Consider the following 121,896-nt stretch of genomic DNA (forward strand, 5'->3'; position numbering starts at 1 on the left):
TTTTTCCACAACTTAACCTACAAGGTTAAAAATAATTGAGTAAAACTGCATCGAAATTACTACCAGACTGGGCAAGTATCTATGTAATGTGACTGCGAGCTATTAGGCTAGCTAATAAAAGAAGGGGAATCAATGTTGTTACGGATTAGTACGGGGCTACACTGGCATGGCGGTGCCAACCGCGACCGGAGTGACAACCGGCCATATCGCACCCGAATAATACGACCTGGTATATCCATCATTTGGACGGCCTTGAACTGATTCCGTACTATTTGAGTATTAGTACTGTTAGGAAAACTTTTAAGTAGAAAGTTTAAAGTTACTTCTAAATATGGTTGATAGACCAAATAGAACCTACTTATGGAAAGGGGGTTTGATTACTCAGAACAGCCCGCCCCGTATGAATAAAGAAACCAAATTATATTTAACGACAACCTATTCAAAATTCAAAAGGAAGGGTATAAAATCATTAATGTTTTGTGGGCGTGTTTCGAGCGTAAGTGTAGTAACTGCGGCTTTGATTGATCGCTGTTTCCCCGGCGACCGGCGACGGTGACCGGTGGCCGCCTGACTTATGGCACTGCACTCTCCATGGTGAAGGAATGTAAACATTGTCCCACCTGCCCCCCACGACACCACCTGCCCCTATTCATTAAGCTTCGCGAGTATTTTGGTCACGTTGAAGGTTGATTAGTGTTGTTACTATTATTTACTAGATCGCCGGCTGATATTGAAATGGCCTTTTTCGATTGTGAGAATTTCAGTGGTTTGTTTTGAAATACTAGAAATAAGAGCTTTTAATGGGGTAGATTTCTAAGCAGTTTGGAAAGTGCTGCAGAAATACTATGATATTGAAAACTTGTTCCCTTTATACTAATGGTATATAATGGTATGGTAGCAATACTAATAACTGGAATCACATCATACAAATATGAAAGCCATTAAAATCTAACACAGATCCTTAAATGTCTTAATTGAACGTACGTAACGTGACGTAAATTCGCTTTTAAGGATTCCATTCGAGTAAAAACTGACTCAAAAGTGAATTAAACAGTTGAGGACAATGATCTATGAAGCGCCGCGTGTCCGCGGGGTAAGTGACGTGGGGTAAGTACTACTTAAGAGTGACGTCAGCGGAAGCGGTGAGGGGCTTCCCTCTCGAGAACCCTCGGTGAGTGCGTCTGCTAAACGACACGGCTACATTATAATCACCACTTTACTACCGACGCCTTATTAACATACACCGAGCTAAGTTAACGAGGCAACAGCCTGTCATAATTGTTTGATGGAAATGCTAACCGAGATGAATGATGAGAATAATAATTTTTATTTGAAATATAGAGTCCTTTGCTGTTTCTTATTAAAGCTATTCCTGCTTTCTGTTAGGCTACCTAAATGTAAAATATCTGCTAGCTCCTAAACGCATTTTTTTTTCTATGAATGCATTTCTTGGACAATGTAGCCAATTGCGTCATGTGAAAAGTAATACGGGTTAAAAGCGTCTCAAATGTTAAACCTATAAGAAACATCTGTTGGTAAAACGACTTAAAAAAACTATTAAATTGATTTTGCAAATAGATAACCAATAAAAAACTTGCACGTTTTAATATACTTTCGATACAAAACTATTTTTGATGATTTTATCCATAATGGTCTATATCGATTCACTGTAGTTGTGTTGTAATTACCAAATTCACAATTACATGCCATTAGTTTAGAATTGCATCGAGTCACGTGTATCTTCTTCCATTAACAAATTAAAATTGGATGGAGTTGTAAAATGGAAAGGTAAGGTTCAACGGCCCGGAGCGCCACGCGACTGCAACCCTTCATTCCCAACCATTATTATTATCAAAAATACTCCTAAAGTGTGCTAAGGCCGTCCTCTATTGTTCAAAATAGAAGGGTTCTATAGAATTCTTTTTTAATAAATAGGTGGGATGTATTTTATTGGGTGGCAATTCGATATGGGGTCCTTTTGAAATAAACGTGAGGGTGTATCAAACTTTTTTGAGATGAAGTAATTATTATTTGAAATTAATAGGAGGACAGCTAAATTGAGGGTCAGTGAAAACTGAAATGAAGCTTGCACTTTCTTTTAAATATTTTTGTGTCAGATGTTTGATATAAAATCTTTTTTCATGGCAACATTTATTAAACCTAACGTCTACTTTGGTCATAATTAGCTTTTTCTATAAAAAAAACTACGTTTAAGAATGACTCTACTGTAGTACGTGTTATTTAAAAGGTTCAAAATGTGAACTCTACCCTGCTTTTTTGAAGCCAAAACTCTACGTTGTAATAATTAATTCAAAGGTTGATTTACTGATATAGACAATCCAGTTTGTGTACTGGTCGCTAGGAGACAGCGCCAGGCGTAAACACATGTGGGGTTTTTCTTTTGCAGCAAGCATTTCACTGCATTGGACTCTGATTATAATATATTTAATTTGTGGAGCCAAAATGCGAATAATATGTATTAAAAGGACAAAAGTGTATACTTTAAATAAATTCTTCTGAGTAAAACTTGCTGAAATTTTATGGACCAAATGACATCTATTTCATTAAGTAAATGGAAAAGAAAATCTGATTATCAAGTCCAAAGTTCCGAGGTAAGAAAAAAAATTACGAAATCAGAACGTCTTTTTTGGAGTCGTTGAAAAAAGGACAAAATGACCGATGATTTCCCGGGGATGTAAAATTCCCAATGTACGATTAATAAAATATTAAAATTAAAATATAATAACGATTCCCAAAAAGTTCTACTCCATGATATCTAACATTTATGATATTTGTATCTTATTTTGTTTTCTGTTCCGAAAATAAGTATACGACATTAGGTAAATCGTCGAACTTATAAATGAAAAAATATGTAGCTAAAGCTAATAAGCCACTTATTTGTAAACAGCCAGCATGCAACACGACATTTAATAAAGTTTATGTAATATACTTCGCATGTGACTCGTTCATTGCCATAAAATTCTTCGAAAAAGATTTCTTATAACTAAGTAGTTGTTAAGTTGAGTTGTTAAAAAAAAAGTTCATGATTTTAATGAGTAAGTGTGGGATGTTGTTCCATATATTATAATGTAATTTTTAAGTTATTTTTTTAAGTTCAAATATATTTTTTAAGTTAATTTGTGTCCCAGTTACAAGTATATCTTTTAAGGGATATTATCGTTAAACGTGTTTGAAATTATAACAAAATGATAGATGAATGAGAATGTTTTTTTGTGGCATTAATGAATTAATATGCCACACAAACAAAACGAGTTACAAAACTATTAGTAACTTTCTCAAACCGGTCCATGGGCTATTCTAATGCAAGTAAACTCGTGAATTGTGGACAAGCGAGCTTGCAAGGGAGCAGGGGACCGTGGGAGATTGGGCCCTGACATCATTTCACCCCGCGCAGCTGTCGCTAAACTTTTAGATTCGATGAATCGATTGTTTGATTCACGACTTTTATTGTTCCTATCCGATTGTTTGTCGATCGCGCTTTTTGTCACGGAGACTTTGTGAGCGCGACTTATTATTAGTTGGCGACAGAACTGGTAATGGCCGTCTTTTGTAACCCCCTTCGTAATTGTTAAGTGAGAATTGGAGCTTTCATTGAATTTGTAAAATTTATTGCGAAACTACCCACGGCAATACGAGTGCAGCTATTCCATAAATGATTTTTTTTGTAATCCGCCTTTAAACTGAAGCAACAGCATATTTGAAATTATTTAAATCATGTTCAATATTTTATGTTAATCGAAATAAAGTAAGTAATAAAGTATTTATTTCAATATTCCAACTAAAAAGAATTAGTTTTCGCAACAATGGTAAAACGTTGTACGATATTAATTTGTGCTATTTACATGTAAACCAGTTGTGGGATTACACGCATCATGGGCCGCATATGCTAAGAGCACACAATAGATATAATGCATCTATTTAATATGCAGATAGGTTGCGCGTGCGAATAAAGCATGAGAGTTTTAATCCTAGACAAAGCGAGTTGGATTAATCATCCAAAATATGGGGTGTTTTTTTGATGGTATTGTATGCTGGGGTCGTTGTACGCAGCTGCGCGGGCGCGGATCAAATTGATAGGTCCGCCATGCATATGTCGCGGGCAGCGTGCGCGTGCGCCGGCCGCGTCACGCAATGTGCGCGGGCGCCGGGCGCCGGCTGCATGGTATTGTTATGTTTTGGTTTACTAATCTCATGAATATTACGTTGTTAATATCATTTTATTAATATTATTACATTTTAAAGGATTTGGTTTACATTTTTGGCAAATTTAGCTAAAAGTCGCGATTTTGATTTTATTTTTTAGTTGTATTGTATGTTTTTTTTATTATAGATAGTTTTAAGTCTTGAAATATTAATAAATAATCATATCTAATGTTATTTATTCACGGGGAAAAATTTTTCAATTCTTTTTAATACTCATTATTTGCAGTCATTTTATTTCCCAATCGTTTATCACGTTCATTCGAACTCCTTATTCTGAGCAAAAAAAATCTTTCTTTACAAGATAATAAACGTCGGTAGTTACTCATTTTTAACCGACCTATTAGTTCAATAAGTATACTTGTAAATATTTTTTGTTATAAATTCCTTTTGTCTTCTATAACTTGCATTTAATAATTAAGTGCATTTAAAACTTCGTATAAAACGCGATACAAAGGCAAAATGCCTATGTTCCATGAAATCTCACATCCTTTTCACATATGTAGGTAATATAGTATTAATTGTAGTTAAGCTGCGAGTGTTATCTAATCTGGTGTGGCGCGTGATAACTGTGATAAGGACAGGTGGCGTCACCCTCGCACCTTAGGGATATCGATTGTGATACTAGGATCAGCTGTCAGCTCGTATACTATGTAGTATATACCAAGACTTGACTAGAGAATTAGCTCAAGTCGCTATTGTTCCGAAGTAAGAAATTTTTGTAGTATAAGATGGCTGTTTTCGTTTTGTTTTTTATGAGACTAGATGCGAATTGCGACTCAGATAGGTTCATGTTTAGATTTAAGAAAGCTATGATCGTATTTGTTTTTTCTTACAAGTTCAGTGTTTCTGTTGAGGGTAGGTCAAGAATATAAATAACAGTAAGATTTTTAAGATTTTAAGAGTAGATTTTTATGTTTCTCTGAATTCCTCTTATTATTATTTAAAAAAAGCGAGAGTTTGTCGCTAAGACATATAATTAGTACTTAGTACTAATTGTACTTAGTGTTATTTTGCCAAAGTTTAAATTAGTGAACAGCATATAAAAAGCTTTTGTTATGGAACTAACAAAACAATAGAAACGAGAGGAATTTGAACTTTGAACCGTTTAATATATTTAGCAAATATGCTAAAGTATACTTTCTGGTATGATTTGTTTTTTTTTCCTATTTTATTTCTAAAGGTTCAAAAAAAGAGAATAACTATGTTTTTTTTTCAGAAGCCAGTACTCATAAGACTGAAGACTGGATACGTGAACATATCGAAATGTATATTGTAATTAAATCGATCTAAACTGTTCTTAATTTTTTTAAATTGGAAACCCTATCTTCAAATGCAATAAAATTATAATGATATTATTCATTTATAGTTATCATTTGTAAACAAGTAGATATAAATATAAAAAAGTGAGACATATAGTCTAGTTAAAGTTCACTTAAATGATTAAAACATTGATATTTTTTTAGTAAAATAGAGATTTTGTTTAAATGCCTTTAGAAGTAGTAGTAATATTGTCGGTTTAGAAGAGAGAGCCTTTGTATTAAAAAAAACCTTTTAAATTATTATATTTCTTCTGCTCTATGTCCCAATACCATACGTACCTATGGTAAAATCCAAATAATCACCTCATGATGAAGATCTTTAATCACTGTGTTAACTATTTTATTTGTTTGCCGATTGTTACTTCTTTTCAAAATGATCAAAAATTTTCAAACTATGTCCTTATCACACGATAACTTATTACGTATTATTCCTCAAATTTAAATTTTATGCAAGGTTAAATGTTTAAATATTCATATTATTTATGTAAATTTTATTTTATTATGTTAATTATATGCGCGTTTCAGAAACAAAGTGTCGGCCGCGATCACGAGCGCTATCTAGGCGGGCGGGCGTCTACGCCGGCGTTACCGTAGCGACTGCTACGAGCTACGGACTACGAGCTACGCTCTACCATTATCGACTCTATTATCGCGTAATATGTATTGCCTTTTCGCTCGTAGACGCGCGTTATGAATGATAACCTGAATTGCTAGAAGTACTACCCTCTATTTTTTTTGTCTTTTAAAGTCATAAGAACTTTGTTAGATTTTCCTGCCGTCAATTTTCAAGTTTCCTTTTTTTTTTGAAGTTTATGAAATTTTGGTCTGAACAAACTGAATCAAGTACTTTCGATAGGTTTTTTTAACTTGAACGATTCTACCGTAAAACCAGCTTCGAGACTACAAGGAGTTTTCTTTTTTAACCCGACGCAACCGATTACCTCGAATCAATCTGATACGAACTCAAACAGTATTGAGTAATAACGGTGATATTAAAATGCAATTTAATGTAATTACGTAGGCTTTGTATGGGCCGTTAATGACACACATCATACATAATGTATATTGCGTCATACATAAAAGATACGGTAATAAAATACGGCGATATAGCGTATCGCATGGTACGCGTATCGTGGGTACGCGGCGCGGGGGTGAGTCGCCGCCGGTAAGGGGTACTTTGGGGAGAGGGATGAGGGGGCTGAGGATTCTGGCTCATCGCCAGGCGACAAGGTGAAGTGGTGGCGCCAGTGAAAGTCTTCGCAATTTCATCTCATGCCCACGCACAATGGATAGATAGATGGATACGCTTGACTAGGTCTTATAGACTTAGGTAGACCGTAAATGTGGAGGATTTGCTCAACGAATATTGATTGCTTACTCTTAATAGAGAATGAGGCATTTGTGACCGAAAATTGAAGTATTCTCAGTTACATAGGATTTGTAAAATGATGTCATGTCCTAAAAAGGATAGATGAATAAATTAAGTTTATTTAAGGGATGCTCAGATGTGGTAGATAAATCTCAGAAGTCAGTTTAAATTGTTTGCGTTATTGGACATGTCGTAAAATCAGAAGTAGAAACAGTAAATCCGTTCAAGGATAAAATGAATAAGGAATAAAAAGGAATATCGCAGAAGGGAACTTAAATACTAACATTTAGAGACAACATCGAACTCTGAATTTTAATTCTTCACCTTTTAAGTGGTTTTGCTTGTATCAAGTTACGATAGGAGCAATATTGTAATGATTAAAGTTTTTAATATTTTTTATAAAATTAAAATTCAGGTAGTAGCACAACATTTAAAGCGCGGAGTTTCTGCAAGACATGCGAGACAGGAAGCAGTTACGTGTCGGTGAAACATAGAGAGCGCAGATTTGGAAAAAATTGAAAATGTTACCTTACTTCTTGTATTAACAGCGAGTTTCTTTCAGATAGACGCCAAGTTATTTTATTTTCCAATTATATTTCAAAGAACTCTAAGTTGAAACTTGGAACTATTAAATTTTGAATATATTGCAAGAAGAACTGAAGTTATTTCTTTAAGTTGTTAAAACACGTCGGAACTATTTCACTTTTAAGTAATTCGCGTCACGGTGCTAAGTTAATAAAGTGCTTTTGCAAGAGAACATTAAATTTATGAAACACGTATTCAAATCGTGAAGGCACAGGCTCGAATGCGTGGCAGTGCAGCATGCGTACGTACCTCAGGCGGCGGAGACGGCGGCGGCGGCGGCTGCACGGGAGATGGCGCGGCGCGGCAGCGGCACGGTTCACTCACAGCACGACTGACACTCGCGGAGCGCGCGCGATAGGTGCGTTACGTGCAAACACCAAAAGCAAAATGGACATACCTGAGGGTGGCGGCTGGTACGGGGCGCGCTCGCTACTTGAATGAGCTCCCCGGGCAAGCGGCGCGCGCAGGGGGCGCGGCCAGCCCGCGTGGCTCCGGCCCGCGCCCCCGCCCCTCGCCCCGGCCCCGGCCCCGGCCCCGCATCCCCCGCGCCTCCCGCGCCCTCGCCTGCACCGCTCAGCTGAGCCCTGATTAGCCCCCGGCCGGGCTATTCAATTAAGGGTTGTTCGGTGCATCGCCGCCATGGCCCGGGCGGCCGGGCTCGCGCTCGACCGATGCCGCCTTTGAGTGCTCTTCATTACGGGCTCTCTATCACCGTTATTCTTATTGGGCCCCCGGGCTTCTCTGCCAAACAGATATAGCTCAAAATTAGAAATTCTAAAACAAAGAACTTTCCTTTTGATGGAAAGCGTATGTAAAATAGGTAGTACGAGCTTTACACTGAAAAACAATGAGTATGAAACTACTATACCAAAGAGTATCTGAGAATGAGGTCAAAAAAGCTTTTCCCTGCAAAATATATTGAAAGCATTACGAGTCGGTAGCTCGTTACGCTCATTGTTCTTACACAACCGCCGCTAGGGATGCTCTTATTAGAATTGAGAATGAAGCAACAATGTTAGCACACGCAGCGCCGAGGGGCAGCGCCGACTCGTTACTTGCTCTGCTGAGATTTCTTACCAGCTATATTACCGTTAAATTACTTAACAGTTACAATAAAGCTATAAAGTAATGCAAAAATATCTAACAAGGTGCTTACATTCAATAAGAATTGAGAATTTGGTACTCGAACAAAAATTTATTCAAAACACTCAAACAAAGAGATTTTTAAGATTATTTCCTTGTCATCCAATATTTTTCCCTCAATCTTTTTCACGCCGGCACAATCTACGATTTCTTTTCGAACAACCTGAAAGGAATTAATTCATCGCTTTGAAATTGTTCATGTTTCATAAGAAATAAATGGTAGTGTGCGCGAAAACCGGCCGAGCTTAGAATCCTTCACAATAATGGGATCATGAGTCAGCTGTAACCGAAGCACGTAAGCTTGAACGTCAAGTCAGCAGGTTTGGTGACTTTAATATTAGGAGATAAATCGATCGCCGGCTATAGAAGTGTAGTAACTCGTGATTATAATCCACCCGTTTTGTAATATGCATAATTATGTTGTTCAATTAGATCATAATGGCTTTCTGCTATTAGATCATTTTCCGAGTTAGCTATTTCTATAAAAGAAAGCAAGTTTTGTGCCGTAATAACTCATAATAGTTTTAATTAAGTAGTATGTAATATTTTTTTTTAATTAAACACGTGTCTTATTTAAAATTCGTTTACGTTCTTCTGAATAAAGATTTTGAGATATTAGTTGAAAATTATATTTAAATCTCATTTCTACTGTCCGCTGTAGCCGTAATGCTTCTATTTAAGCTACAAATATACCTACATCTCACTATAGTTTTTGATTTTGGTCCAGGTATCTGACATTTATTTAGGTTTGTACATAATCTTAAATGTAACAAAATCTAATCGTTATTGGTTCCTAAACATAGACCAGGACCACTTCTTGTAAAAGTGTAATGTGCGTTTTGGTATTTATGTAATCAAATTAAAATGTATTTACAGTCGTTGAATAGGTTCTTCCGAAAATTCAAAATGTGCTTCGACGACAAATTCTTTTGAGCTGTCTGTTTTGAATATAGTGTTCGGATTGTACCGAATTCTTAGTGCGAAATATGAAGTGTATAACACACTTGTTACATACACTTTCTTAATCATATCGCAAATTTAAACGATGATTTTAATGTAATTTGCTTGCCTACTAAAAATACCAAAAAAAATGCAAAACCCAAAGGTGAATTATGAATGTGACAGATTGTTTTCTAATGTTTTTGCAATGAGCGTAGTCGCTGACTTTTACTCCTTTACCGAACTTATAAAGATAGAAAAACAATTGAATAACCGGAGAGTCGATTTCCAAAGACGTCTCCGATTTCTTATCTGTAGCAATTTTGTCTATGATCTCTTTAAGCAGGACTTTATGTTTGCTCTCATAATTATTATAATAATCATTACCATAAATCAAGTAATAATCACTTCTTTTCGGCTAAGAATAAGGGTTGGCTCTATAGTTATTAATTATCTGTAAAGAAATCGGTGTATTTCTTTTTCTGTTCGGGCCCGGCACCAGATTCCAAACAGTCTTTTAAACCTCCGATCAAAAATGTCTTGGGTTGGTTTAACAATTTGTTTCATTCTGGGTCGCGGTTATTAATTCATGATAATTAAATGCGTAGAGCTAATACAAAGATTTTCATATTAATAAATGTTTAAGGTTTATAATCATATCACAGAAAATCTCTCGTAGTAGTAGGCCTACTAAGACCACTCGCGGATAGCGAGCAAACATTAACTTAAATTCTTTATAAAAGTGGCGTAGGCGTTTGAAATCACCGGCCTACGTACGCAGAGGTGAGCGTAGGCGGCTTGCGTTCTAAGACATGTTATAGCCCATTATATGTTATTAGTAGACAATACCGTTGATTTTACTTTACTTTCGATACGATTTCTTCGCTTTTTTCCAATCGAAATGGATGCGGCGCTATTCGCTGATTGTTAATGTTTTAAAGGAATTATAAAGATGAGCGCGCATATTATAAAAATAATTGTAGCGCTTTTAAACGAGATCATATCAACTAGCGGCCTCAAAACGTCTGTCTTTCAGATTCGCATTTGAATCGCATTTCAGCCTATTTAAATGCCAATAAATTTTCGGTTTGTTCAGGCAGGCCTCTTCTATGCAAATAATTTTCTCACGTAGTTTTTCGATTAGAAATTGGAAATTAAGATCGAATACAAAAATTTCCAAGATTTAGACACTAATAGTTAATCACCATAACTAATAGCTTTTAAGAAATCGCTTAAAATACAATAAAATGTATTTCATTTTCAAGTATTATATTTCTATCTTTCAATTTTAAATGTTTCAAACTCTCATATTAAAAAAACAAATTTATAATATGAGATTGGGGTCCGTTTAACCGGGTCGTAAAAGAAACCATCAAAATGAATATAATCATGATAAGTCCTGTAAAATTTAAAAACAGACCCGTGGTGAAATAAAAACAGTAAAATACTCTTGTTGGACTTCAATTTTTAAACATTTATGCATGTTATGCAACACAATGAAGAAAATCATTGTTCTTTTGAAATTGAAGGTACACGTAACACGAAATCGGTCAAGTGTGAGGGTGTAGTACGTGCAAAGATTTACAAAATGCTTGAGTGTGGGCGCCGCCGATGTTGAATAATTTAAACTGAAGATGTTTTGGGGTCAACGTAAATGATGGTTGTACTTTATCAGGAGAGCAAGGAGGGAAAAGAGTAAGGAGTCTGTTTTACTATTTAGTGATGGGGAGGAAGGTCAAAGTTGCGTTACTGATTGACGATAAGGTAATTGCTATCGACGATATAGTTGGTCTGGGGCGGGATCTTGATGATGCTGACATATGACCATAGAAATCGTCACGAGAAAGGAGGAGGCATATGCCTAGCAGTCGACGGTCAAATTCTGTGGATGATGATGATGATGATTTTGAATTGCTATTATTAATTAACAATATTTTATACAAATTTTAGCAATTTAATTAGACTGTAGATCTCTTAAGCAATATTATAGAGAATAAAAGAACCAATATATTTTTTTGTTTAAATTGGATAAAGGGAAGGATAGAAGTAGAAACGTACAACAAAGAGCTGGCGTTGGATGGTAGAAAATGGAAGTTCTATATCATCAAGTTGTTGGCCTCAGAAATAGAAGCGAGATTACACCAATATCATTGTTCACGAATTGTGTCTCATGACGAAGAGGAAATGGAATACAGGTATCTGGTAACGCTGAAGTCAATATTAAGTATTTATAATATTTCATTTTTTTGATGCTTTGATTTAATAAATTTAATTATTTTTTATTTTTTGTTTTTTAACTTGTAAATATTTAATGTATTTATACATGTTCTGCGATTTCGGCGGTCTCTCCAGTCCTGAAGCTATAAAGCTTGATGGTGTGCGCCTTCCAGTCTGCTCCGACTTCCGGTATCTTGGTTCATTCATTCAGAGCGATGGCGAAATAGATCGGGCGGTTAAGCACCGAATTAACGCAGGATGGATGAAATGGCGGCAGGTAACGGGAACGATTTGTGACCCCCACATTCCCCTTAAATTTAAGGGGAAGATCTATAAGACCATTGTCAGACCTGCTGTCTTGTATGGATCAGAGTGCTGGGCGACAAAAGGGATGAATGAAAGACAATTGCATGCAGCAGAGATGAGAATGTTAAGAGGAATGTGTGGTGTTACGAGAGCGGATAGAGTAAGAAATGAGTATATAAGGGGAAGTTTGAAAGTGGCACCGGTTACAGAGAAACTACGTGGTAACCGGCTGTCATGGTATGGGCATGTTATGCGGAGGAATGAAAATCATGTGGTAAGGAAAGCGTTAAGCATGGATGTGGATGGATATAGGGGAAGAGGACGACCAAAGAAACGATGGATGGATTGTGTGAAAGACGATATGGCTGTAAAGTGTGTTTCTTGTGAGATGACGGCCGATAGGAAGGTATGGAAGAAGATGACATGTTGCGCCGACCCCAAATAAAATAATTGGGATAAGGGCAGGGGAATGATGATGAACTTGTAAATATTTAACTCTGTAAAATTGTAAATAATTCAAAATAATAAACCAAATAAATTAATTCAATATTTCATTTACGTGTTTCAATTTTGTTGGTGTGCTATGTGTGCTACTTTTCTAACGCACAGAGGGTTGCATTTTTTTAACTTATGAGGCAGGCCTTTTTTATTCATACTATTTCCTTCGTCTCGTGCTAGTCTCACCTCTTCCATCTTTCTTCTCTGTTCTTTAAAAATATCAAACATGTATATACTTCTTTCGATAATTTGATGGTTAATTTACCATATTCTTTATATTATAATGATCTTTCGTATAGCTATTTTTCAAATGTAATCAAAATTATGATTTGAATTGAGATATTTGAAGCCAATTGTTCCAAAGATCATTGTCAATTTTATCGTATTTTGTAAATGAGACAAAAGAAGGAACAAAGGAGAGGAAGAACTTGTGTGGTTATCGTAGGAGGAGAGTGATGAAGCTTCGCAAGTGAGTTCCTTTTAATAGCATTCCTCGTTTGACTGTATACACCGTGATTTTTTAGTCGTCTTATAAAAGGCCTCCGGGTAAAGAGTTGAAATATGAGTAGGTATAGTGGTCATGCTAATCAACAGTATCATTGGCGATTTAGTGCTGGACATCAAGATGAACAATTTGCTTTAATGCAGATTTTTTATTTAATTGCTATTGGATTTAATCTTTTGGTGATTTAATCAAAATGGTGTAATTATGTTACCAGAGTTGTTTTTGTATAGATTTAAAATAAATCTTTATTACGAGATGTAGAGAAGATTGAAGTTATTAAAAGATTATTCAGATTTGCGTTTACATTATTTATTTTCTTAATGTTCTTTTTATTTAAATGTTTTTTTTTTATGTGACGCAGAATTAACAATTGAATTAAATGTTCCTGTAGGTACAGGGCCTTATTTTTTGTTGTTTTATGCCGTTGGAAAATATAAAGTATCCTTTGTTAATGTTAACCGAACTCTTCATACCATGTTATGTATTCTTTTCATTTAGTAGTAAACGCAAAAGTTAAAATTAATCATAAAAAAAACACTAATCACAACAAATTTATGCAATACGAACCGCTAACTAAGAAATGCCCAACGTTCTGTACTCGGACAATAAAGTTACATAACAAGGCAGATGCCGGGCAAGACTATTACAAGTTTAGGCGGCCGTACGGGAAACTTTCATGTAGTGGCCACAATGTAGGCTAGGAGCGAAGGCAGCGGAGTGCATCACCGACGACCGTAAACGAACCGTTTAGGGTGACTCCACTACTCTTAATTGTCACTGTTTAGCCGCGCAGTGAGAACTATGTCGTTAGCAGTTACATACTGTTCCCAAGTAGAGTCTCAGAATACAGTTTAGTAGTTTCGACGCTAGTTGATTGTGCTGTTGCAAATTTGATGATTTTATGCATTGTGTTCTTACGTGTTAGACCTAATTAAGTCTAAGTCTTATATAGAATACAGAGAAATAGAATAACTATTTGTTTGTAAGAATCGATGAGCGTTGCACAAAATGGATTTTGTAGTATTATGCTGTTTCCATCGTACAAATATTTTTTTGTTGAAACAATGAGAGTTTCAGATGCGTTGTATTTGTATATACATGTTAGGCCTAATTAATTCTAAATCGTTTATGTAGAATAGAGTGAAATTGAATGATTATGAATTTGTAAGAATATTGTTACGAGAGTGTTGCATAAAATGAAGATCGTAGTAGTCTGTTGTTTCCATCGTACAAATATTTTTGTCGTTGTTGAAATAATGTCTGTTTGAGATTGAGGGATTAGTAAAGAGGGACTGGATTGTATGGTGAAGAAATGCTATAATCAAGGGTAATTAATGGCTGGTGATGATGATGAGTTAATTCTGAAGCAAATATTGTAAAATAGCAACACGGCCCGAGTTTGCACAGATAGTTCCGTCAAGTAATTTTATTTTTATTAAGATGTAGGGATTAGTGTTTAGTTTTCATGGTTTGTACTCAAAAGGAGAAACTGAACCCCAAAATCTATGGCTCCGCTTCCTTTGCTTTCCTTTCCGTCTTTGCCTCATTAAATTTTCAGACTCTCTTTTCGGTTTCATAAATCATTACTAAAGATAAGAACAGCGCAATAACAGCAACTCGTTGGTTGGAATGATTAGTAGAGGTGGGGAAAATAGCTCCACGTATCTATTTGTGTAGAAGTTTAAACTTTAATAACGTGAAGGAAAGTCATTAATACAATAAAAAAATCTTTATTTATTATATTGTTAATAATCCGGCTTGTGTTATTGACAGAGCAGCTGTAAAATGTATTTTGCTTTGTTATACTGTCGCACGCGCAACGCAAAGGCAAGGTGAGCGCGGCGCGTGCGCACACTTATTTCAAATTCGCGATAACTTCTAAGGAATTGAATTAAATTGTTGATTTAGAAGATCCACAACAAAGGCTTCAAATGAACGGCCATGTTTAATTGAAAATGTGTATGTATTAATGTGACCTTAACCTTAGGTGCGCAAGCGCATCTGAGATACATTGCGCAATGACAGAATTTACCGCTAACGTAGACATTTTTAAAATATTAAAGAATCTTCTTTTTAATTATTTTAAGTTTTATATGAAAACCCACCATAAATAAACATTATGGAAGTAAAAACTTAGGATGACTCAAATCAACATGAATTATTATTGTAGATTACGCATAAAACAGTAGCAAATTAAAGTCTGTTACTGTTTTACATAAAAGGACTGTTTAAACATGTAATTCTTTTTCAATAAAAAAAAAGAATTACTATAATCAAATAATTTGCGGAATTAAATTTAAATTGATCGCCGGCTCCATTCAGGAAACATTTGCTGAAAATAAGTAACCAATTCCAAAAATCGTGAAATAATTTACCAGTCGGCCGTAGAATACTCATTACGGCCCTTGTCTGGTACGAGAGGAAAACGAGTATAATTATATAATTGTATGCGCTTAATTATGAGGTTTTAATCATACAATGACCGGACCCTCGCGGGGGGTAGACCGTAAGCAATAAAACCAACATTAAGACGAACTTGTAACGTTTGATGATTCCCACTGACCCTCACGACTTTATTACACGTACCGTATGTGTTCAGGAGACAAAGGGTCTCGCTACAACATAGAGGTGAAAGGAAGAGTTGAGGACTTTATCAAATTCTTTTTGTTTCGAATTCGTATTAAATTAATACGCACTTTATTTAAACTACTGATAATTTGCAGATTCACATCCCAAAATGAGTAACGCACTTTCTTTATGTAAAAACACTTAAAAGAAGTAGTTTATTTTCAGGACAAAACTATAGTACTGATAAACACAAAGAAACAACTATACTTTTTTTCGAACCGTTTAATGAATAACAAATTATCTAGTGAACACTTGAATCTTTATTTTAAATCCTATTTTCTGAGCCAGTGGGTCTACGCTATCGTAGTATGAATATCCCGCCGATGTATTCTTAGGTAACAGAGGATTGGAACACTGCCAATGTTTGCCAACAACCGTCTTAACATTTCCCGATAACTACATTCATAGTAAGTCGAGCGTATAAAGGAAGTTTCCACAAACCTGCACAAGAAATTTCAGCTGGTGCTCAGCGTGCGGGGCGCGACGACTCGTGAACTCATTCGAATCGAATTTCCACATTTGAAATGTTTTACCGAGACCGGAAACTAGCGGCGAACGAAATGCCTAAAAGCGGCAGAAATCCCGAGCACCGGCGGCCGATGCAATCCCTGAGGTGACTGCTTCGCTTCCGATGCAGTTACAGTTGGCTGCGGACGGGTTTAACGAGTGTTTCCCGAGCCCGTGCCCGAGCCGGTGCCCGGGCCGCCGCCGCGCCGCACCTCGCCGCTCCTCGCCGCACCTCGCATCCTCGCTGTCACTATATTGTATGCCAGAATGAAAAGCTACGCCAGTGACGTTGGCGCCCCGCTGCACATTGGACTTTCCGGCTGTCGCGATAAGGTCGCTTATGAGCGATGGCGCGCGATGCAAGCTTGTGCCGTGTGCATACGAGCGTGTAATGCTGTCGGTGTACGCCTCGCTCCAGCCAGGTGAGGCTGTGTCTGAGTGCGCTGTGTGTGTGTGGGTGAGACAGGTGAATTAGTGGCACGTCCTGGCTTCCCGGGGCGGCGGGTCCCGGGCGAGCTCGTCGCCATGGCGACAGCCGGAATCTAATATACAGATAGATGCGAACAAATAAAGCAAAATATAGGATGTTCGCTACACTCAACATAGACAACTTTTAATTATAATGTTCTAGAGACTTCTGTTGAACGAGTTGTTTTATTTTCTCCGTACCTTCGACGCTCGGGGAGGGGTGGGTGGAAAACTTTACTTCATTGTTGGGCTGTTAAATATTTGTTCCTAAATTCAATATATTTTATTTACAACACAATTTCAGTCTAACGTTTTATGTACTACGGACACGGGAGGACGGAAGACATTATATATTGTTCGATACAATATTAATGAAATGATCATATTTATCTAATTAAAGACTAGAAGGTCTCGAAGAAAGTCTAGACTATGTTAAATAATCATTTTCAAAGTCAATTTAAATCCTCTTCAACTCTCTGAAGCTTATAAAAAAACAGAAAAATCTTAAAGACTTTATTTTGACATACATAAAACATCACTTTCAAGTCTATTTGATTAAAATTTCCATAACAACTACTTATAGAGTATAGTGAAACTTGGAACAAAGTTAAAGCTATAAATCAAACATAATAAGCAACGTGCTGTATCTCGCGAGTCCGCCGGGGCCGCCGCCCCCGCCCCGCGCCCCTCACCCCCACATACATCCTCACTGCACAGTGCACTCTATGTAGGTACTGTTAGTAATTACATTTACTACGGAAAAGAAAAATTAATATTTTTGTTAAAAGGATTTTCTTACAAACGAAACTGAATGAAAAGAAAGAGTAGGGTATAGTTCTGTTCGATGACAGTTATAAGTCTCATTTTCTGGAGGGTGAGGCTATTGTAATTTTCTGAGCGCGACTCAACCCCAGGCTACTCTTGAGACTTAAGATGAACACAATAAAACTTTTTCTCAACGTGGAAACCTTAATGACCACCCGAGCGCCGCTTAAGACCGCTACCAAAGGTTTCTACAAAAACTTTCAGCGTAAGATAATAAATGATGTTAAAAGTAGGTGAAGCTTGTTTTGATATTCCATTATTTCCACTAAAGTATTGAATACGCATTATTACGTCCGAAACGTTCGCTAATACGTGCATCATTATAAAAATAATTTACTTTAAAAACACAGTAAGTACTTATGCTTACTTTTCCCTCTCAAAATACAAACTGTTTTAAGGAGCGCAAAGCTTTCCAAAGCACATACAAGCCCAAACATTGTGTTTCAAAACATCGCAGACAGTTCTAGTGTCAGATTATCTTCACTCGAGCCTCTCGAGTTTGTGTGAAGTATGCTTAATGTTTCGGGGGCCAGCATCCCCATGGCCTCCCTATTGCATCCGCACCCGCCGGGGAAGGATATAAGCCGATTAATAACAGACGGCGGTCGTGTCCTCACTAAAGAGATGAGATTTTATAAATGAAGAGCACGATTTCGATGGCGGATCGTAATACCATTTTCTATTTCATTTATTTATACATTCTTAGTAGTCGGGGACCGAGCTCCGGGCTCCGATCCGTTTGTGCTCAATATTTAATGATTACACAAAATTGGAACAATAGTACTGAGTACTCACAGTGGTTTTTTACGACCTCGTTAAAAAGTGGAGTTATAGGTAACTTTTAGCGAAGAAACAAAGAGTAGATTTATGTTAATAAGTAGCTGTTTTTTCCATCTGAACGTTCCACCGTACAAAAATTTAAGATTCTATTTTGTATTTATACCTAATGTTACATAGAATATTACAATACATCCGAATATGTAATAGGGTCTTTGTATCATATGTTATTTACCGTTTGATATGTGCACGTCTGCCAATCATAACTAATCCTATTAGGTTCAGACGTCTCGTCTCGGTACTTCGACGTCCTTCGACAAATTCTCGTCAAAGACGAAATAGTGAGCTCAAAAGGAGTATTTAGCTACTCTATAAGTTCTTAAGGGGAATATTTAATAGGTAATTGGAGTTCGATAACCAATACCGCGTCTGAGTTGATACAGAAAAGGAATTGGTTATGATACTGCCATCTCGATGTGCAAAGAGGATTTTAATATTGAAATAACTTCGAAATGAGTACGAATTACGATCTCTTTGGGACTTTTAAGTGCTGAATAATGATGTCACCACATATTAATTGATGGGAAATTATGATTTTCTTCTGTGAGCCTGTTAAATAGTGTCGAAATTTTCTACAGACATTCTTTAATATATATTTTTATGACTTTTTAACAAAGCGACCCCGGGAGCAGCCTTATCTTATTCGCGTTGTTAGGTCAGCTTTTGCGTGGTAGACCGTGAAATGCGTGCGTTCATCTGATAAACGGTAAAAGCTATCCGTCGCGCGGCGCAGCGATGACGCAGCGTCACCAGCAACTACCGCCCCCCACGCGCACCCCGCATCCCGCTAGCTCACCCTCACCGCACACAACCTACGCGTTAAAAATATTAATTAGGTATGTCAAAAACCACAGTCAAAGAGGACAAAGAATTCTGCGGTCCTCGACGACCTATCCGTAATTAGGGTCCGAGGAATACGGGGTAAGTCTGCTTTTAAATGTCGGGAAAGATATGGAACTGAACTTTATACAGTGGGAGGAAAAAAGTCGTACGCAATATAAAATCACGTTTTTTTTAATATACTAAAAAAGATCGACTGTTTTCGTACCTACTTATTATTAGCTGTAGCTTAGTTACTAGAGCCTTATCGACAATGTATAAAGAGGTCTTACCTATTAAATTCTGTTAAATCAGCTTTTAGTTGAAACAGCGCAGACGAGTCAAGACATTTCGCTAACTGATGCAATTTAATCGGATTTGAGCCATTAGCTGTGCAGGTTATCAGCGAACCGTCGGCGTCGTCAAACGAGAATAATATATTCTGACTGTACTGCGACTACGAATTATACGCTTTTGGGTATGTCTCGACAAGAATTATATGTTTAATTGTTTTATACGGATTGAACTGATCTTTTTGTGTTTGAGGACTTGCAAGAAATGAAACACTCATCGAAGCAGTCACCTCGTTCTTATAAAAATGACTCACGCTATAAGGAATTTTATAAACACAAAGACAAACAAATGATTGTCCTACGCGGGAATCGAACATCCAGCACTTCGTGCAAGTGGGTTTGGCGTGGTAAACTATTCCACTCGGTTATCCGTGCAGTTATAAAATTGTTGTGCATTTTCAAAAAGAAGATACACTTGGAATTAATACAGACTTTCGTCTTATAACTAATTCTGATTAAAATATCAAGCTTGGGATTTTTACTTAACATACATGCCTTAATCCGCGTCTTCATCCCTTTAGTCGTAATAAACCGGTTTCCGTTCATCATTTATCATTCACATCATTTAAGGTACCTTAATTTCAGCATTACAATGCTCGGCTTCGCTTCTCTGCGACAAATTATCTCTTTACACAATAATATACCTGCACATCAAACCTTACCCGGACTAGCCGTTGATTGACGAGGTCCCGACGCCTTACAAACAGGACTTACGTCGGATTATCCAAGCAGACTAAAGTCCGGCAGACCGGTGACAAGTAGGGACGCTAGTGTGAGGACCCGAGGACACAAACACTCCGCCGACACCGCATCTTGTTAAAGGGGGCTGTTCCTCGCCTTTAAAGGAAGATTACGTCCGGTAATTGATTACAATAAGTTTGAGTGACGCCAAACAAAATGATTTATGGGGTAATTTAGATGATAGAGTATTTGTAATTTGTTTTAGATGTATAATAAAACCGTTTTTTGCTGTTAGAGTATTTTTAATCTTGCCGCCAAGATATTATATATACTAACCGTTTTTATTAAGTAATTTGGTCAACTTTATTTTCTCTCGTACACGTATGGTACGCATTTGATACCCTGATAAATATAACATAATTTTATTATTTGGTAGCACGAACCTTCCACATTGTTTCACGCTTAAAAATTTAGAACAGGTAACCACCATCAGTGACATTGTAACATTTACTTCAGCGTACATAATATATGAAGGTATGTGGGTAAGTAAGATTCAGATTAATTGTTCCCATTTCGTACACAATACGGGTTAAGACTTTTTTCTGCTCAACATTGCGATCAATGGTCTTAGTTATTAGATGAGCAGTTTCAGTAGCCTAAACCTATTTTATATTTCGTGACGTTTGATGTATGTTCGAGTTCGGTTTAATTGCAGGGAGAGACTTTCTTCATTATTCTAAGACACAACTGACAAACGGTGAAGGAAAACATCGTTGGAAAACCTGAAAATCGCCAATCCGCAGTAAGCAATCTTGATAACCCTTCCTATACAGGAATATTAAGTGGTACTCAAACCACTTTTTAGACTGATAGCTTTGCATGTATAGTACTGAAGATTGCACGTCAGGACAAACTGGTCAGTTAGACTACCTACTCGGTAGTAGGCTTCCATTTACGCACTTATACCTATTGTGCAGTTGCTTTGGGTCCCGGTGGTAAGTCCAGAAACCACAACTCTTCAAAGTCTTCTAGAACATAAGCAGGCTAAATCAAGAGTTAGGAGAAGCTACCACATTTATATGCCTCAGGTGTGCTGTTATCCCATACACACCTAAATCCAACTAAGGTAATAAGTTTCAAGACCCATCATACGACTTTGATCTAAATGCGGCTAACACTGTAAAACTCATAAATAGATGGACTAAGGCTTGCATTCATTAAATAAGGGCTGAAATTGATAGGTATCGAAGACTTCCATCATATAGAAAAGTTTAGAACACTCCACTACTACAATAGGTATAAGTAGTACGGTATATGTATAAGTACATAATGTTCTACAGCACTCAGTACATAACAAAACTGCAGCTGAAAGGTAGCAAATGGAAATGCGTTACCCAGTTATATGTGTAATCGGCTTAAATTAATGGAAATGCATTAGTGCTGTTAGCAAATGTACAATGGTATTAATATCAGGTAGTGGGGAAGCCAAGTTCGGTGGACCGTGGACAATAAGAGGATTTTCATTAACTATGTATGCTGCAACACTAATTAAAGCATGTGCAATAACTGTTAAATGCAATTTGTTAATATAAGGGATTTTATTTACTAAACTTAAAACATAAGATTTAATGAACTCTATCTACAAAACCAAATGAAAGAAAAATTTTGCAAAATTGATTAGTTTTATTTTTAAAACTTTTACGGGAAATTCTGTACATAACGGTACAATAACTCTAATAAATTGTAATTTGTGTTAAATGTAATTTTCTATACCTTTATACTTGTCTTTCAGTTAAAACAATTGGTTCAAAATAATCCTTCGTTCAGAGAAGTATCGAACTTGGCTGTAGTGTTTAGAATACTGTCGAGTAGATATACCTTAATTAATTCTCCAATATCAAATTCCGCAATTAAGATGAGATTACGCTTGATTTGCATTAATCAAATCAATCAAGCGAACTGATATAATTATGTGAGTGTATAATTAGATATTTTGGTGTACAAATAATAATAATATCAAAAACACGGCGAAATTAATTTGATATAACTTTGATAGAAGGTAAAATATTTAACGATGTACTTAAAAAAATGTAAATGTAGGTATGTATTCATTATATTAATATCAATGAACGTAAGGCACGTATATTTCTGTAAAGAGCACTTAGAATTTAATCAAAAATTCTCTCTCAAAGCTTCCGTATGAGGGATTTAGTTCTGGTAATGACTTGTACGTGCAAATTCTGTGGAAAGCAATAAACAGTTTGTGTAATACTCGTGTTGCAGAAAATGTTCAAAGTTATTTGGTGTTTTGTAGCGTTTGTGGGAGGCTTCGCGCTGGCTACATTGATCGCGTCGCTCTCGTGCTCCGGGGTGACGGGGCACGGAGTGGCCAGCATTACAGCGAGATTAAGTATGATAAAACCTTCATGTTATGGATATTATGGTAGGTTATATTCTTTAGCATCTTCTTTATCTGAATTGCGGTAAACGGGAAGACTAAGAGTTCTTTTTATAGAAAATAAGAAATTATATACTCAAATGTAATAACTGTATACATGTACAAATGTACCTAGACATATTTGAGTTCAGTAACGCGATCACATTCAACCTATGCGAGCGATTTATTGAAAGCAAGTAGGTCTCGAAAAATACACACCAGAGAAAATTATTAAATTTAAATGGTACATACTAATGTAAATACGAGAATAATTATAGAGAGTACGCAAGGTGGGTGTACTCCACCGCTGTATTAGAGGCCGCGTACTAATAGAGACGTTTTGCTTAATAATATAGCTGGTAGCGCAGCCGTCACTCTGTAGCTGGCGCTGACACGCCTGAAAATCACTGAAACGCTGAAATTGCCCGCGCGGAAACCTCCGCATGAATACCACATACATTCTACAAACATCGGATATGAATTTTAAAAGTTACGCTAAACTAGCTCAGCTAGAACTAATTTTATTTAACTTCTATAATAAGGGGATTCTACACTGGAAATACTGTTTGCCTAATAGCAGTAGACTAACGTAATAACTTTATTGAGTACATATCTAAAGGCAAAAGCGCGATTCGATATGTGTATTTGTTCCGCTTCTACCGTTCCATCCGAGTGGAGTTACAGTCGTACATAGGTTGCTATGGTTACTTTAAGAAACCTATGTATCCCGCTCGCGTTGCCGGCTAGACGGAAGTTCTTTGTGTAAAGATCGGAGCGGTGTCAGGTGCCGCGTAACTCGCTACATAATATAAAACGTGCAGTAAAGTTGTCGTGGAGCGAGGCTTACGTACCTCTAACTGGAAACTCGGCTGGTTAAGCCCCGGACGAGGCACCGAACTTCCTTCAAGTCTCGCGTAATATACGCACGCGAGAACTTCCAGCTCAACATGAACACTTGTTTTTTATTCGCAACTTTGTAAACAGCGCCATTAAGGTGAGACGTGACCAGCGGCGGCGGTTTCAAAACAGATAAAGGCTTCGTCGTATTGTTTGTGCGTTACCATTACTCTGCTTTATGATACAATCGTTTTGCGTATAATAGCATTGTTTTGTTTTGAGTAATATCTGCAAAGGTAGATTTGAATAAATCAGTTCTTTAAAAGTGAAATTATTTTTCGTTTAACAAAGGCATCCCCTTTCAATTTCGCTATACAATTATAGCAATAAAAAGTAATCCCGGACGATATTTAATATCGCAAATTAGTCAAAGCCGGTATGCCGGAGGGTTACATCAGTAATATCGGAGGGCCGGGGGGACGCGCGGCGTCCGGCGGCATACAAAAGTTGACGGACGTCCGGCGTGATTGAGTGGATCCCTCTTCGATACAGGCTCTAATGGCTCTCTCGGTGACATGACGGGCGTGGGGGGGGGGGCGGCGAGGGGGCTCCACTGGGACAGCCTCCTGTAAAACTCGCCGGGGGAAAACTTGATTGCGACATTACCTATACATTGTAATTTAATAAACAACATTTCATTTCATAAATAATTGTATTCAAAGTAAGGATACAAAGAATTTTGATTTTCCAGCCAAGTATATTTCTTATTTCACAAACGAAATCAGCTTATTCCAATTAGGACCGTAGTTGAATAACGTATTGAAACAAATTCGAATTAATTTTGCAAGAAATCGTTTACTTTTTTTCCTGTGAATTGAAATGAATGGTTTTTGATGTATTTCCCCTTATTTCTTCGCCGACCGCTATTGGCTGAACAACTGTATTAATTGAATGAGACTTAGTTTCCTTCAAATTAATTAAGCTGAACAACGTACAATACGCCGATATTAGTTTGTACTGCCATTTCATAAAATTTAATATCAATAAACTCGTAAACACTCGCGCTCACGTCTTCAGAAAATAAAATAAAGTTCTTGCTCTAAGTAGACAAGATGAAAACGGTAAGATGATATTCTCCGTACACGGCAGACGAAATGAAACGACGCCGAGTGGCGGGACGGTGTTATGTAACCTATATGGTAATGGAGTTTATAAACGTGTGCTCGAAGGCGACGGAGCTAAGCAGCTCATATCGTGACGTCACACGCGATCTGACTAACTAATCTTGTCGATCGGAGAAAAGAAGCATTTTCTTCAATGAATGGGTAACATGATCCATTGCTTAAATTATTACTATCAAGTTAATTTTCCTTGAGTAGCTATATTTTAACGAGGCGTCCAAGAATTTTCGTAAGTGGTTTGATGTTTGCATGGTCTAATATAAAACTGTTTGAAAGCGCAATGTCGAGATCACTTTAAAATAAATAAAGAAATAGTTAACAAAGAGAACATTCGACGTTCTTTCTAACAAGCAGAAAAAAAATCATCTCCTTTGTTTAGCGTCCGTACGCTTTTCTAAAGAGAAATTGTTCGCTTTTCCTGAGCGAACCTTTATTTTACAACTCGCGATGCAAATTTATGCTGGCTTTGTAGAATCTCAAGTCAGAACCAATATTCATCTCATACAATGAAAGCCTAACAGAGTAATATTTCGCTGCAGCGTGCAAGCGATCCTGTTCCACGAAACGCTTTGAGCGCATCTACAATAAAGCTTGCTCGTTTTGTTTCACGATGAAATTAAAATCAAGAGGACGCCGGCCGAGAGCTCTCTCCCCAATTTTTAACAGTACATTGGCTTCTATGAAAAGCTTTCTGCTTACTTTTATTTTTTACACGTCTTATACTTTTTGTCAAAGGGGTGTCTTTTATATTGAAGTAAGATTAAAACTTGTTTCACGAGTAAATAGCTTGTTGAGAAAAATGTTTAATGAGAGGAATTAATTCTAAATTAATGTTATACTCATGTTGGTATCTACTGTCGTTTTGACAGAATAAATGGAAGGTTTAAAACTTAATTCAATGAGATACTCTAGGGAGTATAACATGGTCATACACGGATCATGAATTAGCGACAAAGTTCGGTGCGCCCTCAAACATATAAATGTATCCTAAAAATACGCGCCACGTACGGTCCGCGTGTTATATGTAGAGATGCATGATATATGAGGGACATGATTCAAGCAGAGCTGGGTGTCGCGGTCAGCGGCTCTTTGGCTCAAAGGAAATCTCATTTTGCGAGCCGTCCGTCCCCTCCCCGCGCGCGACCACCCGCCGCGCCACCCCCCGGACATCTATTAAAATTATTTGAGAAAACCCAACACTTGGCTGGGTAGATCCTCTCCCGTCCGCTTGCTCCAATTTATACCATATTTTATACTTCATAGCTCTTTTGTTGTTCGATATCGACAGCATAATTTGAAAAGGCCTTTGAAGTGGCCTGTTTTTTATGTAATTATTTTCCCTTTCACATTTTTTTTTACCTTGTTCGTACAAGCTTTTGATGTTAAATTTGATTAATTATCTGCTTTGCTCTGTAAAATTAACTTGATTATGGCATCGGGTTTCGCGTAACTTATTCCGTTGGGTGATTGATTACGTTTGATTGCTTGATAATCATAAGATAGATAATACATAGGTTAAATAAGGTTAGAGGTAAGGTTAGGTTAGATACAGTACAGTAAATAATGGTAATATTTTTCATCAATCATTGACAGTTAAAAGTTAAGTAACAAGTTATTAAACTTAATTCATTTCAAGTTGGCAAAAACACTTTGATGTTTGAAAATAGCTTTTCGAAAATGTATCCATTGTTGAATTTCATTTACTTACATAATAACTAACACAAAACCTTGTGACGTGCGGACGAAAATATAATCGCTTTCATTACGCTTGCTACAAGTTGCTACGACGTAGTCTCGTAGCACTTGTAGATTCATGCTCGGTTGAACATTCAATTAGTTTTCAGAAATTAATTTCCATGGCAGGATATTGGTGTTTAATATACTGATATTACGTTTATGAGTAAGAATACGCTACACAAAGGTTGTGTGTAATTATCTCACAAGAGTCGCGTTCATTTACAGAGGAGGAAGTAAAGTATATAAGGGCATAAAAGAGAATTATGATTATGAAACATTGGATGGTGTTGGTTTTTCCTTTCATTTATTATAATGATGGTTGGAATTTGGTATATACACATCTATCTATGTGTATGTGGCATTGTTCGATAAGCCCATGCGTATGTGTATTAGTACTGTATTGTCCCATACTGAAAGGTTTAACACATAACATGACAAATGACAATAGCATTAAATGTGCTTATATACAATAAGGTGATTCATCAAATTCGCACCGTTTCACGACCACCATTATTCGATGGCTGCGAAACAAATGATTACAAATGAATCGGGCTGCGGAGCGCGGGCGCGGGAGCGTTGCCATGGCGACGCGAGACGATCGATGCGCGACCGCTCCCCGCGTCCCATCCCCCACCCCTCAATTAAACAATGATTCACACGTTAAGCGATGAGATGACGAACATGTATAGCGGAGTCTGCGAATAAAACGCTGTTGCAGTTATTTGATTATGAATGTTACACAAAAACGAACTTTACTCGAAAGGAGTTTTAGAATCAGAAGTATTTTCGTGTTTTGCACATTTAATCGTCGCTTTTAAATCGCGTGTTGTTTTGTTAAACTAGGCAACACTATACATATCAAAAAGATAGGAAATAGTTTCAAAGCTCATTAATAATTTATACTACAGAATTATTTTGCAAATTTCGACAGACACTAAAGAACCTAATATTTGTTAGCCTTGATTTTAGATACATTTTACTTTACAAACCAAATATACGCATGGTCGTAATAAAACATTCAACATGGTGCTTCCACTTGAAGCGGGGATGTCACTCTAAAACAAAATTTGATATGCGTGAAGGGTGAACTTACGATCTTATGGAGCGTTGCCAATGAGTACGAGTATTTGCTCTCTACACAGCGTTGTTTATTTTGCAAGACCCTAAAAATAACAACAGTCCGAACCCCTTAACGACTGTACAGTAGTTGTTAGTCAATGCTACTTTGATCTCTTCATCTGTTTTCTATAGCTACAGTACTGGCAGGTAATATATTTTATAAAACTTAAATAGAGGTTTGAACTATATATTTAAAATAGAGGTTTTTATTGAATAGTTTGTATTCCGGTATGTTTTTTGTTTCATTAACGTCCTAACTAAAGTCAATTTCAGATTGCTGTATAGAAAAGTTATTCAAGTCTTATATTTTACTTTTTCAACCATACAACCTTTAAGTTAATATTTTTGACAAAGGAATATTGTCAATACAAACGCTAGAGATGAATTTACTAACGAATAGCAAAGTATAGATTTCAAAAGATTTCAGAACAGTACGTTTTCAATACCATCGTAGCTTTCAACTCAAAGAGAAACTCGATGTTCTATGGAAGTGTATGTTTTCATCAGCAGCACTAATTAGAAGCCGTGTCGGACGCGATAGTCTGTATAATTCCAAGTCGGGAGTTTGCGATGTAATGAGTTCGCGGAGTTGCCGGCAGATCCGCCTCTCAACTATCGACATACAAAGCAAACTGGGAACTCTACGCTAACAATTTCATGTGAATTATTTCCGCTAGGAAATGTCGTACAGCGAGATTCTCGTTTCTGATATTCCAATTATAAATTTTGCTTTGCTTTAACTTTGACTTCACATAATAATGTTTTGTCGGAGAGAACTGTTGGAGGTACTTTCATAATGTTATTTATTAATTTATGTGAGTCTTTTGAATAGTAATTTTACTTGAGAATTATTGTACTAAAACATGTAAGTATATTTAATTATCTAAGAAGTTATAATGATTCCGGAGGGTACGGCACGATACCTATCATTAGGCAAGCGAAAAGAAAAACAAAGGACTTGAGTAGAGTTTTACGACACCCATGGGACACGCGTGGGCAGTGAGACCGCAATCAATTACGAACGAGCGACACTAGAACACCTGTGAGCACACCGCTCAGTGTAACGTGAAAATCGTTTATTATTATTTCATGTTTAAATCATTTCGTTTTAATTTAGCCAGGGTTACACAATACGGCGTCGGTCAACCAAACGGGAATTCATTTTGAACGCTTTGATTTTGATCATCCATATAATTAAAATCTGTACGCTGATGTAAATACAAATGCATTCCAATTATACTTTATCAACAATATTAAATAGTAAACCGAAACCACATTTAAATTCGATTTTCAGACTGAATGAGCTTTTTAATTACAACAGATCAACCGCAACTCTTGTATCACAGTTAAAAAGCAATATTTATTCGAAATTGGATCGTGAAGCGGGTGTTTGAACTAGCGGTGGTGGCGGCGTGCACTGCGAATTAATTCGGTTCAGTTATATAACATTAAAATTGGAAGGCCGGAGCGGCCGCAACCACCCGAAAGGCTTTGCTTCCAATCCCAATAAGCGATTGGCTGTGAGCTCTGTGCACCGCCGCCGACCAACGTTACAGTTACAAGCCACCTAAAATAGCTCGTTTAAATACGGACCCGGAGACCGCCAGCTTTTATCGGATCAGACAGTCTAACTTCGGCACAACCTCCCCCCTTAATATTGGCGATGTGAAATTATTAAGCATAGGTAGGTACTTTGCTAATATTTGCATTAGGTCCGGCATTGCTTATCCTCGTGAAAACGTTTCAAAGGAGGCAAAGGAGAGCCGGCCAGACAGAGTATCATGTTTATCGTGTAATTAGGAGGGTCGGTGAGGGCAGTCCGCTAACAAAGTGGAGGCTGAGCGGGAGCTGAGAGCTCGATGTGTGCGAGTAGCCAGAGCGCCGCCGGCTGATGTAAATGCTGCGTTTTAATTAAATCCTTATTGCCGAGAGATAGAGCGCTGCGGGACATACTCTAGCGCTTTTTTCCAAGCTTTGCCTCGCATCCTAAAAAAAATAAAACTGCGAACGTTTTTTCAGATAACGATAATGCGCGGTTTGCCTCCATTTTAATTCCTCCACTCGTCGCCACTTGGCGACTTAGATAAGTATGTATACATATCAAAAAAAAAAAATTAAGTTATGGTTAGTCTGACAATATTTTAATATAAGTATAAAGCCACGGCGTGCAGAGGGATTGTGTTCCACATACTAGTGACAGCGGACGATAATAAGAAACTGCTGAAAGGGTTAAATCTCGGTCAGATTACCAAGGAACCATTATGAGTGGAGCACAAAAAGCGGGGCTTATGACAAGCACTGACATGACAAAGCCTGTGAATAATAATGAAATTTATTGGAACCTAAGTAAATTCATTCACAATTTGGTGTTTTTTTTTTCTAAACATCATGGGTGCCAACCAAGTATTATTAGCAAGCTACTGTTAATTCTGAAAGCAATTGAGAACAAAGACATTTCCTCCATTTCAAAAATGTATAGCGTAACATTTCGATTACAGCTCCACACTCGAATCAGTAACGAATGGGTGCTCTTCAATATATCGAGGTGGATAAAACAACAAAACAAGTCCGTAACATGAGTAGTATCCGCAGTCGGAATATACGGCTCTAAAAACATTTCAATATTCGTCTGGTTAGGTACTTGTTAGGGAACAACTCAATACAGCTCCCGCCGGGTCGGAGGTACTTGTGACTACACCATGTCTCTCGTCATAGCAACGTGGAAATTAGACAATGAACTGTGAGAGCGTTAACAGTCGCTACCTGTCTGCGGGGTGGCAGGGCGGCCCGGGCGCCCAACCCCGGGAAACAAATGGTAAGGTGATTACAAAAAATATACGTACTCATGTATGTACAAATAAAACGCGCCGAATACGGGTAAGAGACAAAAGTAAAAAACTGGAGAAACAAAGATAGAGGGATTCGGATTCGCTGAGGGTATTACAATATGAAAAATAGAAATAGGATTTTGCAAATATAGTAAACACACTTTTTACTTGGGGAATATATAAATGATAAATTGGTTCAGAAGAATAAGCTAATGCTTAGTGGTTTCGGGAAATTTTTAATCTCATTGTCAAAAAAACAAAGATTTATATTAGGAGCTTGACATTTTTATTTCACTGTGGACCGTGGTTACACGATACTGGGTTGCACACCTACAGTCGCCGTGGCACTCAAGAATTATCGTGCATGAATAACGGCCGGGGCGCGTAGTGCGTACCCTTGCTGCGAGCCGGCCTGCCTCGCTCGCTCTCCTCATAAATTATACTTCATCCACTCGCTCTATTATGCTCTCTGACACATGCAATTAGCCGCATTCCATGTGATCGCCATTGATCGCATTTTTAAATATCTTTTTTTGCGAAAAACGAATGTAGGGTATGATTTGATTATGGTGATGGGTAGTTAAAATGTTTATATAATTATGTGTACTGCTCTAAGTTACCTGGCAACTTATGATAATTTATTCTCTAAAATATAATGTTAGTAACATCATGAATAACATAATCGTCATGTAATTAGATACAGGTAGCAGATACAAACTACATAGTGGTAAATAATTAACCTGTAGATACATGCCGAAAATTAGTGTAGGTACTAGCAATATAATCACGTTTACATGAGTACATGATTTGCAAATCCTTAATTTGGGTAGAACATATCTCAATAGATTAGTCAGTTTACAAATATTGTGAAGTGCTTAGAGAGGATTATAAAGCATACGCGAAATTTCTGCATCGGATTACGTGTAGTATGTAGTGCGAAATGTAATAAGTATTTGTAGGGGGTGGCGTGGGGTGTGGGCCGTGGTGGCGGTGGTCGAGCGGTGGAATCAAGGGCTCGCGGGCGGCAGGGGCGCGCGGCGGGCTCGGGGGCGCGGGCAGGGGCGCGGGGGGCGTGGGAGCGGGAGGGATGCTGCGCGGCGGACGCGCAGATCGATATCTCGCGTCGCCCGGCAACGCCGCGCCAGACCGAGTGCCTCCCGTACTACAGCCCCCTCGGCCCTCCACCCCAGCCTCCACTCTGCCCACTACTCGCTTATTTAATACATGCCGTATCTGGGATGCGAGCTTTTTCGTGCTAAATGACAAGCCACTGTAATACGCCGAATCGCAGAATCACCGCTCTTGTAATACTCACGCCATTGTGGTCCCCTTGGCCGAACATAAAACCGCGCAACCATAACAATGACATTGACCCGGTTCTTTCAAGAAAACTGCCGTTTTCGTCGGCTCCAATTTACAAGATGAATGCTCTCTTTACAGATTTTTTTGGGAACCAACATAACATTTGGCGAACAGTATTGCTAAAAGAGTAATAATCCGACTCAAATCCAATCCATGGTCGCTCATTAGATCTACAATCAATCACAAAGCAACATCTAATCCTGTATTCTCTAATTACATGCTGCACTCCGCATTACCTATAGCTCCTCCCATTAATTGTGCTCATAATGAGGTAGTCCATCCAATCAGGACATAGTGTACACAGACGGCAATGTAATTTATTCATGAATAATTTATATCGATATCCCGTGATTGAACCATTTATTTGCAAATCGATTATAATGAATAGAGATCACTAGATATTTGCTAACCTAGCACATAAATTATAATCCTGTTTATGCTGTAATATAAAAACGGGTTGTATAATTGCTTTTGGTATCGTAAACTAAAATCAACTTCAGTGCATGCGATGTTAAATTTGGATTGCCACTTGCTTCAACAAGATTAACAAAGCGCATGTTATAAAAACCTAGAAATTTTAGAAAATGATGGTAATTAAAAGACAGACATTTCAAAATAGTATTTATCTTAACCAAACATAAAAATAACGTTTCACGTACAGAACAAACTAACAATAATTAAAATTAACTCAACATACATTATATTATTTAGTTTAAAAAATAATGACTAACAATAAATTATGAAATAGGTAAAAAATCTGCACGAAACAATTTCCATGATTTTATATTAATTTCAAGAAAATTGTCACAAAAGAAAATATTTGAATGCCTATCCTTGTAAAATACGAAATTTTATACTCTTAGCTGTGCCTTGTGAAATTTATCCTCCTAGACAAAGTTAGAGCTAGAGCTAAAGGAAAGAGAGGCTTGAAATAGAATTGGTAAAAGTAAATTACAAATTCCTCTTCCACTATTGAGAAAATGACTAGATGGACGACACCTAATTTTTAAATCATCTAAAGAGGATGCTAAAAGTTAAAGATGCCATTGTGCCACAGGTAATGTTTTAGTTTTGTAAAAAGAATGTACATGTTTTCCAATTTGAATGCTGAACCGTTACATTGAATGTTCAGACGACAGCGTTAGACTCCTAAAGCATCCTCCGTCTAACTTTAAAGGTAAAAGCATAAAGTGATCTTTTATAGTAACAACTATCGTGAGACTGATTCATTATTAAATGATGCAACGGTTTACTCACGCGTATTCGTCGTCGACTCGAGTCGGGCACTCCCGATAAACACGCGTGAGTAAACCGTTACATCATTTGATAATAAAGCGATCTTCTCGAACAGAACATTCTAGAACGGCAATTGTGTAAGTAAAGCCACGCCCCTCATGATCCAGTGTTCTGGCGACTTCTGTGAAGGTAGCCGCATGAAAAGGATGTAGTTGGTGGAGTGACCCGTGGTAGACAGCACGCCGCGACGATCCCCTGTCTTGTATAGGGGACAGTTGTAGAACTCGTCCGTCGGTAAGTCGTCCCGTTTTAACGGTATCAGCCACACCTAGTTTTGTGGAGACGAAAAAAAATATATAAAAATTATGGTGTGAAAGTGACGACCTAGCCTAATTGTAAATTAAACCTCTTGTTAAAGCCTAAAAATAATAACGAAAACAAAGATTACTTCTATAATAGCAGACGTTCAATCCTTTAAATAGGAGAACATAGTTTTTAAGAATAATATTTAAAGCTTTAATAAAATAAAAAGCTCTCATTACAAATTACTTAAGTGAAGTCATCAAACACTGTCGAGCGAGAGGACTTGTGGCTTAGTGCCTGAATGATCGATCTCTACCATTACGCTGCGGTTGCCGTGGTTACCGGTCCGGTACCTAGTATTTTACACATAGAGGAACTACCTGCATCAAAACAAAAGGCAAGTATAAAAAAATAAGTATTATTGAGGTGGATAGAAAAAAGACGATGATATTCGGTCTTCATAAACAACTAGAAATCATTACGTATTCTGGACTAGTCCATTATTAAGTCCCTAACTGTCGCCTATGTGTGCCGACGGTGGCCGCCAAACAATAGACTTTCTATTGTTAGCGATAAAATGTGTTTATTGGACCGGGGTTTACCAGTTAGCATAAACTTATACTGGCCTATACTGACTCCTGTCGAGTTCGTAATATGTTTCCCTGAGTCTACAAAAATATAAAACCGTAAAACAGTTAAAGCTAAAGTTAAAGATAGCTACACGACTATTTTTCTATGACCCGCGTATTCCACAGCATATATACCTATATTATTGCAACCACATACGCACACACTTAGAATACTACTACGTAGAGTTGCGAGAGCTTACTAACAAGCTCTCCAACTCTTACATTTTGCATCGTTGTCGGTGCCTTTATATTATTAAACGAAACTACACAATGCGATACTAACCGGTGGAAAGTCGTCGTACAGTATCTTGGGGATGGACTCGTCCACCATCATGTCATCCATGTTCCACCGAGCGCCCTCCATGTACAGACCGCGGATGTACACGCCTTCGTCCGGGGGTTCCTCTATTTCCCACTTCTTCTGCACCTATACATACGAGAGCTTACAATAACTAGTACATTATTCACGGTTTAATTATTTTCCGTATTTAGAGCTTAAGTACAGATATCATCTAAGATGACGAATACAAATAAGAAAACATGCCGTAATGAAATGAAAGTATTTTCAAAGGTCAATGCTGGCCTAGATAAGGGTAGAGAAATGGCCATTATATGTTCTTACCATTTGATGTTCTCATCAGATGGGATGAACAAAAATTGGTTTCTGTCTATCTTGCCCTAACTTAAGGGTATAGCGAAAGATGTGTTTGTGACCTTAAAATTGCTATATTCTAACAAAATTGTCAGATGACTGTTGCTATTCCATTGGGTTTTTAAACACACATCTTACCACGCATCCAAGTAATAAATCCAGACGAAGTGGAAAAATTCCTCCTTCTACATACAGGCTTAGAATAAAGTAATATATTGATACTCCTTATTCTATATGAGTTTAGAAAATATATAAACTGGTTACTTGATAGTGGAAGGCGAGCTGATCGATGGGTATCTTGTATTTCCTCGCGTAGCTCTGCTGGGCGGCCGTGAGGAAGGCCTGTGGGAAGTAGAAGCCCGACAGCCAGAACACCACCGGCGGCCCGTACTGATGCCAGTGCTGGTGAACATTACATTTGTCTTCAGTTCAAATTAGATTTATGAAGGAGAATAGAAAGTCGTTTAAACGATCACCATTAGTAAGGGAACGTGCGTAGGATAGTAGATGAGGTTGTGAGAGATGTCTTTGTGAGACTTCCTGTCACAAGTATTAAATACCTTAGAGCAGGAGTCGTTTTTATTAAAAAAGGATAAAGGAAGAAAGGACAAGGACTTTAACTATTCTTTTCATAAAAGCCGTCAAAAAGACGTCATAACTTTTAAGTGAGAGCTATATTTTTTCATCTTATTTAAAACTGAAAGTTTCTCTATTTTTGTGAACTATATGTAATACATGTACATAATACATAATGTTTTGCTAATAGTGAGACTTTAGACCAAGATACATACATTTTGAGCCATAGCCGTATCAAGCGTAGCTCAATCTGTCATCGATTATCTTGTGTAGTTATAGCTTAGCCACAAGCTCCTTAGATTTTAAAATAGTACAAATAATAAAAATAATGCACGGGTTATATACAGTGGTCTTATAATAGGTAATAATTTAAACAAAATACGTTAAGTATTTTACTGAAATCGGTGAAAACATTGTCTGATAATGCCAAGTTCAACTTTAAACACTACGAGATTTAGATTCTTTAGCTACAAATCATGCTTTAAAAGAAGGCTACAAAATAGAAGGTGGGTATTTAAATATATTTATATAGGTGAATAAATACCTGTAAGAATTCAAGTCTTTCGAGTAAATCATTGAAGTAGGAGGCTAGAGGTTTCAGCGACGGGTAGCTTTTGCCGGCCCACAGCGAGGGGATGCGCCCGCGCACCATACTCGTCAACACTTCCTCCGTTATATCCGTTAACACGCTCACACCTATGAAACGTTAATCATTTACAATAAAAGAAAAAACTTGATTTTTGGTCACTTCTGCCATTTTATCCAGTTGGTCAAGGAAAAGGTAGAAGTAAGAACAACATATAAAGTGAAAGACATGGACCAAGCTAGAGAAAATGGAAGTCGCTTAACAAAAAAGGCCACCGGTAGTTTAATTTTGATGATGATGACATATTTTCCATTTTAGGACAACTATAGCTTGTATAAGTGATTAGATACATGGTTAACTAAGCTGATATCTATCTGAGAACATACCAAAATGAAAACCCTAGAATAGAAGAATCGATCAAGTCCATTATCTTAAATCTAAACCAACTACACATTACCTACATATTCTTTTATTTTATTTAGGAAATTTCTAATTTAAGTTCAAAAATAAATTAACAATAATATGTAAAAGCACATTATACGTTACAATGTAATATGTGCACAAAAGCATAACATTGCATTCCATCATCGGTTTATCATTAAGCGATTTATGATAAGCATTCACTTTACCTTGTACAGCTCCAATAACAGCTCTAGAACTGGATCTCACGACCTGGACCAGTCGTTCGTATCGGGCAGCCTCCTGGATCACGACGATCGACATGGGGGTCATTTCAGACGGCTTGATGTCGCCCTCGTGGGAGTCGCCGGTGAGGATCTTGTCTGGCAGCCGCGCCAGTACATCTTCAGCTATCTCCATCGCTTGCTGTTCCGGAGTAATACCGGTCCCGCCCGCTGCCATTGTGTCCTGTTTGTAAAAGCAAAGTTAGACATGATCGTGAGCTTACCTTTCATTGTTCGGTGGTATTCGAAAAATAGAAGAGTATTATGAATGATCCAACACATTTTCAATGTTTGCGCCTTGTGGCCATTACATTCAGTTTCCCACTAATATTAACGTAAATGCCACAAGCATCAACTTTCAATAGTTTTATTTTAATAAAATTACTGTAATAAAATTGAATCTACGTATGTGACTTACCTGGTACTGTTTCTCAAGGTCCTTGATGCATGAAAATTACAAATCAATATTAATTTTACAACTACTTTACGCAACTAATAAAATAAATGACAAAATATTGTACACTCACCAATCGGTCCTACAGATGCGCCAATGATATACGTAGATGAAACATAAGAAACATGTAAGATTAAATATATGAGTTCTAAATTAGCATTAGACTAAAAGCAAAACACATTTATACTGACAAAAGAAAATACTTCAACGGCAATACTAATACTAATAGTAGGTACTTCAACTTCTGTTAACAAACTAATAAAAAATATATAGATTATATATATGTAAATGCTTACCAAGTCCTACTACAAGTTTAAAAAGATATTGATTGAAAAAACCTGTTAGCTTTAGACCAGACAACCTTTACCAGTGGTATAGGAACAAGAGAATTCCTTCTATATATGGTTACCTGTGTGAGTATAGCAGTATCAAGCAGTTCGCCAGCCTCGCGGAAATGCTTGGTTATGTCTGCGTTGGGGTGGAAGCCGAACACGGCGGGCGGCGTGGCCACCGGCAGCGAGCGCGCGAACGCGATGAAGTCCGAGTGCTCTTTTAGTGTCGGTATGTAGTATACACCTGGATATTTAGGATATTTTTATAATACGTACGTGTATAGAAATTTCAGAATATTGAGGAAAATATACAGTGATAGCCCACTGTGGAATATATATTTCTTACCTATCCATTTTACGATTTCTTATTAATTTTTAAAAACTAAAACTCTACAGTTTTTCAGGATCATTTACTCGAATTACTGTACACAGAAGCTGTTGGTTAACCTCAATAAATAAAAATAAATTATAAATCAGAATAAGAACTTGCCTGAAGGGTCAAGTGGGTAGTTGTGTTGGTTAATAGCTTTAGGATTGTAGAACTTGTAGAGGATGGTGTTGAGCGTGCGCCGGTCCCAGTCGTCAGTCACGCGCCCGCCGTAGTTACACTCGCCCGTCAGGTACCGCAGCGCTATGAATTGAACGTCCTGGACGGCAATTTGTAACGTTAGATAACTATTTATTGTATTAATAAGAAAAGACGTCACGATCAATGAAATCGTATTTTTGGTGTAGAAACCGAGGTGGTTAAAAATCTTGATCTTCCTGCAGATTTTGCCTGTGATTTAGCTAACGATATTGTTGATCACCTCGCTAATCAAAAGAGCAACATTGATATAAGTATTATTAAGAAATAAGCGGTATTTTCAATCACCATGCGACGATATCGAAAACCCTTAAATTAACAATTTTGAAGAAATTACCGCTGAAAAAAAAACTTCACCATATACTCACATCATATTCATTCAAAAACATGTAAAGCTGAGTGACACTGATCCTCAGATCCGTCTCGTTAAACTCGTAACGGATGTTCCAGCCGAGCGGACCGAACTGGCGCCGCTCCTGAACCACGGCGTGGAAGAAACACAACGCAAACAGCAGCTTCTTGAAGTATTCCGTCTGTTTGTTGCCTTCGAACCACTCGAGGTCGTTGATCGGGTCGCTGTTGTATGAACGGGCAATATTCGCTCTTAAGCCTTGTGGAAGGAACAATACAAAACTTAATTAGTATGTGGCGATAATGAGCACACGTGTTTCTGGTAGCGATATTAAAGGCGTTCTACCTACGAGTATATGTATGTACTTCGATAAAATGTAGATACTGAAGAATCTAAGAGACGAACCCCATTAAAATACGATTTTTTCCTAAGGCAATATTGTAGATATTGAACTACTAAAACAATATACTAGCATATTACTTTGAAACACGAATATTTTTATTCATCTAAATTAGTTACTTACCTTGCGGTGGTTCGTTGGTCATTTTGACACCGTTCTGCAACACGTAGACGGGGAAATGCTCCGCGGGGTATGACGTTAGCCAGAGCCTGAAGTCCGGATGAGTCGCATCTGGGGTTAATCCTTCACAGATCTAATGAAAACAAATGGACCTGTTATTTTTCTGGCTTCAAAAAAAGACGAGTACGTTTCATCGAAAACTTTTTTTATCACTTCTTAATTTAGGTATTGGGGTGACGCAAAGGCAACGACTATTTCTTCAGTTTTAAAATCTACCTACACTCCTGAAAAAAGATACTTAACAATAACTTTATGTGATGAAAATGTTCCTGAAAACTACCTTTTCCAGAGTAGGCATCCAACTCTTGGCCAAGTGACAGTTCTGCAGCACGACCCAGGTGCCGCTGCGAACTCCTTCTTCTATTAGTTTGACTGCAATAGGGCCTTGCCCTTGGCCCAGCGATAACGAAAACAAACGAGATGAACCGAAACCCTGAGAACATACAGATCTTTCTTTGTATTCTGTTTTCTAATAGGAAAATGCACTTGCTTGTGAGACATTGCGACTAAAAGCCTTGTGCTTAGACTGTAGACGGACATACTTTGTTGTTTTCTACAAGAAAAAATAAAATCTTTTAATTTAAAAGTAGTTAAAGTAATTATAATTAAAACGGTTTTGTGTACATAATCTCAATAAATAAACAAAGAAACTTAAAATCAACACCACAATGATTTTGCTCAGTAAATTCACATTCACATTGAAACTGGAAAACTATCCTGGTCATTAGAGTCTGCAAAAAGTGAAACTTACTTGATCATCCGCAAACTTGAGCAATGTGCCCATCGGGTCAGACCCCGGCGTCAACACGAACAGCAGGGGTATGCAACAGTGCGAGTCCGAGTACGACGACGTCAGATCAAAAAGCGGAGGCTCCACAAACTGACGACCCAATTTACCTTGAAATTATAGTACATTTTCAATGATAGTATTTAAATATCATACTCTTCGGAGAACCAAGTAGAATAAATCACCACGGATAAAACTGCACGGATAGCTGAGTAATTGAGGTCCCCACGCCAAACACAATGAGCACGAAGTGCCGCGGTTTCGATCCCCACGTATGAAACACTTTTGTGTGTTCCACGACTGTTCCTTTTTTTAAAAGAAAGCAAAGAATCGACGCCAAATATTGTATGCAGAAGAAGTGAGCATTGATACCACACTTGCGTCACTGTGGGTTTCCAATTCCTGATATTTGAAATTAAGTATTATACACTTACATTCAACTATGCTGAATACTTACATTCAACTATATACTTACTTTCAACATAATTCTGGACCGCTGGAACCATCATGTCTCGTCTCATACATCGCAGGACACAGAGGGTCTGAATCAAAATTAAATAATAAATTTAATTTTTGTATTTTGCTGACCTGATTGAGAAGAAAAATTATCTCATGTGAAGTAAAGGCGAGAAAAAGAAGTTTTTTTTTTATGTTACCTCAAATTGGTCAAGTTTTTTGTCCCAAGGTGAAGGAATTGGTTGATTCTGAGGATCTGGACTGTCACAATAATCCTCCCAAGCAGGAATGTTCTTTATAAAATGGTCCAGAATACCGTGATATTTGTCAAATTCATTTAACCTGAAAGTTGCAAAAACTAATAAGAGAGTTTGTCTTATTTTACAATAAAAATGCCTCAGTATTATTTATTTTATTAATAATACAAAATTATTTACAATTTTTGTAGGCCCTACTTTTCAAGATGTACTTGGTAAGGTGGAACAGTTTGGACACATGCTTTATGTTACGTTCCTCGTTTTTACTACATGTATTTTCATTTATATAGATATTTATGAGACAGTTGTTCGGTCGAAAAACAAAGGGGTCGACGACAATAAAGTTGAAAATCTTTCGCGCTTTGAAAATATATGGACAGCTACTAATGTCAACCTTATTGCTGTTTAAATAATTTCGCTCTTGGCCAAACAGACATTCTAGAGGACAGATAAGTAGTATTGAGTACGTTACCCATTGAAGTCGGCCCAAGCTTGCGGGCTGAGGAAGTGCACGGGGTTGGGTACGACGTGTCGCGGCTGAGCGCCTCCGAGTAAGAACAACATGTCGTGCCTGTCCATCTCACCTTCCGCCATCATTATTGTGATTGCTAGCAGAAGTGAAAACACCATCTTGTCCTAGAAAAAATCTTGATGAGTAAGTGTGGGGATTAAATACGAAAATTTCGAATAAAAAAGGCTGAATATGCTTTTTTGTCTAATAAAATAACGCCTAATTACGTAGTTGAACTTACGAACTTACAATAAAGTATTTCGTAACGAAATGCTTATACTACGTCTGTAAATGTTTTCTACACATGCAACACTGAAATTTCATATTTTTTTATATAATGCGATCACCATTTACCTTCTCAAACAGACTCCTGCAGATATTAGAATACAGTGAGTACGTAAAATATTTTCTCAAAATCTTGAGTCGTTCGGGAATTTCTTCTACTTTTTCAGTATTATCAATAGCTGCCGTGAATAAGCCCTCAAACCATCCTAAGGAATACTGGTACATTGGATCAATATGAGCTAACGATGCTAAAAAGAGAAACATTTATTGTAAAACTGTTAAAAAGTTCACATAACGAATTTATGAGGCAAGACTAATAGATTTCTTACCAATCAAGAAGAATAGGTCAGTCGAATGCACAGCAATAGGCACGTAGTCGTTACGTGCTACATCAATAGCCGCTTCCGTTATCATGGCTACCTCTTGCTTCTCTTTAATTTCGTTAGCTGTGTCCTTTGCCGAGTTCAGAATCTAAGTAATAAAAAAATCCGGATAACTTGGTATTTTTGCACCTTGGATATTTTTAACAACATTTACAAACAAAGAAGATTAAAGCAACATTTTGAATACGCGAACACATCAAGAAAATTATAATTACCTGGACGGCTTCCTCATCTTCTAACAAATGCTCAGATGTGGACAGTACAGTTAGGATCTTCTTCTCAATGTCCTGCAGCAGTCTTCGATGTTCGGCACCTTGTGTAGTCAAGTCCGCCTTGGCTTGTTGTAGATCCGGCCTCTCGCGAGCCACAACTCGAGCAAGAAGCTGAGCTTGTAAGCCATCCATTGCCAACATAAAGTTGACTAAAGTCACGCGTACACCTACTTCAGGCAAGTAATGCGGATTTGCTAACTTCGTACTAATGTACAATCTGGAAATTAATATTAATGTCAGAAACAATATTAATTTTATAATAGCACGATAAAATTTTCATAAGTGTACTTACTTGAACTCTTTACTGTATTCAACGATGGTGTCACCAATTTTAATGCAAAGAGCACCACCTTGTTTGAATGTTTGCTGTTGTAGCAATGGTTCCAACATTGGATCCAATTCTTCCAAAACGTTTTCCAACAAAACCTGTAAATGTATTTGGTCTTTATATAGTTCCTAACTAACTTTAAGTTGTCAAGTCATGTTTAAATACTATACCGGTTGTCCAAATTGTACGGCGTTCTCCAGAACGCGTCCCAAGTCTGCTTGCGTCATACGGACAACACAAATATTATTGGGTTTTTCCATATTCTTAATCCACCTATTGGCTTGTCCTTGTGGATCAATCATTAAAGGCCAACGTCGTGCCGTCCTGCGCATTGAAAGAGTCAATTGTCAGTTAGAGCTTTCAGAAAACACAAAGAGATATGAATTGTTTATTGATTAAAATTTCTTACATGATGATAATCGCGCTTTCAACACTGAAATCGTCAGATGGTAATCCATCTATGTTCCACTGTTGTATCGTGACTGCTTCACCAAGTGATTTGATAATGCTGAAATCTAAAGTGCATACTATCCCGCAGTCATGGCAAGCATGCGCCCATTTCTTAACCTTTGAGGAAACAAAATAAATGATTAAAATCGTAACAACGCCCTTATTCATAAAAGGGCAAACCAACTCAAGCATTACGTATAAAACAAACCTGTTCATGTCTGAAATGTGCTGTAAAGGGTCCGAGGTATGCGATGATGCCAGCAGCAATCAGAATGTCACCTGCAATTTTAGATTGTTTTCACTTACTTTCGCCCAGTCACTTAAGTAGTTAATAGTTATACTTAAACAGTAGTAATACAGAATATTACCTGTCAGCGTATTATACGTCTCACGTAGATCTTTCGCGATTTGAGTCCACCTCGTTTTCTCACCACCAAGACCGGATATGAGCATTTCAGCTCTTTTCAATTTATTACTGCAGTCCATGACCTCATCATCCAATATCTTCTGCTGGCGGTTCTGTTCCGCTAGCGCGTCTTCTAATTTCTTCAATTTGTCTTGTACCTATTGCATATGAATTACGTCAAAAAGTAAAATAAAGCAGTAAAATGTGTTTCATGTTATAACAATGATATTTTTTTTAAAAGCTGTCAGCCTTCCTTATCCAAAAGCTAAAAGCGAAACCCTCCAGCGCATCCCGTCCAGCCCGTCTGTATCACTTATTTATACGGAACCATGAGGCACATAGCTGGTTTTTTTACATTTTTTTTAAAGAACATTTTGTTTTACTCACCTCTTTGAGCTGAGCTTGTTTGATAGCGAGTGCGGCACTGGCTTTGTCATACACAGCTTGTGCAGCAGCCAACCTTTGTTTCTTTGGCGCTACAACCTTCGCTACTTTGTCGTACTTCGTCATTGCAATCACCCATTTGCACATTCCTGGATAATGCAAACATTTTGAATCAACTAGTTATTGGCGGAACTCTTTTAGACACCTTTATTGCTGTGTCCTTACACTAACATTTGGGATCGCACTTAGTCTTGTTCCTGACAAAAATCATACCCACAGCAAATTGGTCTTCATTGAACCGTTGCCAACCTCACACCGTGCTATAGCACTGGTGCCATTTACTTTTTTTACTCACCTGATACTACGCTATCCTTACTTTTACCTTATAGCTCGAAATTTCCTACTTGTTTGAAATCATACCTTCGGCAGCCACAGACACAGTCTTGATCTTCTCCGGCACGAATCCCTCGTCTTGCATAACAGTTGTCATGAGTTTCTTCATGACAGGCGGTGGGATGTTATCTTTGTCGTAGTTCTGGAGCGACTCGAGGAACTTGATGTCGTTTAGAATCTTTTTGGAAGGCCCCCAGTAGTCCTCAACTGTGCCCACACCAGACGGATTGGGAATCTTGTCCGGTTTTACGTCCTATATTTAAGCTGAGTGTCATTCATTTGTTATTAGCTTAAGTACCTATTTCTGTCTGACATTAAACTTTTAAATAGAACCTTCAAGATGAAACTAAACAAGTTTATTTATTTACTCGAGTTTTCGATTCTCGTAATTTGTGCAACATTTGGATACGAAACTTCTGCCGAGGTTGCCGATAACACATTTTGCGTCGTCGAGCGAACGAAACAAAAGTCACAACTCAAAATCATCTGCGCTCAATATAAAAAAAATAGAGCTACTGCTAAAATAAATCGAATAACTCAAAACGAAAACATTTCAGCTACTGCAAAAAGATTGTTCATGCATATAAATTCGTGCCAACTAAACACATTGCGTGGAAACATTTCTTTGCTTACCGGGTCATCCTTTGGAAGAGCAATAAATAAAATAAAAATAAAACCTCATGCCAGGTCAATTTTACATGATCAATATCATTCACAAGCAATTAAGGCTTAAATTTCAAAATGAAGTACGTTCATCATTCAATTCAGTCTCAGTCAAATTGAGATTTAAATGTATGTCAAAATGGCAACTCATAGTTTAACATTAGCAGACTTAAAGCACAATATAATCTGATTCGGGTATTTCCTTACTAGTGACATCATTTTGCTTTTTTTTCAGAATGTAAGTCTAGTAAGTCTTTTCATAATCAATTACAATATGCGATATGTAAAAATCTGAAAAAAAAATACCTTTAGAATGCAAACAGCTTCCATCACTATACGGATACCTCGAGGAGGGCTCTTCATAGTTTTGATGAAGGTGATGTCCTGCGGAGTGAGGGTGTCGAGCGCTGCCAAGGCCGCGTTAAGGATAGGCATCGCCTCTGCTAAGTCAGCATCGCACTCGTCCTTAATAGCTTGTGCTTCTTGTGCCTATTGTGTATCACAACAGTTTTATTTTAAGACATGGAAACAATAGTGTTCACACAATAAATAATGTTCTCTTTAGAATAATTAAGTTTATAGACAAACTCAAAAGTTTCACACGGTCTAACGTAAAGTTTTAGACATAACCAGTAATTAGTAATAATGAATGGCAAAATTAAATGAGAAATGTACATATTACTGGTAAAACTAAATAAAGAAATCAGATTATCTTGCCTGTTCTTCAGCAGCAGCCTGATCAACCAACACTTCTGCCTCTACTAGAGCCACTCCTTCTTTCTCCTTCTCCACTTTGGCAGTGGTCTCGGCGACTGCTGCGGCTCCTGCAGCTAGCTTAGGCTGCAGTATTTCTAGCGCTTGTTGCAGTGCAAACACAGATTTAGCCGCAATCGCTAGTTGATCCAGTCCAGTTAGGTATCGCTTTTCTGCTGTTATTAGCTCCCTATAAGCAGGATTTTTTTGCTAAGTGCTATTGAGCATAACGCCACATTCGATAAAATAAAACATATTCACTTATTTATTTCACTGTCTTACAAAAATAAAGTCATCATCATCATGCTAACCTTATTCCAACTAAGTTGGCTTCCAGTCTAACCGGTTGTACTAAGTAACAATTTCTACAAGGAGCGACTGTGGATCTGACCTCCTTAACCCAGTTACGTGGGTAACATGATACCCTTTAGTAACACTTTTTAGCTTCTTACTGCTCATAAGGACAGAATGTAAGATGCATAAATATCAAAGTAGTCCATGTTCCGAGACAATAATTATCACTTACATGCGTTTCTTGGAAAGTAATGACTTGAACATATTGATGAGCTCTAGGTAGGCGGTGGGCGTGACGTAGTTGTATCTCTTGAGCCGCAGCAGGAACTGTCTCGTGAGTTCCTGCGTGTCCGTGTGGAACACCTGGCACAGCTTGATGGCTGTGTCACGCTCGAGGTCTGTTAACTCTATGTCCTTCAAGAATCGTGTCGCTACTGCAAGCAGCGCGTCTGGTGGCCACTCCTGGATACGGTCAAATGCCAATTTTTAGTTTCTGTACGTAGCTTAAACTACGTAAATCTTATGATCAATATTATTGGTGTGACACGCTGCACATTTTTCACTACTAAAAATGGGCTTCTTGATATAATACTGCTTGAAATATTTTATGGAAAAAATAAAACAAATCCAAAGTCCCGTACTTCGGGAGTACCATATTTACTACCAACGAGACAATTCATGTGCTCAAATTATTAAGGCATAAAATAATGTTGAAAGTAAAAAGACTTGTCAAAAATAGAAAGAGTGTGGAGTGTCACCTGGAACCAATCAATAGTGCAGCAATTGACTAGCGAGGGGAACTTCCTGATGCGAGTTCTCAGCGAGGTACCAGCTGGAGACATGGCCAGCACTATGTGCAGCTGGTCGCGCACGATGGACACGAAGTACGCGTACAGGGCCGTGGGGCTGCCGTCAGTCTGCAGGGACTTGTCGCGCTGCCGGTCAATCTGGACAACGAAAATTTAACTAAACTAACAACTGAATAGAATTCTAGTGGAAGAAGTCTAGAGTTAGTGATCAGAACGGGAAATATTTAGGCAAAGTAAGTTCTTACAGTGGAGTCAATGCTGAATTGACGAGGACGAAGTCGTTTTTTACGAAAATGAAACATCTACATTAATCTAATTCTTTAATAGGAATTGGGGTATATGGGCGACAGATTACTTACAACTCTCATTTTTTCACACAACTCTGCTTTTTCATCACCATTAAAGATGTTCGGAACTTCTCCGGAGTTTAGCATATTGTTTACATCTTCTAGGAAACCTTCTTCTTTTATCTATAGAATCAGAGAAAAAACAAGTATTTTCTTAATTTAGAATTTATAACACAGAACATTATAGAAACAGATTATATTTTCAAAACTTTACCTGTGACTCGACGAATAGGAAGACCATGTACAGATCAGGTGTGCTCGATTTCTTCAGTAAAGTTTTCAAGTCTTCACGCCATTCATTCTTGCCATAGGTTCGACTCATTTCAACCTGTAGTTTCAAACATTTTTAAAGTGTGTAAAGCTTGTTACTTGGGGAGTTGAGGCTTGAAAACGGTTGAAATAATTTTGAATCCCTGATTCTAATGTTTGTCATTTTGTAGTCTTTATGTCTTAGATCACTCACTGAAACTGAAATGGAAATGGGCGGGGCATGTAGCGCGACTTAAAGACAAAAGATGAACAAAAAGAGTTACGACATGGACCGGGCCATTGGGCAAGCGCCACAGAGGCAAACCGCTTACGAGATGGCAGGACGAAATTATTAACACAGCTGGTCATTCTTGGATCTCCGTAGCTCAAAGTAGGGAGCATTGGAAATCTTTGGAGGAGGCCTTTACCCGAGGAGGGGTTCTTGCAGACCAACTTGTTTTGCATTTAAATAAATTTAGAACTAAGCATGAAATTAGATTAAACTAGGTTAGACTTCATAACTATAAGAGACGTAGATTAAGAGTAACCTGTTTTATTTTGTAGTATTTTTCTTGCAAAAAATATAAGGCTTTTTATTTTATTTATTTGTTTATGTCTTAGATCCTGGTCTTATCTTTTTAGGCTATGCTATCAAGGATTGTCTCACTTAATACAATTTCGTCCAAAACCATGAAAACAACGTTTACATATTAGTATTAACACTTATAATAATAGTTATGTAGGTATAGCGTGCCTGAAACAGGTCAAACTCGTTGATGTGCGCGGCGAGTCTGGTGAGCGACTGCCGGCCGGAGCCGCCCAGCCCCACCAGCAGCGCGTGCGAGCGCGGCTGGGCCAGCACGCGGCAGATACGCGACACGTGCTCGATCGCGAACCTACACAGTTTTCATATGAACTTATATATTTCAGGAATCAGTGGCCGCCAGGGATAAACTAGTTCATAATGGTCAGGTCAGAAACTAACTTGCTAGTGCTGAGCGATGGTCACTAAGCAATCTGAAGATGCCGCTGAGTCCGACCCAGAAAGTAGAGGAGGGTACGAATGAATTTACGACACAGTCCAAAAGGACTGGATCCAGGTAGTGCAGAATTATTATATAGGAGATGGGGATTTTCTTATGATTAAGGACCCTAGTCGGGTCCGAAGCTAACCGGACACACCCGATAATAATGTGCGTGATTAATTTTGGTTAGCATGAATTATAAAAGTCTATCCTTTTGAGGGTAATTTTGTTTAAGATTACATTCTCAACGTTACCTAAACAGCACGAGGTTCATGGGTTTCTTGGACATGTTATTAAACTCGACCAGGAATGCATCCACAGTTGAATTCAAATGTTCCATGTTTGTAGTCTCCATATAGAATCGTGTATCTGCTTTGGGATTCGCAAAATCGCAGTATATCAGCTTCCGTAGATGATAATCGGTAATTCTCTGTAAAATAAACGAAGTGGTTTTATTAAACTTTTTTTAAACAGCAAATATTAGGTCTGACTGATGACGAAATTTGTCATCACAAAAACTTCCTTAACGATTTCCTCTTAAAGCGAAGTCAACAACAGACGAACAATTTAAATCAACTTCATTAATAATTTACACAGCTCACATCTTTAGGTCCATCGAGCAGCCTGCCCAGCAGCTGGTCGAAGTCGTCGTTGAGATGCATGGCGGTGGCCTTGCGCAGGCAGGTGACGAGCCACTGGCGGTCTGCATCCTCCACCAGGCGGTCCGAGAACACGCGCAGACACTCGTGCACCCACAGGCGCTTCATGCTGGACAGGTCCGGGGTTACTTCAGGGACTGACATCAGGACGCCCTGCACGCAAAAAATTACTAAGCCTGTTTTTCCAATTCAAGTTCAAAGAAAAATCTATCTCTTTTTTTACGTCTAGATTACGCTAGATACTCGCCCAGCTTTTACCGCTTCCTAAAAGCTTAAGGACCCTAGCTGTGTAAGAGAAACGAAATATTTAATCCGCAATATACGTCAATTGGTAATTTTAAGCAAAATTTAAGATAGTTTATTTTTTTTATTGTTAAGGTACATATACGATCAAGGTTGAAGTCGTTGACAGGATGCTTTTATTTTTTTAACGTACCAGTATAACTCGGGAGAAATCTCGTAGATTGAAGGTATAGTGTGATTTGGAAGGCGTAGGCAACAAATTCAAGCGACATTGTTTATATACTTCCAATGTACCCATCACAAGCTCCTCAATACACGGGTCAAATTCTTTTGAAAATCCTCTGAAACAAAATTAATTACAAAATGTGGCAATGTATTTGGTCGAACAAAAGAAAAGCAATTACATAGTAGTGTCGGAAAATACGTGAGTGCGGTTTGAATTTGTAGAACTATTCAGGCAATCTTTGTTATTCTACTTTAAATACTACTATTGTTTAACTTTATACAAAAAAAAACCTTGTATCAAGATGCCACAGCATAATTCTACTGAATATGACTTGAAGAGTTTCTTCGTCGAACTCATCGATGCAGAAGAAACAGAAGTGTCGTGAAAACCTCGGCGTCACCAGCTTAGCACCCGGCGTTGGCTTGCCCATAGCACACATGAACTGGAAAATATCAATAGTTTTATACCATACAAGACTGAAAACGCCAAGGAGTATAATATATAATAACGCTTTTTAAGAAAAAATATCACGATTAATGTAACAACACATAGGCAACACAGGAGTTCCTTCAAATTATACCAACAAGTACTGTTTATCTAATTTCTTGTAAAAATATAAATATTTTAAAGCTCTGGTTTCTCATCATCATCAGACTAGCTTTTTTTTAAATCAGTGTCTTCCAGTCTAAAGGAGCTAGCGGTACCAGTATTTTACATATTCCTTAGCAAGACTGGTTTTCAGACTTAATACTGCAGGTTTCTAATAACGCTCAAAGTAAGAAGTTAAAGAAAAATACTAGAAAAATCGGGACTTTCCGGAGAAACATTTCTATAAGTGTAGTGAATGAACCAAGTTCTGACCTGAACATCAATGAGATGCATAGCAAAGTTGGTCTTTCTGTCGTACCAAAGGCCGAGATCGATGCCTTGACGTAACACTTCGATAGGCGGCTGCGCGCCGTAGGTCTCAGCCTGAGGCATGCTCACGTCGTCCACGAACACCACTGAGAAGCAGCCTATAGGTGGCCCGTAGATACCTAGAAGCCGTTGTGGTCGGTTGATTTCCAAAACAGACTTAAACATTTCAAGATAATCGCAAAATTGAGTTAAATACTAAAGGCAATTGATAGAAAACAATATACGTTATGGAATTATAAACTTACCCTTCCTCCTTTTATCTAATTTTCCCATGATGATATCTTGAGTTTGATTACAATTGGTTTGAGCCGAAAAAGCCATGATGAGAGCCTTATACACTTTTGTATCTACTCTCTTGACTAAAAAGTCCTGTAAATTAAGACCAATACAATGCATGTTCCCATTTTCGATCGCCATCTTAGGAGCTGACGATATTTAATCACTCAAGCTGTTACATGTTTGACGTCTTTAATACCTTTATTTTCATCAGCTATAGTTTGCATAGTTGAGTTGCGGTCACAAAATGGGTGAAAAAATATTCAACGGTAAGTTCGGTGATAGACATACCAAATCTAATTGTAAGGAGAGGTTGGCACCAACTACATACTTCACTTTTTAATTTCCTTAAAACTATTTTATTCAGATCATACAATTTAGATTTTTATATTTGCACTCACAATGATATAGGATGACTTGCCGGTACCAGTGGGCCCGACCATCATGACGAGCTTGTGGTGCGTGACGAGGAGTTTAAAGAGCGCGAGGTACCGGACACTGTCCAGTGTGGTGACCAGGATCTGGTTGGGCGGCGTGTCCCTGCTGATGGGCGGAGCCGAGAGCACATCATCCACCCACGGCTTCCACTTACCCTTACCCTGAACGAAACGAGGCATTTTGGTATTCCCCATAAACCCATGCAACCAATTAATAAGTTTCGCTTTTCAAGTACAAGGATAATACTGATGACCTCGGACTAGCATGAACAAAAGTCAAGTGCATCCGTCAAATAGTAAAGCGAAATACTCACTTCCTTGATAAATCTGTAGTCGTAAACGAGTCCTTCTTTTGGAATAATAAATATGTATTGCTTTTCCGGTTTAAGTATTTCTTTATGATAACCAAGAGCGTCTTTAATCTGTAACAGTAAGATGAGATTAGTATTGTCTAAGACAGATATTTTGAATCAACAAAAAACTGATAATTCACCTTTTCTGGAAACTCTTTTTCAAGTAATCCACGGAACATCATATCAAATTTAGGTCGGCTATCGGCTTCTAATGTTGCCCCAATAGACCAGATACAAGAAAAGAAGAACACGCCCTAAAACATTTCAAAACTTTAAGTATAATATCTACTAATCGATAAAAAAAACTGGTCGACGATAAGTGTGACGACCACAAACCAAAAAAACAAAAAAGAAACCAACTGTCAAGAACTAAGGGTGTGTACTAGGGATCGACGCCACATGGGAATAAGAATAAGTAAACTTTACAGTGGTACATGAATAGTGCAAGCTTTCAGAGCAGATTGCAGTATTAGGGTATTCACCTCTAGTTGAGCCCTTATATCGAGATCGGATATTTGTTCGAGATACTTTTCGTCGTAAAAGTCATCCATGAAGCAATCGAAGAGATGCATGCACGCCACAACTATGTTACTGCGAGACGTGATGTACATTTGCTGTAAAGACGTACGTAAACATTTCCATTGTATATTTATACAAAGTATTCAGTAATTTAGAGCCTCTTCCTCACGAGCATTTGTTCAGCGTAGGGGGTTCAATGAAATTATAGGCGCGCGTGCCGTTGTCGTATCGTTCACTTTGCAGTTAATCGAACGCCTACGCTGGACAAACGCTTACGTGAAAACTCTTTACAATACTGGTCAGCTAATAAACTGGGCCACCAACTTGGAACTCTGATTCTATTTTCTAATAAAGTGTAAGACTTAAAACTAAAAAAACATAAATACCTCAAAGTAATTTAAGTCTATTTTAGTACTCTTACTTACCTTAGCTCTACCAGAATATTCGACGAGCCAAAGCAAAGGCGACAAAAAGCGGTTAAATAGATTTCGGATTAAGTTACGATTAACAGTGTGTAAAGTTGGAGGCAACTTATTCAGCCACGACTCTAACAGGGCTTTCCAACCAAGACCTTTGGGCTCCAGGTAAATCATACCACAGCGGGATACCTGACAACAAGCGAAGAGAGATTGAATGACATGTTTTATTGCTAGTATATAAAATGAGAATAGATTAAGGTAATTTTGATTAGAAACAAGTTTCGTTTTTTATCACATATTTGAGTCTTTATATTCGCAGTACAATGTAGTTTCAGCGTGGTACTGAACTATTATCACGCACTAGTTGCTCGAATATCAAGTTATATTTTGCTTGTATGGAATAAAAGTGCAGGTTCACTTACGGTAGCTGGTGAAGCAGCCTCCAGATCCATCGGTTCGAAGATCAGGTTAGTGGTGGGCGCCAACTGAATAATTTCTCCACTCATCAGACAAAGCTTCTTATTGTCATCGAGCACAGTGTTCAAGTTCTCAATCCAAATAGCGTCTACTGGGCCGTCGAAGACTAACCATTTCCTTGATAAACCACAGTTTTTGATAAAGTGTCATAAGCAAAATTGGATAATGTTATTTTAAGGTCAAGTTCCACTCATTAATTCGGAGCTTAGTGAGGATTACTAAGCTAAAATTCTCCAATTTTATCCCCAGACTTGTGCGTGTGTGTTTTAGAAACCGCTGTTTCAGTCACGTCAAATTGTCGCCCCAGCGGGCTATGAGAGAGCAGGAACAGAGAATGCACCAGTGTTTGCCGCACACGTTTGTGCACTAAAATATGTCACACACTGACACATAAAATAAGAATCTCAGATAGACGAAGACGAAGAAGTGTATTACCTATTATTATTCGGAGACACAGCAAAAGCTCTGTAGCTGACAGCTAGGATCCCGTCAGACCACTCGTGTGACACAGGATCGAACTGCCCGTACAGCTGGCCCATCGTGATCGACTTCGGGTTTATGACCGTCCACTCTACGGCGTGCTCATCCATTGTTCCCTGTGAATTAAACTTACAGTTATTGACTGCAAATCGATAAATTTATCATCGTCATCATGTCTTAAGCACAATACAATTTACGTGCAAAAAGACACTCACTCAGAACAAGCTTCATGGATCACACAAATGCTTGTCCTACGTGGGGATCAAATCCGCGACACGACGCGCTCTGTGGATTTGGCACGGTGACCAGATTCCAAAGTTGCTAAACTATTCATTTACTATTGATCAGTATACAAGTACCTTTTCGGCCACACATTTCAATGCATGGCCCAGTCCATGATAGCATTTAGTCTTCCCTGAGAAGGGCAATCCCACCAACATGAGACCGTGTCGTACTAAAATCATTTCGTATAATTGGAGCACCTACAAATAAAGATGTGATTAGTTCGTTCGTAATCCACTAAATAAAGAAAGGAAAAATTGCTTGTTTTTATATTTACCTTTTCAACGAAGAATTCAGTACATTGCAAATTATGTGTTATGCAAATCTCTTTGACGCATATAACCAATTCCGGTAGCCCAGCAAGAGGAAGCGGTAGACCAGGGAATAGATCACTGATAATGCCCTAAAATGTAATGAATAGTAGTTTAAAAATTGGTTCGTCGAAAGCGTTTTTGTTCCTTCGTAAATATTAATTTAATTAAAGATGTTGGTTTACGCCTCTCTTGTTTGAAACTAACCATAAAGAGAGGAACGTCGTGTTCCAGAAACTTCGGCAAGTTCACATCTTTGATGGATCGCAACAGGATCAGATCCTCATCTTCATCAGGGTATCGCAATTTAAGAGCACCAGCCGCTCGCAACACAGATTTTACAGCTCGCATTCCTTAAACGTTTATGAAAAATTGAGACGGTTTTACTAATTAGCGAATTCTATTTTTTTTATTTGTCAAATATTATTTTGTGTCAATTCATAAAAACGGAAGATACTCTCACTGTCGCAAAAACGATTGCTGACAACTTTGATGCCAATTAAAGCTGCCGTTTTGTAATTAGGATTTACAGACATTTTTTTTTTGGTTTCGTATAGAACTGTGTATTTAAGTTTTTTTCTAACATTAATGATGTCAAAGAAAAGTCTATAGACATAAAAAACTGACCGTAATCGTAATGACTCTGTGAGGAGAGTTGTTCCGAGCACAGCTTATAGGTGGCGACGATCTTGACGGCCAGTGGCTTGGCGTTCAGGTAGCCGAACGCGTACAACTCGATCTCCGAGATCAGTACGTAGTCCGGCACCATCATGGCCACTGAACGGAACAACGCCTGCGAAACCACAAGTTCAGTAAGACTTAAGAAAGACCGAGTCATTTATTTTCTACCAAAGAGATCTTTCTGACTGACTGACTAACTGTCTGTTAAGACCGTCTTTAAAATTCAGTATTGGGATGGTTATCTCATAACATTATTTCCTATTCAATCCATTAAAATCCTATAATAACCATTTAATACCTTCAAATTATCAGGTAGTTCAGATCGTCCTGCATAACCAGGGTTCATGGTAATAAACACAGCACACGTCTTGTCCAGTGTCAGTAATGTTCCTTCGAAAAGCAGTTCCGAGGATCCAGAGTTGATACCGCGTTGGATGGAGAGGATCTGCTGCGCGACCACAGACAACACCTCCAGATCGATACGGTTGAACTCGTCGAAGCATGACCATGCACCACATGACGCCAAACCCTATATGCAGAAAAATAAAGATGTCTCGTTAACACTTTCAAAACGACAGCATGCGGTGCAATGCACGGTAGAAAGTGGGGAAACGATGACGTCTCAAACATTAAGCGAAAAACAATAATACAAGCAATAACTTACCTTGAAGAATTTTCCGAGGGCTATGTAATCGAGACCATCAGAACAGTTGAACACGACGCATTGCTTAGCGACGGCCTTTGCCAAATCCTTAGTGGTCTCAGTCTTCCCGGTACCAGCAGGGCCTTCCGGCGCTCCGCCTTAGAATTATGAGTAATTGATTTTCAAGTAATCGGATCAAGTAATCGGTCGTATAGGTTACAATACATAGATACAAATGTACTACCTATAATAGATACAAAACACGTTGACCAAAACTATCCATGTTGGAAAAGGTAAGCTTCTGATAAACTATGTATTTGATGTGACTTGTTTGACTACGTACCTAGATTAAGATGTAATGCACCAAACAGCGTTCTAAAGCAGCGATCAGTGAGAGGAGTGACGACCAGACGGCCAGTGTTACCCAGGTACTCATACCCGTACATCAACTGGGAGTTTATCATGCGAGTCGCACAATGCCATATTTTGTCTTCTTGTTCCTGGTTATAACAAATTCATATATCTTTATTTCTCAATGGACCTATGCCGCTTAAGTTGGATAAAGCTTTATGCGTTTTTTATAAACAACTCCCTTTTTTTAGTCTTTGATCCTTTTGGTCACGAGGGTTTCCACAAACATTCAAATCAAATGCATGACACTTAGACTCAAAACAAGCATTGGTGTACGGCCCCGGTACTTGAGCTATATACAGGGTGTCCCAGAAATCTACACAAAGTCGAAGACAAGAGGATAACTGCATACTATATCTTAACATACCAGTGTGATAGATCCATAACATTTGGTTGATGCCATATTTGTTACTGATAATTGAAAAGAAATAATACACCATAACAACAACACTATTAGTCTATTAACACAATTACCTCCCAATAGTAACGTATTTGAGAAAGCCAGTTGAAATCATTGTCTTGTGTCACTCCTAGTTCAATAAGTTCCATGAGCACATCTCTAGCGTGGACATCCAATACCACCAATGCTCCTGAAAATGAGCATTAAATTAAAGAAATGTCACGTCCACTGTTAGCAAGAATAAAGAAGGGTCTTTGCTGTTTTGCAATAAGGATTATATTACCACTCTAATTTTCAACCGAAATTTCAAAAATGAATAGGATATTAATTCGCCTATATTTTTATGTTGTTACTGATGAACTGATTTTGTTAATTCTATTTTTATTTAACGTGAAATATCTATAATTTCGATCTCAAATTTTTTGTACTAAATTTGACTGAGTAAATAAAAAAACATAGTTACCGAGAGTAATTCTGTTTTGCAAGCTAAGCTCGCCACGCACTAAGTCAACAATTTTCGATATCTGGAAATTACATTTCTGCCAGTAAGTTCTCATAGCCGCTATATTAATGTGTATAGCCTCCGTCACTTCTAATGTCCAGAACGTCATTGCGATACATTGGACCTAAAGAAAGGTAAATAAAATTGTTAATTGTTATGAACCTGACTTGCGAGCAAATAATTTGTGTTTTTGTTGTGTTTTTTTTTCATCTTCTTTACTCACCGTCTGACCAGGCCAGATCAGCACCCATCGGTCTCTCTCTATTTTCAAATAATCATTGTATGATTCAGCCACAACGTTATGAACAGAGGATTTCATAGATTTTTCCAATTCCAGTAGCCATTTTTCTACCTGTGGGTACACAAGTAGTATAAATATTTACTATGAGTAAGCAAAGCATATCAAAAAAGCCCTATCTACGACATGTACTATTATTTTCACAGGGAAAAATATTCAAGGATATATTTAATAATAACCTGGCCTCTAGCAGCTACGGTGTTGATCGTCATAGTGAGCTGTACTATCTCTCCTTCCGAGGATCTCATGTGAGTCACCACCATGTCATCCGTAAATGATAACCTCGCAATTCCCTCGAAACATTTCTTCAAATGCGGCTGTACACTGTTAAAAATTATAATTAAATAAGTTTCCAAAGACGTACAGTAATAATACGATAATTTGAATGAATGAATACCGCGTAGGATCCTTAGTTTCGGACAGAATTTCAAGCAGTTCGTCGTTTGACAAGAAGAAGAACCGAGGGAAATACAGTCGCTTCTTCTCCAGGTAGGCGTTGAGGCCGCGCTGGACCATCTCCAATAAATTGTTAGACTTCTTTAACCGGTCCAACATTTTCTCTATCATTATCACATCAAGCACTCGAGGTTCAGCGAAAGCAACCTTCATTATTTCACGCCACATCTAGTGAACAATAATGCAGTAATTTACTAGAAAGAAATTACATATAAAAAAACAGTAAATCATTTCAAAAAGAATTAAACATTTAAAACATTATTATTTTGATCTTTTGCTTAAAAACAAAAACAAATGCAACATTTATGCAGATTAACCTTATCAACAGCACTGAACCGACGGCCTTCCTCTGGAATTTGCTGTTGAATATCAGGTGATGAAAAGATTGGCTCCAGATACATCCAAGTAGCTTGAACTTTCAACCATTCATCCAAAATTTCTTGTAAAAGCACCAGTTTTCCCTCCCAATCACTAGAGAAATACAAAGTCAGCAAAAGAAAATTATAAACTAAAACCGATGATTTATATAATTAATAAATTACTTACTAAATAACGTCCTCGAATGGTTTAATGTAAGGAGAATTCTTCATAGTCTGAGTCTTTACGATATGATCATCCAATAGCAATTGGATTTCATCCACACTTGATAGAATGTAAGTACCAGTATCCCTGAAAATAGCATTTGTTTAGAACCCGGACACAAAGCGATACAGATGCAAAAATTTAAAGGATTAAAAAGCGCCTTTTTTACTTTAACTTTTAATTTTATCACTTACTTGTATGTGAGGATTTCGAATTTGAGATCGGCCCATTCCTTCATCATCTTGTCCAACGCTCGCTCGAGGTTGTTTTCTTTGGTGGCAGCCTCTGAAATGCTCTCGAACTTCTCGATATAATCGCCGAGGTTGAAATCTATGACTTTCTCGAGCGTCAATTCCTCATCAACGACGATGGGGAATCCAACAATTTCTGAAATCTTCTCCCAATGACGTAGTTTCATGCCAGGGTTACCAAGAGTCTGAATTATCGGCATGTGGCTCTTAAACTCTTCCATTTGTTCACTGTTTTAAAAGTATCTTTATTATTTCAAGTTCTTCAAATGAAAAAATACAAGTTATATTGAAATCAAACGGCATCAGTAGATACTCACTGTACGGACACTGCTAGGCGGTGCGTCTCTGGTACTTCTGCGAACGATTTCTCCAATTTGTACACAATCTTATAGTAATAGCTGACGTCACCCTCAATAGTTTCAGGGTCAAAACTACCCACCTATGAAAAATCTTACAAATTATTATCGAAACTCATTAATTAAAGCCAAGCCAAGTATAAGTTAATTTAGGTTTTCTAACCTTAGATGACATCCAGGTGTTATGCTTCTCAAGGAAATCATATCCCGCATCGAATAGTCTTTTGAAGGGCACTAATCTATCAAAAATAGCTTTTCTTTTTGGATACTGAGATAGATCCCAACCAAACGATGATTCTTCTTCGTTAAACTGATCGATTTTCGTCAAAGCATTTGATAACCTGTGTATATGACGTCACTTGTAGATATAGATGCTCAAAATTGTAAAGCGAACGAATCAAGCACATATTTTACAGGCTGAGGTAAAGCTTTGTACATTTACTTACTTTTCATCTAAATGCCTTGCCCTCGACACGTATTTAGGCAGTTCGTTAATATCTCCCCAATACTGCACTTCGTTAACTTGTGTTTCATAAATTTCCAAGTCATCAATAAACTTGGCAATGCGGACCTAACATAAAAAAAGGAATTTATCATAACCACATAGTAAAACGCATTTTTAATTAATTTTTACATGTGACCCAATTTTGCGGAAGAAACTATTAGTTTTATTACCTTCAATAGTTCTTGGTATTCCAACTTCTTCTGATCACAAATAGCCTTCGACTCTTCAATTATACCAGGCATACGTGCATACCTTGAAGTAAACCATTAATGTTACTCACATCTAGACTTGTTTCAAAAAAGCACATATTGTTTTAATGAAATCAAGTCATTTATAGCAATAAGATATGGAAACAATTATGGATGGTGTAATTATGGTTACCCTGTCGGCCACAGCAAAATAAAAATAATTGGAGAGATTTTTGTTTTATTATATCTGATCTACGATGCCAACTTTCGTATTCTCTTAAGCATTTTTCTACACACTTATTGGAAATTCAATATTCAGTGGTAGCTTGAGCGCAACAGTAACAGTAGTAACGAAACATCTTTATTATTACCAGTGAAAGGTCTGATTGTTCGCCTTCAACTCGAGTGGTGTAAAGGTGGTGTAGTCTCCTAGGAAGACGATGTATCTCATGACGTTGCGAAGCTTCTCCTCCATCTCCGCCAGGATCGTGTCTTCCACTTTCTTCACGTACGCCATCAGCTCCATCAATGCTGCCGTATCAGCCGGCGGAGTAAGCAAGGTATTCGCTATTACTGCGTATTCGTCGTATATACTGCATAAAGTAATTGAATGGAATAGAATAATAATACCATTACCTCAGCCATATACTTAATATTCTACAAGATATAAGGATATGTAAAAAACTTCTTTCTGTGGCTTATATAGAAACAGTGGGGCAGCAACGGTCAAGAAAGGTGATTGAATAGACTACAATTATGACTAAGTTTTTTTTTTGTTTAAGGAAAACGCATCACCTTTTTTATTAAGCGAGTTTACGCAATATTCCATGTTTTCTTTAAAATATAAATTATATACGAATATATATACTATATATTATATTAAATGTAGCATATATAATCCTAGCTGTACGAATACTAACGCTTTTATCATCAATTGATAATCTTCAGTCATTTTACGCAACAGAGTGTTAGCTAATCTCGTCGCAGCTGCTCGTAACGAGTTGATAAGTTCTCCCCTCTGCATTTGAAATATTCCGATTACGATAGTCCCTTCCAATTTCGAAGGAATTTCTCGCGCCAGGTCCACGTATTTCACTGACTCCTCACAATACTCCTCAAAAGTTTTCTCTGGGCGAAAGTTAATAAATTGTTCTACCTCTGCAATGGACTGTGAAACAAAGCCAACCGTTTATTTGGGAAAATATCAGATTAGCTTAATCGACAGTTACTGTTATCGAGCTTACCGCTCCATTCAGCAAACACACGTAGTCGTCGAAATCTTGAACCCGTAGTTCAGGGCCAATTCTTTGGTCCGCAATCAGTTCCGCGATTTGAGCCTTATAAGCATCCACGAGGTCAGGGTCTATGATAGGCTACGAACACATATTATATGTATTTATTTAACATAATTACGTCTTCTGATAACATATTATAGTGTAATAATTAGGCCCCATGTATGTACATGGTAAACTTTAGTTTAGCGACAGTTTGCTCAAGTGTTGAAACTTTGTTTAAATTAATTAATAATTATAATATATTCGGATGAGTTTGCATCGTTTTCTGTATTCAGAGTAGGTAATCAATTCTATGGTAATATAAGTAAGTGTAAGAGATGATCTTCTGACAGTTAAAACCAGTCAATAGACCCGCCATTTAGACGCGAGACATTATCGTACAAGTTGTAATACATTGCTGGCGATCTTACATCTCAGTAGATCCCCGAGCTGCCCGGCTGCGCAATGTATTTCAACTTGTATGATATTCCTCGCATCGTCTAAATAAGCTCTTAGCCTTTGATTAAGATAGGCTACATTTGTTGATAAACACTGTTTCTGAAACTAAACAGTTCATAAACAAATGTGACGAAACATTGTTTATGAAACGTGTTTATCAGTAAAAGTCAACAGGTGTGGACTATGTTGCGCGAGTTACTATGGTCCTTCTACCTGGATTCTATTCTCATAGATGAGTCCAGACGGACCCATCGAATTGACGAAGTTGATAAACCTATGTAGTCCGCGAAAGCCCTTTTATTCTAGGAACACTCCTGAGCTATTATGTAAAAAGGGTAAAACCATCAGTGAGACATCCAAGCGGCACCTGGTAATGTGGACGGTCAGAAAGTGTTTATGGTCAACTTGAGAGAAAAACGTCATAAACAGTTTATCAACACATGGCTTAATTTGACTTTTGTAAACATTTGATCACCTAATTAATACTTAATTATTAAGTATATAAAAAAAAACTAAGTAACTTTTATTTTTATCAGGAATACCAAAGGAAGATAAACGACATGTCAATGTATTTAATAGTTTTAATACGAGTTTTAATACAAAATAATGAAATTGAGAATATGTGATTGTGATTAACCACTGAGATCGTAAAGCAGGTTCAGTACATCTGCGTTCATTTGTTTCATTTCATTGTTTTACGCCTATTTATCATCCAGCACATCCAACGTATCACTATCTTGACCATTGCTTCGTGAGGATGATGAACGAGAACAAGTTACATATCCGTAGCTTGTGTTATATTGTCCCATTTTCAATTTGTACAGTATGTTATTAATATGGTATTTTGCTTGTGTGACGGCTCGGTCATCTTCGACACTTCTTAATTCTGCAGCTACATAAGCAGCATACGTATCAAATGCATCCTTCTCCTCTGGATTAATTTGCCTTTTCACACGTTTTATAATTTTAGGTATATATTTCATTCGATTCATATGTACTCCCGTCTTATTCCTTTTCATTGAAGATGTACCGGTTGGGGGTCTCGCTGAGGCTGTTGCTGATGTCGATGGCGTCGCCAATTCCAACTGTAAATTATGCCCTTTTATATATATTTTTTAATTTTTTGCTTCTAGACTCTCAGCAAAAATAAAAAGATGAGATTTAACGTATGAATAGTCCCTGATAATGTTTATTATTAATAAGGAATATTCCATAGAAATATTAAAAAGGAGGGGTGGTGGTCTGTTTGAGTATATTACCTCAATATGCTCGCAATCGACATCGGGCATGTTGTGTTGTGTGAGTACACAGAGTTGTAGCTGGTTTCATAAAAATATCGAAACTTAGGCGAAAACGGAATGGAATTTAAACTATTATATTATCTAAATTTGTCTTAACATTATGAAAAGCAACAAATTTTAAAGTACGGTCATTTCATGTTTCTTCAAATATCACAGCAACTATTTTATTGCTACGTATGTTTGTCAGACGAAGTAACTCGACAAGGAATTTAATATCTCTAAACGATAGTATTGTCATGCGTCTGCATCGTGGATATGTACCAGTGGCAGGTGTAATACTATGTTTTTAAGTTATGTCTAGATTTTACCCAAAAATATGTTAGTGAAACGAAGTTACCGTCGCAAATAGTAGGGAAATGTGAATGTATTTAGTTTCTGCACAAATACCCCCCCAAAATAGTTTCTGAAAAGGTGTTCTTTTTTCATTTAGGTATCATGTTTTCAGGAACCCAATAAAATATCAATATCGACTAAAAGTATCGACAACTTTACATTCAAGTAAATCACTAGCGCAGGTACAAACATGCAAATCTATATGCTGTCGTAATTTAACACAGCATTCGAGAGTGAGCTACGTTTATGTTTGGGTAAGTAGTTCGCTACATAGTAAATGAGCGTGCATTTACTATGTAGCGAACTACTTACCCAAACATAAACGTAGCTCACTCTCGAACGACGGTTGCAATAAGGTTAACAATTGATCGAATAGTGCGTTCAGATTTATGAAATACGGGTGTGTGCGTGTACACACGTATTTATAGCTTTGACTGAGCTGTGTGTGTAGTATATAGCTCGTGGGGGGGGGGGACCTACGCGTCTCGCGGTTCCGATACATTTTCAGGTGCGCTACAGGGCTACTACATAATAATATATCTGCTTTTGTATTATCTGTATGAAATATTCCCTAGTTTTCATATTATTCCTCTAAAAAGGAGTTGCATATTTCAAATATGTCAAAAATTTAACTGAAAACCTCGTTGTGCAAATAGGTATAAAGTATAAATTTATATTTAAAATGACTACTTACTGTTTTCTCCTTAGGATCAGATTTAACAGAAGTGGTTGCACCATTCAATAAAAACTGCAATGGCTCATAATAAATCCATTTACTTTTTTCTAATACCCCTCTACCAGTATTCTTCTTTGCCTTCTTTGTCTCCCTACTAAATTGCGTACGCAGTATATGAAGCTTGGTTTCCACATCTCTTTTGGATATATTTAGGGCTTCAGAGATTTCATCAAGCGCAGCCTCTTTTTTAGGTTTATCTTTATAGTCTCCTATCGTGGTATCCCACAATAATGTCTTGGTTTGATATAGCTCTATTAATTGGAATATTTTATCATTATTCCAGATTGCCGCCATGTTTATAAACTGGCTACAGACTCGCCACGTCCACACGACGCAACAGAAGTTGCTAAACTGATGTTTCCGAGCATCGAGCAAAACGCGTCAGTGTGCATAAACATAGCAACACCGTGTATTAAGTATGTTTATAAACAAAGGTATACCGTGGCACGGATTCTTAAGTTAACAACAGCGACCGTAATAAATTGTATACGTTGAGAGTAGAAGCCATTTTGGAGCTGCTCTTTACATATAGATTATTATTAAATTGTTTTAATGAGACTAATTAAATAGTAGATTACCTTCAACGTAGCCCTCGTATTAGTCGTAAAGTCTTGGTAAAGAATACTTTCCAACCGAGGGGACTGCCGACACGCATCTATCAGATACTCATACAAGAGACACAACTGATCTCTGAACTGGCGAAACGTTGGGTCAAACTCAATGGCATCGTTTTGGAAACCTAAATTGATTATAAAACCTTGATTTGTTCCCTAAAACAATAATAATTATAATAACATATCAATTTCATTTACTCAATAACTCGATAAAAGTAAACGGTATATGTATTTTTTTAACTACTGCCGCCCTTAATAAAGCACTTGCATAAGAAACAATAATTACGTGGATCACATAATGCTTGTCCTACGCGGGGATCGAACCCTCGAGACGACGCTCTCGGTGGGTTTGAAGCGATGAATGATAAACTTAACATAGAGTGCTTAACAAGAGTTTCTAGATAATACCTAATAACAAATCAACTGAACTTGCAACGCCAGTATAAGTTCTATGTAATAAAAATTTAGGTAATCCTTGAGTCTAATATATCTAATTAAGTACTTACGCCAACATCCATAACATATTCAGTGAACTCCTGCATCGATTTCAGACATAATGTTTGAAGATTGTACGTCATAATACACGCCAAACAATTGTAGAAATGTTTCATTTTAGACACTTGTTTCGGCTCTGGTATTAATTTCTTCTTACTGCCCTGAAAAATATAATACGGTTTTTTATAAACTTACAACACTAAGTGCTAAGTTCACACAACTGACAACAAAGCATCAGTCTACAGATAGAGTACTCAACTCTTTTTTAGTTTTTCGCTCACACAGCTTTTTACCCTTACGTACCTACTTAAAAATAACAGTAAAATTAAATATATATCAAGGTCGCATTGCTGAAGAAACAGGGGCCTATCGCTACATCTGAAAGATATTTTAATACGGCTGTGAAAAAGAGACGCCGCCCTATGCCGTGTATTGCGCTGTCACTGTCATAACCACAATAACACTTTGCATTACTTCCGGACCCCCTGTTAATATAATATAATAAGTAAAACTATATTTTTAATCAAATATCACCAGGCACTTACTTGGAGGAGCTCGTGGCTAAGCTATAACCGCATAAGTGATTCGATCACAGGTTAAGCTATGCTTGACGCGGTTGGTCCGTGGATGGGTGACCATCTTTGTCATAACGAGTTCCTCCGTGTTTCGGAAGGCACGTTAAATTGTGGGTCCCGGCTGTTATTCCTACATCTTTGACAGTCGTTACAGATAGTCAGAAGCTGAAAAAAGTCTGACAGCCAGTCTAACCAAGGGGTATCGTGTTGCCCAGGTAACTGGGTTGAGGAGGTCAGATAGGCAGTCGCTCCTTGTAAAACACTGGTACTTAGCTGAAACCGGTTGGACTGGTAGCCGACCCCAACATAGTTGGGAAAAGGCTAGGCCGATGATGATCACCAGGCACTTACTTGCAAAAACACGCTCTGAATGGTTGGGATCCATTGATGGGTGAGCACATTACCCGCGGCTTCAATATGTCTCTTGCACACAAAACAAAAGTCTTGCAGCTCGTAAGCTTCATTTGTCGTCTGAATATCCTTCATACTGATCAGCCTTAAATCACTGAAATACGTAATGATCATCTTCAAAATTTTTGAATCTTAATTCATGAATGGAACGGCAGAATGACAACCGGTAAGTCTATGGAGGTATAGAATCGTAAAAGGAACTTCAAAAATTCTCAATATAAGGTCTTACTTGAACTGTTTCCACCAGATTTGCAGAACCTGTGCAATACAAGGGTTAACGCTGTGAAGGTTCTTCGTGAGGTGCTTGTGCGCAAGCGCGTAACGATTCCTCCAGGTGTCGTCTTTCATAGCCAACTCTTGCTTCAATGGAGTATCATCCACTTCCAATGACTCTTCCTGTGATACATTCAAACGAAGATCAAAAAGAATATTTGAAGTAGTAAGACCGAAAGATCAATTTGTCATCATTACGGAGTTTATTTTTTTTGCCCAATAATGCTATTTTTTTAAAACTTTAACTTTACTTTAGGTAACGCTTTTGAACAGGACAGATGTTCACTGGCATAAAACTGGAATATTTAAGGGACCATTGTTACTTTTATTTGATATCTACATTAAACATACCGTATTCGGATCTTTTAGCACGAAATCTACGATGGCTTTCTTCATGCTCATCATAAAATCTTCGCGCATCTCATCGGTACACGTAAAAAGAGTTTCCTTCCATTTCTTCAATTTTGGCGAAATAAGATGGTGTACCCTGCATTTGTATAAAAATAAATAAGTAGATACGTTAATAGTGATCTGCGCAACTTTTCGCAGCGATACGCATTTTAAACTGATAGCACCCGCAACATACAGACTTACCTTAATATGATTTTGTTATCTAAAGGAGCAACGTGAATGGTATCAATACCATAGCGCAAGTAATAATAGTATCGCAACATATTTTGTTCTTCACCAGTGGGCAGCGCTCCCAAATTTGGTGAATCCTCTGGTTCAGGTTGGCAAATCAATTTCACCAATTTTAATCGAAACTCCTCGCGAGCTTTTCTCATTGCCGTAAAGTTTTGCATTACTGCAATTTAACAATATTTTATCAATAATTTATTCGAATTAATATTCGTTTAAGGGCCGATTTTTCAATCATCAGATAACTTTTATCTGAGGAATAAATATGGCCGTTTGACATATTTGCTATACAAAAGCTGTCAAAACGTCAAATATATTCGTCGAATAAGAGTTATCTGGCGATTGAAAAATCAGCCCTTAGTTTACTACCTGACTGCCACTGCACAGTGTAGATATGGTGAGCGATCAAACTCGAATTGAAAAATACTTGGTAGTATTAATAATTATTTGTACAAAGGTTTTACTGTAATTTTCAAGTGTCTAGTTCTTTTAAAGATCATTCCACAATACCTACAGCAATAGTACCAGCTTGCCCATTAAAACGGAAAAATAAAATTCATAGCCATAAGCCTTATTACCTACATATACATCTACCCGTTTCATAAAAAATAAATACCGCTTGAAGTTCTCCTCGGTGCAAGCTTCGCAGCCTGCAGTTTTGCCGCTCTAGAAGCTGGTGCGGGTAGTTTCAAAATTTGTTCTGGCAGCGAAAATATGGCCCGCGTCCGCACTGCAAAATCTTCCGGCATCGATATTTTTGGCATCTTGGGCAACCTTGTGTCCGATGTAGAAGGCCCTGGCTGACCTTTTTTTCGTGTCGGTTTCTTATTATTATTATTCATTTTCGTTGACTACAACAAACCAAAACATGTAACTTTCCTTCGAGTCATTAAAAAGCTTATTATTTTTTAAGAATTAAAAACTGAGTTTACGTCTGGTATTAAAGGAATTATTGAAATAATAGAATAACGATAAGAATATTTGGTGTTTCATAAGTTAACATTCTCATTGCATTACACGGCGGTGATCAAACAATGCTGAAGCTTGTATCTTGGGGGCCTGAAAGGTTGAAGTACCTACTACAAGAAGCATCAAAAAGCCGTCAATATATTGAGTACGAAGTTTTAACGAAAACATTTATTAGTCCAATAGCCTCAACATTATGATTCGTACTAAAGTACCCCGGGTACATTAAATAACTTCATCATCGAATCTCTTATATTTTTTATTTACTTTATATCAACCGAATCAAAATCAAAAGTTTTTATTTCAAGTGGGCCGTTTTCCAGGCACTTTCAAAACTTTAAGGTGATGGCTCTAGTTGCGCGGTTCTAAAGTATCACTCTTATGGAGAAGAACCGGCAAACTCCATAAGTAACTTTTTTTAAAAATACAGTGTATACCGTAAATTTTTTACAATATTATGTTTATGCAAGAACAGCGTAAAATAGTAAAATGATAAAAAAATAAAAATTCATCGCGTCTCCACCAATTGCCATTGCTTTTCATAGTTAACTCACTTTTGGTTCTTCATCAACAATTTACCTGAGCTCCAGGGGCGGTTTTACCTATCGGCCAATTATTCGGCATAGTAGTATGTGCCGTGCCCGATAGGGCTCTAAATTAAGCATAAAGATAACAACGTGTATACGTTAAATATGGTACGCAATAAAGAATTGAGAATATGTAGAACCAGCCAAGTAGAGTGGCAAATCAAAATATGTGTGAAAACTAACCGTCTTGTTTTTTTTTAACAGTTAGTAAACTACAATACTATATGGGCGCCATTCCCTAACTTTGTATTTTCGCGGGGTTTTCACATCTGACTTGTCGGACTTCCAAGCGCACAGTCAGTGTCACCTACCACTATTACGTTATGTTTAATGCCCAAAATTTCTCTAAAAATATTTGAGTAATTTATAAATGTGAAACGTGTTTTATCAGCTCTTCGACTTGTATTACTTTGTAGAATTTTCGAATTTATGAATGAGAATTTCAGAAAGTAGAATTATCCAAATCTGTGATATTTCGTCGGTAGGCACGTTTTCCTGGTTACATGTTTTCTTTTTTTAATCTCAATTAATATTTTAATTTTATTAGATTAGGTTTATTGTTCATTCGCAGATCTTTTTAGGTTACAACGTTACAACTTACAAGTAACTAAACGAATTTTAGTTTGACAGATGTGCTGTGGTAGCGGATTCCGGATAAAATAATATATTTTATGCAATAATTTCAAAGGTTAATACTTAACAATTACTTACTTCGTACTTTTTATCAATAGCTCTAACAACCTTATATCTAACTAATTCTATCAATACCTTATTTGACTTGGTTCCTTACAAGGTAGGCACTCAAATAGTTACTTTTTGGTTATATCCATACAAATTGCTGTTATTCAACACTTAATTCTAAAGCACAACGAATAAAAATAAGGAAATTAAAATTACAACTTGTTTTTATCTGAACCACGAAGTTGTTATTCTGAAATATTGATTCTCCATGACAACATTGTCATTTATCTTCAATTGTTTCGTTTTCATTTTCACATAGCCAGTTACCATGCCAATCAATATTTTTATTTCATTTAATGACAGTTGTATTTTTAAGATACTTTATTGTTTATAGGTTATAATCTTGTTGATATGAAGCTCATGGTAGAGTCATATTCAAAGGTAATTCATATATGGCCGGAATCAAACACTAATCCAAGTAAATTGCACGACTATATAGCTGTAGGTACTATTGTAGCTATGTTCATGCAGCATCCAGTAGACACTCAGTATACATAACAGATTCTGTCTTGCTCTGATGATGTCATGACTAACTTTATAAGTACATACAATGAATCAATCTGAATAGTCTCATTCAGTAATTGGATGGGGATAAACCTCAATGAAAAAGTGATAATATCATAACTAGTCTAACTACAGTCTTTACAAGTGTGACCCTGTTTAGTTATATGTTTTTGTGAGTGTTAACATGGCATGTGCAACTTTTCTTGTTATTGAATTGGATCTACTGCTAATATCTAACCACTTATTTTTAGATATTGCACCTGTTTTGCAATGGCATACATTCTGTCCCATTTTCAAACACAAGTGATATAATACTTCATGAAATGTGTGATATTTTCAGATGATATTCCAGTTGGTGAGGCGTTTTCATTTTACCCCTGTCTGCAGAGCAGCAGAGTCCTCACTGCTTGCCAAACTCAGGAAAAAGACTGGCTACACCATCGCTAACTGTAAAAAAGCCTTAGAAATGCACAACAATGATCCTGATAAGGTAATTTAATTAAAACAATATTTATTGCTACTTAGTTTATATGGGATTAATATAAATTTACAGAATTAACAATTTATTTTACAGGCTGAGGTATGGTTAAACGAGCAAGCTCAAGCCATGGGTTGGGCAAAAGCCACAAAACTAGCGGGTCGTGCAGCTGCTCAAGGCCTTGTAGCTGTTAAGTACGACAGGACCCATGGGGCTCTAGTGGAACTCAACTGTGAAACTGACTTTGTGGCTAAAAATGACAAATTCCAAAAGATGATTGAAGATGCCACTATTGCATGCTTCAAGTTTGCCCACACTCATATGCAAGGAAAAGGACCTATCACAAAGGTAAACATCTTAATAATATGAGAGGTAAAATTGCCAACCTATATAATGAGTAAATTTACTAGATAATTCATGATGATGATGAATTACTATAACTCTTGTGACATTAAGTTACATATGTAATGCAACTCATAATTGTTTCTATTTTCAGATGGAACTAGACAGTGAACAACTGGCCAACTTGTCTACCGAAAATGGGAAGAAGCTTTCTGAAATGTTAGCTTTGTTCATTGGGTCTGTTGGGGAGAATGCTATCCTGAGGCGAGCTGAATGCTGGAAGGCCAACAATGACAGTATCAGAATTGCTGGCTACACCCATCCGGCCCCTGCTGCTCCTACTGAATACTCTGCTGGAAAATATGGCGCGTTACTTGCTTACAAGCAAGGAGATGATACAATTGATGTTGGCAGGCAGCTATGTCAACATATTGTAGGCATGAATCCTAAAAAGATTGGTAATAAAGAGAAGGACCATCCAGCCAAAAATGTGGATGATGAAACCACTCTAATTTTCCAAGAATATTTATTGGACCCCTCATATACAGTTGAGGAAGTGTTAGACCAAAACAAAGTAGAGATTCTTGAATACAAAAGATTCTCTTGTGGAGAAGCTATTGAAAATAATTTGCCTGGCATTGAAAAGCAGCCCCTAGATACAGTACAAACCTTACAGTGAATGAAGTTGCTACAGAATAGCATAGTCAAATAGCAATGTTAACTGCTTGAAGTAGTTGTATATCATTTAAATTTCTGTTACATGATATCTGAAATCCATAGTTCATATTTATTTTGTATTGTTAAGTAATAAAAGCTTAAATATTAATTGTTACTCTTTAAATTTCTTGTTCAAAAATATAAACATGTTTCATAAAGTTTAATTTTTACAAAAAAATTAAATAAGTTTAGGTACATTATTATCATTTTCTGTATGAGTCTGCATGAATAACATTCTTCATTTTGGCCTTTCCTTTCCACAAGAACATTCTACAGTCTTTTTTCCAAAACATGGCAATTTGGTAAGGCTCGAAGCAATAGCCATGGTAGCTCAGAACCTCCGGAGAGACGACGTGAAGTGCTAGTGTATTCTGTTCTCTTGTTCTGAAGGGGCCCGTGGTCGCTGGGCGTAGAAGACACCCACATGGACAGACTGTAGCTATCTTCGGTGCAGACATAACATTCATCCTATTACATAAATTAATCCGTTGAAAATTGCCACATAACCTGAGCTCTTCGACGGCCCCGGTAAAAGATTGGGTGGCACGCAGCGCAAGGGGTCTTGCATTTTGGTTTTCGGGATTATTTCTGAAGCCGACAGTGGATAGAGATTTTTTTGTTATATTCGGACTATCTTCCGGACTTCTGTCTTCAAATTCACTCTCTTTATCAGAATTATCATCTGTGTACATGATTGCTGTAATTTACGTTTTTACAAATTTGAAATGACAGCTCCCGTCGTTTGTTTCCCGCCTCGCAAAGATGTTCGGATACATTCTTGAAAGATCATTACAAAAAGGTCTCAGTTTAATTCACACTTCAAAAAGAAAAGATTAGATTCCCTATGCTACACACAACAATATGGGTCACTTTATAGTCAGTGGACCGTGACGGATCGATTTATTATTGCGTATCTTGTACCGCTTGTGTTGTTGGTAGGTTTAATATACTGACATAACGGTAAGTTAATCTAGCACAACTTCATCTGGTATTTAAAAAGTTTCAGTGGGTAAAGCAAAGCTAGTCTATTTTGCTCATTATTGTAGGTCAAATACAACTAAACGATCTTACGTTGGGAAATCTATTCGAAGAAATTGGCATGACATATTTAATTAATGGGTTAGTTGTGCCCAGGAAAATGCATGCTGTTAGGCACTGCTTGATTTATGTTAATTTTAATTTGGCATTTCCAGTGCCGTATTATCCATAAGGCACAGGGGCCCACTATGACCAGGGGCCCACCACCAAAGTAGTCATCTAAAAAAAGCGATAAATTTTTCACTCCCTTGTTGCTCTAGATCCGGCTCTGGGCATTTCTCTTTGTTAACAGGATGAAAAGACCTAACCCCAACGTTTTATAAGTGTTGATAGTATTATTTTTAAGGATTCTGTTCCCAAAGTGAAAAACAGAGCCCTATAAATACGGATTCACCAGTCTGTCCGTCCGTCTGTCACCAGGCTGTATCTTATGTTAGCTGCACAGTTAAAATTTATGATTTAGCTTTGTTACCGCTATTACAATAAATACAAAAAATTAAGATCGAGGTCGAGATCGATGTAACGGTCATAATTGTTGGTTGACAAATAATTTATCCGACAAATTTATATGTCAAATTAATTTACCGGTAATTTTTACCTACCATGATTAGACATATTTATTTCTTAAATAGATTGAGTAACTTCTTATACGTATACTTAAATATAAATAGAAAAAACATTCAAACCATTATGAGCACATACTTCCCAGAAAAGCTAGGTACCTACCCATTTATTTTCATGAAAGGGTAACTTTGTAAACGTGGTAAAAAGTAATAGAAGGTAGCTACAGCGCGTAACTCTCCCTACCAGAGATCTGAGTACGTATGTAACCCCCCAAAGTAGTCTTTAATTTTAAATATAAATAGTTTAATTCCATAACAAATGTTACATTCGCATTGTTAGTAGATGAGTAATATTTAACCTCGTACTTTCGTAACAAATCACAATTTCATGTTTACCAACAAGGGATTGTAGAGCAAATAGCACAACGATAGTGAATGCGGAATTAATTTTATAATGAACAAAGTACGCGTCCAAGCGTAGATCCTGTACGCTATGGCAGAATAGTGACACTGGCGAATCATCCCATCATGTGTGCCTTTATTGTGGTCAGTCACATCTCTGCTGCTACATGGCTTGACGGGCGATAAAATTGATAGTGATCAAACGGTTCCATACTCATAGTCATTCTAAATGAGAAAGTGTGATAACATTGCATAATTACTCTATTAATGGAAGAATATCAGGTGGTGCATTTCAATTTCTTGCATATAAGAGAACCTACTTATTTGTAATTACAGTATAGTGCATGTTTCATGGTATAAGTACTCGGTATTTTACGTAATTGACCGTTAAAAAAATATGAATAAAACAAATAGTTTTACAAAAAAAAAGTCTAAGTATAAAATATTTTGTTTATCTACGGTTTACGATCTACCGGAGTCTATATAAAAAATTGACTTGAGATCTGTCTCTACATAGAAAAAAGAATAACGTATGCTTCTACTTATGTTTGTGTCGTGTATAAACATTCTGCTTCAAATATTCTGTTTGCATTTCTTTTAGCAGTTTTTCAGATAAATCGTCCACTGTCCGGTCCATACTGGACTGCCTGTAACAAAGTTGGTTCCGCTGCGTCAATTTGTCGATGTTCTAATTGAGTCGTTAAGAGTTGCCGATAACTAGCGATGAAAACGCGATAGTCACCGCCACGCTACATATCAATCTTAACAGGTTGCCGCCCAGACTTTCGCGAGCATTAATTCATTCCTCTCCAAGTTTTATTAAAATATGTAGGTGCAAGAAGCGTGAAACAATTTTCTTTTTGTGGCTCGCTCGACCGTCGTCCGACGGTTAGTCTGTGAGAAGTGCATGGACGTCGCGGTCGTCTAGCCGCGGGTTTTTGTCGTTCGATACGCAACGCACAGCGATACGCGGGTGATACTCTAGTGCACGCCTGTATTGTTATGGAACGAGCCAGCTTCTGAACACCCAAAGGAAAATGCACATCCTGGAGATTGGTGCTGACCAAGTAAATATCACGTGCCTTTGTTTCGATGCTAAACGTGAAAGAAACTGAAAGTGTCTTAAGTGCGTTTAAATAGTACCTTTAGCAGCTTACCAGGCGGTCATAAACTGTCATTAGTCATTAACTCATTACGTTTGAAATGACACGGTACAACATTGCTGTTTTCAATAAATGTTAGTAATTTGTTTGCAATGGTTAGAAAGAATAACAGGAAATATTGTTACGCTTTAAACAATTAGTAAGTAGGTAGGTAAATATTATTGAAATATACCCACAATTACTTAAATGTTTAACATTCCCCAAATAGCTGATATATCCTTGTCATTCGTTATTTGAGCTATTACGACCATTACACAATAGTGGATCTAGATTTGTTCAATACATCTCTATGTAGACATGTAACATATAAATTGCGATCAATAAATAGGTCAGCTTATCTGCCTGGAAACCGGTAAAAGACAAAACCGCTAGTAAGGACTTTTGAATACTGTAGTGCGTCAGTGTGAGAACCTTTTTATGTATAAATATACTAATTTCCTTAAATGAATTACTCATTACGTACGTACAATTACAGTTCGTAGGATTTGCATTAATCGTACATTTTTCGCGTAAGTTCACGGATGATTCATTTTAGAATGGGATAAATCTTTCCTTTTGTGCGATTCATTCATTACGTATGGTTTAATTAAAACCATGTTATTATTTATGACTTCCCACAACAATTCATACGTTTGCGGCCGTATCATATTGCGACCGTTATTTTGAAAGTTGTGACTTTTTTGTCAGACGACAATAGCAACGGATTGGCAGTAAGTGTATTAGGTTTTAATATAAAAACAAGACTTGTATATTGGGATAAAGCCGATTCATGCAGTTTTAAATAAGTATATAGTTATACCACTCGCACTTAACATTTAAGTTCCCGTTATCGCATTGTATTATCATTTAATGCACATCGCTTTTCCACTTAGGTACCACATCTCGCTTGTAAGCGGTATCATAAAAAGATCGGCAACACGTACACTCGTACGCCTATCTCATAAAATGGAAAGTCCCTAAAGAATAACATTTAATTTGACCCACAATAGCTACTCTCATGGAAATGAAGAAATTGCTGTTTACATTAATGTAGGTTATAACAACCCGGTTTAATATTACATTTAGCAACCACACCCGGACGCCTATTGTGTGGACGACCTACAATACACTAACGTTTAGTCATTTGTCCAGCTTGATAGAGTAGCTGGCTGTCCTTGAGACGCTCCTACATTTTGTAATCTGCCCTACCCTATTGCCCTCATTGACTCTAAATAAAGGGGTTCTAATCCCATTCGTCTGTGAACACACCTTTATTTTCCTAGACAATAGTCTAGACGAGACTAATAACTATAAGCTGTAATGTAAACCAATGTGAACAAAACAATGGGATCTTAATTATATTGCCAGTTGAACTGAACTTTTCAGTTTACTGAACTTGTTTTGTACTTATCATTATTAATGAGGTTAAATTTAACGTTCTAAAAACGCATCAAAATAAATTCTATTACGAGTTTAAAAAAAATAAGTTACCTACTCGGTACTCTCGGTAGGTTATTAAACTAATGATACATTCTTTTAAAAGCAACTCGCTGCAGAAACAAAACACAAACACACGATGGTGCTTTCAGAGAGTTAATCAAAGAGTTTCAACGCGTATAACTTTATTTAATTATTTATACTTAATAATTTTCGACTATATATAGGATCATACATATAATATTTAAGATCTGCAAATTGTAAGCACAGTCTGTAATTTTTTCACTCATTCCTGGTGTAGTACCTAAATATAAATTGATGTTCTTGACATCGCAGGAGGACGAGGGAGGTAGCGCGCGCACAGCGGAGGCGGCCTTCCGAACGGTGCCTCGGGACCACACCACCTTCCTTGTATGGAGAATTACGGTAAGAACACCAAATATATGCATTCATATCCCACTACTACATCATCAAACAATAGTCTCAATTCATCAGTACCAGTACATACTTTACCAACCCTTATAAATCAACACAGGTGGTGCTAAATTGATAAACGAAAGAAATGAGAAAAAGTAGAAAACCGTCCATATCGGATCCAAAGGATTGCATTTGGCATCGTAATGACTAAATATACCATCTTATGTAAGAATTCTCTCTTCCGACAGGCATAACAGCAAGACCTCTCTCCAAAAATATTTTGAGTTAAATCAAAAAGAAACAAAACGACAACAACTTTAGATATAAGACATTTTAAATTACTTAGATCCTAAATAGTCTACTAGACACCGAATTCGAGCCTCACGAAGTTCAGTCACGATTTCCTTTAAGCAATAATGTACTTTAATTGACCTATCACGCAAAACTCGCACACTCAATCACATTAATTTGATACATACATATCTACGTACACGCTACACTTTTTGCTCACAACAAATTTCGCTTTCACTGATGAAGACAAAAGTTGTGATTTGAGTCATCATATCGTGCGGTATGTGAAATGTGCTGTCACTCTGAATATCGCAATCATATCTTGTAATTACGAATGATGTAACACAGTTTACGAAATGGGCAGAACATCGGCTTTGGGCTACTAACAATGGGAAGCGTTAGGTAATTAAGCGAAAAAAAAAGAATAATAAACAAAAAATATTACATGAAGTTCTGCGTTGTGAAGTGGTCAGTCACCGCACCACTTTGCTCTAGGTTCGATTGCCGCAGGGACTCGATTTCATCTTTATTTTCATGTCAACGTAATTCTTAAATATTTCCTGCCCATCTGATCAAAGTCAAAATGTTTATACTTAGTTAAAGTAGGCCTTAAAAAAAGGCGCTAAGACTGCCTAAGACTATATAAAACATAACTCCACCGATAGATGGGAAAGTTTTATGAATTTAGTTGCAAATAATGCTAATGCTAATATGGAATTGACAGCACTAAGCATAGTAAACTAAGTGCAAGCATAAGATGATAGCTTTGAATAATATCTACATAACGCATGTCTCCGTTATTATACTACATTAATACAGCAACACTTTTTGTTTGTCTGTTTGATGTGCGTGCATTTCATATTCATTATTCATAATACACAGAGCCCAATACACCGAGTTTCCTAGAACGGAGTTATGTCCAAGAAGTGTGACGAAAAAAAACACCGGAGAAGTAATCTCGTTTGCACAGCACGTATTAAGCCTAGATCCATTACCTACATCTCATAATATGTGTCTGCAAAAAACTGAATAAGAATCCAAATCTCTTTAAGGCAGTAAGGTTGATTATTTTGATACTCGCGTGACACTATAAGGTCGATAACCACGTCTTACATTAATATTGTTATGGTTGTGGAAGAGTGATAACTTATACAAGGCTTAAAGCGACATCTCTCTCCCATCATCGGCCTAGCCTTTTCCCAACTATGTTGGGGTCGGCTACCAGTCGACTACCGTTAAACAAACATTTTTGCAGATTACCCGAGTTCAATACTAGGCCGCCTATTTCATCAGTGCAAGCCAGATAAATACCCAATGCAAAATCGACTTTGCGAACATGCTAAATGGTAAATCGATTTATCTATCACAGGTGTTTGTTGCTATGCACCAAATACAGTACGGCTCTATGCGAAACTAGATAATGACAGTCTCACCTTGACCCTGACCGGTACCGGTGTAACGGTTTCAGCTAAGTACCAGTGTTTTACAAGGAGCGACTGCCTATCTGACCTCCTCAACCCAGTTACCTGGGCGATACCCCTTGGTAAGACTGGCTGTCAGCAGCTTTCAGCTTCTGACTATCTGTAGCGACTGTCAAAGATGTAGGATTAACAGCCGGGAAACACAACTTAATGTGCCTTCCGAAACACTGAGGAACTCGTTATGACGAAGATGGTCACCCATCCACGGACCAACCGCGTCAAGCATAGCTTAACCTGTGATCGAATCACTTATGCGGTTATAGCTTAGCCACGAGCTCCTCCTTAGCCACGAGCGACATCTCTCTCCCACACCCGGATTAATACTAATTAAAAACGTGGCGGTAGGTCCCAAGATCAAAGTTTCAAATTTTGTCCTGCACCAAAAAATATTTGCGTATGTTTACTTAATTGTTGGTGTATGGAGCATTGCAACGCATTGCAATTGCACAAAAACGTGGATGACGTAGCACGGAGGTTCAGGTTTGGTCATTAAAAGTCTGACTCCTGTTCCCTCCCCAAGGACTGGGTGTATATACGAATACTCCCGCCTTACCAAAAAAAAGGGTTTACTTAATTCTTGACAAATATGTACCACCATTACAAAAGACAATTATCCTGAAGTGGAACGACATACTTTCCAGACGCAGACTACTGCTTTGTTAACAAAATTACAAAGTTTAAAAAGCATTATGGAAATCACTGTTTACCTATACAATTTATGACCATTTTACTAAACTTAATAGAACGTGAGAAAGGTCTTTACAAATACAGTAAACTTTGTTCACACCAAAGCAAACAATCGTGGCTGCTTCGTTTAATGTTGAAATATTGCGATGTGTTTGTGAAGATTTCACGAGAACATTTACACGATTTCAAATAGATTTTAAAACTAATCTACTACCTACTTACATAACCGGTCTAGTTAAGATCCAGACTTAATTGTTGCTTAACTTTGTTATGAGTAAGCATAAAACAAAATTTTGATTAGTTTTAACTGTGATCCATTTCTCTTCGAATAAAGTTAGAATTACGCATCTTATTTTGTAACTTTCGCAAAATTCCACCTCTGCCTCATTAAAATGTTTGCAACTTCTACTTATCTCTGAACGTCTGGAACAAATTCGAATTGCAGTTTAATAAGACGGTAATCGATATGCCTACGCGGGTACTTATTACACCAATTTCCCTCCGCAATTTAAAGCATATTAAAATACAAAGTATAATTTTCTTGGATATAAAATGACAAGAGAAAGTCCATAGCTCGTCATAAACTATAAATTGTAGAGAGATGCATGTTAAGCGGGGTGGATGTCTCGGCCATCACGCTTGTTAGTCCCGCGCAATGCGATGCTAACACTCACTCAGACATCATATATAAGATATGAATACTACTCCAGCGTTTATTACCAACTTTCTGATGCATTTTATATCTGTAACAGCATTACAATCTGTAACATTGAGTTTCTAGTAATCGAACACTTAACCGCAGCTTACTTACTATTGCCGCTTTTATTAGTTACATGACCTGACTTTCTACTGCTAGATAAATAATTTTAGTAAGTTCTCAATGGTGCTTTGTTCACAAAGAAACTTGTCCTTAATACTCTCAGAAAGCAAATCCGATGCATTGTTATACATATACACCACGACGAAGAGACATTTTACGTCAGTGAGCCACTGAAATGAGTTCCACAAGTTCACACATCATTTACCACTCGTCCATTATGTGATTCAGCAAATGCAGTAAACGAAAACAAAATTGAGCTGTCCTAATAACTTAGCACACGAAGTTATTTCTGCCACTTTTCAATATCAATCTTCACAATTACACGCGACTTATGCGGTGTCAGGTGCCACAACTAAAGCAATTAATATCTACTCAACAGTTTAAAAACGGAGTCTATCATTTTCATCCAGATTTCTCGCGCTGTCCAAATAAATCCTAATTAATTAGGCCGACAATAATTTTACTTGTACATTCGGAGATGCACTTTTCATGTTAACAATTTCATACAATTTCTCCGATAAATTAATTTCGTTGTTTGCTCCATTAAGATAAATAATGGCCGCGAATGAGACTTGCAATGTAACGGACGACCACTTGGCATAGATATCATGATACCATTGTCAGGGTTAGCCAAATAAGAGCTTGTTAAGTTATTAACAATAGTTATCCGTTCCTTTTATAGTTGAAATAGTAATAATATGTAATTTTAGTGCGTGTTTTAATCAAAAATATCCATTAGCCTACAAAGAACATGGAAATGTCTGAGTAAAATACAATGAGAATCAGTCAATGAGTGTGCAGGTCGAAAACATTTCTGGATTAGTCACAACATCAATCTATTATTCAATTATTACTTTTTCAACTCATAATCCAATGCCCTAATTCTTGATGTGGATTCAAACAAAACAAAGTGTTGGCAACCCTGTATTGTACCAGCGGTGAGTCACAGCACATCAGAGTACCGCTACGTGGACGCTGCAGGAACTGGCCCACCAGACCGCGACTGAACGATTTTCAACTTAACATTACAATACAAACAAAGATTGCTATCAGACACGGAAACATTTCTTTACAAATAAACCCATGTCTTAGTTGTGCATTTCGCGCCAGTTTTGTATTGACCCAGATTTTAATGCAACAACACTGCGTCCAATAATTGTAACCATTGAAATCGATTCATCACTTTCACGCGTAGGTACATAACGCTATCTACCCTTCAGGAGATAGCGGCATCGAACAGTTATTATAAGCATTAATTAGGTGAAACATTAAAAAAAACATACAATTAACATCTAAACCATAGTATTCCTGGCTTTCACCGCTTAACTTGTACATTAAGAACTTAACGACTGTTGCATCTCTACTCTATAGACAAGAACTGTTGTCTATTTAAGCAATTATACCCGTAATCATAAAACTAGCTCAATAAATCTTATCCAAATGTGCAGTAAACAAGCTATTATTTATGAGCTTTAAGTTTTATTGATGTAGATTTTCTGTAGGCGTGATTCACAGAATCTATTCATGCCATTGTACGACATTTTACCGTAGTGCGCCCACTTACAAATTTATGTATTATATGTATAATTATGTTCTTTCATCTCCAAATGACTTTAAGGTACCTAAATTATTTTAGCTTAAATTTATTGATTGTTTAGACAATTCTCAACGAGTAAAGAGATTATCACCTCGACGTTGAAATTTATCGCATGTAAGTACCTGGTAATTGACAAAAAAAAACACCAATGTTTTTAATTATGAACAATTATTTGAGTTTCATTTTAAACGCACGAACTTTTGCTAATAGGCCGACCGTCTGTCATCAAGTCTTGTCTCTTCATGCTTGAAGAATGAAAATTCCTACTTTAATCATAACTGTTAAGTAAATATTTATAAGTATAAACATTAAGTATGTTAGTATGCTTGATCTTCGCAAGGCGCTCATGTGAAACGTCTCGTGCAATTCCCTCAGAATAATATTACCATACACATAAAATTAATAGCCATACATAATACGCGGATAAATACTCGAAAGCGTATGTAATGACGAAATGAAACAGAAAAGGAGATCGCGTGTAATGAATACCTTCGGGGATTATCCAGTGTTTGGTGTCGTGATATAACGTCACCGAGAGATACGCACTCGCATGCTGCCGTAATTGTACATCTGTATGCACGAGTCGACAACAACGTTCCATTCAGCGGAGCCACGAGCGATGCCACTACTATAAGTTTTTCACTGAAAATCTTCTAAAAACAGTAATAAGAACATTTGAAATATCGCATTTTTAAAGAGCGTGACTCACTTTGATTATGACATTGAGACATTTCCTGCCGAGAATTCTAACAACATAACCAACATTGACTAAATTATACCACTCAACAATAACAGTTACGAAATTAACTGGCAATCTATATTTTTGTTTATTTTTTTCGTGATAACGGTCGATGCGCCTGCGCAGACTTGCTCTATTCGAATTTATTTATAGCTAGAAGCTTGATTTGGATTTGTTTTTTAAGCTACATTAGGTTGAGGTTACTGAACTGAATTCGTTCAGTTTGGAAAGGAAAACACAGTTCTTATTATGGATTTATGTAAATAGTAGGTAAATCTTTGTATTCCCTTAAAAATCAATAATAATATGACCAAGATGTCAATTCATTTAGCAAATTTTGTTACTAAATTTAATAATGTTGTTTCCAGGAATCGAGCACGGAATTATTGCCTCGCACTCATTACGGCACATTCTATGACGGTGAAGCTTACCTGGTGTACTCCTGCTCACTGCCGGGACAACCTGCTGGACCAGACGTCATAGTAAGTTGAAGGACAGTAGGTATTAAAAGTTATCACGACCACTGTTTGAAGTGTCAAATTTAATTTTCGCCTTCGAGGAAATTAAGTTTCAAGGTCTGGAGGTATTTGTCCATTTGATTTAAGGCACAAGTCCTTATAAAGAAACTGTTAATAATAATAAATAATAATAAAAATGTTTATTTTTCTCATTATCACACAATGTTACAGTACTTATTTTGTGTACTAAAATAGAGACTGGTGTCTGTGATAGGTAAGACCTGTGTTACAGATCACCAGGCTACCCTTCGAGGAGACAATGTCGTTTATTCCTACGTCTTATTAATTATTTAACAAAATGTGAAATAGCCTAATTTATAACTTATTATGAGATCAACAATTTAAACATAAAACTTAAAATTAAACTCTATATAAAGTAATAGTAGAATTATAATAAAATTAAAGTATAAAAGTAATTTATATGGACGAATAACTGGAAGTTTCAATTGGTTTGTGTGTGTGTGTGTGTGTGTGTGTGTGTGTGTATGACTGTGTGAATGCGTGAGTTTCCGCGTGATTTTGAGTGTAATGTTGTGGGTGTTGGTACAAGTTGTTCCTTATTTTTATGATATATTTTTTCTTACTCTTAGTTAATAGGTTTTAACAATTGCTCAGTGGTATTATAGTCTAACTCATGCATCAATCATGTTGTTTGCTCTTCCAGAAGATAAAGAAGCTTTAGAGCAGGTGTTAATTAAAAACTTTTTCTCCTTATCAGCGCCGAGAAATCAAAGAGAACGGCAATGGAGAGCTGCTGGAGCGTCACGTGCACTCGTGGGGAGGCGAGCGGAGCGGGGCTCTGGCGGGCCTCGCGCTGCGCCGCGGGACGCAGCTGGCCGCCTACCTGGCCGCGCCCACTGTTATACACCGCGAAGCCTGCACTAAGGAGACCTCGCGGCTGCTATCCTACTTCAGGGATGGATTGAGGTCAGTTAAGTGAATTTTTGAATTAAGTTTATATTGTGGTTTTCGTTTTCGCTATTCCGTGTATCCTACGAACCACAAAAAGTTTCAGTTGGGTTTAGAAATAAATTAAAGCCTTTTTGTGATATCAAATTTATGAGCAAGTTTTTTTGTTGGCGTCCAGGATTCTTCGTAGTGGTTCTGCAAATTTGAATGGCAGCGCCCGTCTGTACCGTGTGCGCGGGCGCCGGCCTGTACTGGTGCAGCTGGAGCCGGTGTCGTGGGCGCAGCTCGCCACGGACGGCGTGTTCGTACTCGACACCGCCTCCCTGCTCGTGCTGTGGCTCGGCCGGACCGCTAACCTCGTGGAAAAAATATTCGGAGCCAAGGTCTGTGGTTAAGCGTTACGCTTGACAGCGTTCGAAACACGAGAACTATGACTTTAGCGGTCTTTAATTAAGTAGATAGTATTTTGAGGTCGGCTCATTTGACGATTGATGAGTTTATTCCTTCCTTTAATTAACATATCTTTGTTTTTGTCTAGACTATTTATTTTACTAAATATGGTTGCAATTAAAGTAACAGCGTCGATTATATTGTTAATGATCTGATTATAATTTAGATAGCGTATCGGATGGCCCGCGGTGCGGACAAAGGTATGATGGCGCGACGCATCGCTATTGCTCACGACGGCTATGAGCAGACGCTGCCGGCGGGGGACCGCTCGCTGCTGGACGCGCTGCTGGAGCTGCGCGCGCGGGCGCTGCGTCCGTCCGCGCCGCCCGCCGAGCCACCGCGGCCCGCGCGCCTCTACCGCGCCACGCAGCCACCGCGCGCACTCCCACTTGCCGTACCCTCACAGCGCGCCGCCGCTAGACTCGAAGAGGTCAAACGAGCACCCCTGTTCAGAGAAGACTTGGCCGACGACGTAAGTTGGATGTTTCTCTGGGTTCTGTCTAACAATTAATGTCGAAAATTTCATTTATAAATAGTAACTCCCTCTCTTTTCAACAACATCAATGCAGGGCGTCTACATAGTAGACAGCGGAAGTCGTGGTGTCTGGGCGTGGGTGGGACCCAATGCTACGGGTGCGGCAGCTCGCGGGGCGCTTGCAGCCGCGCGGGGCCTGGCGCGGGCGCGTCGCATGACGGTGCCCGTGTCGGCGGCGCCGGCGGGCCGGGAGCCGCTCGAGTTCGCCGCGCTGTTCCACAATTGGCGCTGGTGTGATGCCCGGCGAGACGGGCGCCTTCGTGCCGCTCGCTCTGCTACAACCAGACTTGATGCCGTCAGTCTGGCAACGAATGCCTGGCTTGCAGCTGAGGTAATTTTTCTTACTCCGTCGGCTTAGCGTCTCAGATATGAGAGAGCGCTACTTTTCCGATCTTTGGTCACTTCTCGTCAGTCATCGGCATGAAGCACCCGAAGGTCCGCCACAACTGTATCACTCCAGCGATACAGGGGCCAGTGAAACAGGGCGTCTACCTGTTGGTCGATTCATTTTTTCTCAGTTTAAATAACATCTAAAATATCTGTCTAACTCACGATAATAGAATAATCTTTGTTCCTAGGCTCAGTTACCAGACGATGGCTCTGGCGCGCTCCGCGTGTGGCGCGTTCGCCGACGCGGCACGGACGCGGAGGATCCCAACAAGGAGAACTTGGCGGAGGTGGAGCGCCCGCAGGCCGCGGTCTTCTTCGACAGAGACTGCTACATTGTGCTCTACACCTACCATGCACCCACTGGCGACCAGACTGTGCTGTACTATTGGATGGTAAATAGCCTAATAGGACTATAATTATCTAACACTTCAATAGTTTTCTGCATGGATATCCAATGATAAACTTTATTTTTCAGGGTGGCTCTTCACCCAATGATCTGAGGAATTTGGGTGCAAAAGAAGCCAAAGACCTCTACACAAAACTGGGGCGTTCTCCTGTACAGGTAGGAATCGGTACTCTAGTTAAATCTTTCACAAATAGTACAGTACTAATACATTCATATTTTATAGTCGTGGGTGTATCAAGGAAAGGAACCGGCTCACTTCCTTCAAATCTTCAAAGGACGCATGATCACTTACGTTGGCAGTGCTACTGATTATGATCGTAAGTAAATTTACCATCTATAGGTAATTGGCTAGCTTATTATTCGGCCTATTTTTGGTAAACATATGCAAGGAGTTCTTATTTCCATTTTATTAAGATCCAATTTCCGTCTTCAGCCACAGGGCGTCGCGTGGTGGCGCCGGCGCGGGCGCTGGTCCGCGTGTCGGGTCAGTACGCGCGCGAGGCCCGCGGCACGGAGCTGCGCGCCGGCAGCGCGGAGGGCAGCGCCAGCGCCGGCGCCTGCTGCGTGCTGCGCGACGCCGCCAGGGTCTGGGTGTGGTGCGCCGCCAGCGCCACCGGCGACGAGCGGGAGGTGGCCAAGAACATGGCTGCGGCTGAGCACACGCTTGTTATGCAAGGTAATGGCAATTTTATGGTCTTATTAAACTAAGGACGATTATGTACAAAAATTATAGAATCGTATGTTTTTTTCTTTCATGCATGCAAGCGCTACCCTATTCTTTCCACTCGGCTCCACTCCACTCCTTCCATTCAGGTCACCCTTGCATAATTTACATGAATTTTATTGTATCTACTTACTTTTTTGAAGAATGTTGACCATTGATGCTCTAATCGGATCTTACTGCTAACATTTATCTCCAGGTAAAGAGAAACCGGACTTCTGGAACGCTCTGGGCAACCGGCGCCACCTGTTAGTCCCGTCTCCTCTAAGAGAGGTGCCGCGTCCGCTGCCTCCGCGCCTCTTCTATGTATCTCTCGGATTACCGAACCAATATTCGTGTGAGTATCAAATTATATCAAACTGTTTGGTAACTAAACTACGAATAATATGTACGAGTATCTAACTAGCATATTTGTTTTCATTGCTTACATTAACCGTACATCTCAAAAATAGTCTCGAACTTGAAAGCTTTTCAATCTGATAAAAGAACCTGAACTTTATGTTCCAAAACTTTTAATTTATTTCGACACCCACCTTTTCAGTTGAAGAGATCGTATCGTTCAGTCAGTATGACTTGGCTCCCGAGATGGTGGGGATCGTGGACGCTCACGACGCCGTTTTCGTGTGGCTCGGCCAGCACTGCTGCCCGCGCTCCAAGGATGACCCCAGATCTATCGCACTCGCTTATCTTGCTCAAGGTGAGTACTTCCGTTAACTTGATTTTTTTATCTTATTTTCACTTCTCAAGAGGAAAAGACAAGATTTATTTGGTTATGTCATTGTAGACACTCTCAAAAGTAACTTTGCTATTGCTTAATGTTTAGATCCAGCAGCGCGCGACTCCTGCACTCCCATCCTGGCTCTGAGTCAAGGCCGTGAACCGCCGCATTTCACAGGATTCTTCCCCCATTGGAAACAATCGATGTGGAAGGTTTGTATCTATATCTTTAAAGGTCTGAGTACTATATTACAATTACTGCTGAATCATAAACTCATAACACTTTGTCTTTCAGGGTCACAAAACTTTTAGTGCGATCATCAGTGCTTTGGAAGGCAAGGCAATAGTTCAAAGCGGCAACAGTGCGATACAGTGTGGTAACAGCGCTAATCGTTTCGATCAGTATGAAAAATATCCACTAGCGGTGCTGAAAGGGCCCAAGGAACATTTACCACCTGATGTCGATCCTCTCACCAAAGAGGTAATCATTGCATTAGTAATGTTCTCAGTCCCAAATTTGTCCTACTTAATTTAAGATTACCCCTTTAAAACGTATCTTGCATCCTTAAGTTAAACTATTATGCCACAATTGTGTTAAAACGCATAAATAAATATTGTATAAATAACTCAACATGGAAGTAGCTGGTAACGGTAAAACAACACCTATTGGGCTTAACAAATTGATAAACACCACTAAAATTCACGCATATGTTAGAAGCTCAATTATTTCATAGTTAAAACAATCAATTTACCTTTTTCGTAATATGCGTACACTACCGTTTTTGGCTTGAGATGATTGCTTTCTTAGGATGGATAATGAAATGTTGTATGTTTATTATTTACAGTTATACTTAACGCACGACGACTTCGTGGCAACATTTAGCACGCCTTACAACGAGTTCCGTACACTGCCTGGCTGGAAACAGAAGGAACTCAAGAAAGCAGTTGGTCTTTTCTGAGTAAACAGCCTGATCTGACTAGTACTTACTTACAGACCCTTGGATCTTAATTGCGCGAACACCTAATGTCTCACAAGATTTATGACAAAGAATCTAATACCACTTCTTAAAATTTTATTATTGCTGTTGTTTAAGAGACACGCTGTTACAAACTTTGTAGTGCGCTGCTACGCGTCGCCAAATTGATTGATTGTTTTTCAAATCGTATCAGTTTAATTTACTTCTGGTTTTATGGAATTATGAACTTAGTTTTCCATGGAGGGAAATTATATATACGCTTTTAGTGTTAATTTGCACATGATTTTAATATTTCTCGAGATTTTTTAAACTAAAAGCGTATCTATCAACATCTGCACTGGCAAACGTTTGAATGTAACTAAAAAAACCAGAATCCATTATTTGATTCCTCAATAAACATTGAAATAATGTGTAATTAAACACCAAACTAAAACTACTTTCGTTCATATTCTGAAAATGTAATCTGAAGACGTGAAAACCCTTTATCGATAGTAAAGTATTTACGTTGTTATTTATTTCATAGTATATTAAGGTATCATAGATATAATTTTTGTTTGCAAGTTGTTGTGGTAAGTATAGAATAGAGTAATAATATAATTAGGTAGTTTTACCTCAAAATATATCTATTGCACTTCACGTTTTTTAATCAAACGTTTTTGAAGCATCATGTGCATTTTATAAAATAAAGAATACGTATTCAAATGTGCAATTATTACTTGAATAATAAGGGAACACATTGTATTTTAATCGTTACATGTAAATTATTTGAGATAACATAATTATACGAAATTATACTTGTTGTAGGCATATCATTAAATAATGCAGTTACACTTAAGTTTAATAAATAAAACATTGAGTTTTAAAATGTTATTTTTATTTTAAAAATAGTACTTATTAGCTATTGGGCATTAATTACCTTAAAATTAATAATCTTTACAATTTACAAGTGTTTCAAAATCCATAAAATATCGGTTGAATAAAAAGCGTATTTACACTAAAATAATGACAGGTTTCATAATATATAAGCCTACATGATATGGGGTGAGCCGTAGCTAAGGCACGTTATTAGTATTGCGTGTCACTATCGCAAGCCGAGCGCCGCCACGCGGGCTGCTCCACTACATTACAGCATTATCCAAACCATATTCCAAATTATAAATTCAATATCAATTATATTATAAAATGTACGATGGATTATACGAAATGTCCTCTCTATTAGCAAAAAGCTACTTGAAAAAATTTCTTTACAAAATATGAAAAGCTAGTTAGGAACTTACAATTTTAGTAGATAAATAAAACGTTACAATAAATGATTTAATTCGATAATAAATAATTTACATAATGATTTTACATAATATCAGTTATTGTTATATAAGACAATTTGGGAGTATTTCTATTACCGCGCCGTTATATTGCTGCGGTTGTCGAGAAAAATACTCCCGAAAAATGTCATCTAGAATAGTAAAATCAGGTTATCAGAATTATGCATAGTAAATAACAATATTATTATTATTACATGGAATTAATATTAATGACGAGACATGGAACAAAAATCAAGGCTATTAGAATCCAAAATCAACAGCTTTTTATGTTATTTTTGAAACTTCTTTGGTAATAATAAAACCGAACACATGAAACACAAAATACATCTCATGAAATAATATGGAATGAAGTACACGCACAATACAATGCATAAGCTGCCGTAATAAAAATAAAATGCATCTCAAAAATAAGCGTAAACACAACGACGAAATTGCAATTTCTTTTAAACTTTAAGTACGTAATTTTATAATTCGCATGTCAACATGAATGAAGAGATTGTTCCGAACTTACATCTAAAAGAAAAACAAAGCGATAACTGGATATGCGACAGAACAGAGAACTTGAGTCAATATAAAACTAAGGAAAACAAAACTCAACATAGTTTTCGTTGCAGGAATGTAAACAATGTGTAGAGCAATATTAAACAGGGTATTTTATAATATTTAACAAGAACTAATAGTAACAACAATGCGTCGGAGGCCTGTTTCCTTCTAGCACCACGGGGGTCCGTAATCCAGTTAAATTTGTAACTTAGCGATTTACCAGCGAGCCTCGAAACGTTACTTTTATTTGTAAATACATATCAAATACAACCTTTAATACATTATAAATATTATTGATATTCGCAAAATGTCTTTTTATCCCCTGTATATTAAAGACGGTCGATCAATAGTCGAGGCCACTTCGGAACCGCTCGCCATTTGACTGGACTACAGACGTAAACACGTCTATTTATCACAGCTGTCCTAAGCCTTCACACATTACATGAATCGGTCACCTATCCCTCTACATCACTAATCGTTGCAGAAATATTTATAGCCAAATATACCTATCAGTAAGAAAGTTTGATGTTAAAAGTTAATGTTATTGTCAAAACGTAAAAAATATATTCTCAGCTCACTTTAACGTGTTCTCGTATGAGTACATTGAGCGTGACGGTATCAGGTAACTAGATTAATTAATACAGCCGAGTTTGTCATCAAAATATGAATAGTTGTGAACCGTTTCAACTACCTTTGTACTTTATACTCACAACTTAACGACATCAATTGTACACGAGGTTACAAGGCTCATTTAAAATTGGTGTTTCAATACCTCTTTACGTAACACGTAATTTTACATCTAATGCGTTAGTCCTAACAATGTTTTTGTAAACGATATAAAAGTTAAACACAATTTATTTTATAGCCGACTCGGTGATTCAAAAAATGTTTTAAGTTTGGCACTTATCACAATTCGTGCCAATACGAAAATATTAAAGATCCGGATACTGATTGCTGATATTTTCGTGCAAAAGAAATTGGTTTGCAGTAGGTGCCACAGTTAAGTATACAGAATATGTTTTAGCAAAATTTTGTAAATTTTAAATTTTTATCTAAACATTTTTTTAAGCTCATCAGCTAACTACACAATAGTCTAGAAAAAATTGATCATGTATTTCAAGGAAGCCCTTTCAGAAACTTACATAATTAAGTAACGTCGCGGAATTTAGTTAGAAGAACTAGGTATTTCACTTGAGCAAATATAATTATGAGACGATTCACTAAAACAAAAACACCTATGGCACGGTTCCTTCGTTAATTTGCAACACTCGCGTGTTGTGAATTGTCTTACTTGTGTACTTAATCTAACATAAGGGTCCCTGAATCTGTTAGTATAATTTGCTACAATTCATTTAACATGATATATGTTTAACTAGGTTGTTTAACAATAGATAAAAAATTGGTAAGTCAATTCCTGGTAGGATCAATTCCCATATCTATAACTAAATGTTTTTGAAACAGTGTGACTGCTCGCCCTGACTTGAGCCGCTAATTATGGTCTTTTGCTTTGTATATCAGGATAGATCAAACTGTCGTGTATACCGATCCAGTAACAGCTCCTCGTATGATATCTATGTATATACAACAATAGTATACGATATACAACATACTGAATGAATAAACATTAAGTGCTGTTAAAAATAAAAACGTAACAAAATACATTATAATAAAAATGCTCTACTGGTTCAATAAATTGTACAAAAATATTATTGAAAAATAACCAGTTTTTATCTCACTAGTCAATGATTTGTGTTCAACTCGCATTGACAGTGTAATGAACAATAATGATAATTAGTTTTTATCCCATTAATTTAAATGACAAAAGCTTCAAAAGCTAGTGTGACACTGCCCACTTGTTTACGTAGACAACGCGGCTGCCGTGCGCAACCTACAACCACATCCAAAACCGCAATATAAGTATACAAAACATAATAATATCAACACGGCTAATATTTACACGACCCAATCCTTATGATCCATAAACATTTGAATTGTTTTCCACAGCAAGTGCTTCGTAAAGCTGATGTCATATAATATCGGAACAACTTGCAACTAATGCACATCATAGCACCATTGCATCTGAGATTTCAACACGACAATCAGCTTTCCATTTCTTTTCTTTTTCAATTCAACCCAAAGAAAACTTATGTGGTGACGGTACAACTTTGATAAGTACAAAATATTAATATTTTCAATAATAACTATCACAGCAATCATGCCGAAATCTTATAAAAATTTAGACAAAAATACTTTAACTTATTTAAGACTAGTTAATTTACAAATTTAAATGAAATTTGGATAGAAAATTCTGAAAGATTCAAAATGTAAATATTGTTAAATGCCAGATCAAATGCCAGCGAATTAGCCGAGAATCGAGCTTCTCCGACGGTTAAAAAAATATTAAATAACAGCGTTCGTAACAAGATATCCTAAGTACTTATCGAAAAGTACTTCGATCAACAGTAAGATACTATAAATTCAATTAGTTTTCCAAATAACAGAATATATTCTAGGCCCCGTAGAATAAAATGTTCGAAAATAGTGTTAGTACAAAAACCAAGGCACGATAAACGAAGCGACTCACTATTAAAATCAAGTACACGCAAAAAGTGATAATACACGATGAGACGGGCCCATGCTCGGGGTCGATAGGGGTTCAAGTACCGTGCGGGCTCACTGGCGGGGGAGCGACGCGTTGGCCGGCAACGTGGAGCTGCGCTGCGACGCATTCATGTACGCCGACTTCAGGTTGGAGCGCATCGAGTCCCTGCAACACAACACAGTCAGTCGCGAGCTGGAGTGGAAGGCAGAATGACTCTTGGGGTTATACCTTGCTTTTCTTTGCACGCGGCGGGCGAGGCGCGCCACCCAGCGGCGCTGCTCCTGCGCGGCCGGCGCCAGCAGCAGCAGCGGTGTGAGCTTAGCGTGGTGGGCGGGGCTCACCTGGGCGAGAGCTTGGTGTGGTCGTGGTTGGTGTGGTGCGCGGCGCGGTAGCCGTAGCGCTGCACGCGGCGGGCGAGGCGCGCCACCCAGCGGCGCTGCTCCTGCGCGGCCGGCGCCAGCAGCAGCAGCGGTGTGAGCTTAGCGTGGTGGGCGGGGCTCACCTGGGCGAGAGCTTGGTGTGGTCGTGGTTGGTGTGGTGCGCGGCGCGGTAGCCGTAGCGCTGCACGCGGCGGGCGAGGCGCGCCACCCAGCGGCGCTGCTCCTGCGCGGCCGGCGCCAGCAGCAGCAGCGGTGTGAGCTTAGCGTGGTGGGCGGGGCTCACCTGGGCGAGAGCTTGGTGTGGTCGTGGTTGGTGTGGTGCGCGGCGCGGTAGCCGTAGCGCTGCACGCGGCGGGCGAGGCGCGCCACCCAGCGGCGCTGCTCCTGCGCGGCCGGCGCCAGCAGCAGCAGCGGTGTGAGCTTAGCGTGGTGGGCGGGGCTCACCTGGGCGAGAGCTTGGTGTGGTCGTGGTTGGTGTGGTGCGCGGCGCGGTAGCCGTAGCGCTGCACGCGGCGGGCGAGGCGCGCCACCCAGCGGCGCTGCTCCTGCGCGGCCGGCGCCAGCAGCAGCAGCGGTGTGAGCTTAGCGTGGTGGGCGGGGCTCACCTGGGCGAGAGCTTGGTGTGGTCGTGGTTGGTGTGGTGCGCGGCGCGGTAGCCGTAGCGCTGCACGCGGCGGGCGAGGCGCGCCACCCAGCGGCGCTGCTCCTGCGCGGCCGGCGCCAGCAGCAGCAGCGGTGTGAGCTTAGCGTGGTGGGCGGGGCTCACCTGGGCGAGAGCTTGGTGTGGTCGTGGTTGGTGTGGTGCGCGGCGCGGTAGCCGTAGCGCTGCACGCGGCGGGCGAGGCGCGCCACCCAGCGGCGCTGCTCCTGCGCGGCCGGCGCCAGCAGCAGCAGCGGTGTGAGCTTAGCGTGGTGGGCGGGGCTCACCTGGGCGAGAGCTTGGTGTGGTCGTGGTTGGTGTGGTGCGCGGCGCGGTAGCCGTAGCGCTGCACGCGGCGGGCGAGGCGCGCCACCCAGCGGCGCTGCTCCTGCGCGGCCGGCGCCAGCAGCAGCAGCGGTGTGAGCTTAGCGTGGTGGGCGGGGCTCACCTGGGCGAGAGCTTGGTGTGGTCGTGGTTGGTGTGGTGCGCGGCGCGGTAGCCGTAGCGCTGCACGCGGCGGGCGAGGCGCGCCACCCAGCGGCGCTGCTCCTGCGCGGCCGGCGCCAGCAGCAGCAGCGGTGTGAGCTTAGCGTGGTGGGCGGGGCTCACCTGGGCGAGAGCTTGGTGTGGTCGTGGTTGGTGTGGTGCGCGGCGCGGTAGCCGTAGCGCTGCACGCGGCGGGCGAGGCGCGCCACCCAGCGGCGCTGCTCCTGCGCGGCCGGCGCCAGCAGCAGCAGCGGTGTGAGCTTAGCGTGGTGGGCGGGGCTCACCTGGGCGAGAGCTTGGTGTGGTCGTGGTTGGTGTGGTGCGCGGCGCGGTAGCCGTAGCGCTGCACGCGGCGGGCGAGGCGCGCCACCCAGCGGCGCTGCTCCTGCGCGGCCGGCGCCAGCAGCAGCAGCGGTGTGAGCTTAGCGTGGTGGGCGGGGCTCACCTGGGCGAGAGCTTGGTGTGGTCGTGGTTGGTGTGGTGCGCGGCGCGGTAGCCGTAGCGCTGCACGCGGCGGGCGAGGCGCGCCACCCAGCGGCGCTGCTCCTGCGCGGCCGGCGCCAGCAGCAGCAGCGGTGTGAGCTTAGCGTGGTGGGCGGGGCTCACCTGGGCGAGAGCTTGGTGTGGTCGTGGTTGGTGTGGTGCGCGGCGCGGTAGCCGTAGCGCTGCACGCGGCGGGCGAGGCGCGCCACCCAGCGGCGCTGCTCCTGCGCGGCCGGCGCCAGCAGCAGCAGCGGTGTGAGCTTAGCGTGGTGGGCGGGGCTCACCTGGGCGAGAGCTTGGTGTGGTCGTGGTTGGTGTGGTGCGCGGCGCGGTAGCCGTAGCGCTGCACGCGGCGGGCGAGGCGCGCCACCCAGCGGCGCTGCTCCTGCGCGGCCGGCGCCAGCAGCAGCAGTTCGCGCGCGCGGTCCGCGTGTAGCTTGCACGCCGCTACGCCCTCGCCCTCAGAAACGTGCTCGGCGTGGATCTTCATCCGGCAACCTGCAACAAAAAGTATTTCTTGTGCGATTATGTGATGCCAACTGCCGGTCGCTTATGAGTCGCCGTCGGGTGTCTCATAGTTCCGTGCCGGTTACTATAACTGTTCACGTACGAACGCAGCCGTAACCAACGCGGGGGAAGCGAGGCGCGCGGGACGGGACGCAGCGCACCCGCGCCACCGCGCGGCTTGCGACAGACCAGTTTTTCAATTCAATCTTGCGAGCGAGCGGCCATTCCGTCTTTTGTTACGTTGGCTCTATTTGTTACTTGTTACCATACTTATCAATATAATTATTAACATACAGTCCACTACTTATTGAAGAGCACCTAAACAATGATCCGGCTTGAAGGACCGACATGCGTCCGACCGGGATGTGATAACATATTAGCGAACAAAAAATGTCATGAGTTTTGGAGTGAAATACTCACGTCGGCATTCATAGGCTTGAGGCGGCCGGAACATGTGCCACAGCGGACGAGTGCACACCTCACACGCAGTCGGGATGTGGTACGTGATGCTGACCAGGTCGTGGCCTTTATGTTGAACCGTGTTGCCTGATAAAAACATACCATGAGACATGAGATGTGTACGAAATAAGTTAATATGAAAACAGTTGGCTATATGCACTGTAGTGGCAGGCAAGCGTGTAGACCCTGATGAAGCGGTCTTCCTTTTACCATTTAGTACGCAATTGCCCATCACCTATCACTTATAAACATAGCAACAAACATGGTCAAATCATGTGGCTTCTTGGACTGCGGCAGTGTGGTCTTATTGCAAGTGAGATATGTAAAATTTTGTGCCCATCCTTGTTCACCCACTTTATAACAGAAGTATCGTGCATATTTGCAGTTGGACTTAAACAGTAACCTTTATATGCCACTACTCTAGTTTGTAGCTGTCCAGCATCTGTTGATATATCTCTCCTCTGGAAACGGTGGCTTTCGGTTCTGGGACGAAATTGCCATGTTTAAGCGTGGCAGTATTTGCGTAGTAGTGAATATTATTATAATTGCCCTGGAATCTTGTGTTAATATAAATTGGTTGGGCTATCACGATAAGTAGGCGTTATTTTCAATCTTAACAATTATCATGACTATGATTTATTCCAAACAGGTAAATTTCGTCTTTAAATCAAGTCTTTGCCTGAACGCCTGAACTATGAACAATTAATTGTTTGGCAGACTATCTTTTTTGCTATATAAATATCTATCCATGAATCGTCCTACAGAAGAAGTTGCAGAGTCGTGTTACCGGCGTGGTCGGCGGCCTCCTGCGGCAGGTCGGCCTGGTCGCCGGGGCGGCGCGCCTCGCCCTCGCCCGCGTACAGCAGCTGGAAGATGCGCGGGATGTCCTTGGCGTCCGCGCGGATCACGTCGCCCTGCGTTACCGAGCGCACGTGGAACACCTTGCTGCAACCACACACCCAACTCATAGTATATACAGATATTGTAATTTATTGATATTGATTGCACAGATAGCCGAGTGGTTAAGGTCATCACGCCAAACTCACTGAGCGATGTATCCCCCCGCGCAGAACAAGCATTTTGTGTGATTCACAAATGTTTGTCCTGACTCTGGGTGTCTTTGTGCATGGGACTTGAATGTTTGTTAAAAATACAAGTACACAAATTAAAATGCACGATGACACAAAAAAAACAAAGCGTTCACATTTTTCAATTTTTTTAACTAAGTACTTTTTTACTATTATTGAGCATGGTGGTAAAATACATACAAAAAAGAGCTCTAATCTCGCTAAGACAACATATATATATATGGCTGATTATAAATTCTCACCTCAAATCAAGTATCATGACGGGGTCCGTGGTGTTCTGCTTGTCGTTCTCCGTATTATAGAATATGATCTTCTTGGAGGACACGACTACATACTGCTTCTTCCAGCCATGCCGGCGTATGTTCTGCTTGAAGGGCACGGACAGCCAGCCCTCCAGCGTCTGCTCGGTCTCGCCGTCCTCGGCGTCGGCGGACGACTGCGACGCTGTCTCACTTGTTAAGGCCGCCAGTTTTTCTTTCAATTGCTCTATTTCTACGTCCTTGCTGTCGACCTAAATTAATAATAAAAATTACAATGATATATAAGAAAGCGGAATTAAATATGAGGGTACTTCCGTAAAACGCACTAATGAGTTATATGAAAATCTCAGTACCTCCATAGCAAGCCGCAGCCGTGTGGACTGTTCGTCGAGCAGCTGCTGCTGGCAGTCCTGCAGGTCACGCTGCAGCTTTGAGATGTGCTGGTCGAATTTCTCCTTCTCGCGCGTCAGCTCCTGCTGCAGCTTGCGGTAGTCCTTGTCTTTACGCACGGACATCTTGCTTTTGTTTTTCGTAGTCGTAGGGTTCATGTCTTTCCTGTAAATGAGGTCACAGTTATAGTAAAGGATGTGACTAGATATCGCAAAATACAGATTATTGGATGACGATGCCTTGCCAAGAAGTCGGGACACAAATCAATAATTACAATAGGCGATATGTATTTTACAGATATACATTAAGCATCTCACAGCAATCCCACATCTCAGAGTCACATTTCTCTCGCTTTATTTATGTGTGCGACTATAAGTTGTTCGTAGGAATCACTTCCCACATTCAATACAATACCAATATTATGATTTATTATAAATCATAATAATAACTATTTTGATTTATGGAAATTTCGCTAACAGTTAACTTAGCTGACTTTAAAATAAATGTTTTAATCAACAAAGAACATTAATTAAGCCACCATTGACAAAACATTACTATTATTTGAGGACCACTGACAGCAGTGAATTGAAAATCTTACTCAAAACAATAGGCCTTTAGTCTAAAGCTGCGCTGTCAATACGTTATATTTGACGATCCAGCAAAGATAAAGACCATCTTCAGGACGCAGAAAAAAAATTATACCTGTTCATTATCTCGGCAAGTTTGTTAACAGCTTGTTGTTTGAGCATGATCTCAGAATTGAGCTTCTTGTTGAGACGATCTACATCCTCCTGCAGACGCTGAAGCGTGGCCACGCGCTCGGCCAGAGCGGTGCCACTGCGGCGGAGCTCGTCAACCTCCTTTCATGCAACAAAATATTTAACGAATTAAAAAAATATGAACTACAAAAGAAATCGTTATCAGCATAATTGGCAGATGCAAAAAAGCCGGTCATTTTTTTTAAACCCATAATTCATTAAACTACAATATTAACGTTCTTATATATATTAATATTACAGAAATCTGTTTCACAAAAGCATCTCATGAAACGTCGAAATAAATTAGATTAGATTAGAATATTTTTTATTGTACACCATGGAATTACAGCAGTGATTCTTAATACATACAATGTTAGGGTACAATGGCGGTAGAAATAGGTCATTAGAAGTTAACGGGGTGTAATGCCAGAAGCACTGTCAGAGCACGTACCTTCCGCTGCAGGTCGATGGTGGCCCTGTTCTCGTGGTCGCGGTCGCGCAGCCCCTGCACGAGCGCGTCGCGCGCCGCCAGCTCGCTGCGGTGCTGCGACAGCGCGTCACGCATCTCCAACTCCTTCATCGTCTTCTCCTTCTCCAACTCGCCTACGGTCTCTTCAGCTATCGACCTTAGATCACAAAACCACACTAGGTTAACATCGACCCTTTGTAATTATTTTTATTTTTATTTTCCATCATTAAATTACGAACTGATAATAAGGATGCGAATATTAAAATATAAAGTGAGCTCATCACCGCAATGATGAGTGATCGAACATAATAATCAATGTACGCTCATTTAACACGCTTTTACTACTAAAGCATAAAGACAATTGTTATAGATTACATGTGTGTATAAGTTTACAATACGATATTATAATATGGTGGTTCAGTTTCTCGGCGTCATTGTGTGTGAACAGAGAAATGAAGTAAATGAATTGCTAATAAGTTTCTTAGAACCAGCTATCATCTTGACACAGTCAAGCACTCTTTATGATCTGGGTATTTCACAAAACGTTTGAGCGAATATTTGTTCAATTTAGGTTGCTTCAACTTTTTTAGATGCTTAGGTAGGTATCAGGTCTGTTCTGCATCATACCTGGCGATGGCCTCGGAATCAGCGCGCGCGATGGCGAGCTGCAGCTGGTGCAGCAGGCTGGCGCGCTCCTGCTCAGCGTCGCGCGCCGCTCGCGTGTTCTCCTCCAGCATGAGGCGCATGTCGTTGGACTGGCTCTTGTACACGAAGCAGTAGTGCTGCTCGGTCTCCAGCTGCTGCCGGAGCTCCTCGCTCTGTTAGGGAAAAACACATTTATTTTTCTTATTAGTTAAGTACTAAAACCATGTACTTATGCATGATCTTAAATATAAAACATAAAGTATGCAGCTTCATTTTTCGCGTCTAATGTACAAATGAATGTTTCAGAAAATATAATCATCACACACACATATCACACATCACAGCCATCACGGTTTGCATGCCTAAAAGTAGACCCAAGGAAAACCAAGGCGTGAAAACCAAGAATATTATGGTAACAATGACCGAAAGTATCGTCAAGAGGCCATAAGGAAGCAAAAAAGGGTACAGAGAGAACCTTTATCTCATTAATAGATATGTATATTAACCTAAACCATAGCTCTTATTATTACATGTTAATTTTTTGTAAAGATCCATTTTTCTGATCTAAAATATAGTAATAAGATTATGTAAATATTTTTCACAAAAAAAACATGACTTGACTACGTTCATGTACCTACCTGTTTTGTAGTTAACATTAATTTATAATAAAGCTGCAGAACGAAGTGTGTTCTCTCTACAATTGATTACGTCATATGAGTCACTATTTTTATTGTGAGTCTGACATAATCGCGCTATTGCAAGGGGTATAAAGCTCTTGTTATAAACAATATCGTAGGTCTAACTTTTTAGTCTGATGATGAGTCATTTTATCTTTTTAATTTATTAATTTCACTCGACTGAACGGAACAATGGTAATAAAGATTTTTTTATTTTACGGTAGCCGAGACAGAACGTCCAACTTAATATAAGTGTAGTGAGCCATCATGTTCATGTGTTTAATCGTTGGTTTACTCTGCGTACTGTGTAATGTTCATTAAGTATTTAAAGTATTCTGTTTAATATTTCAACTTCGGTATTTATAAGATGTTTTGATAAAACGAATCTACATACAAAGTACTTATTTAGCTACAATGTTTATATGCAAACATGATTGAAGTACAACTTTATTGTGAGCGTACTGCCCAGTTGAAGATGACCAGGAAATTAACACGACAATAACACATTCCTGTATAATAATGCGTGTCATGATCATTACAGAAGTGTTTTATAGGCATGTCTTCATTGCCATGGCTCTGTTTGTTCAGCACTTGTGTCCGACAAATTCATGTTTTCACTGTGATTCAAATACATCTTTAATTGATGAAATGTTTTTATTATTGTATGTTTAGATTACCGTTACAACTTTTTTGTTTGTTACACATAATCTGACACATATTTTGGAATTCCTGTTCGTTTCACAGAACTGTATAAACTGTATTAGATCTCATTAAGGAAAGAACTTTGGCCAATATTTTGATACTTTTATTTCCTTTAAGCTTTTGACGCTACGTGATGTACTCGTATGTCCTAGGACGGGTATTCGTTGGAATTAACAAATTTAAAGCTTTCTCCGTTCCTTAAGTGCTCGCGTATACACTTAACAACGAAGTTTTAATCTGTGAAACCAATCTTTGAATGCTTGTGTCATAAATATCAAGGTCAAAGAAGAATACCTACTTTTCATACTTGGGTAATTCGTGCGACTAGCGGTATGAGTGTGCAATAAAACATATATATTTATGCATTCTAACTCGAAATATACAGTTGTAACAACCGAGCTATGTGCGACCAGTTAGGTTAGTGTACTTTGTAATAGATACGAGTGCTATAACAATTTGATAAAGTAATCATTTTTGTTCCCAGAGGGCACTCCACTAGTGAAACTAATTAATCTCCTCGGCAATGTGATCTAATTTCACGACAATATCGGGATCGTGTTATTAACAAATGATTTGTTTTCATCAACACAACTATTAATATGAATTGACATCAAGTATTTCCCGTGAAGTTTAATGAATAAATATTCTATTAATTGAGTAAATCACATAAAAATAATCAATGAGTAAGGCTTTACTTAACTGTAGAAAAACCGCTGTCTACGTAATCATGTGTTTATTTATTTGGAGAGGAGAGCACGCGCAGGTAGGTGTAGGTATATCTCGTAAAGGCAAAAGCTGTGTATGTGTGTATATTTGCCGTCGACAATGAGTCACTATGTTATAATGCTGGAGGACAGTCTATTTCGGCGCGATGAGATTATGATTAATTCACAAGAAACACTCAGAGTTCGTCAACATAGATCACGTATATATATTAAAATTTTAATAACTTACTATCTAATCAATATATTGGACTACTGAGCTCGGCTCTTAGACTCTTCCATTATTTTTTAGGAATTCTTCACATTGACACTGTTACAATTTTGAAGTATCACAAGAGCCATGTTTTTTGTTTACTTCTTACTACACAGTTGACCTACTTATTCAATTTTTCCTTCGGTTATGGTGATTACACAAAAAATAATTACAACAACTTTTTAATCCTTGTGTCGCGGGGGGTTTCACAAACATTCAAGCCACATGCACAATGTCACCCAGACTCAGGATATTCGTAGAACACACAAACGCTTGTCCTGCACGGGGATCGAACCCATGACACGTCTCGCTCAGTGGGTAAGGCGACCGCAACAACTCGGCTGTCCGTGCAGTCAATATTTTATTTCATTATTTTTATTTAGGAAACAAACAGTCTCTTATTTATATACAATATTTGTATTTCCATTTATTATCACGTTTTATAGGATAGAAAAGCTAGGATATAGATTCAGGTCAACAGTACGAATAAGAAGCGGTCTCGTGTACTTTTCTGCTAAGAGTGGTAGTGAGTACTCACCCTGTTGGCGTGCATGTCCCGCTCGGCGGCGGCGGCGGCCAGCTTCTCGGCGTGGTCGTGCAGCGCGGCGCGCACGGCGTGCAGCTCGCGCGCGCGCGCGTCCCGCTCGGCCTGCGCGGCGCGCGCCGCGGCCTCGGCCGCCGCCACCTCTCCGCCCGCCGCCAGCCGCGCCGCGCGCTCCTGCTCCAGCGACGCCGCCAGCCCCATCGCCTGCACCACGCAACACGCACATCACTAACACTCTTCATCTCAATTCGGGCACACATTTCCTCCCCTGCAATTCTTCAGTGCACAAGCTATTTCAAGTTTTAAATAAGGATTTAGATCCTTTCTACTTTTCTTAAAATTTGTTGTGTGTGATATATTTAAAATATTCAGTGAAGGTGACAACCAGGAAAATAATGTTATGGAAATCAAACTTTCAAGATAAAGAATACATAATTGCTTAGTGAAGGAATGCATAGTTCACTAATGAGTAATTGCTGTATTAAACATGTTTAAGAAGAAAATGATGATTTTGCTCTATATTTCAAGAGGACCATAAGAGTAGACAATTTGTATTTTTATCTGATATTATAATAATTGTTAAAATAAATCTAGAATTCTGAAATCATTGAAAATTGAAAAAATCTTAGGGTATTCAAACTTGACCTCAAAATGTAAAGAATTTCAGAGTCCAGTCTTTAATAATTGTGACTCTATAATACAAAAAAAATATTGTGTGAACCTTTTCTGTCTCCTGTCTGTGTTCACCCTCCAGCTTCTGCAGGCGCTGCTGCATCTGCCGGTAGTCTACACTAAGCATAGACATCTGACGATCTTTCTCTTGACACACTGACTCAGACCGCTGCCGCGCCGACTTCTCTTCGTTCAATTTGGACTGTAGTGCTGTTGTATCACATTGCGAACAAATATTAATGAATGCAATTTAGAGACTTCTCAATATCAAAGAAAATTAAAAAATATCCAGTTCTTTCAATTTCGGTTTGTGTTATAAAAATAAATCATTGCATAATGCAAACAGCATTTAAAATAAGTCAATGAAAAGGAATTTTATAAAGCCATAATGTAATATTTACTGTAAAAATGAAACTACGGTGGACATACTAATCAAAGGAGGCATATTAGCAAACTGAACAATACCTTTAAATATCATATCCAATGTTCCTGAGGCATGCAAAAAGTGAAGGTATGAAATATATTTTTGGGAGCTCATACAGTTTAGCTCAAATAAACAGGATTGTAGCGTGGACAAAATGGCAAAATATTAAATGTCCTGGAATACGAACACTCACCTTTGACTAGCTCCAGATTAGCTTCCTGTTTAGAGAGCAGCTGCGACCGCTGTGTGTCTTGATGGGCACGCACTTCTTGCTGGTACATGTGTTTAGCGGCGCGAAGCTCGTGGGCTAAAGAGGCACACTCCTTCTCTAACGTTGTAACCCGCTCTGACAGCTGCCTGTTATCAGCCATGATCTGATTTAGTCTGGTAGAGGACCGTTCCATCTCTGCGTGTGCCGCATTCAGTCTGCTAGTAGCGTCAGCCACCGCCGCATCCGATCGTTGTTTAGCTGCTTTCACTGTAGCCAGCTCTTCAGAGAGGGTAATGCGTTCCCTTTCCAGATTGTCCCGCTGAGCTCGCAAGCTCGCCAGGGTGCCGTCATTGACGGCAGCGGCTGCGGCCTGCGCAGCGGTCAATTCTGCCGCTTGTTTTCTTGACTTAGACGCAGCTTCCGCTTCTTGTTTTAATTTTTCACGTAACTCTGTCAACTGCATTTCTAAGGCATTGATTTTATCATTATAAGTTTGCAAATTGTTAATTTCTTTAGCTCGCTTGCTTTGTTCTTCATCAAGCCGCCGTTTCGCCTCATTTAGGTTGAATTCAGCTTTTCGTCTTGTCTCCGATTCTATGTCAGCTTTTCTTTGCAATTCCTTCAGATCATGCTTTAATAATGCTAACTCTTTATCAGTTTCAGCTATTATTTTCTTGTTTCTGGCTTCCCTCTGCGATAGTTCTTCTAACTGAGCACATAGAGTGACTTGGGTATCTTCTAATTTTCGCCGACCATCTCTTTCTCTCTCGAGAAGCTTTTCTAGCTGCAATATAGCTTCAGATCCAACATTGTTAATATGATTATTAGAAATAGTGTCTACTACATCGGCTGCCTTTAATCCTCTACTGCATAGCTGATAATCACCATTATAAGTAAAGCCTACAAAAGGCAAATGATTACCAACAAATGCTTTTGGTACAGGAAATGATTCATCTAAAGCATCAGACTTCTCCATGTCGTCAAAGTTTCTTGTATCATCATCACTAGATAACTCGGGGACCACAGGTGGAACAGAATCTCTAAGGTTCTCGAAACTCCACTGGTCATTTATAAAGAATGGATGTTGCTTGATTTCATCAACACTATTTTTACCCAATCTTTTAACTCTATCGGTTAAAAGGCCCCTGATAAGAGATTTAGCATCCTTAGAAATTTCCACATCATCAGGAAATTGAAGAGAATTCCTGTGGTCCATAATCTTACCATATGTGCCAACTAAACTGTCAGCATAAAAGGGAGGATCACCAATAAGCATTTCATATAAAAATATTCCCACAGCCCACCAGTCACACTCGCGACCATACACTCCTTCTCCATTTTGTGACTGCAAAACTTCTGGTGAAATATAATCTGGAGTTCCTACAGCATTGCTGGCACGCACTAGACCATCAGGCCCCATTCTCATACAAGTGCCAAAGTCAGCTAGCTTGAGATGACCATATTTATCAATTAGCATGTTGTCTGGTTTGACATCTCTGTGTACAAAACCCATACCATGAATCACATCTAAGGCTAGGACAATTTCCATTGTATAAAACTTTGCCCATTTTTCTGGTATATCATAATTTGACATTAAGCTAACAAGGTCACCCCCAGGCATGTAATCCATCACCATGTACAGATACTTGTGGTCTTGGAAAGCAAAATGTAGCTTTAATATCCACTCGGAGTTTGCATGTGCCATTATATGCCGTTCTTCCCAAAAGAAAGTAGAGTCAGATCTCTTAATCATTTCAACCTTACTGAGTAGCTTCATGGCATATACCTGACGTGTAGACTTGTGTCTGACTAGCTGCACTTCACCAAATGCACCTCGGCCAATTACCTTGATCAAATCAAAATCTGCGGCTTTCATACGCAGATCTATAATGTCTGATGCAAATGTTTCATCTAAAACAAAAGATTTCGAAATCAGATATAGTTGATCTGCAGTCAAAGACCAGCAAATCTTTAACAAGATTTACAGTTATGCTTTGCAAATATTACCTTATTAAGATAATCATTAACATAACTTAAATAGTTAATGATTAACCTAATTAACATTACTATGCTGTTTATCAAATGTATGACATATAGTAATAAGTACACTCCTATAAATATGATAGTCTTTTTGCTGTATCAGAGCTAACCTGTAATGTTTAAAGATGTTTATAAAATAATACAGAACTCATTAACCGCTATGAGGATGGTTAAGTAACCAAAATAAATAGCTATATGTGATCTCACTAATGCACAAGTTTAGGAACTATAAAGTAGTATATAAGTAGTACAAACATGCAACAATTTGTAGTAATAATCATGCATGTTGTAATAAGGTATAAGATGTTTGTGAGAGACATACTCTCTCCCTCTTTGTGTGTGATAAACTGACAGACTCATAGACCAATAAATAAATACAACATTGAAATGTGTATTATAAGTTTGACTAATGATTAAGTAGTGCAAATATTCTTATTACTAAGATGATACTTATAAATTATGACTGGAAAAAAGGCTAACATTTTTAAAATAACAAAAACATTTAGTTTAACTGACTCAACTTTCCTAAAACTCTAACGCCTCACAAACACTACAAGGTACTGGTATTTCAATATTGTAATGAATATTTGGTTTTGTTTACACTTTATTTAAGGCAATATGCATCAACAAAATGCCAAAATTAATATATTATCCTTAAAATGGATAATTGAATATGCTAGCATTATTATAACTAATTTTTTTTTAATTTTATTGTTGGTAAGTTTAATCACAGATTTTCCTTTATACAACAACTTTTAACTGATTCTTATAAGATATATAGGTAAAATAATAGTACTTTTGCTTTCATGAAAGCATTATATTTTTTGTTTTGAATTCATTTCATCATTATTTTTGTTGAGAAGAAGACATCAAAACAAAAACAGGTACCAGCACAAATATACCCATTGGTAGTTTACTTGTGTTGTAAACACCGCTTCTAACAGACACTATAAAATTATTCACTATGCAGACCTATATAACATAATACACACGTTGTAATCAAAAAACTTATTTATATACAAATCATTATCAATATTTAACCCTATCAGATCAATTTGTTATCTAGAAAACAGTAAGTATATTTATATTTAGGAATATAAAGTATATTTACATACTTTAAAAACATACTCAAACATTAATGAATGATAATCAAATGGAACTACAATGAATAACAACTGTACATTAATAAAATTTTGTGAATCACTACTGTAGAAATATATTAGAGGTGAAGTTATTAGAAAAGTTAATTATTCAACTTAACTGTATTGGTGATGAAATATGAAGTAACTGTACTTACATCTGCTGGTGTAGGCCTCGACATTCTTCATACGTCGTATAGCCGGGTGGTCACAATCGGAGACGAGCGCAGTCACAGTGTCGAGCAGGCAGTCCACGTTGCCGGTGGAGCGAGGGTCGTACAGCTGCTCCTCCAGGGCGCGCAGCCGCCGCATTCGTTCTTCGTCCTTCACCGATTCCATGCTGGATCCTATTTCTGACGTCCTCTGCCACTAAGGCTAAACGCCACCACACATTCTCCCGATAACTGCTCCGTGTAAGAACACCACTCTCATCACGACACATCAACAACTGAATCCCCTGTTCTTATTCTTGTACTCTAGTTCTATCGATAACCTACCATGCAAAGGATAACTTATGTTTCATTATCGAAAAATTCAGTTGCTACAGCTCAGGATGACAGCAGATAAAGGTGGTTCTCACAACAAAGCATATGCACGTTTGCAAACACAACAGAATGATTATTTACATTTATAAATATCCACCGACTTTAAACAAATTAAGAACACTAAATTAACGTAACGATTGGCACAAATGTGAAAAATTAAAGCAAAATTACGAATTATTCGACCGCTTGATTGATGAACGATGGATGATCGAACAATAAAGTGAAGTTAGTTGCATATACTTTTAGAAGTTTGGCAAGTTTGCAATGGCGCTACTAGATCTAGCTAGATGACTAAAAGATACTTTCAATGTAATTAAGAATAAAAGTAAGTACAAAAATAGTCAGTAATGGTTTTTTGCTATTTTATATTTTTACTTTACTATACCAGTGGTTAGTAATAGTTCTTATAATCCATTTCAATCGAAGACCAGATAGTATAATCTGTCTGTGTTTATTTATAAAAAAAAAAAGAAATAAGATTAATTGAAATCGATTTTCAATGCAATCACCGGCTAAAAGAGAAATTCCGACCGTGTCTTTACTTTTAAGTTACCGATAGGCCACGGGCCATGAGTAACCATCATCATCTAAGTCACGATTGAAACATTTAAGTTACCGCTGACCTTCGGAAATGGGCTCCATCAAAATACCTAATATCGTTGGCTAGAAAAAAATAATAACTTATCAGAACAAATTCAAAAGTTTTATTTAAATTAATGGAAATTTGGATAAAGATTAACTAGTTTTGGGTTGCCATGCAATGCTTGAATATGATAAGATGACATGCGTTTTTTAATAAAGAACATTTATTTCAGGAATGTTCTACAATTGGGATAACAGTAGGTACTTATAATAATGGAATAACACTTTGTATAGGGACCATTTTTAAAAATTCCCTTATTTATTTATTTTTTGTTTATTGTACATACTTTAAAAAAGTAGTGCATACACGATCCTAAACTTTTATTCGAAAGGAACCGACACACTGACCGACTCTATAAATAAACCGACAGTAATTATTTAATACCTAATAAAAACATTCAGAAATAATAAATTCTTATCCTGCAAAATGACCAGAGACAACAATTTCACATCCAAATTTTTTTCTATAATTTAGTTCAAGTGAAGATAAAAAGCCAGTGCTCCAAACTTAGCAGAATATTCATTAAAAACTGAAGAATATAAAAAGGTCCATCGAATCGAATGGAACATGGCGGTGCTAGGCAGGATGTGCATAAGTTTTTGATTTTTGCATTTATTAACGAGTCGCTTGTATCAGTTAGCTTTCCAAGTAATTTTTGTCATATTTCGTGTGTATATAATATTCCTGAATTGTGCAAAATCTATTTCGTACTCGTAGCCTCTTGTCTGGACATTTTAGTTCTGCAATGAAAATTATTATTCGTTGGTAGTGTAAAAATAATTGTGACAAATATATACCTTAGCTCAGGTAAATTATTGTTTTATGTTATTTTCTTGAAATTGAATAACCGTATCCTAATCTGTGATTCCTTGATCTACAATATCATCCTTCAATTAGTCATAAAAAGTTACGGAGTCTGCCCCATTTTGGTTCAAGTTCATTCTCGTGTTATTTTGTTCATCTCTAAAATAGTCAATAAATAATTCATTAATAACATGCCATGTATCTATGAACAAGAATCGGGAGTCTTAATTGCAACCTCTAAAACGGTTATAGGAATACCCATAACTTTTCTTTGTGGTCCATAATCACGTGTGGTTTAGGTCGTTATGGGGTCAATAACTGCTGACTATGACTTATTTTAGCTTTAATCTCATAACGGACAGTGCAGATAAGTAAAGAATTAGCATTTCTACAAATAATATTAATTTATAGTGAAATAAGCTCTTGATGTTATTGATTTATCAATAAGCTCAGATCAATACTTGCAATAGAAAAGAGAGGGATGTAGGTTGCGACCAGGGGGTTGCCATTAAGCATGTGCAATTGTGCATGTGCAGAGCGAGGCAGGTAGGTGCGCGCAGGGCGCAGGATGTAGCAGACAGGGCGCAGGGGAATGCGGAGGGCGGGGGTAGCGCGGGGCGGGGGCCCGTCCGACAGTCAGCTGTGCAAAGTGTCATGTTGTCGCGTCGCGTCGTACCGACCCGTGGGAAGTGGCCTAAATTATGCCCTCTACAGAATCTTGATATTTAAATCAATAATGTGCTATAGATAATTTTAAATAATGTTTACTTTTGTTTAAATTATAAAACAAAGTAAATAGTAGAAAGTGATCATAGTTATGCCATATGAATATCTGATTCCTTTGTGCTGAAGTGTTCTGTAACATAAAAAGTGCCTCTTTGAAGTTAACCATAGTGTATGTGTTGGTAGGTATATCTTATCAATTGAAATCTGACTGTTGTCAGCTTCATGCTGACATGCTCTCAATCATTGTGATACAGATTCAGATGCTTGAATTTATTTTAAAATTCCAAATACTTTTCCATATTCAAGAGCATTCAATTTTTTTCTGGAAATTGTTTGATGGGCCATTTTCCACTTAAAACAAAACTACTATTATGAAATATAACAAGAACTTGCATAATTTTAGCTGAAAGTGTGCTTTGTGCAAATGTTTTCATTGTTTCATGTATGTTTGCCATTTGCCATTGTTGTGCAATCAACAATTTTCAATAAAGTCCTCTTTATGGTTTACCGCTGAATGCTGACGATAACAGCTATAATCACACTTTTCTTGCTCTCAATGTACAAACTCAATCAGTGTTTCATTATAATTGTTGATTCATATCCTGCAATAAAAAAATATTTTATGGATGGATGTACAATTCCAAATACATTTTTTTATTATGTCTTCCGAAACGAAAAGTAAATAAGTATTAATAATAATAGCAAATTGATGTAGGTTGTGTGAGGGTCAAATATCTCATTTCACACTTCTGCAGGGACTATTTATAGCAATGCATAGTGTATGTAACTGTGTAAGGTATACAGAACATAACATGGCTAACTCTGTTTTATATGTGTAGCAGCTGGCTTCACATTACATTGTTGCTTGTTAGTTCTTATCTGGTGATAATAAAATGTAAAACTAAGGCAGTTTTTTTACAAAACCATGTGGTTTATTTGTCCTTGTTAAATCTCTGTTGATTGGACTGGGAATTAACAATATACATTTATATTTCAGTGTGCCGTGGTCGTCATGGCTACGCTCATCCAAGAAAATGGTATTAAGTTAAGTAAAGGCACACATGGTGTAGTGCAAAATCGTGGCATATCCTCACACACTGTTCCAAGTCACATGGTGCCAGACCATGAGTATTGCGAGGCGGGCACAGCCAGCGCACCGCAGCCACAGTGCGCCGACACGGGCGACGCGGTGGCGCCGCTCGTGCCCGTCGAAGAAGAAGAGGATACACCTGAAATAGATATAATGATAAACAATGTCGTGTGCAGTTTTAGTGTTAAGTGCCACCTGAACCTTAGACAGATAGCATTAAACGGTGTTAACGTAGAATTTCGTCGTGAAAACGGAATGGTAACCATGAAGTTACGGCGTCCATACACAACTGCATCGATCTGGTCATCAGGTCGAGTGACGTGCACGGGCGCCACCAGCGAAGACCAGGCCAAGATCGCAGCGCGGCGATATGCGCGTGCACTTCAGAAGCTCGGCTTCCAAGTTCGTTTTCGCAACTTCCGCGTAGTCAATGTATTAGGCACCTGTCGGATGCCCTTCGGTATAAGGATCATATCTTTTTCCAAGAGATACAAAGAAGCTGAGTAAGTATTTATATCACTTGTTTTACATCTTTATACTGATAAATTTATCTTGGACCTTGCAAAAGATTTTGTAACTACCCCTTCCAAATTGAAGTCTTGACAGCATAGCAAGTATGATGCTATGATTTGAATTAATACGTTATTATAATTACCTTGGTGTTTAACACTGCTAGATATTCAAAGCCATTCAATCCTTAAATAAAAAGTGTGATGCTGATTACATATTGAAGCTGTTTATCTCATTAGATACAAATTGTATTTATCCTGAGACATAAACCTTACTAAATACACTTTCCAACGATGTATTCTTAAGAATGATCATGTTGAACAAACATGCACATGCTATGAATAACTTGTCTTTGCCACGGTAGGTATAATTTTAGAAATTCAAAGTAAATTCTATTTCCATTTATCGAATAGAAAAAAATAGACTTTATACTCTTATTTATTCAATTTTGTGTTGTGTTGTTCAAATTTTTGAACTGTACCGTCTATATCCCACATGAATGACCTCGGATTAGCGGACGGACCTCGGACGAAAAAAAAGGATTAGCTTAACTCTATAGAGATTGGTTGTAGTAATCATAAATCTCAAAACTAAATAACTCATTGTTTCAGTCTTGGTCAACCCTTTGAATGGACACATTTTTCACATTCCGTCGTATGTCGTATTCTTGTTGTGGTCTTTTTAATTATCTACTTAGCCCAGATATGTTAGGATGGTTAGGTTTCTTCTGTTTTGACCAGTGTATTTGTCTTAATCTCGATCCTTTGCAAATTGTTTTTTTTATACTTTCAGCTATGAACCAGAGCTTCACCCAGGAGTTACGTATAAGTTATTTAATCCTAAAGCCACACTTAAGATATTCTCAACTGGAGGTGTGACTATCACAGGTACAGTTCAATTTAAAGTGCTCTCTCTAAAATACTTGAAATTTCGTATAATCATACTTAACTACTACTTACTTACTTACATTTGGATATGGACGCGACTATTTCGTAAATTAAAATTTGTGCCCTTACTGTGATTGAAGACCAAAAATAATCTAGAAGAAATTATTTAACAGGAAAATTCCGACTTATAGAACTATTATAATTATTATAAACATATCTTATTCAGACAAATAGAAAGCGGTCGTGTAGGTATCTATAAGATTTATAATTTCACTTTTTCGTGTTAAATAAATTTAGATTTTTAAACTTTTTATGTTGATAGTTATAAGTATTAGTATATAAAAATCGAGATACTTTTTACACTTTAGCGTTTTTAATTATCACAAACCAAATATTTTCTGTGGTTGTTAAATCTGGACTGAACATCAGTTAACCCTATTGTATTGAGTCGCGCCCTTCGTAGGCACCGGACAGTCTCGCCCTGCAGACGACCTTGCCGAGCGACGATCTCATTGGTTATTTGCTACACGCCAAACTGAGCTTTTATAATACGATAATTTAGGCACGGGTCGTCACTTAAACATTCAAATTCGGACGGTTGTTCCGTTCAAAATGTAAAAATGCTATTCAAAATATTTCTTTGGGTCCCTCCTTCTTAGTGCTTTAATCGGTCTATTATATGTAATTGGGGCCCCTAACGTTTTTGCTTAAAAGCGAACTGTCTTTCCTTGATAAGTGGAACTTTATACTAACAGGTATCTTGTCTTATCATAGACCGTGCTTGCTACTGTTAAACCGTCGTGGGACGTCTGATAGATGTGAAACAGGAAAACCACAATTATTTGATTAACTGTAAATATATTGTAAACTAGCTGTGCCCGCGACTTCGTTCGCGTGGTTGTTGAGAACAAAACAACGTCGTTTGCGTCTCGATGCTCTCTTGAGACCACCAAGTTGCGGTCCGTGTTCTTTGTGAACTTAAACGTGACTCCCTTTCGGTGAACGTTTCAGATTCACGTGAAAGAGCGATGTGCTCTCGGTTAGCAGATAACCGTGCTTCACGATCTTCTTCCGATTCCTGAGACCTACTAAGTCTCATCCTTTTCGCATTTCGGCTATGCAGCGAAAGGATAGTTTTTTTCTTTGAGGCATTTTCAAGGAAAATTTAAGCAATAAAAAAACCAACAACACTTATGACCGAATAGCCTACAAACGTAAAAGAACGGTGCGTCGAACAGTCTAAAGCCGCGTATGCACGTACGAACAAATTTGTTGAGTTACATGATACGCAACAACTTGGTTCGCACGTGCGTACCACTATCGAACATCGAACACTCTGTTCGTCAAACATGTTCGCGGCGATCCTTGTAGTGTGTTCTGTATGGACGGTGTTCGAAGAGCTTTAATAAATCTTACGCAACAAAACTGTTCGTATACCTAGATCTGGGCGGGGTGCGGGCCCGTTATCGCAGTGCGGATCCATCTAGGATCCGCTTTAGGAAACAACATTTCGTGAATCACTGCGAACATCAAAAAATTCTCCGCTACTTCACAATCGACCACTTCCAGCGGCGCCGTCATGGCTACTAAGATAGAGTTCACGACTGTTGTTCGCGAACTCGACTCGAACTATGTTTGCGTTCGTGTTCGAATATGCCGTCCATACGTACGAACCAAATGTCCCGAACATTTGGTTCGTACGTATGGACGGCATATCTGGTGTTTGTGTTCGCTATGTTCGTGTTCGTACGTGCGTTCGCGCCTTAAGTATGACAACGAATCGTCTGTTCGAGGTCGTGACTCAACGAATTGGCTAAGTTACTGTAAAACGATTGGCACTATTAGATACAAACTACGAAGTAAATAAAATACTACTTTCCTACTTCAAACCAATGACCAAACGAAACCAAACAGCCAATACTTATATTTCGACCAATTTAGAACAACGATTATGTTCCAAGCAACCTAAGACCTTTTACGACACACTCCAGAACTTTTAAGACACCAAACGAAACCCAATTTTTCAAGTAAACACGGTCGACGTGATTCTCGCGCGGAATCTCTTAACACCGCGATTCAGAAAATGACGTCATTTGCACAACGCCATCTATCGGATTTGGATTTCAACTATCAACATTAGTTCTATTTTTAGTCTTAAGATGTCGTTGCAAGTACTATACTGAATTGCGTAACGTAATATTTTACTTCTTGAACTCACTAAATTAATCATATCTTTTGATAGAGTGAACCGATTTCGATGAAATAAAAACTAAGTTATACCTCAAGTTGCGTATAATTTTTGTATATAAACATTGTCTGCATTGAATTCGTAGATTTTACGTGATGCGCGCACAAACAAACAGATAGACAGACAAACAGACAAAAATTTCAAAAATGATGGAAATGGGTTCTGTTACTTATCTTTTCACACGCTGGCTATTTTTTTTTTCAATTTCTTCAATGTACAAAAATTACTTTTCTACAGATTTATTATATGTATAGATAAAACTTAACAATAGTCCTAAACCTTAAAACAAATAATAATTATTAAAAGCCAAAAATACATACTTTTTCGGATGACCATTTTGATTGTAATTTCAAAAAATCTAAAATCTAAAAAATCATTTGCCAAACCCACACTTACGCCACTGGATAGCCATAAAACATGAATATTCGCGGGAAAATCTATAAATTGTCTTTAATTTGAAGTCTTTCAATTGTTGATTTGGTGTCGAGGAGCGAGGTGCACAGTGTGACTATTAATTTTGTACAAGAGTTCCTGACGCTCACTGACCACTTGGTTGTTCTCTTGATATTTAAAATTATTTAATAAATTATAATTTGCAATCAAACAGGTCGACACGGAAAAGGATAAATAGAAGGCCTTTTTGACTACTATACTTTACGTTACTCATATAGGACACAAATGAGCCCTACCATCGCCATTCCAATAATCAGGTTTACGGTTTTAGGGGTATATATCAGGTGCGCTTATAGATGTATCACAGAAAAAAAATGTTACATTATTAGGAACATGGTATGTCAGGACTTGGAGCCATCGTAATATCTTATTAACTTTAAAAATAGAAGGATGAGAACGCCGGAAGCCTATGAACGGAACTCATGGAACGATAACGTCCAAGGACATTAATCGACAAATACTACCGCTACAATGAAGTTTTAACGCAATGATGCTTGATTCCTTTTTATTTCTTCTAAATTCATTTCATCAAAATAAACTCACAATGCGCGATGCAAGTAATAGTACATTGGCGTTCTAATTGCTAACGACGATTTCCTTCAGGTTACTAGACTCAAGACTTAATATTTTATTTTCACTCCACAATGTATGAAGTTCTTAAAATTATAATGTTAACATTTGTGAACCCTGTCGAGCACAGCAAAAGTAGGAGATAATTAATGTGGCCATATAATTTTGACAATTACGCAGCAATTAATGATTAATTTAGAAATCCAGATTTCTTTACTCATTCTCAAAGACATCCTGACTCAAAACAAGCATTCGTGGATCATACAAATGCTTGTACTCCGCGCGGTTTAACCCACGTTGTCGGCGATTAAACGTCATTATAACCTAGATAAGTTTTTTTTTTGTAACATCTTAATATATATAAATCTCGTGTCACAAAGTTTGTCCTCAATGGACTCCTACACCACTTAACCGATTATAATAAAATTCGCACACTATGTGCAGTTCGATCCACCTTGAGAGAAAGGATAGTTTAAATCTCAAGTTATAGTCGCAATTTCTTCTAACCACGCGGACGAAGTCGCGGGCAACAGCTAATAATGTTTGTATTTTGTCAGCCCGCAGCGTTAGTGACGTGCAGTCGGCGGTGGAGCGCATCTTCCCGCTGGTGTACGAGTACCGCAAGCCGCTGACGGCGGCGGACGAGGAGCTGCTGCGGCAGAAGCGCGCGGCCCGGGCGGGCGCGCCGGCGCCTGCGCCCCCGCCCGACGACGACCCCATGCACCTGGTGACGCTGTCCGACGACGACAAGGACGCCTGGGAATGACGCGCTCGGGCCGCGCGCGCCTCCGCCGCCCACTGACGCTCCCGACGCGACGCCCCGTGCGGGAACGAAACGAACTTTATATTGGCATCGAAGCAATAACTGTCGGTTGTTAGTGCGATCGCGTGTGACTCGTCGGCGAGCTGTTCGGTTCATGCCAAAGATATTTATTAGGGGAGGTGCTTCGCGCCCGGTCCGGCCAGCGCGCGGCCGCGGCCGCTCGGCTGAACGATTGCGGAGTGCCCGCGCTTCTTTACCCTTCGTATGTACGATTGTATCGTTTTTGTGATGACCTGTGACCTCTTTAGTATGCGTAGATGAAGTCGAATCGTTTACGTTGAAACCAAAATTGTCATAAAATAAAAAAAAATGTTCAAAAATAAATCTCGATAACGATACTCAGTCTCGTTTTTCATTTGCCGTTATGATTGTAGAATTTGTAGTGATAATAGTGTTCAATAAGATTTGTTCTAAGAATGAGATGACTGAACGATAGAAGTTAGTGATTGTAAATATGGAAGCTTCGACATTATACGTTTCAATAAAAATCATGTTTGTTTTATTTGATATAACTTTAATATATTACCCTTATTAAAACCACAACCTATAGTAGTCTTTTGGACGTGTCTAGGAGTCAGATTCGCGCGTGTCGTACTCGTCACTGGTAAACCTGGGTCTTGAAAGTCGCGTAGACCTGCGAACCCGGAGCTGCGACTTATCTGGTCGATGTTTCACAAAATCTTTGGGAGTTTGTATGTATGCGCTCATATCTACCACTGCTAGACGAGGAGTTTTTACAGCAGTTCCTAGAAAATAAAAATAAGCGTGTCAGTTATTTATGATTACTCGACTTTCCATAAATTTAAGTCCTAAGGTCGTACTTTTCCACCCTGTACATGATTTGGACTAAGGACTAAATCAAAGATAATATTAAAAAAAATATTAAGGACTCAATCCTACCTGTAATTAAAGGCAATACTTTCTCAGCATATGCCACGGTTCGAGGCCTAGATTTTAATATAGGCCGCCGTGATAACCTCGCCGGCAGCGCCTGCAGCGCAGGTGGTGACACCTTGGGCAGAGACGGCGACAGCACGCGGCCAGCCAGCACGCGCCGCTCCGGGGACGAACTTGGTGACCTATGGTAAGGCTTCAGTTAAAGGTTACCATTTGAACAAGTTTTCAATTGTATAACTTTAAAGCTTTTGTGGCTTCTTTCTCAAAAAACTCCATTGTTAACTTTGTGACGTAGGTAAAACGGCTACTAACAAGAAGTTCGGTTTATTTTGCTATCTAACCTAACCTAACTGGAAAGCTTTTAAATTCTGGGTATAAAAACCATTAGAATTATGATAAATTAAACATTATGACTTGCCTATCTCGTTCCACAACCGGTCGTCTACGCCGCCGTCTGCCGCGATCTTTCTTTTTGCTTCGACCCACTCTTGGTGGAATGATGCCTATGTGCCTATAGTAATCACACAGAGATTTCGCTAGGGATCTGCCTATTTTTGAATCTGAATAGCTTGTTAAGTAAATTAAGAAAAATAGACTTGTTTTTATGAACTCTTACTTCGAACGGTGAATTGAACACAAAAGCTTGAAAATTAAATTCATTCGTTACCAGGAGTTTTCATAACATATTTTATACAACTTGCTAAATCTGACACATAAGTATGTGCTACAAATATTTTAGTAAAGGATACAAGCATCTTCTGTGTAATGAATATATGGCCCTCTAGGAGCTAATCTCCGCCCGCCTAATGAAACAAGGACGGTGTAAGCGTCAATAGATCCCGTGGGTAGAGCTCTTCGGGCGGTGCCAGCGAGGATCGAGTCCGCGTTGTAAAAGCAGGCTTCGGGCCTCCAGGCCTCTATACGAGCGCCCAGAAACTTTGGAAGTACTGCATGTCGCTCGAACCTATAGTAAACTAACGTTACATGCAAATATACCCAGTAGTACAAGCCGTTGCCTCAAATTCTTCACAAATAACGCAAAAAAAAACCCATACCTCTCCAGGAATATGTATTTCAAAATCTTTCTAATAAAAAATAAATCTCAAATCAAAAGTTTACGAGTTGATTCCGCAAAATATTTCTTTCAAGGTTTAGGTAGGTAGTTCATTTTATTGTTTTTATAATTAGATGCTAACATTTCGTAAGCTTTATTTTAGTACCAATTAAATTCGCCATTATAAAACTGTCGTGCGTCATTACTTCCACTTAAAGTTTTCTTTACAAAAAGGTTAACTTTAGTATGGTTACGTTATACGAACCTGTAGACGTCATCGTAAGAATTTCCCCGAACAAATACACCCTCATGGCTTATATCACCGTGTATATCGATAATAAAGTCTAATTGCACTGTCTGGGGAATAAAAATATTTCTATTATTGCTTATATACATAGGTACTAGATAGAAAGATATTTTAAAATTATGATTAATTTTTCCGTGATTTCGAAACAAATCGACTAAAGTTAGCAGTAACGTTAGTGCACTTTTCAGAGAGTAACTTGGGTCAATGTTGACTTTACTTTTTCTGAAGCGAGTTTCTTTAAAAGATCGTTAACGGCTACGAGAGCTGGATGCGCGTAGCTAGTGGCTCTGTTCCAACAACGATTGAGGTCGCCGCCGAGTAAGTCTGACCTCTGGTTGCCGAGGAAAACTCCGTCTGGATTTAACATCGGTATTACCTGGAAATAATACAGATTTAGAAATTCTTTGTCCGAATCATAAAATAGGTACATTCACTAATACTTAACGAAATAACGTTTTTTTTTTATTAGTAATATTCATATTTTTACCTCTAGAACTATGTTGTTTCTCAAAGCTAAGGCCTTCTCAGAGGACCCAAGCAAGAAGTCCAGCAACCCTGTAAACATTTGATGAATGAGGTGTTTATTTTGAACGTCAGCGCTATGGTTTAAAGTTATCAAATTGTAAAAAGTTAAATAGCACTTATTATGCAACAGGATGAAAACTCCATGCCTGAATAAACTTTTGAAATAGATACCTTGACAGACAAATGAAGAAGGGGGTTCCCCGCCGTGTGTCCTAGCAATAATAAGAACGACGCGTTTCTTTTGCTCTGCTGTCTTGATTTTAGGAACAATTGTTTCTTCTTTAAAATCTTTATCCTTTTCCTTGAAATTGTAGTCCCCGATTGTGACAAGGTCAATGCGACGTTTTTGCTAAAAATATACGAAAACGGTCGATCCTAAAGCCAAGTACTGTTCATGTGGATTTCATTTATAGATTTATTTAAGTTGGTTACGGAACACTTACGGTTGTTTGAGCGATAGATTGTCTCGTAGCAAACGCTTGCGCTTTTTTCTCCCACGCGGCCAAATGTTTCTGAAGCCGCGAGTAGGAGTAAGAGGCGGCTGCTGAGAACTGATACACATCCTCTTCACGATCAAACGCAAACGCTATGCTTAATATCTTTCGCCCTCTGTGTGCTAGTGAGCGGTGATAGAATATCAGTCTTCTTGGGATTCGTTGCCTGTTACGAAAGTTGTAAGTTACAAACGCGTTTAATATTTATAAAGGTGTAGGTATAAGATTCAGAGAGAGAATAATCAAAGTATTTATAATTTGGATTTTTATACTTACCATTTTGGTCGTGATGTAGATCGCACCAGCGGAGTCATGTCAGTATCAAACAACGTCGTTTCTTTGCCCAAATTCACGATATTTAGTATGACTCTCTGAAAGACGCACATTTTAATAATACTATCAGTCTTAACGTTAGGTATTTAACAAAATGAGGATACTATATGTATGCCCACATGCTTTGCCTACTTACCTGATCCTGCTTAACATTTTCAATGGTGAAATTAAACCAGAACCTGGCTCTCGGTCGACACGTGTCAGGGCGTACGAATAAGTCATACTCCAGGTCGGTGATGTGGTCGGCTCGGCCCAGGTTTCCGCATTCAAAGGCTGCATCGAAACACAGCTGACCACGCTTGGCTTTACCGCTCTGACCGGGAGGACGTACGATAAGGCGACTCAGATTGCCGAGCCCTCCCTCTCCATCACTTTCTTCACTATCTAAAGCGCAAGAATATAGAATTAGTTTGTAATAATAAATTATAAAACCTCAGTCATAACACAAGACACACTATTTTACCCACACGTATTACACCGATTTTGGAGCATAATTTTGGGGAAATATCTCTCAATATTCCTCAACGATTCTATCAGCTCTAAGTTCCGCCAACCTGCCGTATGCAATGACTACAAACTGCCAATTGAATTGAGGGAACAACATTTGATTTACATTCACAAATAGAATTCGGATGACTTACTCGTATACGTGATAAAGTATTCAATCACAAATGTGATTGATTGATAAGTTTCTAGCACGCACACACATGCAAATTAATAAATAGCCTTTAGTTAAACTGTAAAATCTTCGATATTTAAGAAAATATTTGTAAGAATATATCTTATTTTATTTTAGTATTACCATAGGGAGCACGAAGGTATATAGAGGTGTGTTCCAGAGCGTCGGGGTACACGGACATGGCTAGACTGCTAGGTTCCCGCGTAAGCCACCTAACTCAACTAACTTTAACGATGTAGGTGAACAGATTGGCTACAAGATTGACGGCAATACGGTCTAGGCGATAAGTGCACGAATATGTAAGGAAAACAGTTACGCGAGACACGCCAACCTTATATTCCAAGTTTTTTTTCTTTAGTCGATTGAAATTTAAAGTAAAGCAATTTTGTTGTGACTGACTTCGTAGGATTTTATTTTGACTTGTAACTTGTATAGCGTTTTAAGCCTTGTTTATTTTTGGCAATTTATGTTATTGCTTTAAAAATGTGTTAACACGGAATGTGGAGTATTCAATTTGCAATAAATGATGCCTGTGTAAGTATTTTCTAGTTCTAGGATCAGGTTAGTGATTAGGAAGGTATTGTACATTTGAGAACAACCTTTTTTAAACTTGATAGCTATAAAGTTCACTAAACAAAGAAATAAGAATCGAGGTTAAGCAACGTTACGGACATCAATTTGATGTGTGACTGTTTTCTTTTACAATTTATGTTTTCTTTGGCTCATTTGTACCTACTTAATCCTCAGTATCGAAGTTTCATATTTCTGACATAATTGGTAGCTGTACACCAGGTTTTCTCACTTTTGGCCTTTTTGGCCGATATAGAGTAGCTAGGTAACATTATTTCGCATCTACGTTATTAAATGATGCACGAACTTTTCGTACTTGAGAAAAATAACCCTAGAATCAACATAACGTTAAAAAAAGAAAAAGGTTGACGACCTAGACATTAAAAAAAACAAAGACGCTTATTATCTGCTGAGTTGGCGCTCACACAGGACTCGCGCTCATGAGGCTATTATCGTGGTGTATTGGCACTGGATGTGTCCACTCATGCGATCGATCGACACACTTACATTACGACATAACATAAACCACTGCAAGTAGGCAAGTACATACATAACAACTTTGTGAATTCACAGAATAATGTACGTGAAGGAAGTGTTGGAATTCTTCGGATGTAACGTTTTGTAACTAGGTATACCTAATTGTTATGTTGGAATTAATTTAGAACATGCTGATGTTTTTTTGTTTGCTTGCAATATTTGCACTCCAATTAGGTGTATACTACACATTTGCAATGAACAATTATGATGTTACTAAGTGGGTAACGAGACGAATACGACTAATAATAAACTCGCGTGTATTCTCGTTTTATACTAATTGATCAAAAAGTCGTGTCCGACAAAGTGCACTCTGAATCCTTCCATACAACATCATCTTACATCAAAATATGTACATAAGTATTTTAAATATTTCACAAATTTACGTAAACGTTTATCCTTTATTTTTTTCACATTTTCTACGAATCTGGGCATGTGCCCATAGCTGCGGATGAATACAATATTTAAAGTGTAGAGTTACATAATATAAGACTTCGTTATATTTTTTCTGTTACAATGTTAGTTACTATACTCCTCCAAAACGGCTTGACCGATTTTTACGAAATTCTGTATGAGATATGAGAATCGGCTACTAAGTATTTTTGATAACCTATGTGATAAGGGTTGAAATTCCAAACTTTTCTTATTCATTTGTTAGTTTTTCTCCACAACCGTAATTCTACAGAAATAATTGATATCGAATAATAATTATGCTTAGAATAATAATTACAATAATATGTATTCATAAATCAATGTGTAGAATAAACCTATAATATAAAGTTGCTGAAGATCCTTTCAGTAGCCATTAGTTAGCAGTTTCGCACTATCGTAGCGCATTTGGGCTACGGCGTAGCGAAGTTTACGTGCATTCTTGCTTCAACAGTAGACAAAGGTAACTTGTGAAGGAAGGACCGTAGCTCGACTAAGGCACTTAATTAATTAATTAATTAATTAATGAAAAACATTAAATTGATGTAGAAAGGTTATTACATATAACATTTTATTAGCTAATAGCTGACTCGTCAAGCGTTGTTTTGCCTTATAAATTCTTTCTAGTTTCTAGATAAACTCAAGTGTAGACAAAGTAAGTGATACTTCATTATAAAAAAAAAATCGTTCAAAAATAAAGAAAAAAAAATTAAGGTTGAAAAGACCTTTTCACTTAGGGGTGTGAAAAATATAAGTTAGCCGATTTTCAGACCTACTTAATACGAATATAAAATTTGGTGAAAATCGGTAAAGCCGTTTCGGAGGAGTACGGTAACTAACATCGTGACACGGGAATTTTATATATTAGATTATTAGCTCGTGGCAATATTTAAACTGGTCGTTAGTAATAGGAACGTCTTCAGTTAATTTTTTCTAAAATGTTAAAAAACACATCGTATTCCCTTCATATCTAGTATCCTTAACATGTAATACTAAACAAATTCGCCATTAGCGTATATTTCATAGCCTCAACTTAAAATAACATAGTAGTATAGTAATGGTTGCACGTTGTTTATGAATATTTAAGTATAAATCGTAGAATTTTAATTGAACATATCAAATTTACCAACACGGTTTATTATAAATTACGACAGGGATACAAGACATTATGTATATATGCTTACCTATCCATGCTCACAATCAATTAATACAATGAACTTAAAACGTCTACTTCACACATTTTCTAGAGGACCGATATTTCATTTCCTCGTCCTCATTGATTATGAATGTAATTGAAATAAAAATAATAATAAACTTACCAGACATTTTCTATATTTACACCATCACAGCGTAAAAGCGAGCGCCGGCTAATCACTTGCTCCTAACTATATAAGCTTAAGGCACATTGTCGCCGACCGTTCCCAGTATCCTTTGTCTCCTGCAAGGCTCCTCGTTGCCACGCTACGCCGCGATGCGACATTTTACTCATAATAATAACAAAAAAATACAAAAGCTATTTTACTCCAATGCGTATTATTGGCGTAGCTGGTTACCGTTGCTAGGAAACTATAGCGTCCTCACATGTTTATGAAAGGGAAATTGGTATGTAGATGCACATTGCGTATGTTATGCTTGTTGTTTTCCATTCAAACCGAGTGTTATCGTAAGGCCGGGTACATCGGATTCAAATCAGTATGGAAATGTCATATTAGTAGATACCTACTTAAGAGTAGTTAAGAGAGCACATTGTGGATCGGATGGCAACGCCGCTGGTATGTAGTCAGGAAATAATAATATTGAGTATTTTCTTTCTTCGTTTTTTGGCTGATGTGACAAGACTTAAAGATAAGCGAATAATGAAGTTTATGCGGCTCTGGTTCCAGTGCTGTATTAGTTTTAGGATAATATAGTTTAGCTTAAAGTCGCAGAACTCTTTAAAATCTATTATTGTACAGTATGTATTTGCAAATTCATAGCCTCTGTTAAAAAAATTGTTCTTTACTATCTAGATTCTATCAAAAAATACTAAAAGTACAATTATAAATAATATTCTGCCAGA

General features: G+C 38.3%; 7 protein-coding genes across 16 annotated transcripts; 3 read left to right on the forward strand and 4 right to left on the reverse strand.

The window, feature by feature from the left end:
- Window positions 1-32,992: 32,992 nt before the first annotated feature.
- On the reverse strand, window positions 32,993-68,378 carry LOC113493194 (dynein heavy chain 7, axonemal). Its single transcript, XM_026871045.1, has 74 exons — window positions 68,050-68,378; window positions 66,345-66,579; window positions 65,684-65,894; window positions 65,441-65,576; window positions 65,046-65,212; window positions 64,757-64,910; window positions 63,842-63,991; window positions 63,300-63,491; window positions 59,863-59,991; window positions 59,539-59,786; window positions 58,990-59,211; window positions 58,601-58,682; window positions 58,372-58,496; window positions 58,089-58,266; window positions 57,887-58,008; window positions 57,513-57,797; window positions 57,283-57,405; window positions 57,054-57,207; window positions 56,678-56,904; window positions 56,460-56,604; window positions 56,206-56,334; window positions 55,944-56,106; window positions 55,555-55,670; window positions 55,013-55,169; window positions 54,691-54,827; window positions 54,325-54,555; window positions 53,973-54,138; window positions 53,553-53,698; window positions 53,312-53,437; window positions 53,112-53,234; window positions 52,708-52,868; window positions 52,218-52,389; window positions 51,802-51,984; window positions 51,340-51,471; window positions 50,998-51,111; window positions 50,819-50,926; window positions 50,469-50,666; window positions 50,037-50,160; window positions 49,735-49,910; window positions 49,164-49,315; window positions 48,841-48,988; window positions 48,348-48,557; window positions 48,000-48,175; window positions 47,475-47,616; window positions 46,686-46,799; window positions 46,484-46,594; window positions 46,074-46,262; window positions 45,548-45,777; window positions 44,986-45,211; window positions 44,575-44,757; window positions 43,633-43,858; window positions 43,216-43,361; window positions 42,791-42,986; window positions 42,631-42,701; window positions 42,382-42,539; window positions 42,143-42,296; window positions 41,937-42,070; window positions 41,588-41,861; window positions 41,319-41,460; window positions 41,059-41,237; window positions 40,666-40,829; window positions 40,137-40,278; window positions 39,956-40,022; window positions 39,445-39,590; window positions 38,974-39,126; window positions 38,637-38,766; window positions 38,130-38,371; window positions 37,666-37,822; window positions 37,253-37,419; window positions 36,336-36,573; window positions 35,665-35,816; window positions 34,809-34,946; window positions 34,176-34,319; window positions 32,993-33,288 (listed from the first exon to the last, which is right to left on the reverse strand). The coding sequence occupies exons 2-74, from the start codon at window positions 66,568-66,570 to the stop codon at window positions 33,082-33,084; spliced, it is 11,946 nt and encodes a 3,981-aa protein (XP_026726846.1). The 5' UTR covers window positions 66,571-66,579; window positions 68,050-68,378; the 3' UTR covers window positions 32,993-33,081.
- Window positions 67,887-70,172, forward strand: LOC113493195 (elongation factor Ts, mitochondrial). Of its 7 annotated transcripts, none has more exons than XM_026871048.1 (5): window positions 67,950-67,969; window positions 68,357-68,403; window positions 68,867-69,016; window positions 69,101-69,352; window positions 69,501-70,172. In XM_026871048.1, the coding sequence occupies exons 2-5, from the start codon at window positions 68,374-68,376 to the stop codon at window positions 70,023-70,025; spliced, it is 957 nt and encodes a 318-aa protein (XP_026726849.1). In that variant the 5' UTR covers window positions 67,950-67,969; window positions 68,357-68,373; the 3' UTR covers window positions 70,026-70,172. The 7 variants fall into 7 exon arrangements, with proteins under 7 accessions (XP_026726851.1, XP_026726849.1, XP_026726847.1 ...); XM_026871046.1 differs by having other exon boundaries at window positions 67,953-67,969; window positions 68,357-68,463; XM_026871047.1 differs by lacking the exon at window positions 67,950-67,969 and adding an exon at window positions 67,979-68,074.
- Window positions 70,173-70,208: 36 nt separating this feature from the next.
- Window positions 70,209-71,045, reverse strand: LOC113493198. Its single transcript, XM_026871058.1, has one exon. It carries the CDS (start codon window positions 70,753-70,755, stop codon window positions 70,267-70,269), a length of 489 nt encoding a protein of 162 aa, XP_026726859.1. The 5' UTR covers window positions 70,756-71,045; the 3' UTR covers window positions 70,209-70,266.
- Window positions 71,046-71,950: 905 nt separating this feature from the next.
- On the forward strand, window positions 71,951-86,407 carry LOC113493197 (villin-like protein quail). Of its 3 annotated transcripts, none has more exons than XM_026871056.1 (16): window positions 71,951-72,210; window positions 74,982-75,071; window positions 81,046-81,159; window positions 81,914-82,122; window positions 82,283-82,487; window positions 82,721-83,026; window positions 83,124-83,420; window positions 83,668-83,871; window positions 83,955-84,041; window positions 84,109-84,202; window positions 84,319-84,561; window positions 84,806-84,943; window positions 85,148-85,303; window positions 85,430-85,536; window positions 85,619-85,804; window positions 86,169-86,407. In XM_026871056.1, exons 1-16 carry the CDS (start codon window positions 72,193-72,195, stop codon window positions 86,280-86,282), a joined length of 2,568 nt encoding a protein of 855 aa, XP_026726857.1. In that variant the 5' UTR covers window positions 71,951-72,192; the 3' UTR covers window positions 86,283-86,407. The 3 variants fall into 3 exon arrangements, with proteins under 3 accessions (XP_026726857.1, XP_026726858.1, XP_026726856.1); XM_026871057.1 differs by lacking the exon at window positions 71,951-72,210 and adding an exon at window positions 72,222-72,348; XM_026871055.1 differs by lacking the exon at window positions 71,951-72,210 and adding an exon at window positions 72,706-73,133.
- Window positions 86,408-87,165: 758 nt separating this feature from the next.
- LOC113493196 (rho-associated protein kinase 2) lies at window positions 87,166-105,656 on the reverse strand. The gene is made up of 13 exons (XM_026871054.1): window positions 104,875-105,656; window positions 101,520-103,448; window positions 100,952-101,112; window positions 100,225-100,434; window positions 97,315-97,505; window positions 96,670-96,844; window positions 96,163-96,320; window positions 95,424-95,625; window positions 95,053-95,321; window positions 94,510-94,667; window positions 93,684-93,809; window positions 93,041-93,254; window positions 87,166-90,932 (listed from the first exon to the last, which is right to left on the reverse strand). The coding sequence occupies exons 1-13, from the start codon at window positions 105,053-105,055 to the stop codon at window positions 90,839-90,841; spliced, it is 4,068 nt and encodes a 1,355-aa protein (XP_026726855.1). The 5' UTR covers window positions 105,056-105,656; the 3' UTR covers window positions 87,166-90,838.
- A 786-nt stretch (window positions 105,657-106,442) lies between these two features.
- LOC113493199 (TATA box-binding protein-like protein 1) lies at window positions 106,443-113,958 on the forward strand. 2 transcript variants are annotated; one of them, XM_026871059.1, is made up of 4 exons: window positions 106,443-106,711; window positions 108,432-109,027; window positions 109,827-109,921; window positions 113,750-113,958. In XM_026871059.1, exons 2-4 carry the CDS (start codon window positions 108,447-108,449, stop codon window positions 113,956-113,958), a joined length of 885 nt encoding a protein of 294 aa, XP_026726860.1. In that variant the 5' UTR covers window positions 106,443-106,711; window positions 108,432-108,446. The 2 variants fall into 2 exon arrangements, with proteins under 2 accessions (XP_026726860.1, XP_026726861.1); XM_026871060.1 differs by lacking the exon at window positions 106,443-106,711 and adding an exon at window positions 107,343-107,613.
- A 315-nt stretch (window positions 113,959-114,273) lies between these two features.
- Window positions 114,274-118,775, reverse strand: LOC113493201 (cytosolic carboxypeptidase 6-like). The gene is made up of 12 exons (XM_026871061.1): window positions 118,428-118,775; window positions 117,762-118,009; window positions 117,569-117,663; window positions 117,242-117,458; window positions 116,970-117,147; window positions 116,761-116,828; window positions 116,491-116,649; window positions 116,232-116,323; window positions 115,662-115,876; window positions 115,331-115,472; window positions 114,916-115,094; window positions 114,274-114,761 (listed from the first exon to the last, which is right to left on the reverse strand). The coding sequence occupies exons 1-12, from the start codon at window positions 118,483-118,485 to the stop codon at window positions 114,583-114,585; spliced, it is 1,830 nt and encodes a 609-aa protein (XP_026726862.1). The 5' UTR covers window positions 118,486-118,775; the 3' UTR covers window positions 114,274-114,582.
- Window positions 118,776-121,896: the final 3,121 nt, after the last annotated feature.

The sequence above is a fragment of the Trichoplusia ni genome, chromosome 4 (genome assembly GCF_003590095.1).
Source record: "Trichoplusia ni isolate ovarian cell line Hi5 chromosome 4, tn1, whole genome shotgun sequence".
Lineage (NCBI taxonomy): Eukaryota > Metazoa > Arthropoda > Insecta > Lepidoptera > Noctuidae > Trichoplusia > Trichoplusia ni.

Excerpts from the sequence above, each read along its gene's own strand:
- LOC113493194 (XM_026871045.1), bottom strand. The coding sequence starts at position 66,570 with ATGAATAATAATAATAAGAAACCGACACGAAAAAAAGGTCAGCCAGGG. Across the intron at positions 39,591-39,955 it reads GGTCCAGAATTATGTTGAAA|GTAAATTGGGTCGTCAGTTT; the intron begins GTAAGTATATAG and ends TATAATTTCAAG. Across the intron at positions 37,420-37,665 it reads CTACCCACTTGACCCTTCAG|GTGTATACTACATACCGACA; the intron begins GCAAGTTCTTAT and ends CTAAATATCCAG.
- LOC113493195 (XM_026871046.1), top strand. The coding sequence starts at position 68,374 with ATGAAGCTCATGGTAGAGTCATATTCAAAGGTAATTCATATATGGCCG. Across the intron at positions 68,464-68,866 it reads AATTGCACGACTATATAGCT|ATGATATTCCAGTTGGTGAG; the intron begins GTAGGTACTATT and ends TGATATTTTCAG. Across the intron at positions 69,017-69,100 it reads ACAACAATGATCCTGATAAG|GCTGAGGTATGGTTAAACGA; the intron begins GTAATTTAATTA and ends TTTATTTTACAG.
- LOC113493198 (XM_026871058.1), bottom strand. The coding sequence starts at position 70,755 with ATGTACACAGATGATAATTCTGATAAAGAGAGTGAATTTGAAGACAGA.
- LOC113493197 (XM_026871055.1), top strand. The coding sequence starts at position 73,104 with ATGCACATCCTGGAGATTGGTGCTGACCAA. Across the intron at positions 81,160-81,913 it reads CTGCTGGACCAGACGTCATA|CGCCGAGAAATCAAAGAGAA; the intron begins GTAAGTTGAAGG and ends TCTCCTTATCAG. Across the intron at positions 84,944-85,147 it reads ATTACCGAACCAATATTCGT|TTGAAGAGATCGTATCGTTC; the intron begins GTGAGTATCAAA and ends CCACCTTTTCAG.
- LOC113493196 (XM_026871054.1), bottom strand. The coding sequence starts at position 105,055 with ATGGAATCGGTGAAGGACGAAGAACGAATGCGGCGGCTGCGCGCCCTG. Across the intron at positions 100,435-100,951 it reads ACAGACAGGAGACAGAAAAG|GCGATGGGGCTGGCGGCGTC; the intron begins GTTCACACAATA and ends TGCGTGGTGCAG. Across the intron at positions 96,321-96,669 it reads CCATCGACCTGCAGCGGAAG|GAGGTTGACGAGCTCCGCCG; the intron begins GTACGTGCTCTG and ends GTTGCATGAAAG.
- LOC113493199 (XM_026871059.1), top strand. The coding sequence starts at position 108,447 with ATGGCTACGCTCATCCAAGAAAATGGTATTAAGTTAAGTAAAGGCACA. Across the intron at positions 109,028-109,826 it reads AAGAGATACAAAGAAGCTGA|CTATGAACCAGAGCTTCACC; the intron begins GTAAGTATTTAT and ends TTATACTTTCAG. Across the intron at positions 109,922-113,749 it reads TGGAGGTGTGACTATCACAG|CCCGCAGCGTTAGTGACGTG; the intron begins GTACAGTTCAAT and ends GTATTTTGTCAG.
- LOC113493201 (XM_026871061.1), bottom strand. The coding sequence starts at position 118,485 with ATGTCCGTGTACCCCGACGCTCTGGAACACACCTCTATATACCTTCGT. Across the intron at positions 117,459-117,568 it reads TCTACATCACGACCAAAATG|GCAACGAATCCCAAGAAGAC; the intron begins GTAAGTATAAAA and ends CTTTCGTAACAG. Across the intron at positions 114,762-114,915 it reads AGTATTGCCTTTAATTACAG|GAACTGCTGTAAAAACTCCT; the intron begins GTAGGATTGAGT and ends TTTATTTTCTAG.